This window comes from Episyrphus balteatus, chromosome 2 (genome assembly GCF_945859705.1).
Source record: "Episyrphus balteatus chromosome 2, idEpiBalt1.1, whole genome shotgun sequence".
In the NCBI taxonomy this organism is placed as follows: domain Eukaryota; kingdom Metazoa; phylum Arthropoda; class Insecta; order Diptera; family Syrphidae; genus Episyrphus; species Episyrphus balteatus.
In genome coordinates this window covers 86326769-86434672 of record NC_079135.1, presented here as the reverse complement: position 1 = coordinate 86434672, position 107904 = coordinate 86326769, and the positions used below count along the sequence as shown (strand labels likewise).

The 107904-nt window shown below is 29.1% G+C and overlaps 1 protein-coding gene across 2 annotated transcripts; it reads left to right on the top strand.

The window, feature by feature from the left end:
* The first annotated feature begins 28521 nt into the window (after window positions 1-28521).
* LOC129912190 (uncharacterized) lies at window positions 28522-97105 on the top strand. Of its 2 annotated transcripts, XM_055990335.1 has the most exons (4): window positions 28522-28684; window positions 54808-54843; window positions 74983-75433; window positions 95915-97105. In XM_055990335.1, exons 2-4 carry the CDS (start codon window positions 54840-54842, stop codon window positions 96948-96950), a joined length of 1491 nt encoding a protein of 496 aa, XP_055846310.1. In that variant the 5' UTR covers window positions 28522-28684; window positions 54808-54839; the 3' UTR covers window positions 96951-97105. The 2 variants fall into 2 exon arrangements, 1 of the variants encoding a protein (XP_055846310.1); XR_008771779.1 differs by lacking the exons at window positions 28522-28684; window positions 54808-54843; window positions 74983-75433 and adding an exon at window positions 93589-93821 and having other exon boundaries at window positions 95915-96028.
* Window positions 97106-107904: the final 10799 nt, after the last annotated feature.

The following is a 107904-nucleotide window of genomic DNA, read 5'->3' as shown; positions in this document are numbered from 1 at the left end:
AATCAAGGTTGCCAAAAAAAAAATCCATTTCTGAAAATTTTCTCTAAGTCCATCAAAGAGACATCAAAAGAAAAGTCTCTTTTAGTTCTATTCATAACTGAAAACTAAAAGTTTCTTGGAGGTCTGGTTATTGAGATATTTGCAAACAATCATTTTTTTATCTTTCTATTCCTTACATTTCGAAGTCGATATCTTTTGACCAAAGTCTCGAAACAAATTTTGGTTTACAGATATGAGCTCACAGTGATCAGGCCTGTGCATTGTGGTAAAAAAATTACAATTTTTTATTTTTTTCAAATTTTTGAGAAAAAATCAAGGTTAACCCCTTGCCAAAAAACTCAATTTTTTTTTAGTTTCCTCCAAATCCATCAAATGAGACATCAAAAGAAAGGTGTCTTTTAGTTCTATTCATAACTGAAAACTAAAAGTTTCTTGGAGGTCTGGTTATTGAGATATTTGCAAACAATCATTTTTTTATCTTTCTATTCCTTACATTTCGAAGTCGATATCTTTTGACCAAAGTCTCGAAACAAATTTTGGTTTACAGATATGAGCTCACAGTGATCAGGCCAGTGCATTGAGGTAAAAAAATTGCAAATTTATTTTTTTTCAAATTTTTGAGAAAAAATCAAGGTTAACCCCTTGCCAAAAAACTCAATTTTTTTTTAGTTTCCTCCAAATCCATCAAAGAGACATCAAAAGAAAAGTCTCTTTTAGTTCTATTCATAACTGAAAACTAAAAGTTTCTTGGAGGTCTGGTTATTGAGATATTTGCAAACAATCATTTTTTTTATCTTTCTATTCCTTACATTTCGAAGTCGATATCTTTTGACCAAGGTCTCGAAACAAATTTTGGTTTACAGATATGAGCTCACAGTGATCAGGCTTGTGCATTGTGGTAAAAAAATTACAATTTTTTTTTTTTAATTTTTGAGAAAAAATCAAGGTTAACCCCTTGCCAAAAAACTCAATTGTTTTTTAGTTTCCTCCAAATCCATCAAATGAGACATCAAAAGAAAGGTCTCTTTTAGTTCTATTCATAACTGAAAACTAAAAGTTTCTTGGAGGTCTGGTTATTGAGATATTTGCAAACAATCATTTTTTTATCTTTCTATTCCTTACATTTCGAAGTCGATATCTTTTGACCAAGGTCTCGAAACAAATTTTGGTTTACAGATATGAGCTCACAGTGATCAGGCCTGTGCATTGTGGTAAAAAATTACAATTTTTTTTTTTTCAAATTTTTGAGAAAAAATCAAGGTTAACCCCTTGCCAAAAAACTCAATTGTTTTTTAGTTTCCTCCAAATCCATCAAATGAGACATCAAAAGAAAGGTCTCTTTTAGTTCTATTCATAACTGAAAACTAAAAGTTTCTTGGAGGTCTGGTTATTGAGATATTTGCAAACAATCATTTTTTTATCTTTCTATTCCTTTCATTTCGAAGTCGATATCTTTTGACCAAGGTCTCGAAACAAATTTTGGTTTACAGATATGAGCTCACAGTGATCAGGCCTGTGCATTGTGGTAAAAAAATTACAATTTTTTTTTTTTTAATTTTTGAGAAAAAATCAAGGTTAACCCCTTGCCAAAAAACTCAATTGTTTTTTAGTTTCCTCCAAATCCATCAAATGAGACATCAAAAGAAAGGTCTCTTTTAGTTCTATTCATAACTGAAAACTAAAAGTTTCTTGGAGGTCTGGTTATTGAGATATTTGCAAACAAACATTTTTTTATCTTTCTATTCCTTACATAAAAATATCATGATTTATTTTTTTTTTCCATCATACTTGTGCCGCTTTTTGTTCAAAAAGAATGTGAAGACACGAGTATATAATACGTATTTTTTGTTCTAATATTCTTTTAATTACCAAAACTCACACACAAAAACCCTGTGATTGTCAGATGTGCGTTAACACAGACAAGACACATGAGATACAAGTGTATCAAGAACAGGTTAGAAAGTAGAACAATTGAATGTTTACTTATATGTACGTTATCTTTATAAACGAATTGTTTATGTTCCTATTTCAACACAAAATCCGTATACAAGTATCTAGGTATACTATATTTATAATCAAAAAAACATACAAACATTAGTCACTGGTTGAGTGCGAAATAATATAATACCGACATACACATGGAAATCACATTAAACTTCTGTAGTATATGTACTATACTTAAAACACAGGATAAATTCAATTTACCTTGTCCCAAATATATAATCATTTTACCTACAACATGAAAGGGACATCCTTAGGCAATACTAAGTTAATTTATGTGAGCGAGAAGCAGAGCAGGTTAAAAGGTTTGTCTTTTAACGCATTTTTCGTTTACTTATATATTTTTATCTCTTTTGGAAACACAAAATAAAGATTTTTTTGCTTTATTCAATTTTAGAGTTAGAAAAATTTTAGGTTTAAGAACCTATGATGAAACAGGAAATAAGGTTTTACATGTTTAAAAAATTTGTAAAGTATTTTAACGGAAAAAAAAACTGTATTAAAACTGAATTTCAACATTCGCAGTTTTTTTTTTTAGGTGACTGACCACTGGCAAAGTATTCAAAATTCTCTAAATTTAAATAAAAAATGACTGTAAAAATTTTTTTTTTGACGTGATAACGTCTTATAAATCGATGAACCATGGCAGCCACCACAAAAAAGTGACGCAGTGCGACACAAAATTTCAACTCAAAATTAAAAATAATCTATAAGAGATACAAAAATCTTCTATAGCTAATTTGAAAGATAATAACCTAAAGCTTAATATAAATGAAGGATTTTTAAAAAATTCCGTCATTTAATAGGGTAAATAGGGGTTAAAGTGAAAGATGAAAATTGGGCTAAAATCTAAACGCAAAATCGTAAAGAATATAGAAAAAAATTTTTTTTTTGCTATAGATAGATGAGATTAATTTAAGAATAACTGCATTTAAAAAAAAATTCAAAAAAATTTTGAAACTGTTGGGGCTATGACAAAATGATGATTTTGGGTAAAGGACAAATTGACAATTCTAAAGATGCGAGGTGAAAGATGAGGGAAAAAAAAATTAGGCGTCTGATACGGATTTTTTTCCAACACTCTGTGCTTCGAAATATGATTTTTTGAAAAACACCTTGTTTTTTAGGGGTTCAAACTCATAGGACATGTAGGTTTTGGCCTTATGCATACATGTGCAAAAACTTGGAATCGTTTAGTGAGTTTTGACTGAATAACGGAAGAAACGAGTTTTTAAAAAACAAGTTTTCTGACCGTTTTTAAACGGTTTTCATCGTTTTTTATTTTTATCTTTTTTTTTCTTTAATAGATACAGGAATAAAGTATATGGAGTAATGATAGACCATGACTACGACTATATGTGTGCGAATCATCTTCGTAAACACAATTTTGAGATAATGGTAAAATAAAATTTTAGAATTCAACAGGTTTTAACTTTTGACCAAGAGCAGATAGAAATTTTATTAAGCTTTTATGAGCATCCTGATACAATTACCTTTCATTTGGTGTATCACACATAACGGTAGACTAACTACAAGCTACACAATATTAAATAAAGAAACTTGCGAAAAACCTCAAAGCACCAGTGGAGATCTGTAGTTGCCCCCCGAACAGCCACCAGTGTGGGAAGTACCGTAATCTCAGTCTGGAATTTCGACATGGTTGACTTTAAAAAATTCTAACTTCATTTGTAGGCATCTTTGAAATGAGATTGATACTTCATATGAAAGGTGAAATAATAAGCTTTCATATGGTATATATTTTTTTATAGGTTGTCAAACAAAAAAAATTGATTCCATAGCCTGAGAACATAAAAATAAATGTTTTTTTTTTGCTTTTTTTTAATGAAATTTGATCGAGTTCAAAAAATTCTAGCTCCTTTTGTAGATGTCTCATAGACCTGATCAATATACTATATATTTTGAGCTAGGACAATAAGCTTCCAGATGGTATAACATTTTTTATAGGTTTTTAGGGAAAAAAAAATGGAATTAATGACGTGAGAAGATAAAAATTCTTAGCTTTTTTTTGATGAAAATGATTGTTTTCAATAAATTATTTTTATACTTTTTGTGCATTATAAAAATTTAAAAATAAAAGAAGAAATACTTGGCTTTTAAATTGCATAATTTTTTTTGTAAGCTTTTTAAATAAAAAAATTAATATAATAAGAAAATAAATAGGTATTTTTTTTTTTAGCTCTTTCTTGAAAATTATGATTGTTTGAAAAAAGTAAACTCTTTAATTGACTCATTTTAAACAAAACCACACGACTTTATCACGTAAAATCATCGTCCGTAAACCGGCTTTACAGACAACCTCTTTTTCATTTAAAAAACGAGTTGTGTGTTTTATTTTTTAAATTTAAATCTACCAATTCTTTTTATTAATAATTGAAAATTGTGAGCATCATCAACTCTAAGAGCAAGTTCTAACAATTCAGTCTTGTCAAGCTATGAAACGTATATCAAGACCACTGCCAATTCGTTGATACTTCTTAAGTACCAATGGCTGAAAGCAATATTTTACAAGAAAGAAAAAAAAAAATTTCCAAAATAAGTTTCAAACAACTAATTTTATTGAACACTACAAGCCAAACTCTTACAACTACCTCACATTTGGCAAAGAAAAACTCCTTTGTTAACTAACCTGACAGATGCCTTTAGAATTTCAATTAAAAATTTCTTCCACATGTCGAACACATGCTTCATATAAATTAGGCTAGTCTCTTGTATGTACAGTGTACACAGTAAAGTATAAGAAGGCATATTTTTTTTTAATTTTATGTAGGTACATGGTTTTTTCTTCCAAACACCCCATCATAACAGTGCATTTATAGATTTATATATTATATAGACCCCTCAATTCAATATCAATTACATGCTTCACAAATAATTGTTTCTTGAGATGTCAATCTTTGACCTTAAAATCCTTTTTTTTTGTTAAGGATTTTGTATTTGCTATTTTTATCCAGTGTTGTATTGATTTTGTTTTGTCATCTATATAAATTACTTCACCATTTTCAAAATTCAAACCCTCCTTGATCCAACTCACATCTTCATTCATCCATTGTACATTAAATTGTAAAGCTTCCCATCAACTTCTCTGTCTGTGTTTTGACCTTTCATTGATAAGGATGAGCACCTACAAATGTACAGTACATATACACTGCCATTGAAATCAGATTGTGCACACGTTTTCCGCACTTTACTAATTGAATATAAGAAAGGAACTTACTTTAACACCCCCTCCAAAATTACCCACTCGAAAAGGGTGAAACATCGTTGCACAAAGCAGTTAAATGTTAATCAAGTTATGACTTTATACATGTTTGTGTACTCTACAACATTCATGTGTACGTACACATCTACATATTTTACTCAAATTACACCTTCTCATCTCCAATACCAATATAAATCCAATGTCCATGTTTCCAAAACGTGCATGATGTTTGTTAAATTTGATTCCCAGATATCTGATTTAATATAATTTTCTCTCTCTCTCTGTGATGATGACCAAATTATTGGAATTTCTACGCGATAAATCGAAATTGAGTTACAAGCTTAACGCAGCAGCTAGCCCATCATCCATTCAGCCAACCAACCTACCAACAGGTCCAAAGGATTCTCATGAATTATAAATAACTACCAACCTGAAAGTTAAATTACCATAATTCCGTATTAAACAGGATTTGCCTTGATGTCCTCTGTAGCCATTATGACCATCATCGCCGTTGCCGTTGCCATTGCGATTGCCGCTTATCTGTCGCTAAGTATTATGTACGTTTGTTCTCAGATATACAAACAACTGATCCGATTTAACTAATTTTTTGTTTTTGGTGCTTTAAGTGCTTCTTCTCGTAGTTTGCTTAATCCAGGATTGTTCGTCATAAATCCTAATAAGAAAAAAAAAAAAAGAAAATTCTTCCCCTTTTTCTACCTGTTGGAAGAGCGCTTCAACAAGTCCTTGCATCTATTTCTACTATGATGATGTCGAAATAGAATAAAAATCTTTTCACAGAAGAGATTACAACAACAATCTAGTACAACGATATAATAAAAACAGTGATGAATCAACTATAAGCAAAGTAACAAAAAAAAAAAAAAAAAAAAAAATATAAATCTCAAAGCTTCAAGGACTGATGACACAGTTGATGCAAACGCAAACGCACAAATGACAGGTTTTAATGAAAACGAAGTTAGACACAGGAAGATGGAAACTCAATTGCCATTGCTATATAGCTGCTTGCTAAGGCGTCAAAGAATGATGAGGGGAAGTTGTATATATATGTATTCAACAATTCTCAAGGCTGGCCTGCCACAGAGTTATTGTATTGAAATAAAACCACACGACGAACTACAATGCACGTAAAAGTTTGTTGAATCACGTGGAAAGGATGTTGCCACAAAATGTAAGCGAACATGGATACTGTGCTACTACTTGTTGCTTTTTACCTTTTCAAACCATTTTGAGGAATACCTCGTGTATTACCGCGCCACTGCCTTTCCACAAAACATCGAAATAAATGAATGTTGGCAGTGGAAAACGACAAAAGCCTCTCTCTGAAGGACGGTAAATCATGTTCTCCAGGCAAAAAGGAGGCCTTTTATATTCCTCTTCTTGAATGTCCTGATAACAAATATTCCGTCCCCCCTCCTCACCTCACACAGCTCACAGAGGTTTACTGTTTCGCCTTCACACCACTCAAATCGGGTTCGTTTTACGGCAAATAAAACCAACATAGGTACTCCCATGATGATGGGGACAGGGAAGCGGACGGTTCGTGGAGTTGGTATATGGTGCGGATGTGGATTGCTATATACACCCTGAGGTAAAAACTGGATGAGGCGGTTGGCATGGGAACGGGGTTAAATGTGGTTGTGCTCTATGATGCTGCTTGGTAAAAGAACATTGATTCGCAACGGCAGAGAGATAAATGCCAGCAGGCCTTAACCATACCTAATAAGTGAGCCAAGCCAAACCAAGCTAGCTATAGCTACAGTCAGTATAACAGCAATCGTTCGATGTTGAATTCTGTAATGAAATTTTATTCAGCATTTCTATATGAATGTTGCTGCTGCTTGCTGGTGCTGCACCAAACCATCAACAATACTGATAGAGTAATATTGTATTTGTACATGGTTTCTTCCGCGCGCCGTTTCCTCCCTTCACACAGGCATTATCTACTTTTGTGTGCTCGTCCTTGTTCGGGGCCGCCTCATGCTCATATTGACTCAAAGAATTTATTGGTATGCGTAATTTGATATAAAACCCACTTTTTGCTCTTCTTTGCGGAGGAGTGGGAGTGAGTGATGTGATCAATAAATTGATGAATGTATTAAATGATTTTTTTTTCTACCTTTTGGATAAGAACGTCTTCAGCAGGTTGACATGGAGGATAGAATCTTCGAGAGAATTAGAATTCTCAAAATCATCCACAATCATAATATACTCGTGTATATAAATAACTACTTTCAATTTTTATGTTATAAAGCTTATACCGCCCCCCTTTATCTTTTTTGGTTATATTTTTTTTTTTAAGCGTGAGCCTAGAGGTTATTAAATTACGTACATATAACAAATGTGTACTTAGACAGGCGAGAGATTATTACGTTCAAGTTTATATAAAATTTTAATTAGTTAATTAATAACATAGAATTTTATGTCATGTCTCTTTTTATACAAAGTGAATTAAGGTGTCACTTTTGGGGGCGGGAACATTTTGTTTAACTTAATTGTTATAATTAGTGATTTTCTGGGGCTGTAAGTTCTTCTGTATAATATAACGTTGAGCTATATCATTAAAAAGTTATGTTTCAGAGGTTTTGTGTGTTTCATTTTTAGTTTTATCCTCTGTCCAATTAGTGAGTGAGCAGGCATAAACTAGAGAGATGAGATATGGATACAAAAAAAAATATTACTTTTGAGCTTTTGAAAGTGTGTAAGTAAGTTTGCTTGATATTTTAATTCATTTTTGAATAGACAAAAAAAATGAATCTAAAAGTTAATAGTTGGTTTTTAAAAATCAATATTATCTAGTAAATTTTAATAGAACCGTTTTGTAGGTAATAAAATTAAAAGTTTCCTAAGGTATTCCTAAGAGATTTCGAGCTTTGGCACACAAAAAGCAATCCTCACGGTTCTACGTTCTTGGGCCTATATCACGAAATTGGGTGAATCAGGACTTTTATCGCTTTTTTTTCGCTAGCCCACCCTTAGTTCAAAAATGATGATAAAAAACCTCTTAAAAATCAAAATTTTTTTTTTCTTTTAGTGGAAAATTTTTTTTGAATTACCATGGTTAAAGAAAAAGTGAAAAAGGACAATTTTTACACTGAAAAAAAAACAAACTTTGTTTTCAAGAGGTTAGTTATTTAAAAAAGGTTTTTGTATTAATTTCACGGTGTTACAAAAATGAGGTTTTAAAATATACGCGGGCGGAAACCTATTAGGTTTTGTAGAGCTAGTCGCACTGAATACGAAACGGTATTTGAAAATCCCCTAACACCCCCAAAATCTGGAGTTACGGGCAAAAAACGGTTTTTTGGACCTTCACCCATTGAAAAAATTCTAGCTTCGACAATTTTGTACCCATTTTCGATTTTTTTACAGTTTTCGATAGAAGATAAACATACCTTTTTAACAATGTATAAAACATGTAACTCGGTTAAACCACTTAGAATTTATAAGATGTCAAAGTTCAAAAATTCAATTTTTTTTTGTCATTTGCCTAAATTCGGCATCAATTTAAAGTATATGTTTTCAAAACAATATGCTATTTAAAAAATATATTCTAAAACTATATCTATTTCCCAATTGATCGAGGTATTTTTTATGAAAATCACTTCAAAATTGGCTTAGAAAAAAAAATTTTTCGATTTCAACCCAGATACAGAAATTCGCACTTTTAGGTATAAAACAAAAATGTTGTTTCGGCACGTAGTAGGATAAGTTGGGCGCCAGGATTTGATGAAGGGTTTTTGTAGAGGAGCTCAATACAAACATTTTTTTCTTTGGGAGGGGAGTCTATCTCCCCCCGTTTAGGTGGGAAGGGCATTTTTCATAAAAAAAATTATCAAAATAAAAAAAAATTATTAAAAAACAACGGCAACACTTACAGTAATAAATGATACCATTTCCAAAAGGCAAAATTGTGCATTTGATTCTAATTTTTAAAAAAATATAATATTACTAATAGTTTTTGAAATAATCGATTTCAAAGTTAAAAATAGGGGAACAAAAATTTTTTAAAAACTCATTTTATACTATTTTTGTCCAGACTGTGAATTTTAGTAAATAAATTACTTAGACAGAAAACTGCCTCAATTAATTCCTTATCGAACAGTGAAAACTATATGTTTCTATGTCTTCTAGTTTTTGAGAAAATTGAAAAATAAAAACAAATAAAAACAAAAAATATTTTGAAAAAAGAAAAATCTGATAAAATTATTTTTCAATTTTCTCAAAAACTATACGCCCGCGTATATTTTAAATTCTAACACGTGGCGAGTGATATGTGACAAAGTAACAAGTGACGGAAGTCAAGTGAACCCTTGTGAATGACTGATAAATTTGAAATATGACAAATTCAAGAAAAACGGTTCAATTACGAACCGTTGATAACGGTCCAAAAAATATTCACTTTATATCAAAAGACCTTGTTTGCCACAGGTAATGTATTTTTTAAAAATCAAAATCGTTAGGTACAGCCGTTTAAAAAAAAACAACATTTTCAGTGAAGTTAATTTCGGTCCAAACATTCCTTTAGGGAATCACAAAAATCACCAAAATCTTTTATTATTAACTTTGAAGTCAATAGGTTCAGTGGTTGAGGCTGCAGCTCATCAACAAAGAGGCAAATATACAAACAGATAGACAGACAAAGTTGAGAAACCCATAACGATATACAGGGTGTTTGTTGTTTTGCTCTGAAAACCACTATTTTTTTGCATTCAAATTGTAACATCTTTCGTTCTAATTTAACTTTGGATATTTTTATACATTTTTGAAAACTGCAATAACAAGGCAAGTTTATAAAATAATAAACCAGTGTCACACCATACACATTTTTTTCAGAGTGTTGCTCTGAAATAAAAGTAAGAAATTGAGTTTTTATAAAACGTGCAACTGTTAATTAATTTTCAGCAAAATTCTTATTATTAGGCAATGTTTTAGTGAATGAATTGTAAAAAACAAAAATCAATTATGAGTGGAGGAAGCAAAATACTGTTGCAAAGTCGGGACTTTTTGAAATTTCACAAAAACTGCATTAAATCGAAAACCGTAAGGATTTGGGATGAACAAGTTACCAAATTCTGAGAACTCTAAAGTTGGCCTATCAGCATATTTCATTTGATCCATTACTTTTGGTACACCCTGTATAACTCTTGTGGAGTCGTTTATAAAAAAAATAAGTCCAAAATCAAGAAAATAGTTTTAAAACAAGTGCGGTTAATAAAATTTATAGATAAGACTCTGTTCGCCACCAAAGCACATTTGTGTCACCAATTGAAATCAGTAAAAAGATTATCGTTTTCGGGTTGGGTACGATTGACCGCATTTTAAAATCTTGTTCTTAAAACCTCGCATCTTAAAATCTCGCATTGTGAAATCTTTTTTATCGAAATCTCGCAATTTCAAAATCTCGTTTACCAATTGCTAGCTTAGGAAAGCCCAGAACATCCTTCTTCTGTTTTTTTGTTTTGTTTTGAAGAGATAAACACTGAAAATAATAAATTTCGTAAAATTACGAAAATCGTTTCATACACTACATTTTCGTTGGCCCAACGAAACTTTCGTTGGCTCAACGAAAATATGTAATTTTTCGTAATATGAAAACCTTCATCAATTAATGAAAACGTTTCATACACTTTTTCTCCCTTTTTAGTGCCAAAAAATCCAATTCAATGAAAAGATTCATCAATTAACGAAAAATTTCATACTCATTTTAAAGAATAAAAATAAGAATTTTTTCCTTACTTTATTAAAGTTTTAATTAAGTAACGAAAAAATTCATTAACTTATGAAATTCAACATTAACTAACGAAAATCTTCATAAGCTTATGAAAATTCTTCATATACTAATGAAACATTACATTGGCTTATGAAAAAATACATCAGTTAACGAAAAAAATCGTTGCCTTACAAAAAAAAAAACTAGACTTGGGTGCATTTCTGTTGTAATGATGAAAAACTGAATCTTGCTGGATATAGTTCACATTCACATTTTGTTTAAAAATCTATGTAAGTTGAGCTGAATATAAACAATATTTGCGTATTCACAAGGTGTCTCACGATAAGTCAGTCAACTGATGAGTCCAAGTGAGTTCCACCGGAATAAACGCCAATTTTTTGTTTGGACTATTAAATCAATGATTTAACAGGTCCAATTAAATATTTATAAAAAGAAAAATTAATGAAAAAATTCGTAGGTTAACGAAAAAATTCGTTATTCTACGAAAAGAATGTGAGAATAATCTACTAAAAAAATTATTATTACAACGAAAAGTTTCGTTAGCTAACGAATATTTTTTCGTAATTTAATTAAAATATTCATAAAATTTACGAAAAACTTCGTTAGCTTACGAAAGTTTTAATTAAATTTTACGTTAATTGATGAAAAAATTTCGTAAAGTGATGTAAAAATTCATTAGCTCTCGATCAAAAATTTTTATGAAAAATTTCATTAAAATACGAAAGTTTTCGTTAATTGATGAAGTTCTTCATTAACGTATGAAAGCCATTTCGTTGAGCCAATTAAATTTTTCATCGGCTGAAAATTAATTAAATTTTCGTTGGCTCAACGAATTTTTTCGTTGTATTTACGTAAGGATTTGGTTCAGTGAATAGAAAAGGTTTGTTAACTGTCAGGCGCCTATGCCAGTTTTTTAAAGTGTTCAGGGTCAACATGTTGAATGTTGGAGTCAAAAGGACTTAATGCATAAGAAACTTGTCGTATTCGACCTTCTCTTTTCATTTAATCTGTTGCTTATACATTTTGCTGCCAAAAAAGCAATTTAAATTTAAGATACTTTACGCTCTAAACTAATTCTTCTTATGCGAGATTTCGATATAGCAAGAATTAAATGAACTTGCGAGATTTTTTCTAATATGCAGGATTTTGAAAATGCGAGATTTTGTTAGGTGAGAAGTTAAAAATGCGAAATTTTGCTTTGCGTGATTTTTGCAAAACTGCGAGATTTTGTTATAAGAGATTTGAGTTTGCGATCAATCGTACCGCTCCCATCGTTTTCGGTTTCTTCTAGTTGAGAAGTTGTGAGCAACAAATCACGTTTTGTTCATTATAAATGATTTAATTCCCAAATTCCTTATCCCATGCAATGAGTATTAAAATAAAGAAAAACAAATTCTTTCGATAAATCTTTCTTTTTTTAGAAAATTTCCCTGTATTATATTCAAGAATTGACCATTGTGTAAATTGTGCATTATGAAAAAAATATATCCTTATAAATTTTATTCATCATGTTTTTATGGAAATACGGAATAATCTCACAAACATGTTTTTAATTGAAATAAATAAATTCATCAAATAAAAATTCCAATGAATTCAAGTGCATTCTCAAGAGAAATTTGAGTCCTTTTTAAAGTTTCATGAATATATACCAAAGATTATCTTTGAAAAATCATTTCTATCAGAGAGAAATTTATAGACGAAAATACATTTATATCTGCATATATTTCTGATGGTCTATTGAATAAAAAGAGGAAATGTATTTTCAATAGGTAGTAAGATTATACCGTCGATCTCACGTAGTTCATGAATAGAACAAAAGGTTGATTGATAGACTTTTAAAATATTTTTATATTTTTAAGTACATTAATCAAAAGAGCAAATTTTTGGAAGTTTGGTATAGGATAGCAAACAGTTTCGTAGGTTTATGTGTCTTCAAATCCAATTTGGAAATCTGGTAGCTTAGTTCAAGTCATTACATTTATATTGATACCTTTGCAAAAGACAGTTGTCTTGTTCCGTTAAAAAAAGCTAATAACTTGGAAAAAATAAAAAAATAACGGGAATTAAGGCTTTAACCTATAATCTGAAAATTAACTCTTGGTCTATCAGAAATTGGCCAAAAATCGAATTACAAATTTTAACCAACATTCTGACCAAATGGCTTACATACATAGATTTTGAATTTTTTTTTTTTTAGAATGCTTGAATTTTGACTACCGAATATAACGGTAACTTATGTAGTAGCAGGGAGTAAAATATTAAGCACACAACTGTAAATAAAAATAACCTACGAGTTTTAACAGTTATTTTCCAGCCTTAGCCTATGAAAAAACTCCTCACAATTTTGGATCTCAATTTAGTTTTCAATGAGATCAAAACAATACTATACTCATACGTAAGTACTTTAAAGTTGATTTTATTCAAAATCACGACAGCAATTTATTTTTCCATTACACCAATTTTGTATAAAAAAATTCTGTTTCTAAAATGAAAATGGCAGTTTAAAGCTTCAGGTGTTTTACCATTCAACGTTTTATTTTTTTTTTATTTTTTTAAGTATTCTCCATTCTGTTAATTTTACCTCTGTTCGGATAGGATGTGTATAACATCCGCTTCTCTCATCATTATAAAGTGCTTTAAAATAAAAGTTTTTCCTGTAATATTTTTCATATACACAAAACATGCGGAGGCAACCAAACGATGAAAGCCATTACAAAGTACTTTGTGTATATGCCTCCATATACGAGTTTTCTGATGTGTATTTCAACTTTCAAGCAAAACCTGATGGAAAATGTTACCTATTCTTCTATTTTGATGAAGCGCACACGAACAACAAAACCGTCAGATTCATGTTCACAATAACATTTATTTTCCGAAATCACTTTTCGTTTTATAAATAGAAAAAGTGAATACCTTCCTATAGGACTTGTATAGAGCTGCTTTTTAAGTTTGTATTTTATAATTATAAAATTTTCAGAAACATACACACAAGACAAACGAGATAACTTAGTTTCAGTGACTTTGCCTACTGCGTTTGTTAGTCGTTGTCGTTCATTGAAAATTGTTTGTAAAGTTATTTAAGAGTGTACATGTACAATGGTTGCCTAAAGGCTTTGAATCTATTTACAAAAATCTTTCTATAAAATTTAACCTTAAATAGGTTTACAAGCTAAAAGTTATTTTTTTCTTGTTTTCATTTTGATAAAAAATATGGAAAGTTTTTAAAATCTAACGCATTAGAAATTTTTTTAGCTGACCGTTGAATTTTTTTAACGAGTGGAAAAGCAAAAATCTTTCAAGGACACTTCCATTGTCAAACTAAACACAGTCGATTAGAAATTGAGGGCAAACAGATAATCACACCCACAGGGTTGTAAATATGTATAAAAAGATATTTATTGCAACCAAAATAAAAATTGCATTAAAACAAAAATATTTATTGAAACTGAAAAAAATTGCATTAAAAAAAAAATTGTATTGCAACTGAAAAATATTTGCATTTAAAAGAAAATATTAATTGCAAAAAAAAATTTCCATTAAAAAAATGTTTTTGCAATGAAAATAAAATTTTTATTGCAAATAAAATTATTTTGCATTAAAAAAAATTTAAAAATTTTTTGCATTGAAAGAAAAAATCAAAATTTTCGATATTCTCCGAATTTCTTACAATTTTGACCATTTGATCATAATATGCATAACAGTGAACCTAATGTATGGCAAAATTGTAAATTCGATGAATATTTAAAAAAAAAAATTTAATGAACACATTGAATTTAGGTTAAGCATGCAAGTAAAATGTTTTTAAAATTAGGATTAGTATTTTTCTTTTAATTTTGTAGTTAAGCGTTTGTCAATACAAAAGCGCAAAAGTATTACTCAAAATTATTTCAAAATTGTTTCACAATTGTTTTCTCCAAAACAAAACTCATCTTTAAACTATAAGCTGGAAAAAGAAACTATTTTTACTGGTATTTGAATACCACATAGGAATTAGGAAACATATTGTTAAAATCAAGATCAACATTTTCAAGCCATTTTTTCTAGATGACACATTTTCAGGCCATTTTTCTAAATATATTGATTAAAATTTATGTACTAGAGAATAACTTCTGAAGTCCGTAAAAAAAGTACAGTAAACGAAATAAGAAAATATTAGACAAAGTTGTTAAACAATGTTTCAATACTGAAAAAAAAAACTTTCAAACAATGCTTTGAAATTTCTTTGAATGCAAAGGCAAAAAAAAAAGATCGTATTAAAAAGAAAACAACTTTAAGTATAATATTGAAAATTGGAGTGCTAACCTATGTGAAAAAAAAATTCTTTGAAATCAAATAAAAGCCTGTAAAAAGGATTTCCACTTCCCACATATACAACCAATCGGTATGTGACTCTTTATTTTTATTTTTAGAATTTGAATGAATTTTCATTTGAATTTTGAAACCAATTTTGAACTTTAACCTTTTAGGATTTAACATATTCTGATGATGAGGTCTCGGAATTTATTTTTAAAAAGAATTTATTTGCCATAGTTCTCTTTTTTTTTTGAAGTGCCGTGTTTTTCTGATAAACTTTTCAAAAAAAAAAAATATTCTTAAAGCTTAAATGAAAATAAAATGCTATAAGACAATATTCTGAGCAGTAATTTTAATTTAGAAAAAAAAAAAACAATTATTTCTTTATAGAGCAGAACCAACAAATTTTTACTAGAACTAAGTGGAAATACACTAGCCCAAAAATCTAAGAGAACAAAACAAATCGTGATTTCTTTTTAGTGATTCTCGATAGGCAACAAAAACCATGTGTAAGCTACATTCTTCTAGATTTAGGTTTTTATGAATAAATATTTTATTTCTTATGGTAAAATAGCTTGATCGTTGGAACTGTTCAAAAACCAGAATTTTCCAATTTTTACTTGCGATATAGGTACTATATATCAAGTTATGCATTCGTACAAAAAAAAAAGTTGAGATAACATTTTTCCATGACATTACGATGATAGACAATGCGAAAAAAGTGGGTCCCGGAAGTCCGTCTGTCCGTCTGTCTGTCAGTCTGTCAGTCTGTCAGTCTGTCAGTCTGTCAGTCTGTCAGTCTGTCAGTCTGTCAGTCTGTCAGTCTGTCTGTCTGTCTGTATAAGGAACTAGAGCCTAAACGGATTGACCGATTGACTTCAAACTTGCTATGTAGCAGTTTTTGGAGACTCTCCAGAGGGGTTTTTGGAATTAATTTTTTTGGACCAAAAATAACGGTACCTGTCATACAAAAATTTCGGAAAAGTTTAATTTCACGAAAACGGCTCCAACGATTTTGTTAAAAAAATTCAAATGTTAGTTTTTAAACAAGATCTATCTTTTGAAGAAAATTTTTTTTTTTTAAATCATTATTAACTGTACCTGCCATAGGACCGCTTTTTTCAAATCGGATTTTCTGCAAAACAACTTATTGTATTTCAACGAAATTTTTTATACAAAAGCATTTATACAATTTAAATATAAGCCAAAAATAAAATTTTGAAAAAAATAATTTTTGGATTTTTAAAAAAATTTTCAAAATTTTTTTTTGAAAAATCAAATTTTCGAAAACGGGACATTGAATTTTTTTGAAATTTTGTTTTTAGATGTTGATTAGTTATTTCTACAAAATGGCATACCAGTTTTATTTTTAAACTTTTTTTTCAAAAAATTAGTTTTTTAAAAAACGGCTCTAACGATTTTGAAATTTTTTTTTCTAAAAATGCAACTTAATATATCAAATACAACTGCATACTTGTTTTGTGGGGCGATTTGATTTCAGATATTGTTTTATTTTTTTGAAAAATTAATTTTTTTTGTTTTTTTTTTTTGTTTTTATATACCTACATTTCCCAAGTTTCTATATAGTACAGGAAAGTTAGTAAAAAAACAGGCATATTGTGGAACGAAATATAGGACGGCTGAATTTTTTAAATCTGAAAGAGGGGTATTAGAAAAGCTTAAGTCCTGGTTTTCGGGACGCCACCCCCCTGGCGAAATCCGCCATTTTGGAAAACGCGAATCGCTCTATATCTCCAAAACTATTTGTCCTAGAGAAATGGTTAGCTGACCAAAGTTCTTGGAAATTTAATAATCTTTTTCTTTGTCCTACATTATTTTTCTGAGCGGCCAATAGTTTTGAGGTTATGTTGTTTTAATTTATTTTTATTTTCGGTTTTTTTAAGTTTTTATCATTCCCGCTAATAGTAACATAATTTTTTAAACAGTTAAAGTTATAGACCATCAAATTACCAATAATTTGGTGTATTTTTGAAAGTCATGCGATGTAGGAGTCGAAAGTTATTGATCTGAAAACTATAAACTAAGTACAGGAAAGTTAGTAAATAAAACAGGCATTTTGGGAAACGAAATATAGAAAGGCTGATATTTTCAAATCTGAAATAAATGTATTGGAAAAGCTGAAGTCCTTGTTCTCGGGACGACAACCCCATGACGAAATCCGCCATTTTGAAAAAGTTGTAGGTAATATAAATATCTTTTCTTGTGCATTCAATGTTTTTCAGCGAGGACAACACTTTTGAGGTTATGTTGTTTTATTTTTTGTTTTTCGTTTTTTTTTAAATTTTTCTCAGTCTCTATGATAGAAACATAATTTTTTAGCATGATTAAAGTTGTAGAACATCAAATTTACATTATTTTGGTTTACTTTTGAAGATTATATTATATTATATATATTTTTTGCAGACGGTTTTGTTTTTTTTTATTATTAAAAAGGAGTATCATGGCAGAAAAAAGGCAAAAAAAATGTTAAACAATCATTTTTTTTTTGAAATTTTTTTGTTCACCTCAACAGTATCAAAAATTTTACACGGTTTTTACTATTTAACGCAATTCACACACGGCCTAAAACATTATGTTTCTAACACAGACTGAGAAAAATTAAAAAAAAAACGAAAAATAAAAAATAAAACAACATAACCTCAAAAGTGTTGTCCTCGCTAAAAAACAGTGAATGTACAAGAAAAGATATTTTTATATTACCTTCAACTTTGGTAACTTATTCGGTCAAGTCAATAGTGTAGCAGATACCTATAGACCAATTCACGTTTTTCAAAATGGCGGATTTCGCTAGGAGGTTGGCGTCCCTAGAACCAGGACTTAAGCTTTTCTAATACCCTTATTTCAGATTTGAAAAAATCAGCCTCCCTATATTTAATTTCACAAAATGCCTGTTTTATTTACTAACTTTCCTGTACTTAGACTATAGTTTTCAGATCAATAACTTTCGACTCATACATCGCATGACTTTCAAAAATACATCAAATTATTGGTAATTTGATGGTCTATAACTTTAACTGTTTAAAAAATTATGTTACTATTAGCGGGAATGATAAAAACTTAAAAAAAACCGAAAAAAAATAAATTAAAACAATATAACCTCAAAACTATTGTCCGCTTAGAAAAATAATGTAGGACAAAGAAAAAGATTATTTAATTTCCAAGAACTTTGGTCAGCTAACCATTTCTCTAGGACAAATAGTTTTGGAGATATAGAGCGATTCGCGTTTTCCAAAATGGCGGATTTCGCCAGGGGGGTGGCGTCCCGAAAACCAGGACTTAGGCTTTTCTAATACCCCTCTTTCAGATTTGAAAAATTCAGCCGTCCTATATTTCGTTCCACGAAAAAGTCTATCTTTCCTGTACTAATATAAAAAGTGGTGCCGTGAAATAACGCCGAGCGAAATAACGCCGAATTCCAAAATTCGGCGTTATTTCACTTTACAAAAGCGAAATAACGCCGAATTTCAACATTCGGCCTTATTGCACTTTGTCAAAGTGAAATAACGCCGAGTCCCAACTGAGAAATAAGACCGAATGTTAGAAAAGTCAGCATAAGAGCAGACGCAAGTTAACCGGTATGTTACCCTTTTTCTTATTTTCAAAGGCATATAAGGCCCAAATTTATTTGGGCACAATGGCTCCCATACCAATTTGGGACTTATGTCCATCCCATCGAGGTATAGGTTCCAAAAAAGTCTTGGCTCTTATATGCCTCTTAATTATTCAATAACCTAGATAAGTTTCAAGATGTGATAAAAATGTGGCGCAGGGACATAAGACCCAAGGACATAACGCCCACTCTTTATTTTTGGGAGTTATGTTCCACTTGAGTGGGACGACATTTAATTTAAGAATAATATCCCACTTGAGTGAGACATTAGCCCAACATATTTTTTATTTAACTGGGACATAAGCCCCACACTTCGAAATATAAAATAATTATGTAGAATAACTTTTGTTCTATTTTATTCGCGTTTTGTTTCAGATTCTTTAAATGAAAAAGAAACTTTGAATACAACCAACCTCGCATGATAAGCGCGAGTCATTTGGAAAATTATCTCGCAAATAGGGCGGTCATCACAATACAAAGATAAGAAACGAATAAATCCCACCTGTTTTAATTGCTGGAAGGCAAAGCGAAAAAAAATTTGCTTACATGAGAATCTATTTAATTTTCGGAACCCAAACGCGAAGCGGAAAAAAATTTTGCCCACGGGAGAATCAATTTTGAGGTGTGAAAATAAAAATTCGCGCGAATTTTTATTTTCACACCTCAAAATTGATTCTCCCGTGGGCAAAATTTTTTTCCGCTTCGCGTTTGGGTTCCGAAAATTAAATAGATTCTCATGTAAGCAAATTTTTTTTCGCTTCGCGTTTGCTAAGTTATAACACAAACATTATCTTTGTTGTTTGGTATACACATAAAAACAATAATAATACCCAGGACTTAGGCGTATAAACAGTGAAGTAAGCTTGGAGGTTGGGGACATGCTGTCCTGCTTTGGATACACTATTGGATATAGGCGTATATGCCAATAGGGTGGGACATAAGTGCAAAATCGAATTTTGTAACTATCCCAAATCCAGTTGGGAAATAATTTTATAATTTGTGAATTCTTCGTTAGTGAGACATAACGTCCATCTTTTATTTGTGGGTCTTATGTCCAACTTGAGTTTGACAATTAATTTGGAACTTATGTCTCACTCAATTGGGACTTAAGTCCACAAATATAAAGTGGCTGTTATGTCCATGGGCCTTATGTCCCTTTGCCAAGAATATGGCATTTCAATACCAAACTGACTACAGGTAGTTACATTGCAATTTTTCCTAAGCTCCACTTAGCAGGATTTTCCTCACTGAAAAAGTGAAATAATGCCGAATCGGCGTTATTTCACTTTGTCATTGTGAAATAAGGCCGAATGTTGAAATTCGGCCTTATTTCGCTTTTGAAAGTGAAATAACGCCGAATTTTGGAATTCGGCGTTATTTCGCTCGGCGTTATTTCACGGCACCTAAAAAGTCTTAAATATTTAAGCAACTTGAACTCTAAGAGCAAGTTCGTGCGACCCAGTCGTGCATTTTATTTGATTTACATTTACATTTTGAGATAATCCCGTTAAAAAATCGAAAATGCCGCTTTTCACCAGTTTTCGAGATTATTTCGTAGCTTCTGGTTATTTGTTTTAAATACATTTGTAACAGTTTCTAATAGAACTAAATCTTGTCTTTCTAAATCCGTTTAAATCTTTTAAAAATCTCTTATCTTCTTTGAGAAATCTGAAATTGAAATCAAACCGTTACAAATTTATTTAAAACAAATAACCAAAAGCTAAGAAATAATCTCGAAAACTGGTAAAAAGCGGCATTTTCGATTTTATAACGGGATTATCTCAAAAACGTGATGTGGTAGAATTGTTCTGACTACGGATTCGAGCTCAGCACCAAAAAAAACCTATAGAAAAGTATATCTTGGTGTCTGTAACAAAAACCTTGTTGACCAGTGTAATCATTTTATTACAAAAAATTTTCCCAATTTAAAAAAAAAATGTAAAAACAAAATGAAAATAGGATAATTTTGGTTTTTAGACATTTCCAACGATTTAGCTATTTTAATAATTAGAAATAAAATATTTAATCATAAGATCCTAAAACTAGAATGTAGCTTTTACATGCTTTTTGTTTTGTTACGATACGATAATTTTTTAGATACAGCCCATCGAAAATCACGATTTTGAAAAATAGACTTTTCTGGGTTACGAGGTATTAGAACTACAGCGACGATAGGTAAAAAAAAAAAAAAACAAAATTGCTCACGAGTTAGCATAGACATGCCTTTTTTGATAGTAAAAAAAGTTAAATAAAATAGTTTGTGTGGAATGAAAAATGGAGACTTAGCAATAAGGCATGAAATCTGCATGAAATATTCAAAAAACCTCAAAAACAGACCAGAATTTAATTGAATTTGATACCTACTTTGTAATTTTTAACCGAGAATAAGGTTTTTGGGAAGACCCATAATTTTCCATTTAGAATATCCCAGTAGTCAAAGCAAATAGTTATTATTTATTGTTTCAAAGAAAATTAACCTTTTATTAGTTGTCGTCTACATTATAAATTGTAGGAGCTGTAACAAAAACATCATCTAAACACACAACCCATCTAAAAAATTTAATTATCTCATAAATCACTATGCAATTTATATTCATTTAATCTATTTGGCACATTTCTTATTATTATTTTCTTCTTCATAATAAATTCTCAAGCTCATTTTGGAATTCAATTGAATATCTAGTATAGCTTTATAATGCCACTATACAACATTATCTGTTGTACACATAACAATGACAAACACAAGGAATACATTTTATACAAAACATATTAAATGTTTTTTTGAATTTTTTGAATTACTCTTATTATGAAAATAATAAACTAAACTTGTGGGTTTTATATAGTCGCATATATCAAATAAAATTCAAGACATTTATAAATATACATTCATCAATTACCATTTTTGGATTTCGGCTTCTTCAAAAAACTTAATGAGCTTATTCAAGTTGATATCTATGTTACATATATTCAATAGAATGAATTCCTCAGCTCATCACTTAGTCAACATAGAGTTTATGCCTTTGAAATTTATGTTTAATCGTTCTAAATTTGGAATTTCGAATTTAATCAATTTTCTTTTGATGAGGGTTGAAGATATATGTAAATATTTTAATACTCAAAGGAGTTGTGTATTGAAGTTTTTATTCAAGACGTCTTTTCTGGTTCTGATAAATTGAGTTTAAAAGATATTTATACTAAGCAAACATTAAATAAGTAGTATTTTATTTCTTCATAATATTTTAATTTTAAAAATTCTTTCAATATTAGATTTAGGAAATTTATATTTCATCTGAGTTAAGGATTAGTGAAATGTTCAATTTCACCGAAATAGCAACATTTTTCCAAGAAAAACGAATTATAACACATAAGGTGGTGGTTGTAAGGTTTTTTAATAACCGTCCATCAGCTAAAATTGGTTATAAATTTACCAGAAGTTTGAAAAAAATTACTAAATAGTTAAAATAAACCTTTTCTTAGACCCAGATTGGAAAAAAAAACCAAATTTTATTTCAAAAGAATCAAGATAAATACAAACAAAAACAACAAAAAATGAACCCAGATCTAATCTTGGGTTTGTTTTTACCAAAAAATTACCCGCAGTTACAAAATAACTTATTTCTTGCTATTTTATGATCACGGTTATATTTGTACTTCTTTAATTTCTTCAAGTTGCATTTCGTTAAGGTATTTGAAAATTTTTAGGGCAGGTGGAAATGCTGACAGAAGGTATCAGAAGATATTTCGAAAATAAAGTAGTTGCCGAAATAGGTGGTGTTAAATCGAAAGAGTTATTAGAAAAACAACCAGATGACTGGTTTGATTGAATATTTGCCTCGGGGTCATTATTATCTGGGGGTCATAATGGCCTTGATGTAAATAAACAATGCGAAGAATTTCTTAAGAAAGAGTCGGTGCTTTATGACTCACAATTTCTTTGAATTGTTAAAAAAAACTACACTGAGGGAAAACCATAAAACAAGGTAAAATCAATGAAAACCACATTGATTTAACTATTATTCGGAATGATTTTGCGTTGAAGATGAACATTTTAAAATGAACGTGGAAATAAGGTTAATTTTTGATGGTTTTGTATCTTAAAGTCTCATAAATCAAAGTGGTTCATCTTTGAAACAAAGACGTTTCAACTTCAATTTATTTTTTCCCTCAGTGTACCAATAACAATCAAACTACAAGCGAAAAATAGTTTCATGTACAACATTGAAATATAAAATTTATTCTATAATAAAATCTCCAACTTTAAGGCTATATTCATCGAAAACCCATACCATAACATTCGTCCTTTCTACATTTTATTTTATTTGTTTTAAGAACTTATTTTCTGCTGCCAACAACATCAACCTCTTGTCTCTTGTTTGTAATATTGTCAGAGCATCACAGACATTCCACAAGCATTAATTAAAAAATGATTTCATCTCTCTATCTAAAGGATAAATTTTCCTGTTCGTGAAGATTGTTGTATATTTACGAGTAAAATTGGCAGAAAGGGTATGATATTTAATTTCGAAAAATTAGATTAACACAAAAACTTTGCAATTTTGATGCTGAATATTTTACAAAATTTAATCTTAATTGGTTGATTATTATAATCAAAGTTTTACTCTTTTGAATAATAGATGTGCTTGGTTTTAAGTTCAAAATAAATTTAATAATGCCAAAGGGGAAATAATATAAGTTGTAGTTATGGAAAGAAGGACGAAGGCTTTAAGTTGAAAACATAATTTTGTATTTAAAGGAGGCTGCGCAAAAGGTGCACCAAATAAAATAACTCTTTAAATGAAATTGAGCTCCAAGAAAAGCATGCATTTTAATTTCTTATATAAAGATGCTTTTTTGAATTTTTTTTTTCAAAATCGTAATAGCCATTTGAAAAAAAAATTTTTAAATAAAGTTGGTACTCTATTTTTTAGCAGTTATTAATCAACATATTCAACTAAAATTTCAAAAAAAATCGATTTTTCAAAACAAAATTTTCAAATTGGTTTAAAAAATCCAAAAATTATTCTTTTATATCATCATATAATAAAACGGCGAATATGGTTTTTGTGGTACAAAATACCGGGCACACAAAAACCGAAGTGGCATAAATTATACACTGAACGATAGAGAATGGCCTCTATAAGTGCAGAATCTATTTATTTTTTTACTTTTTTAAACCGAAATAATGAAATTAAACAAATTAAAATTCGATATAAAAAAAAAAAAAAACAAACCAAAACAAAACAAAAACAACTGGAATATCTGTTGGAAAATTTCCAATCGACTGGAATGAAATGTCATTCATGACTGAATGAATGAATGAAAGCATTCAGTGAAAATAAAAAAATAAAAAAACATTAAGGTGGTTTCACATTGGTGCGTTGTTTAAAGATCGCATGTTAACTAATGGTTAACTTTCATTGTTTTAGTTATCTAAGTTTAGAAGTAAGATGTTTGTTTTATTACCATGAATTTTTTTGTTAAAATCGAATTCTATTAAAATCGAGTCTATTACCCGACAAACAATTTTGGTTCTATAAAGCTTTACAGATGCAATTGTTGCAAAATTGTTAGTAGGATACTAAGGTCCAATCTTTTGTAAACACTTTTGATACAAATGAAATCTATCTTCGTCCTTTTCTCTCTTGAAAGAACACAAGAATTTGAGAGTTTCTTTACCATTTTACCAAGTTTTTACTTTTAAGGCTTAACTACATACACCACTTTTTGAAAAAGTACAAAAGTGAAAATAATTTTTATCTGGCTAGCGCAATTGTTTTGTGAAAAAGAATATACAAATTATTTTTTAGACCAAAAAATAAGCTTTCTGCATCATTTGTTTTAATTTTCCAGCCCGACAAAAATGCGTTTGAAAATTTTCACTTTTGTAATTTTTCACATTTTGAGCCAATGTAGTTAAAGCCTTAGACGTTTACATTTTTGCATAAAAGGCACTAATATTTTATCGCACACCAAATGCCGCATGACAAAGCGTTTTTCTCATGAGGTTCAGGGAAAACTAACAAAAACGTCTTTTTTGTTTCTTATCTACAATAACAATAAAAAAAGGGAAATTTATAATATTAATTTCTTTTTATTTCTTTCTAGCGCTATTTGTTTTTGTTTATTAAAGCAAAAATTAAGCTTTCTGCATCATTATTTTTGATTTTAAGGTAAGAAAAACTGTCAAAAATAATAAATGTGAATCTATCTTTAATCTTTTATTAATATCTGAACGCATTCATTAAAATTTTCACAAATATCATTCCAACTTGAAGTGCGATAAATAACGCCCTCTCCTTTCCGGAAATTTAAACTTCTACAAGCTAAGACGAGAACCTACAAAGACATACAATGGTGTGAATGACAAATTTGAGTGAAGTTGGTGGAGGTTGAATGATTGAATGATGGAATTTGAACGAATGGAACATGAGACAGGTTGATTTGAATCGCAAAATGCAAGGTGCAAACACAATGCATTAAGGCAATTACACTTTGCATTTTCTTTTTCGATACTTTTTTTACGTAGTTGAGCGTAGTTAAAACGTAGTTCAACAATATCTAAATCAGGTTTAAAAAATATCAAAAAGTATGTATATTATATATGTATACCTGTGTATTTTGTCTTCAAAAAGTGTAGTTAATCGCAAGAAAACAACAACAAATACTATACAAAATAATGAAACTATTTTGGTATAATTGTGTTTAAAACTGTGCAAATAAAAAAAATAAAGAAATTGGCACTCGAATTTCGAGGGCGGGGTCGGCTAGTTTGTATTAAAACAATAAGTGCTTTACTTTAAAAAATTAAGTTGAAACTAAGCAAATCGTTTAAGAGAAAATCAGATTAAAAAAAAAAAAGTTTTTTGAAGTCAAAACCTACTTCGAAAATGTAGGTTTAGGTACTACAATTGTGTTTCTAGAAACTACCATGTCTTGTAGCTTACGCCCCTTTATTTCCATCTTTGGAATACACTACTGATATAGTACTTTTTATAATAATACAAAAATTGAGGTAAAAGATAGGATCAAACATCAAAGTACGTAAAAATATCACATATAAAATATAAGAAAGATATAAGAAGCTTATCGATGCCCACACATCAAAGTTCTATGTTTCTAACCACAACCATTCATTTCACATATATTTACATATTGTATATGTTTTTATTGTATATATTAGTATATATATTACATTTTATAGATTTTTATGAATTTTATATCTGCAATTCAATAAAAATATCTAAGTTCATGGAATTATGAAATTGTACTTGTCGTCCTTTCAAAACCTTATTATTTTTTTTTTGCTGAATAATTTGATAACTGATGGAAATTTGATCCTTTTGATAAATTTATTTAAAAAAAAAGAGAAAAATCCTTAAAGCTAAAGGGTGCAAAAATAATATTATAAAAGGAAAAAAATTAAGTAACATGTGTATAAATTTCATCTTTTTTTTTTTTTGCTTTAATGTAATTTCTGACACATAAAAAGGCTTAAGAGAAAAAAAAAGAAACACACATAAAGCTGACTTTCAACGGGATCAACGAAAATCGTAAGAAACATATATCTAATTTTTTTTGTTCCACATACATGAATTTAAATATGCTTACATATATTTTTGTATAGGAGAATATTGTGTCACCAAAAATGTATAATATTCTAAATTTTGAATTCTCTTGAAAATAGCGGATATCCATTTGTAAACTTTTTTTTATGCCACCAATTCTCTCCTCTCAATGCTTTTGATTACGTGTATGGTTTTTCGTTTCTATAAGTGATGAGAAGAAATCCTTCTTTAAAATAGGGTCATTAGAAGAATAATATTCGGGTATTTGGAAACAAATACATGAATAACACATTTCCTTACACTATGCATCCGATTTATAAACTCACTTCCAAAATAATACACTGAGGGAAAAGCCACCATAAAACCACGTAAAATTAATGAAAACCACATTGATTTAACTATTATTCGGAATGATTTTGCGTTGAAGATGAACATTTTAAAATCAATGTGGAAAAAAGGTTAATTTTTGATGGTTTCGTATCTTAAAGTCACATAAATCAGAGTAGTTCATCTTTGAAACAACGATGTTTCAACTTCATTTTTTTTCCCTCAGTGCACCAATAGCATCATTTTTATAGTTTAAAAATTGTTAGTCTTAATATTTGAAATTGTAAAAATGTTGGTTTTATTTATTTTAAGCTTAAATTTAATTTTAAACAAAAATAAATAGAATTATCTCAATCAGTTAACATGGAGTGTAAAATTTTAAATCCTACTTCGCACCTCTGTTGAAGAAAATAAATCCATGCTGGGTCTAAAGGACATAAAAATGTATTCCACATCCGTTCACGATTCTATATGTTATTTTTTTTTTATTTTTTTTCCTGAAAACGCATAAATTTGATTAGGGATAGGAAGAAAAAAAATAAAAAATCCTTTCCCATTCTAGCACAAAAATGATTTATGACATTTTTCGTCCTTCCTTCTTCTCTAACTGAAAGAAAAAAAAAAACCTTTTTTTTTCAGTTCAAATAAGATAGAAAATGTGGCCATTTTTCGGTCATGCATGCAAACTGATTAGGATGGGATAAACCTATTATCACATTCAAGTGGTGGCTAATGTTATTGGATATAAAGGTTATATATATAGGACCAATAAATCCAATATTAAGAAACACTGAACGTGGTATGATAACATATGGTATATAGAAGACTGTAGACTAGAAAAAAGAAAAATAAAAACATAAATAAAATCAAACCCAAGGACAAAATCCTCTCTCATAAAAGCAGACAACGAAAAAATAAACACGTTTCAAAAATTGAAATCAAAAAGCTATTAGGAGTTTTTCATTCTCATAATAAATCTTGTTGTAATTATTTAGTGAGTTGTTGAATTTTGATTTAAGGTGTGACACCATTATATTTTGTATAGAAACCTTTTAATGTCTATTAAAATACAATTATAGCTATATTGTTTTTTTTTCTTGTTTTTTAATTGATTTCGGACATTTTTTTAGGTGGACTGTAGATAAAAAAATGTTCATAAATTATTATTTATTATAATTGAAAAAAGAAAAAAACTAAAAAAAACTGGGTTTAATGTTGCTGTTCCAAGAGCTATATGAGCTCACACTTTGTTGGACGAACAATTTTATTAATTGAACGCCAGATAATACTCACTAACGGTTAACGTATTTTCTTATTAATTAACAGAAACATATTTGTTTACCAATTTCTAATTAAAAGTAAATTATAAGGTCACTGTGGCGTATGAGTAACATTTTTTTTATGTGGGACAATAAGTTTAATAGATTTATCTGTAGCATTTCTTCTGTTTATGCTAACTTTTCACAAATCAAGCTAACTTCGAGGTCAGGTAAACCTTTGTAAGAAGCAATAGAAAGAGAGTAAAGAGTTTTTGTAGAAACAGTGAATTGAGAAATAAAATGATTACTGTCTCATCTAAGTAGTTCCAGCCCATTCATTAATTGAAGAATTCTAACTAGGGTGGGGCTCCAACTCACACCTTTTGGTTTGCAGTCAAGCATGCAAGCAGTGCACCATTTTTATTCGATAATCATATGAAAATAAATTCTTTTTTTTTTTGTTCCAGGTTGTTTTAACCTCCAAATCGAAAGTTGGCAATCACCAACAAGCACAGATATCCAAACTAGAATCATTCCTCTTCAACATCTTCATGATCTCCTCTATTCTAGATACTAAATGTTAGACGAGTTTTAGCACACATACGACAGCCGTTCGAGTTCTACCAGCGCACACAGGTAAATTTTTCCAAAAACATGGACATATCTATGAAAAAATGAAAGGAAAAGGAGTTGTTTTGGTTTACTTTTTACTTTCTTTTCTTTGGACGCTTTGTAAATTATTATAAAACATTGATTTTGTTGCTATTTTAAGATGAGAGTATTTTTGAAGGAATATCGTCTTATTAATCGATGAACCCTAGATACATACACGAAAAAGCAAGACTCTTCCTCACGTTCCATTTCCCGTTAGCAGTATGGAATGATTGCAATTTCATCTTAATTGTTTCATTCATAATCAACGTAGTATAATAGCTTAAACTTGTATAGATACAAAAATCTACTATAGCTTATTTTAAAGGTTATATCCTAAACGGAAACACTAAAACAGGATTTTTAAAAATTCAATCATTAAATAGGCTGGATATGGGTTTAATGAGATGGCAAGAGACGGTTGGTCGTAGTGAGTTGATTTTTGTAATCTATAAATTAATTTGTTAGAAAAATAACAAAAGTGTTAAAAAAATTAAATACAGAGTTAAAACAGTTTTTTAAAAACTATGCAAAACTAAATAATAGAACTTCCAAAAACGGGGTATTGTAGGTAGGGGTGGAAAGATAATGAAAACAAATTAGGAATCTCATACGAATATTTTTCTTGGGCCCTGATTTTTTAAATACGAATTTCTGAAACACATTTATTTTTTGGGGTATTTTTGATGTTTTTTTTTAGGAATTTTGGAAAGCTAGCTATTTCTAGAAGATTGTGCTTTTTATTATTGTTATTTGTTACTTGCTTTTTTCATCAAAAGGCTTTAAGGTCCAATTTTTTTACACTCCATTAACTTTTAAGTCGCTATTAAAATATGGAAATTTCAAAATTTTTATGCAATTCGACAGATTTGCAATTTTTAATGGGGACTCTTAAAAATATTATGTTGAGTGAATAAATTACGCATTTGATGGTCGATTTTTTTTTCAATTAAAAAAATGATGGGTTTTTGCTTTTTTCGTGAAATATGATTGGCTTCAAAAAATTATTCCTTTTTTATATTAAATAAAGTCTTAATCTTCCCCTTAAATCTTTTACTATGTCTGTTGTCTGTCAATAATTCGATAAAATTTTTACGTGAGGAAGGAATGCAGAAAATAAAAACATTTTGTCAACTAAGCTTAAACAAAGGAAGCATCGCGAAAAAAATTGAGAGAAGTTTAGTAGATACTCAGTACCTACATAAATGTAGTTTCCGCAAGACATAAAAGTAAAGAAAAATTACGAGAAATGAGAGTTAATCCGTTCTTTAAGAACCAATGGATACGCCATGATCAAAACAGCTTTTAGTTCGCATGACTCCGCTTTTAAAAGGAACTGAAAAACGGATTTCTAAACATTTGAAAAAAAAAAACAAAACTTCAAAATAAAACACGAATTAACAACAAAAAATAATTTATTGGGCCCTAATAGTCTAAGAGCCAGGAGCAGATTTCTTGCGTGAGAGGTAACCGATTCATATGAATGTCAGAGGTAGCGTGGGTCATGGTGATGACGAATACCTTAGTCTGCCTGCATTTATTTGGGCCGTTGTCGAGAAAAAGCGCATCAAAAGTACCATTTTTCTGAAAATCGATTTAGTGAGGGTAACCACTTAAAATTTATTGATAACCAACGCCACATACTCACTGATAACAAATATACCAATGGCAGACATTTTAAGTGCGGCCAAAGCCCCGGCAGACTGTCCCGAAAATGCGTTTTTTTTGGCGTTTTTAGACTTTGGGGTAACCACCTAAAATTAATCGCATCCTGTAGCGGTGGACTCCCTGATAACAAAAACACCCATGGCAGACATTTTGAGTGTGGCCAAACCCTCGGCAGACGGTTTTGAAAATGCAGTTTTTCTGAAAATTGATTTATTTAGGGTAACCACTTTATATTGGAAAAAGGTTCTACATAGTACAGGGTAATTTGCAATAGATGTAACAAAAAACCTAGGCGTGTACGTTGCACTCAGGCAAGAAAAAAATTGTATAGTTTTAGGCGGGGAGGGGCAAAAAGATTGAAATTTTTTATATAGGAAATATCTATATAAAAAATTGCAAACTTTTTGAAGTTTTTTTCCTACAGATCGAAAACGGTCTGTCAAATCGAAAAACCGTTAATGTAATAAATGAAGGTAATAAAAAGATCTACAACTTTTACTTCAAATTAATTTTTAAAAAAGCTCAAATAAAAGAGATATGACGAAAATAAGAAAATCACCCTTTGACTTGCTTCAAAAAAACCACGCTAACTCTTAAACCGAAGGTTTAATCGAAAAAACTTATTTAACATATTCTGTAGGAAATTCAATTATCTTTAAGATTGCAATACAATTTTTTCTGCTAGGTCCAATAATACGCGAGTTATGTGAAAAAGTAAAATAAATCAATTTTCAGAAAAACTGCATTTTCAAAACCGTCTGCCGAGGGTTTGGCCACACTCAAAATGTCTGCCATGGGTATTTTTGTTATCAGGGAGTCCACCGCTACAGGATGCGACTAATTTCAAGTGGTTACCCTAAATAAATCAATTTTCAGAAAAACTGCATTTTCAAAACCGTCTGCCGAGGGTTTGGCCACACTCAAAATGTCTGCCATGGGTGTTTTTGTTATCAGGGAGTCCACCGCTACAGGATGCGACTAATTTCAAGTGGTTACCCTAAATAAATCAATTTTCAGAAAAACTGCATTTTCAAAACCGTCTGCCGAGGGTTTGGCCACACTCAAAATGTCTGCCATGGGTATTTTTGTTATCAGGGAGTCCACCGCTACAGGATGCGATTAATTTTAGGTGGTTACCCCAAAGTCTAAAAACGCCAAAAAAAACGCATTTTCGGGACAGTCTGCCGGGGCTTTGGCCGCACTTAAAATGTCTGCCATTGGTATATTTGTTATCAGTGAGTATGTGGCGTTGGTTATCAATAAATTTTAAGTGGTTACCCTCACTAAATCGATTTTCAGAAAAATGGTACTTTTGATGCGCTTTTTCTCGACAACGGCCCAAATAAATGCAGGCAGACTAAGGTATTCGTCATCACCATGACCCTCGCTACCTCTGACATTCATATGAATCGGTTACCTCTCACGCAAGAAATCTGCTCCCGGCTCTCGGTCTATAAGGGCTATAATCAATATTTTCAAAAAAATTACTTAAGCTATCTAAATAGCTATTAAGGCTGTGTGGCAGCTAGTTACATCTACAAAACCTTCGATCTGTAAGTTCTCACATAGTTTTCTTTTACTTTATTGAAAACACTTTTCTTTTCGAGGTTTGTTAAGTGATAGTTTTATGGGTTGGAGTCGAAATGCAGCATGTTGCAAAATTCTGTATTCGCAATACTGTATACCAAAGTAATGTATGTCAAAATTCTGTTTGTGAAAATGCTGTACGAACAAAATTCTGTATAATTTCAAAAAGTGAGAGCGCACTTTTTTACATTTTCAAAAATATATTTTGTACATCATTTGTACAGAACTTTGAAATACAGATTTATTTAAAAGAGGTTTTATTATGAATTTCTAAAAGATCAACTTAATAAAGAGGCAAGCTTCTAATGCTGATTAATCTAGGAGCTACTGAAAAAGGAGAGAGAAAACAAAATTCTACACTTAATTAAAAAACAATCTGAATTAAACCACGTTTTACCTATAAAACGGATTGCAAAAAAATTCAATTTATATTGATTTTGACATTTTTTTGTAAAATGTATTTTGTATGTTTAATAAAAGTTTGATTTATGGATGTATGTTCCTAGAATTGATTTACTTTTTTACTTTAATAATTATGTTTGTATAAAATTATAACTTTATTGTCAATAATTATATTTAAAGCTAGATTTATGGGTTTTTTTTATTAATGGAAATTTCTTAAAAAATACTGTATTGAAAATACAGTATTTTGCCGTACAGAATTTTACAAAACAGAATTTTTCAAGTCACTATTTTGTTCATACAGTAGTTTGACATACAGAATTTTGTATTTACAGTATAATGACATTATACATTATGGTCTTACAGTATGTTGGCGCCACAGAATTTTGTCGTACAGAATTTTGACAAGCAGAATTATGACCCGCTCCCTAGTTTTATGTTTTCTAAAGTTTCAAATATTTAACCTCTTAAATTATTTTATAAAGAAAATTTTTAAATTGATTTATTAAATAAGAACTTTTGGCATTTTATTTGTCTGTAGCATGAAGTCGATATATTAGCCCCCTAGGCACGGTTTTTTTTTAAATTTCAATCATATCTTTATGAACAGACACACACATACATATGTCAATCTAAAAAGTACTCTACAAATCAGAACCAATTACAGTAAAAAGTAAACGACCACAACTACGGTGGTAGGTAAAAGGTATATCCAGTTAGATGACTGATGAACATCGTAACTAACTAGGTGTGTGAAATTCGATACAGTTGGTTAGCTAACACCATTGGGATTGACGAAGAGAAAAATATTGATTGATGTCCATCAGTTCCCCTATAGAACTATAGCGTCACCTTAATTATTATAAAATCTATTTTATTCTAAAAAAAAAAACTGCATTCCTATAAGAAACTCATGAATTTTTTTTAAAGCTTTAAATATAATTCAATTTATTTGAACAATTTAGATACAAAATACCAGAACAAACCATTCTCCTACACCCACTGCATTTAGAAGGACACCCACATACCGCATGATGTGACATTTCCAACTGTAGCATACATAATGAACCTCCTCAGGTATACAACACATCACTCTCTCACATTATATGTATACATACAACATTCCTAATTTTTAACCTATTAACTCTCAGTAGAAATTCGAAAATCACCCAATATCCTTGCCACAGGATAAAATATCACTCCCTACCAACACTGTGCACCCATTCCCATTCACTATTACTTGCCATTCCAGGTGCCTTTAATAAGATAATGGTGTTAAACTGTCAAGGTACGGTACTCTGCACCTGTCCTCCAGTCAGTCAGTGTGTGTGGTGTATGGAAAAACTGATTTAAATCCAATGCCATGCGGATGGCACGATGCGATGTGTGTTCCTCACTCAAAATATGTAATATTTATCCATCCAGTAGAAACAATTTTATAATTCATTTACTGGAACTCTCCAGAACCCAGAATTCAGTAGATTCGCATCGCACATATATGTAAGCTTGATGCTGCTATACGATATTACATTATTATGGTGTGTGTCTCTACTGTCTGCATATGTATCTTCACACGTGTTTTGTTCATGTGAAAGTGTCAGTGTCAGAGATTCTGATGAAAATGTGTAAATGTTACTGTACCCCGAGTAAGGTACAAAACATAGAGTACACTCTGATGGGATGGAATGCTAAAGCTAAAAGAAACAAAATTTATTCTTTAAATCGGTTCATAAATTAATTTTGTTGAAATGTAGTTGAAAAATCACTCAAGCATAATCATGATCATCATCATCATCACCATCAGAAGAATGAGATTCTGCCACACGGAAAGGTCACCGTGTTGTTTTAGATACGGAATTTCTTTTAATTTTTTTTTTTTTTAGAAAAAAAAAACATGGAATGAAGAAAACTTTGGTAATTAAAGAAACTGTAAGAATTTATTCCACACAAAATACAAAACTGGCAGAAGGAAAAAAAATGTCTCCTGCGCCTCTTTCACTCCCACAAAAAGTTTACTTTCTTAATTTGTTTCAAGGAAGAAAGTTATTTTCTATAATTTTTTTTGTGTTTTTACTTTTTTTCTCATTTTTTAATCTGGAATGGAAACAGGATCGGTCTTCTGTATTAAAAAAAAAACATTTCAAATGAATAATTTGTTTCATTTTATTTATTCATTCATTTTTTTTAGATTTTATTATTTTTGATGGAATAAGTTTATTATAAATTATGAAAAATCAAAACAACCTGAAACAGGACACAGGAGTCCTACCTAAAAGTTTGGAAGCATACTTCCATTAATCAAAAGGTTTTAAAAAAAGGGAGATGTTCTTTAGCAATCTCAAGGGAGGAGTTTTTGAAAAAAAACTTACTCAAAAAATTTTGGGATCTTTATTTTTGCGAACGTGTCTTGACCCTGATAAGAATGTGTCTTGAACGTGCCCCGTCCTTGCTTTTATTTAAATTATTTTAAACTAATCCAGCCCTGGTAAAATGAGTGAAAATAGTGGTTAAAGGAAATAGTCAAATGATTGCTTCATTTTCTTCTTTGAAATATAGTTTGTATCTCGATAATTAAGGAAATTGACTAAGTGAGAAAAGTCGTAATTTTGCTTCAGAAAGTTTGTCTTCTGTTCAAAATGAAAAAAAAAAAAAAAAAAAAACACACAAACAAAACCCACAATTGGAATGTGGGAGAAAGTTTATAGAAAATGTACAATCAAATTATTCATGGGTAGCTTGTTGACGGTTATCTGTTGTTTATCCTTAGACACACTTTCTAGAATATTTATTTTCTATCAACAGATTTTTACTGATTTTTTTTTTTTTGAAAGTGTTTTTTCATTTTGTGTCATTTCCTATAAAATTTCAACTAGTTTTTAATTGGTTTTTCCTTTCGAAACATCACAGGCTGTTAGTTAGAGATGTGATTTTTTTTTTTAATAAAAAAAAAAAACAACTACATGCAAAATGACACGTTGCCTTAAGGCTCATCTATAGTTTTTTTTTGCAAACTGCACCTGCGAAAGAGTTATTATAAAATGATTTTATAATTAAAAAAAAAAAAAAAAAAATAATATTGGCATATACGATTTACTTGTCAACTACATCAAAAGCAAATAAATTGATTATTTTGTTTCACGTGCAGTTGATTTAACTTTTTTTAAATCATTTAACTGGCATACGCGGACGTTAAAAAAAAAAAGATGAGAAGATCTTAATTACCCTCGTTCACGACTGAGTTTATTAACATAACTTAAAATTTAATTATTAAGCGCATCAAGTAAATAAATACATAATCTGTTTATATTTTAATTAGATATTTAATAATTTATTTCAATTAAATTGTTTATTTTTTCACACATTTTATTTATTTTGTTAAATTAAATATTTATTTATTTATATAATACAGTCAAATAAGGAGAAAAAAGGGGTAAATCTCGGAATGAATGTTAGTAGAAATTTTTTTTGCTCAATATCTTCCTTTTGCCATTCTATAACATATCTCAAAAGTCTAGAAAAATCTCATATCCGCTTGTCGCGATTTCAAGGTCAAATCGCGAAATGGAGATTTTCAAAATTAGCAAAAATAGGCTATGGTATTATATAAACATATGATACATGATTTCAAGGTATTTTTTAATGCTGATTGATGGCAAAAGGAAGATATTGAGCAAAAAAAAAATGTCTACTAACATTCATTCCGAGGTTAAACCCTTATTTGACTGGATTAATATTTATTTTATTTGATGGTGTTTCTATATAATTTGGATTACTTAAACACAAGCAAAAATATTATTTTTAAAGCTTCAAATAACAATAAAAACACTGTGCAAGTTTTTTCAAAAAAAAAAAAAAAAAATTTGAGACAAGTGCGCTGTTGATTGTTCCCCCTATTTCGGACCTGAGAAATCGATGGGCATCTTTAGTTTTTCGATTTATCAGGTACGACTTCGAACAAAATTTTTTTCGGAAGTTTTTTCAACAATTTTAAGCAACGGTTTAAAGTCATTTTTCTTGTTATTGTTATTACCAGCATAAAGACAAATCAACAATTTTATACAATTTATTCAACAATTTAGCAAGTTTTTGTTGAAAAAATTTGAGAAATTTGGATTTTTTTTGCATTGTTATCGTTTTATTATGTTTTAGTGGAGTAGGTAACTAAAGCAAATTACAGATCCAATTTTGATAATTTCTGTTTTTAAACGTCGGAAATAAAAAAAACTTAAAAATCTATGTGTTAAAATTTGCCGGTGTTGCTGTTTTGTTTTTTAAACTAATAATAAATTTATTTTCTTTTTTGAATTACATAAAAAAAATGACATATAAAGATTTAGATTATTTACAGAAACAAATGGTATGGGAGTGAAGGATAAGATTAAATCGTTTAGGCGGTAGAAGCAATTTTCTCACAAATCGGCTTCAAATGTAAAAAAAATGTATTACAATACAACGACAACACATTCATTACTAAGATATACATACATTATAAAGCCAGTAGTTTATGCAGGTACTAAATAACGTTTGAGCAGAATAAATAGCAATATAATTAAGAAAAAATGACTTTAAACCGGGCAACATGCTTAAAATTGTTGAAAAAACTTCCGAAAAAAATTTTGTTCGAAGTCGTACTGACAAATTTGAAAAACTAATGATGCCAATCGATTTCTAAGGTCCAAAATAGGGGGAAACAGTCAACAGCGAACATGTCAAAGATTTCGACTTGCACAGTGAAATTAATTGATTTAGTTTCAGAACAATTTTTTTTTAATTTATAAAATTCGCAGTTTAAGTTACTTGATAATATTCATTTTGTATTTAAAAAAGTTTTTGCTTACAATTTTATGAAAAAATGTGTTAAATTCTATAATTATAAATAGTTAGCATAATACATAATGTATTAAAAGATTACATTAAATAAAACAAAACATTGAACGCTTTTTTTTAGTTTTATTCGATATTAAATGGCTGTAAATCAAATTTTGTATTTAAATGTAATGAAATTATTATTTGTATTTAGTATAAAAAACGTCATGAATGGAGTTCATTATTCAAATTTAGTTCTATTGAATAATGACAAAAAATCACAAACTTGTTATGAGTAACAGTATCAAACCTGTAACACAATAGAAACGTTTTTAAGTATAATAGCTTTAGTTTTATTTTTTTATTTTTACTTGCTCATTATAAAGTTATTAAACATGTTCACCATGGGCGGTGATTGTTTTTTTTTTAACCTGTTGTTCCAAAAGTGTACATTTGTTAGTTGTTGCCACTACTGTGGTTTTTATTTTGTGTTTTCTCATTTTTTTTGGTGTTTTTTTTTTTTTTACTGTGACTGTGTGGGTTGGGGTTCTATGCCATTTGTGTTACGCGAAGGGCTAACCGACCTCCAGGCAGTCATAGTTTTTATGTGTTTTTCCCTTATAATGTTCGTATAGTTCAAAAGAATTTAGATAACACTGGTTTACAACCAAAATGGACACTTAACACCACTTTTTATTTCTCAGGGACTCGGAAATGACATTAAAATAAAATGCACGACTGGGTCGCACGAACTTGCTCTTAGAGTTAAAGTTGCATAAATTTTTAAGACTTTTTATATAGAAATTTGGAAAAAAAAAAACAAAATTCGTTTTTGAAAAAAAAATAAAACAAAATCTTACATTAAATTGCCCTCCAAAACAAGTATGCAGTTTTGATTGATATATTAACATGCATTTTTAGAAAAAAAATTTTCAAAATCGTTAGAGCCGTTTTTTTAAAAACTAATTTTTTATAAATATTTTTTTGGAAAAAAAGTTTTAAAATAAAATTAGTATGCCATTTGGTAGAAATCACTAATCAACATCTAAAAACAAAATTTCAAAAAAGTTCAATGTCCCGTTTTCGAAAATTTGATTTTTCAAAAAAAAATTTTCAAATTTTTTTTAAAAATCCAAAAATTATTTTTTTCAAAATTTTATTTTTGGCTTATATTTAAATTATATAAATGCTTCTGCACAAAAAGTTTCGTTGCAATCGAATAAGCAGTTTCGGAGATAATCGGATTTGAAAAAACGGTTCTATGGCAGGTACCGTTAATAATGATTTTCAAAAAAATTTTTTTCTATTGAAAGATAGACTTTAGCTTAAAACTATTATTTGAATTTTTTAAATAAAATCGTTAGACCCGTTTTCGAGATATTTCAATTTAACTAAAATCGGTATATGACAAGTACCGTTATTTTTGGTCCAAAAAAATTAATTCCAAAAACCCCTCTGGAGAGTCGCCAAATAACGCTACATACCAAGTTTGACATTAATCGGTCCATCCGTTTAGGCTGTAGCTCCTTATACAGACAGACAGACAGACAGACTGACAGACTGACAGACTGACAGACTGACAGACTGACAGACTGACAGACTGACAGACTGACAGACTGACAGACTGACAGACTGACAGACTGACAGACTGACAGACTGACAGACTGACAGACTGACAGACTGACAGACTGACAGACTGACAGACTGACAGACAGACAGACTGACAGACTGACAGACAGACTGACAGACTGACAGACTGACAGACTGACAGACTGACAGACTGACAGACTGACAGACAGACTGACAGACTGACAGACAGACTGACAGACAGACTGACAGACAGACAGACTGACAGACAGACTGACAGACTGACAGACAGACTGACAGACTGACAGACTGACAGACAGACTGACAGACTGACAGACAGACTGACAGACAGACTGACAGACAGACTGACAGACAGACAGACAGACAGACGGACTTCCGGGACCCGCTTTTTTGGCATTGTCTACCATCGTAATGTCATGGAAAAATGTTATCTCAACTTTTTTTTTTGTACGAATGCATAACTTGATATATAGTACCTATATCGCAAGTAAAAATTACAATGGACACGTTTTTGAGATATGATTTTTCAATGTTTCTTGTCGATGTTTTTCCAAGCATACTTAGTATTCGGGCTATATCTTGAGCAATAACTGACCAATCTGAGCTCAAGAACCGACACCTGAAAGCAAAATAAATAAACAAGAAACCCTAGAATATTCTGTGTCATTTAGATTTAGATATTTAAGTTCATTTTAAAACAATCGATTTTTTTAAGGTAATTTTTGACAAAAATTTCTTACTCAAAGACATATTAAAAATCTTTCGAATCCTCGTAGTTTAAATTTTGTTTGTGTAGTCTGATTCTTGACGAAGATACAGGATACTTTTCTTAAAAAAATATGGGTAAATTTTAAGATACATATTAACATTTTTGAACAAATAAAAAAAAAATCTACTCTTTTTGTTAGAGATACTTTTTGTATTAAATTAAATTATCCTTTAAAAATTTTGATGGCCTTGGGTTAAAATGTTGGTTAAATTTTCAACCACGGTTAAATTTTGACGTTGGGTTAAAAAAGGATCAAATTTATTTTTTTTTCTGTGCGAATTGAGTTAAAATGGGTTAAAGGGATTTATTTTTTGTCACTACTTTGATTAAAATCCCCTTGAGATAATTTATAGTTCGTAGCTGCTGTCAACAAAATAGAAATAGAAAAAATAACAAACAAACAACCAATTCGTACATTTTCACTAGCTTGCTTATGCAGTCTGTGAGCACTAGCTTACAGCTGTCAACAAACTAAATAAAGAAAACAAAACAAAATAAAAGAAAACAATTTGCATTAATTTTCATTGAATTTTATTAATTTTGCAATAAATAAATAAATTAAAAATAATTTCAAATGCATTTATTTTCTTTCTTGAGAAACGTCAACTTTTAACCACTAGTGTCAAATTTTAACCCGTTTCGAAGCTGGATAGATTCCTCCAAGAGGGTTAAAGTTTTTTCTCAAGTCAACATATACCTATTTTAAATGAAAAAACTTTAACCCTCTTGGGGCGCCATCTAGCGTCAAAATAAAAATCTGAAAAAATTAGGGGATTTTTTACTTGCGATATAGGTACTATAGGGCAAGTTTAGGATTCGTAAAAAAATCGATAATATTAAAATTTTAGAAAATTTTCAAAAAACGCATTTTTGGTTTTTTTAAAAATATTTCAAAATTTTTTTTGAAAAATCAATTTTTTGAAAACGAATCAATGAAAAATTTTGAAATTTAGTTTTTATGTGTAAATTAATTATTTCTTCAAAATGGCATACCAACTTTTTTTTTGAAAAATGTTAAAAAATTTTTATATATAAAAAATTATTTTTTTAAAAAACGGCTCCTACAATTTTCGAAAATTTTTTTCTAAAAATATCTTTTTATACAAGAAATAAAATGGCATATTTTTTATTTTTTTTGAGATAATTTAAAACGGAGTTTAATTAATTATAAAAACAGATTTAATTTTTTTATACTACTTATGAAATTTCTTCAAAATATCAAATTTTTAATTTCTTGAATGAAAAGCTTTAACATTATAGTTACTTTAAGCATAAGAGCAAGTACGTGCGACCCCAGTCGTGCAATTTATTTTTTATTATTTAGAAACAGTTTTTCCACTTAGGAACTTGATTCTCGAAAAAAACCTAAATAACGAACGCCCTTATGTACATATTTTTTCAATAGCACTTTTTTCAATAGCAATTCTTTACAATTTGTTTATGTTATGAGATTCCTTGAAAAATTTAACTCTTATTTATTCTTTAATTATTTTTCATAAGAATCTTTAACATCAAAAAATTTTTTCCATAAAAGTAAGTAGGTATGTACCTACTTCTGACAAAATCGTGTATTTTATTTCTGTTAAGACAACGAGAAATGAAAATGGATGGATATAAAATAAAGCAAAATGCATTATGCACATATTGAAAGATCTCAAATTATCTTTTTAAATGAATATTTGTATTTAATATTATTTTAACATGTATAAAGCTATGTAATGTACATGTACCTACTCGTAAATGTAGGGTAAGTCGGTCGAACTAAGTTCATTTTTGCAATGCTGATAATGCAATTCATTCAGTAATACTAAGTTCTCTTGCCACACAAATGCTCAAGTTATTAGGTTATTTGTTTTTGAAAATATTTGAAAAGTGACACTACCCAAACTGGCATATTCGACCGACTACTTACCCTATACATATTTAATCTCCAGAGTGTTTTCATTTAATTTACCCTACTCTGATGTTGGTTATTTTTATAAAGCATAATATAATAGAATAAAAAAAAGTTGGTATAACTCGAAACATCTCTAAAATTCTTAGTAATTTTTTTTACTGTCAGTATATACCTTTACCAATTGGTCAATTTTCAATACAACTTTCTGTCAAAGAGGACAAAAAAAGATAAAATAAAACACACGTTTGTGACATTATAATAAAAACCTATCGGATAGTTTTATCAACGTATGTCCGATATATCCTTTATACCTACGTGCCTTTTCAACTAGTTAGTTATATGTACGTACCTACTCGTATATCCTACTGCCTCTGTCAGTAAATTTCATTGGATTATTTTTGATGAATCTGTTTGAGATAAAAATAATACTCAAAGGAACGATGTAATTTTATGAACCTACTCTTTAGTTTTTCTGTTACATGTTACAATGTAAATGTATATAATATTAATATATGTATTTACACATATTATTATAGATGTATATACAAGTATTTTTGAACTTTACTTGCTAAAGCTAAAAATAGTAGGTATGTTTATATTATTTTTGTTCATAATGTTATTAAAAAAAAAGTTTGTTTACCATTTCAAGAACTTTATGAAATAAAGTAGGCGAAAAACGAATTAGTTTACTTTAAAAAATTTACAGTATATGTAAATAGGTTAGATAAATATGTTACATTTGGACCAAAATATTCAAAATTACCCTTTTGTAGAAATTGGTAAGTAATAAAGCAAGACACTCTAAATGAACAGAGTTTTACGTTTAATGTATGATTGTCACTTTTACTGTCACAACTTTCACAACCACTTGCAAAATTATCCATATTTTTACGGTCATTAGGTAAACATTTCTGATCCAAGATATAAAAGAGTAAGCAAACATTACCACAATTTATCTAATGCTTAACGTGTATAAGAGGTGTAAACGTAGGGTTGGGTAAAATGGAATATGATGGAGAAGGATTTATCTCATGCCACACTGATTACAACACATATCCTATGTCTTTTATGAACGAGTTGATGAAGAGCAATTTTATTTTTTCCACCTTATCGTGTGTATCATAGAGGATTCATAAGGAATGATAATAGAGATGCATTAATCAACATAAATATTTTTGTCCGCTTTACAATAATTATTTTTATTATTATTAACGATCCATCAGGGAATTTATACGATTTTTAATAAAAGAAAAACATACTTGGCATAGCTAGATTGCAGTATTATTATTTTTTTGTATAGCATCCAGCATATAGGTACTCTTAATGATGGCAATGACAATGAGATATTATAGTCTTTTGTCTGAAAAAAAAAAAAATATATATATATATTATTTGCAGACAACAACTGCAAACTCCTGAAAATAATATCCCTTCATGATTCTTTTTATTCAGCTGACCTATCAAATCGTATACAACGCATATTTGCTGTGTTGTTTTTATTAAATGAAATTCTCTGGAGAATTACTTCAATTTAAGCCAATAAAGGGAGAACAAAGAGATAATGGGGTTGGTAAACAAATGAAAGGTTAAAAATATATAAGATTGTTGAGATATTTTTGGAAACGATCAATTAAAAAAAGATTATGTACTTATGAAATGTAAAAAAATAAATTTATCATTTTTGTTAACTTACCATTATTTTTTTTTTTCAAAACTGAAATTCGATGGTCCTTTATGAGATGCTGCTGAGATTTGTTTTCGTATATTTTTTGTGTTGTTTTTCTAAAACTTCAAATTCTTCGGAGAAACGAGTTCACATTCATTAAATCTCACATATATTTCAAATTTTGGCCTGTAACGATTTGTAAAACTTTTCCATTTTTAAAGCACATTGTTGTACTATAATACATATATAAATCTTCATTAAATTTTTTTTTTCAAAAACACGTGAAATAAATAAAATATTTTGTTTGGCACACTAATAGGTATTTAGAAAATTAAATATTTTATAGAAATACGTGTTTTTTTTTTAAATTAAATTAATTTTTTATTTTTTTGTCTACGACACAAGTAGATAAGCATAGAATTACCTAAAGAAGCAGTTAAAACTTTCAAAGCTTTTCTGGAAGTTTTCTGTATGCCTAAACTTGATGCATAAAGTTTTCCTTAATCGAAATTGTATCGTTCTTAAATAACACGGTGTAACACTCAGAATATACGCGGGCGGAGACCTATCATGTTTTGTAGAGCTAGTTGCACTGAATACGAAACGGTATTTGAAAATCCCCTAACACCCCCAAAATCTGAAGTTACGGGCAAAAAACGGTTCTAGCTTCGACAATTTTTTACCCATTTTCCACCCACTTAGAATTTATAAGCTGTCAAAGTTCAAAAATTCAATTTTTTTCGTCATATGCCCAACTTCGGCATCAATTTAAAGTACCTATATGTTTTCAAAACAAAATGCTATTTAAAAAATTTATTCATAAACTTTATCTATTTCCCAATCAATCGAAGTATTTTTTATGAAAATCACTCCAAAATTGGCTTAGAAAAAAAATTTTCGATTTCAACCCAGATACAGAAATTCGAACTTTTAGGTATAGAACAAAAATGTTGTTTCGGCACGTGGTAGGATAACCTTGGCGCCAGGATTTGATATTGGGTTTTTGTAGAGGAGCTCAATACAAACATTTTTTTCTTTGGAAGGGGGGTCTATCTCCTCCCGTTTAGGTGGGAGGGGCAGTTTCCTAAAAAAAATTATCAAAATAAAAAAAAATTATTAAAAAACAACGGCAACACTCACAGTAAAAAATGATACTATTTCCGAAAAAAAAATTGTACATTTGATTCTTATTTTTAACTCAATATAACATAACCAATAGTTTTTAAAATAATCTATTTCAAAGTTAAAAATAGGCGAAAAAAAAAATTTTTAAAACTCATTTAATACTATTTTTGTCGAGACTGTGAATTTAAATAAAAAAATTTTCACACACAAAACTGCCTCAATTGATTCCTTATCGAACAGTGAAAACTATATGTTTCTATGTCTTCTAGTTTTCGAGAAAATTATACGCGGGCGGAGACCTATCAGGTTTTGTAGAGCTAGTTGCACTGAATACGAAACGGTATTTGAAAATCCCCTAACACCCCCAAAATCTGGAGTTACGGGCAAAAAACGGTTTTTTGGACCTTCACCCATTGAAAAAATTCTAGCTTCGACAATTTTTTACCCATTTTCGATTTTTTTACAGTTTCTGATAGAAGATAAATATACCTTTTCAACAATGTATAAAACATGTAACTCGGTTAAACCACTTAGAATTTATAAGCTGTCAAAGTTCAAAAATTCAATTTTTTTCGTCATATGCCCAACTTCGGCATCAATTTAAAGTATATGTTTTCAAAACAAAATGCTATTTAAAAAATTTATTCATAAACTATATCTATTTCCCAATCAATCGAAGTATTTTTTATGAAAATCACTCCAAAATTGGCTTAGAAAAAAAATTTTCGATTTCAACCCAGATACAGAAATTCGAACTTTTAGGTATAGAACAAAAATGTTGTTTCGGCACGTGGTAGGATAACCTTGGCGCCAGGATTTGATATTGGGTTTTTGTAGAGGAGCTCAATACAAACATTTTTTTCTTTGGAAGGGGGGTCTATCTCCTCCCGTTTAGGTGGGAGGGGCAGTTTCCTAAAAAAAATTATCAAAATAAAAAAAAATTATTAAAAAACAACGGCAACACTTACAGTAAAAAATGATACTATTTCCGAAAAAAAAATTGTACATTTGATTCTTATTTTTAACTCAATATAACATAACCAATAGTTTTTAAAATAATCTATTTCAAAGTTAAAAATAGGCGAAAAAAAAATTTTTAAAAACTCATTTAATACTATTTTTGTCGAGACTGTGAATTTAAATAAAAAAATTTTCACACACAAAACTGCCTCAATTGATTCCTTATCGAACAGTGAAAACTATATGTTTCTATGTCTTCTAGTTTTCGAGAAAATTGAAAAATAAAAACAAATAAAAACAAAAAATATTTTGAAAAAAGAAAAATCTGATAAAATAATTTTTCAATTTTCTCAAAAGCTAAAAGACATAGAAACATATAGTTTTCACTGTTCGATAAGGAATCAATTGGGGCAGTTTTCTGTGTGAGTAATTTTTTTTACTAAAATTCACAGTCTCGACAAAAATAGTATAAAATGAGTTTTAAAAAATTTTTTTTCGCCTATTTTTATTTTTGGAATCGATTATTTCAAAAACTATTGGTTATGTTAAATTGATTTAAAAATTAGAATCAAATGTACAATTTTTCCTTTCGGAAATGGTATCATTTATTACTGTAAGTGTTGCCGTTGTTTTTTAATATTTTTTTTTATTTTGATAATTTTTTTTTAGTAAACTGCCCCTCCTACCTAAAGGGGGGGAGGTAGACCTTCCTTCCAAAGAAAAATATGTTTGTATTGAGCTCCTCTACAAAAACCCGTTATCAAATCCTGGCGCCAAGGTTATCCTACTACGTGCCGAAACAACATTTTTGTTCTATACCTAAAAGTTCGAATTTCTGTATCTGGGTTGAAATCAAAAAAATTTTTTTCTAAGCCAATTTTGGAGTGATTATCATAAAAAATACCTCGATTGATTGAAAAATAGATATAGTTTATGAATATATTTATTAAATAGCATGTTGTTTTAAAAACATATACTTTAAATTGATGCCGAAGTTGGGCAAATGACGAAAAAAATGGAATTTTTAAACTTTGACAGATTATAAAATCTAAGTGGTTTAACCGAGTTACATGTTTTATACATTGTTGAAAAGGTATATTTATCTTCTATCAGAAACTGTAAAAAAATCGAAAATGGGTAAAAAATTGTCGAAGCTAGAATTTTTTCAATGGGTGAAGGTCCAAAAAACCGTTTTTTGCCGTAACTTCAGATTTTGGGGGTGTTAGGGGTTTTTCAAATACCGTTTCGTATTCAGTGCGTTTAGCTCTACAAAACCTGATAGGTCTCCGTCCGCGTATATTTTGAAACCTCATTTTTGTAACACCGTGTAATTTTTGCTTTTTAATATGTAATACCTTTTGTTTGATATTTAGAGCCCTCTTAAATGCTTCTTAACTCCTTTTTAAATTGGTATGGCATTTTTTCAAGAAAACACTCTTATTTGAGTCTTATTTATTTTTATTTTAATGAAAACATTTTGCTCTGTTTTGTGTTTTGTCTTAAAAATTCAATTAATTGTGTTCAATTATATTTTTCACATTTACTAAATATAAGAAACAAATAGAATGCTGACTGGATTTTGAACACACTTGTGCTGAAGAGTGGAATAGATTTGTAAATGCTTTTTGTTTAACCATTTTTAAATGTTAATTTTAAAAGCATTTTGAAAAAAATTTCAACTCTATGTAAATTGTTTTTAATTTTTTGAGATTTTTTTAACAAAATCTTTAGGACCGTTTGACAAAAAATCATTATTTTCTTAATAAATTAAAATAAAAACTGTAACAACACATTATTGTTGTTAGCATGCAGTACCGCCTTTGCCTATTATTTTGTTATTTTATTTTTATATAAGTTATATATTATAATTATTATTTATATTTTTTATAAATTTCAAAGCCTCCTATTTTCTAAATAATTCATCAATGTTTTCTTGCTATAAAAGGAGAGCCAAAATTAGAATTGAATCACTTTCGATTTGACTATTAAAAAGTCAAGATACTAAAGAGGTAACCTTACCCTTACCGCTTCTTATCCTTGGCTACTTTTCTGTATTAAGAAAGTATTATTATAGTGTTTCATTACGCCTTCTGTAATAACTGCGGAACATCAACCGCATAAAGCAAAGGGAAGGAACACCATAGTAATACCATTCAATAGAAGTACTCGTAGTTCCTGAAAGACCCAACGACTTCTCAACCGACAAAGCATCCTGCTACAAAACTATATTATTTAAGTAGAACAGAACCAATTATTATAATAAGAAGGAAAAAGATTCATTAAAGAAGTTATAAATTACAAGCCCATTTAAGACGAAGCAATAAAAAATCTATGACATCATATTTTTGAGAAATCTAAGACATCAAAATTTTTGAAAAACAGAATTTTGAAAACCATAATATTACTGTCAGAGTTTTGACCCAATTCCAAATTTTTTATGAATTTGGACTTGAACTAGGAACATTAAAATGTATGAGAAGTTTATTTGGGTTCAACGAAAAATTAAATATTCAATTTTGTTGAATATTGTATTTTTTATCATATTTTGTTTTTTTAATCTATGTATATGGTGAAATAGCCCAAACAGTAAATTAATAAAAAAAAATAAATAGGAAAGTTTGTCCAAGTTAAAAAAAAGTAGATATTCAAAAAATTAAATTGTAAAAGCTCTAAAAAACCGAATCACTTGTTCTTTTTTCCATGTTCAAAGGAGAGATCCTGAGAATCCCGTCGGGATATCTTGTTGAACCATAGGCCGACTATCTTGATTTTGGCCTGATTAAATTCTCCATTAAAAAACCACGCCACAATATTCATTAATGATATAATCCTGACTGACCAAGTTTGACCTTTAAACTCTCGAATTGTGGGCGTTTAATTTCTTAAGATTTCTTACAAAATAACTTAATTTTTCTTTCTTAAATATTTCGACTTATCTTTGTTGTAATTGAAATTCTCCAAAAGTCTTATAATAGGTTCGTTTATTTTTATGCAAGCCCGCAGCTGTTTTATCAAGAATACCAATACATGAAATTAGGTCACTTCCTTGTGGCCGCACGTCTACGTAGTAAAATTAAAAATATGTATACAACATCCATGAAAGGAATTTCGAAAAGTCTCTATTTATTTTCAATTCAACAGCAGAGGGATGTTGGTTATCTCTCTTAGGCTTACGGATTCAATTATCGCATGAAGAAATTAATCACACTTCCGCTTATTTTGCTTCCATTAAAATATTTAATTTAAATTCCAACAAGTTTTTTTTTTATTTTTTGTTTCTCTTTGTTTATAACATTAAGCTGGTAAAATATTCGAGCAGGGTATATTTCCCACAACCAGTGCTTAGAGTGGAACATTTAAAAACATAAAGAAAAAAAAAAATGGTAAAAGCTCAGCACAAAATATATAAATGGATGTGATAAAATATTCAAACGAATAAATTTTCCATATTTTTTTTTTTAACACCAAGACCAAAGATGTATGTAGCGTAGTAAGTTTTTCTTATGTAAACACAAATACACAAAAGAAAAACAAAAAAAAAAAAAAACAAACACAAGAAGTTATTTCTTGATGGGAAATAGCCGCTTAAGCTTATTCTAATATCGCCAGTTTCCACTCACTGAGACTTTATTGGGTGTTTTAAAATGTTGTCAATCGTTCCCACTGAACAGCAGATGGGAACAGAAAAAAAGTTGAAGTTAATATTTAATTTATTCATTATTCGTTGGAACTATAGGAGATTTCTAAGACAGCACGATGCTCCAGCTGAATAAAAAAAAAGTTAGAAAACAAAAATCATCCTGTCCAAACAGTCTAAAGTTATTTTCTGGGTCTGGTGCTTTTAAAAGTATACACTGGGACTTAGTACACTGAACAAAAAATTTAGGGGAAACCGACGAAGTTATGAATACCAGAGTTATGCGTGACAGAGTTATGCGCTACAGAGTTACGCGCGTCAAAGTAACGAAAAACCGAAGTTATGAAAGACCGAAGTTACGAAAAACCGAAGTTATGAAAAACCGAAGTTATGAAAAACCGAAGTTATGAAAAACCAGAGTTATGAACAACAAAGCTATGAAACGTGGTTTTTGGATTGGCAACCATCGAGGGGAACGATATACGGGAGGAACCTACCAAAAAGCTAGAGCGTATAGTTTGAGTCGAAGCAATAATTGTATGCGATGGGTGTCTATTCCCCTCCGTTTAGCCGGGAGGAAGGATTTTCTAAAAAAATGACTTAATTTGGAAAACAAATTATCTAAAATCAACGGTTACACCAAAAATAACGTACTGTACGTTTTTGTTAATCCAAAAACTTTCAAAAAAGCCTTATATTTTTTTTGAAAATTAATTTTTCAAAAACTATTCCATTAAACAGGTTTATTTAAAAATAAGATACAAGAACAAGTCTTTGGCTTTACAAAAAAGTACAGTACGATATTATTGGTGTATCCGTTGATTTTTAATAAATTTTTTTCCAAATTAAGTCATTTTTTTAGAAAATCTCCCTCCCGGCTAAACGTAGGGAAATAGACACCCATGTCCCATATAATTTTTTCTTGCCTTGACTCAACCTTTAAGCTCTACCTTTTTGGTACGTTCCTCCGTTATATCGTTCTCCTTGATGGTTGTCAACCCAAAAACCACGTTTCATAGCTTTGTTGTTCATAACTCAGATTTTTCATAACTTCGGTCTCTCATAACTTTGGTTTTTCGTAACTCCGTTACCATTTCTTCGTTACCTGCTTAATGGTAGTTATACTGTAGTGACGGTAGAGCCCTGAAGATAAATTCAATGATTTGTCTTCACAGTAGTAGTTGTACTATCTACCTCCAATAAATGCTAAAACGCACTTCACAAAACATCCCTGAATTTGGGGCACATCCAAAATATCTTAATGGAAGTATGATGTGCCCCCTCCTTGAAATGAAACTTCTAGAAACAGTGACGAGAACCTTCGAAGACATTTTCGAATGAATACAACTCGTCATAAAGTCATCGGCATAAAATCGGCATATTTGTAGATGAAGAACACAATCTTCGTGCGTTTAGCCCTGATAAGGTTCCACAGACCAATCAGAGTTCTGCTAAATGTGGAAAACTCAGCAACAACCTCTCTTCTTGGTGGTTATCTTTTTATTTCTTTAAGTCTCTTTATTACATGAGTGAAACTATTTAGAAATCGTTCATAGGATAAGATAACTTGAAGTTACTGATCAGGAATAACGAAACGCTTTGGAGTTGAGGTCACTTGAACTTTAAAATCGAGTTACTGACCAAGTTTATTTCCAGAAATACAATTATTTTCTTTGAAGGTCTTTTTTAGTCTAACTGATGATTCAAAAATCAGGACTTCTTTGAATTTTCTTAATGACTAGTATTCGAATTCGTACTACATAAATTGTCGGTAATTTTTTCTCTTCCTATAATCCACAAACACAAACCTTTTTTGTAAGCAATTAACACTTATCAAGTTGTACATCAATAAAAAAAAAAAAACAATTTTTCGGTAATCATCAATGTTTTCCCTGGCAAATTCTATCGGACGACTCAAGATTCGTGTTCTGCATCTCAAAAAAAAAATAAATAAATAAATAAACTAGCCACCAAAAACAATTACACTAGAACTTGCCAATTTAAATACAATTTGACTGGCAAATAGTATCTTTTTTCTACATTTGTATTGGGAAGCAATCTTAAATCTTTATTGATAGTTTACTCATGAGTAGATCTAGTACTAGAATTAACACATGATCTTCTATTCGAGGAGCTAGTAATATGTAGTTGTTGTACTAGATTTCTACTCACGAGTAAACTACCAGCTCCAATGGAACAGGGCTAATAGCTCAACCTCAAAAACTATAAAAAAAAGGTTTTTTTTTTGCATTTTATAACGGTAATATTTCAAAAACTAAGGTCAATAAATTTTTTCTGACTTCGGATTCAAAATCAGCACCCTTAAAACATCCAGAAAAGTATATTTTGGTTCTTCTGCAAAAGAAAAGTTTAATTTTTTTTCACCAGAATTATAATTGTAGCCAACCAAAATATTGATTTCGTCAGGTTATAACTGAAAAAGTTTTGGACGTACAAGAAAACTTAATATACCAAAATGTAGGAAATTTAGAGTTGTATCAATGTTATTATGAGAACTATTTCGCTTAGATGAACCTAAACTGAAGAAACTTTACAAAAAAAAATGATTTAACAAAAAAATTTAAGAATACGTTCCTCTACAAAACAAGACAAAAAATCCATTCTACGATAAACAGGAGCCGAGAAAATCACAAAAACGCATTTTTCAAAATGGCGGCCAAACCACACGTTTTTGAAACAAAAAAAATATATTTTTATGTTTGTCTTAATGCGCCTCTTTATATGAAATATCCAATTCAAATCCTTTCCAAAAATTCTGAGATGATTCCCTAATGCCTGTAGTATAACAACTTCAAACATCTCGACATACCCATAAATATTTCAGTTAAAGTTACTTTTTTTTCTTTGGATACAAAATTCTTTAGTGTACAGTCTTGTCAATAAATGGGGCAATTCTCTTTGAGAATATAAATCAATCTACAGAAAAAGTAATCCTTCGTTAGAAGTTCCATTTTTACTTTGACCATATTTTGTAGATTAGAAGGCATAAACTCTTTTCAGATCAAGTTCAGTTTATTTGAAAAGCTATAGCTACTTCCTTCGAATTTTGCCGACTATAGCTTCTTTCATCACGTACAAACCGATTTGCTGAATCTTTTAATAATGAACCAAGTTCTGGTTCAAGAAAATAACACGAAAAAGAATTATTGATAATTTTCATCCTTTTCATTTTGTCAACTAAACATCTTAACGAATTTTATATTTTTCTCCAGGGTATAATCAACAGGTATCGTTATTATTTATTAAATGAACATTTTCTTTGAGTGTATGAATAAATAAAGATTTTATCTTGCACTAGGAGGTGAGCATTTGTGTAATTTACGGATTTAGACAAGAGTCTCTCAATCCTGTTAAGTTGACTATACGAAGCAAAAATGAAGACGTTCGTTGTTGTGACTGTGTGTGCATTTTAAAATAATGAAGTGTCATTTATAGTTCATTTGATGATTTAAAGTTAAATTAAATAAAAAAACGAGGTTGTCTGAAAAACCGGTTTACGGACGATGATTTTACGTGATAATGTCGAGTCGTAAGAAAACAGGTCGTGTGCTTTTAAAATGAGTCAATTGAAGCGTTTATTTATTTCAAACAATCATAATTTCCAAGAAAAAGCTTAAACAAAAAATTACCTTTTTCTTTTCTCATTATATTAATTTTTATTTTAAAATTTTACCAAATTAATTATACCATTCAAAAGCCAAATATTTCTTCTAAATAATAAAACCATTTTTAAATTTTTACAATGCTCAAAAAGTATTAAAATAATTTATTAAAAACAATCATTTCCTATAAAAAAGAGTGAAAAAATCATTTCCATCGCCAAAAAATCATTTTTTTGATATAACAACCTATAATAAATTTTATACCACCTTAAAGCTTATTGCTTCAACTCAAAATATGTATATAGATCATGTCTATTAGGCATCTACAAAAAGAGCTAGAATTTTCTGAATTCGATCAATTTTCATCAAAAAAGCAAAAAATAACATATATGTAATTTTATGTTCTCACGCTATTTAATAAATTTTTTTTAGACAACCTATATCACGTAAAAGCTTATAATTTCACCTTTCATATGACGTTTCAATCTTATTTCTGCGATGCCTAGAAAAAAAGTTAGAATTTTTTAAAGCCAACTATGTCGAAATTCCAAACTGAGATTAGGGTACCTACTTCCCACACTGGTGGCTGTTCATGATCAACAGATCTCCACAGGTGTTTTGAGGTATTTCGCAAGTTTTTTTTAATTTAACATTGTGTAGCTTGTAGTGAATGAACAGTTATGTGTGATATACCAAATAACATCATCAGGATGCTCAATAAAGTTAAATTAAATTTGTTTTTGCTTTAGATCAAAAGATAGAACCTGTTGAATAATAAAACTTTATTTTACCGTTATCTCAAAATTGTGACTACAAAATTGATTGCAATTTTGCACAGATATAGTTCTGTCTATTTATCTACAATATAAATCTCATTTATTTATCTGTTGAAGAAAAAAAGATAAAAATAAAAAACGGTTAAAAAAGGTAAAAAAAAACTTGGGACAAAAAAATTTGTTTTTCCCGTTATTCGGTCAAAAACCATTTTAAAGTACCAATTTTTTGCACATGTATGCGCACTGTGCACAGTCATAGACTACATGTTCTATAAGCTTGAGATTTTTTGAATGCTATACAAAAAATTTAAAAAAATAAAAACTCACCCAAAAATACACCAAAATAAGTAGGTGTTTTTCAAAAATTCATATTTCGAAACGCAGAGACTTAAAAAAAAAATCCGTATCAGTTCTCTAACTTTTTTTTTTATTATCTTTCGAATGACGTTTTCCAAATTGTCAAAAAAAAAATTTCCCTACCTATAATCACTACTTTGTCAAAGGTCTACCTCATGTTTTAGTTTTAGAATTTTTTAGAATATCGTAAATACCATTGTCAGTCTGGCAATAAATTTATCTATTGATTAAAAAAATTCAAGTCTTTACATTGTCGCGTTTAGAAAATAGCCAATTTTTTTAAATTTTGTTTTACCCCTATTTACCCTATTAAAAGATGGAATTTTTTAAAATCCTTCAAATTTATTCAAATTTGTCAAATTTATTCTTTCAATTTTTAATTGAAATTTTTGCCGCACTGCGAAAGTGCGAGAGTGGAACGGGAGAAAATGGCGTCACTTTTTGTGGTGGTTCATCTATATAAAAGACGTTATCACGTCAAAAAAGTTTAGTCTTTTGTTCGTTTATTTTTGCTCATTCGCTGTATGCACTTAGATTGAGGAACAATTAATTTATCCGTTCAATGTTGAGAAACAAACATTCAAAAATTGGATATTGTTCGTCTCGTCTAATTTTTAATATTTTTAAATAATTTAATGATTGATTTTAAATTAAACACTTTAAATTACATAATTTTCTCTAACATCCTTTATTAATAATTTTCAAATGGTGAATTGAATCTAAAATATAGGAACCTGCTGCCATTTTTCCTGAAACTCGAGTTATTTAAGTGAAGTGATGGTACATTACGAAATTAAATTATTATCTTCTGAATAGTTGAAAATTACGCACATAAATTAAATTACTTTGAATATAACATATTTAAGGACTCCATCAGGGTAGATTCTATGCCTTGCATTACTAAAATGTGAATGTATTTTCGAAAATAAATCAATCATTTATAGATTATTCGGAATTTAGTTTGAGACGTAAGAATTTTATGTATGTAGGACGCATAGAGTTAAATTATTCATTTAGTTTATAGAGACAACGATTCAATAATTTCTGGTTAGAAATTACTGATATGGAATTTCCATAACATTATGCTGCTTTAGATCAAGCAAATTTTCCATTCATTTATAACGCTTTTCATTCGTTCCTTATTCCTTTAGGTACATATAATTTTACTCATACATTATTGTGTAAATATAATAAAAAAAAAAAATAATTTCAAATATTTCTTTTCAGATTCATCTCTGGATTGAAAATAGGCAAACATCATGGGTAAGAATAAACAAACTTTGTTGAAAAAAATTCTTCGAAATTCTGAAAATACTGTAACTTAAACAAATTTAATATAAAATAAAAAAAAAACAGACAAAGTATGCACAACTTCATGTTCATACTGGATTTCTAGGAAAAAAATTGGAAAGGTACACTCACGAGTATAAACTTGAAAATTATATATTTTTTTATATTCTAAAAACAACAATTCGATGGATACAATATAAATACTTTAATGTTTAAGCTCTTGTATCATTTTTGAATTTTAAAGTTTAAAAAGAGATAAGTAGCATGAAAATGTATTGGATAGTTTAAAAGGGATATATTATTATCTATTATTATATATTAAAGTTTGGTTTTGTGTACGTTCGCTAACCGATTTTTTTTTTTAATCAAAGAGGCATAAGAGGAGAAGGTTTAAGGCAAAACAAATTTAAGATTTTATAGGGTAAATAGGTATAACACGACATTGAAAAAAGAGGCTATTTTCTAAACGGTAAGTCGTGAAGAGTTGAATTTTTTTTAAATGATAGACAAATTTATTCAATAGTTAAAAAAGGTATTGAAAAAATTAAAAAAAAATTTAAAAACCATGCTGTAAAGGTTTTTTTGCAGTTATAGACCTTCGACAATAAAACTAATTACAGGTACACAAAATATTGCACAGAAATTTGAGTTACACTATTAGAAATATATTAAAAAAAAAAATTAGGGACCTAATACGGATTTTTTTTCATAGGCCCCGTCAAAAAAAAAAAAAAATAGGCCCTGTATTTTGAAATACAAATTTTTGAAAAACAACTAATTTTTAGGGACATTTTTGAGTAGTCTTTTATTTTTTTTGGAATTTTTAAAAGTCTGCAAAAAATCTAAAACTTATAGGAAATATAGGTTTTAATCATGCGCATGAATGAGTATTTGGCATAGGCCACTTTTGCCAAAAGTTTAAAAGTGAATATTTTTAAACTCATTTTATGAACTTTTCGTGTTTTGATCCTCTGTATCATTTGAAAATTAACTAATCACAGAGTCGAAAATTAGAAATAAATACAAGAAATTGCAGAACGAAGTCCGCCGGGTTAGCTATTATTATTATAACTACAATGAAAAAAACGTAGAAATTATAATTAAAATAACAATTATAACGAATTAAAGTAGGCTCGTTTATGGTAAATTAAAAAGCTATTCACGCCATTATTATTGGTTTTTGTTTGGTTTATTTTCGTGATGTTTAAAATTAATCGGTAAGGTCCTCGATTTATATGGCACTACCTTCATGACTTGAAAGGTTTTTGAAATTGCAATAAATAATGAGCCTAAATGTTATGTCCTGGAAGACACATCTAAGACTAATACAGATCAAGCGACGCTTTTGGTGCTCTTTTAAAAGGTATACTGTTAGCTGGGATAGCTCAGATAAATACGACAAAGTCAAAAATTTAAAAGTGGATATCAAAATGAACTTTAAAAGCTATAAAAAGCCGACTCTTGACCGAAACTAATTTTCAAATAAGCTCAAAATGTGTCCAAATGAACACTAACGCAAAGTTTGAACGAAAGTGTTGACGTAGGTTGAGCACTATGTATGATTTGAACATTTTACTTTAAGCAAAACACGGAGTTTTATTCATACCTAATGCAGTTTATGAAAAGGTTTAAATGAGAGACAATATTTTATTGCATTGCATCATTCTGTAAGCCGAATTAATTGATATTCATTTTATAATACAGCACACATTATCTTCAGTGCTGTTGAACTGTGAAATTTTTCAGGGAAGGCAGCATACCCACAAGAGTTTTATCGTATGAAACATTTAAGGTACAAAATCAGAGGCCTTAAGTCAGAACTCCAGGTTTAATTGCGTTAAAAAGGTTAGATTCAATTTATAGTAAAAGCTTAAAGAGGTCTACTACTGAGTTTGCACTGCCAAAATAAATGCAATAAGGAACTTAGAATTGAAAAAGACGAAGGAAAAGCCGTAGGCTTAGAAAATTATACTTAGACAGTCTATGTATGTCCATTTTGTGTGCGCCTATAAATACCATTTATGCGTCCATAATTTTCAATAAAAAAAAATACGCATACACTGTAGTGACCATTTAATTTTGATATAATTGTTATTTGTTTATGGTTGGTCTGAAAATTTATGAAAGATGTATGGTTTTGTAAAAAAAAATACAGAACTGGGTTGCATATACTTGCTCTAAGAGTTCAGGTCATGTTTTAAAATCATTAGTTTTAAAAATTTTCAAACATACTCGTAAGACAAGTTGGTATATTCTTCTCAAAAAGAGTTAATCCTTTAATTAAAAATTCAAGAATTTCATCAACATAATTGAAAATAATGTTTCATAAAAATAGTTAACTCGTCCACGAATTAAAAAACAAATTTCTTTGGTTTTTTCTCAAAACTTTGTATGAAAAATTTAATGCTTGCATAAGCCCTAAGGTCAATAGAAAACAGCCGCTTATGAGATTATAGGGGAAAGCCAAAAAATACAAATGACAATGTTTTCAAATAAAAACAAAATCATATTTCCGTTATCCTCATTTTTTTTTTTGAGAAATCGCAAAACGTGAGAAGTAACCGATTCATATTAATAATGCAACAAATCATTGTTATGACGAAAACGAATGTCTTCCTGCATTTACTGTCCTACATTTTATTGTCGAATTACATCATTGTGTAACATGTTTTTGTAAAAATAAATATGTAATATCAAAAATCCGAGCTGTGAAATTGTCTATTATACCTATTGCAAAATAAATAACGTATACGCCACAGTGAACATTTTCTTCCATTAACGTGTTTGTGCTATTCTATTGTTTGTATGATGTCCAAAGGGCATGTTTTAGACTAGCTAAGTTGTTTTTGGTCACAAAAATAATAAATGCTGGCCTAACAAGAGCATCCACCAAAAGTACATTCCAGTAACTTTACAAAAATCAAAGAAGACGTTCTTAAGAAAATGGAGTTTTCTTCAACGATTTTATTTTTCTTACTGAGTAAAGCATTCTTAATGCATCTTCTTTATCTTAGTTATACCTTCATTTTACGTTAATAATATAAATACCTTAAATTGATAATGACCTATTGTTATACGACAAATTCCACCTTTTTCCATAGTACTATCTAACTAAAACACAATTTTCATCTAACAACCTGTAATAATCAACGCATAATAATCATGTGATATTATATTGAAACAATCGGAGTAATTATCACTTCTCTCTTCTCTCTTAATTCACTTAATACGCCCAAAAATGCTTGATGTTATATACCATCACAATTTACTTCTTTATCCATAGTTTATCTTTATTATCCCAAAAGAATACACTAAATTGTTTCTCCTTTGAGAAATTAAAACAATGTTTGTTTTCTATTTATGTATGTATTTGTGTGTGTTTGTGTATAAAAGTAATTCGTAATGTCCATACAAGAGGCAACATCAGTTCTTAATTGTCGGAGGCCAGACAATCTACCAAATCTTAATTATACTTGTAAATTCATTTGGGGAAGATCGTCAAGCAGTCATAAAAGGTTTATTGTTTCACTTAATAAAAAGCCCCCCCAACAATATAATAACGAGATTATTAATTTAAGGATTTAACTAACATGAAAAATATATAAGTTCATTTGGATATACAATTATTTTGTGCATTATGTGATAATGGTCTTCTATTCACGTACAAATAATATTAACAAATCAACTAAAGGTATATAACTAGAATAAGAGAGAATGGATTTTGCACACGATATGGTGATATTGTTAGAATCAAGGACTACAGCCACATACATGCTGAACAGCAGAACATCCCAATCCCAAGCACGTATCCTGAACCACACTTGAAACAAAAGAAGGACAAATTATAGCAATTAGTAAAATTTAAGCTTAAGGCTGGAAAACGAGCACAATCAGAAGGCGCGTATGTGTGTTCTTAATGTTTGTCTACTCAATTTTAATGTTTATGTTATATTGAAGCATTAACGCAGTTTGTGTTAAGCACAATGAGGTTTTTACACATATTGTAGATAGGTTTCATCTAACACATTGCCTATATGAGAAAATCAATTAAATTGAAACAATACGAGTGGTATGTTCTATAATAATATCGTGTTGAATGTCCTTGATGTGAAAATCCATCCAGGTGGTGTTTCGCCTTTGTTATCGAACGAGACTTCCATGGCAACTATTAAGAAATTTGAAAATATTTTAACAATATTCTCAAGTAACGTTGGCACTGTAACCATATTTTCAAGAACTAACTTAACACATTTTCACTTCCACTTCCTTTTATTTTCTGTACCAAGAAATTCACAAGCTTACATTTCACAATGGCTTTAAGAACTATAGTCTATAGAAAGCACAAGAGCATAATAAGTTTCTCATGCTTCGAAAATTAACCATCAACAAAAGCTTTCACAAACAATAAGGATTGTAATTTATCATAAATTTCCTTGAAATAATATCAAATAATATAAATCCTATCAATCTCAATCAGTGTACAATTTTTGAACTCAAGCTGGGTGATAGGATTTAGAGTGCATTCGATAAAATTGACAAAAGTTTCTAATAAAATTACAATTTTCGGAATAACTACTATGTAAATAAAATGCACGACTGGGGCCGCACGTACTTGCTCTTGTAGTTCAAAGTATCTATATCTTAGATAACTATTGGAAATTAAAGATTTTCGTTAAATTTTGAAAAAAAAAAAAATAAAAGTAAAAAAATTCCATTTAAACTTTTTTTTTCAAAACATTTTAGATTTTTTTTTACATTTTACACTTCTAAATGACAAGAAATATCTGTCTGCAAATTTTGAATAAAATTGGCTTAGCCTTTGATGAAATATACGACATTAACTAAAAAATGCATCAATTTGGCAGAAAACGGCAACGCCATACCGTTCTAGGAAATTTTTGTGAAAAACTAAAAACGCAGTTTTGTTAGACTCATTAAGACTACAACGAATACCAAATTTAATCGAAATCGTTAGAGTCGTTTTCGAGAAAATTGCAATAACTCATTAACGATACACGGGAAGAGCCGACATTAGCGAAAAAGAAATTGTCATATTTCCACTATCCGTATTTTTTGAGAAAAACTAAAAACGCAGTTATATTAGATATACGTACAGCATTACTTGTGTCAAATTTAATCAAAATCGTTAGAGCCGTTTTCGAGAAAATTGTAATACCTCGAAAAGTTTGTATGGGAGGTATACGTTCTAGGCGAGATATTAAAAAACAAAAAAAAACCAACCTTGGAAATTACGAAATAATCATCTGTGCCAAATTTCAAGAAAATTCGTCCACCTGTTTAGGCTGCAGCTTCTTGTACACCTTTTTTTGACGACGCACAGACGCACAGACGCACAGACGCACAGACGCACCGACGCACAGACCGACGGACGTCATGACGAAAACCACTTTTTCGGACTTCTCCATCATCGTAATGTTAGTTTTGATTAAAACCTCGAATTATTTTTTTGACACGAAACCAATACTTGCCCTATAGAGCAAGTAAAAATGATATCTTAAATTGACAGTGTTTGTGACCCCTATTTTAAACAGCACGACCGGATAGGTAATATTTGATACAGGTTTTCTTTTATTTTTGGAAAGAAGGCTAGTCTACTTTAATGCATTCAAAGTCCAAAGAAACAGCCACTATTTTTTTAATTTGATTTTTGCACTGATGTTATTTTGCGAAGTCATAGGGTCAATGTGGGTAAATGTAAACAATTTCATGTCTTTTTTTTCTTTCGACTTTAGATTTTTTTATGTTTTCACGGAACAACTTGAATGGTATCTTCAAATGCAAATATGAAATGATGGCAATTCTTCTTTATTAATATAAACAAATATTTCCCAAATTGTTTACATTACTGTCAAATATGGCATGTTTACAAATACCCCACCATGTTTGTGTTTTTTTACAAATTCGGGGTAAATGTGAACACTGATTTAAAATTTAGAATTTCCTCTTTATCATATGGATAACGACTTGAAAAACGTTCAAGAAGGTACTTGACAAAAACTTTTTCAAATTCCAATAAAAGTTTTTGTTTTCTTCCTTTGATTCTTTATATAGGCGCCCAATATGCATCCTGAGCAGCTCTGAACGTCATATTTTTTGTTTTTTTACGTCAACGACCGATTTTGCAACATCATCTACTGAAAATGATGGTGTTGGCTACTTTAAAATGTGACTCCGCGGCACTTTAGCAATAGTAATTGACTAAAAATACTTTATTTTTATTAAAACCAATAATTTCACCAAATATGTTTGTTTATATTTACCCCCAGAATACGTTGTTTACATTTACCCATTATGAAAAATATTCTGGGGTAAATGTAAACATATGCAAATCGACATAAATGTCCTGTTTTTTAAAATTTGCTTGTATCACATAGAATCTACATCAAAATTAAAAACAAAAAAGTATTTGCAAATTATACTGACTTAATTGAATCTGCAAAAATATTTAATTTTTCTGAAAGACTAACGACTTGTTTGGCACTTTAAAAAATTATCTTTCACGGAAAATACGCTCGTCGAATGAATTCTCTCTTGACAGCAATGAGCTTGACGTATAAGTTAAAAGATACATGCGTCCGCGGTTTGTACTTATGTATGCATCAAATAGATTTAACTGAAGCTTGTTATGAGCCATGTTTTCATTTACCCCTGTTTACATTTACCCACATTGACCCTAGTAGATTCCAAATTCTATCTCTGTATTCACTAAGTGTCCCGTGGAGCAATTGTTAGTGCGAAGAATTTGAAGCCAGAGGAAAATGTTATTTAATTAGGTTGAGGGATGATCGATGAACTTTGAAAAAGTGACGCCATTTTCTCCCGTTGCACCTGAAATTTTTAGCAATGCGGCAAAAATTTCAATTAAAAATTAAAAACAAACTATTTGAAATACCTACAAAAATTTTCTAAAGCTAATTTGAAAGATAATAACCTAAAGTTGAATACAAATAAAGGATTTTTAAAAATTTCATCACTAAATTGCAAAAAAGTGGCTATTTTTTAAATGCAACGTTGTAAAATATTGAATTTTTTTTTAATGGATAGAAACATTTTTTGTAAGGCTGACAATGGTATTCAAAAAATTTCAAAATCAAGTTATAAATGTTTTTTTTTTTTTTAACGAAAACATAAGGTAGACCTTTGACAAAGCAGTGATTATAGGGAGAAGAAATTTTGTTTGTCAATTTAAAAAATGCCATTCAAAAGATAATAAAAAAAAAGATTAGGAAATATGAATTTTTTCAAAACACCTACTTTTTTAGGGGTATTTTTCGGTGGGTTTTTATATATGATAAAATAGGCCGGACTATATTTGTCCAAAATTTCAATCAATTTCGTATTCACAATTTTGAGATAATGGTAAAATAAAGCTCTATTTTTCAACACGTCTTTTCTTTTGATCTAGAGCACATACAAATTTGAATAAACTTTATTGGGCATGCTGATAATATTACCTTTCATTGGATATATCACACATAACAGTACATGTACTACAAGCTACGCAATGTTTTATTTAAAAACTTCAGAAATACCTCAAAACATCTTTGAAGATCTGATGCCACGAGTGTGGGAAGCACCGTAATCTCAGTTCGACATGGTTGGCTTTCGAAAATTCTAACTTTTTTTTGTCGACATCGTAGAATAATGATTGAAGCGTCATATAAAAGGAAATAATAAGCTTTCACATGATATAAAATTTTTAATAGATTGTCATAGAAAAAATGGATTTAATGGTGTGAGAAGATATAAAATATTTTTTTGCTTTTTTTGATGAAAATTTATTGAGTTAAAATTCTAGCTCTTTTTGTAGATGTCGTATAGACATGATCAATATAAATATTTTGAGCTGAAACAATAAGCTTTCAGATGATATTAAATTTATTATAGGTTGTCAAATAAAAAATGGATTTAATATTGTAAGAAGAAAAAAATATAAGATTTTTTTTGCTTTTTTCATGAAAAATTAGTGTTTTTAATAAATTATTTATATACTTTTTGCGCATTGTATAAATTTAAATATGGCTATGTTCTTTAGAAAAAATATTAAACTTCTTATTGGTGTAATTTTTTTGTAAGCTTTTCTATAAAAAAATTGATATAATGAGAAAAAAAAGTATTTTTTTTTTGGTAAATTATGATTGGATTCAAAACGTTATTCCGGTTTTTTTTTTTTACAAAACATACCTACCCATATAAATATGTCTGGTCTTAATCTTAAACTTTAGCTTAAGTTCTTTATTATAAGAACTACACTGGCCAACAATTTTCAACTTTTTAAAATTTTCCAGAAAGATTTTTATCTAATTTCATAGATTTGGGTTCAGTAAGCTCAAAAATCATATTGGTTTCCTTTAAGCAGCTCTAGTTTTTGAAATATTTAATTTTTCCACAATTTGGAGGTAGTATCGTAATAATTTTAAAGTTATGCTTATTTTAACTGTTTGTTAACATTTTCCAGAATTTTGTTTGTCAAACCTAATGCATTTGGGTTCACTAAGCCTAAAAATCACTAAGCCATGTGCTGCAATGGTACCATTTCAAAAGTGTTCTTTCTCGCTAAAAAAAACACCCTTTGACCTGAAATTTTTTGATGGACATATTTTATTATTTTTTTCTATGGTATTAGAAAAGTCCACACTAAATTTTATCAACCTACCACTTTTTTTCAAGGAGTACTTGGTAATATTCTGAATCTTGCTGTTTGAGTAAAAGACAATTTATAAAAAGTGCAATAACTTTTTACATGACGGTCCAGGCATATTGCTATTGTTTTTATTCGATCGGGCGTTAAAAATTACCTCGAAATCATGTATTATATTAATAAAAAGGTTTCATCAGCTATACTATGATATGCAACAATGCGGGTGCAACACAGAAAATCTCTTGTATCTACGCTCCTGGATGGAATACAAAGTGGCCCAATATCTCAAAATAACTCTAATATTGAGTAATACCCATGATATAAATTTCATGCTTTTATCACAAAGTGCACGATTTAGATGCTTAGCCGCCTCACTATTTACTCTATGCGGTAGTTAAGCAAAAAACAAATTGTGAACTTTTTAATCAAAATATAAAACTTACAATTTGGAAGTAGGTACTCCATCATTAATTTGTGTATTAAAACGATGAATCACTTTGGATTCCATCGGGAATGAATAAAAAGATTTTGTTTTTCTGTATTTCCTATTTTTTTGTTATATTTCGAAACATCCTTACTTCCTTAATCCAATTTTTTTATAACTCTTTATCTAATAAAAAAAATGGTTTACTGTAAAGTCGATTTACAGAAGATAATAATTTTAAAGAAAAAAGGTTGTGTGATTTTGTTAAAAAAAAATTATCTAAAACTTATTTATTTGTCAACTTTCTTGTAAAAAAATTTTTAAAACACTGCCCAACACACAAAAATTTTCCAAACCGTTGTTCATACATGACTAATTTAAATTTTTTTTATTTAAAAAAATTTTTTTTTTTGTATTTTTATTTTACTTACTGAACCAAAATACATTACATTACAAATAAATTTTTCCAGCAAAACTTTAAAAACGCTTGTAATAATAAAATCTTATTATTACCACTTTTTTTCAAGGAGTACTTGACAATATTTTGACTCTTGCTCTTTGAGTAAAAGACAATTCATAAAGAGTCCAATAACTTTTTACATGATGGTCGAGACATTTTGGTATTGATTTTATTCGATCGGGCGTTAGAAAATACCTCGAAATCATGTATCATATTAATACAATATTTCATTGCCTATACTACGATATGCAACAAATCGAGTGCAACACAGAAAAAGTCTTGTATCTACCCTTCCGAATGGAATACAAGGTGGCCCAATATCTCAAAATAACTCTTAAATTGAGTACTACCAACGATGTTAATTTCATGCTTTTATCACAAAGTGCACGATTGAACTCTTTTTTAATGCTAAGCCGCCTCACTAAAATTATGTTTTATTAAAAGTTAGGTTAAATATCAACTTATCAAAGAAACCGCAGTTTTTTTTTATTAAGATTTAAGAGTTTAGTGAAGAGGTCTAACTACCACAACCACAACCACAAATGATTCTCAATTTTCTTTCATTTTTGATCTAAATATTTGTGTGAATAAAATTCTTTGAACTTCAAGCTTTAATATGAAATTATTGTCTGAAATTCATTGATGGTGCGCAAAAATATCAATGGAACTCTCACAACCCACATCATCCATAACGATGATGATGGATGACACTGCTGATGCCTGAAACTCGCTTCTCTATAATATCGATGAAATTTTCCTGTCAATACCAACATAGAGATAAAGATTTCAAGTTTTAATAACTTTGACTTATACAAACGCATATTCATATCTATAGATATTCACATCTATACAAACAGGATGTGCCGACTGCCAACTGTGAACAACCAATTTATAAACTGCATCCAATTTTGTCAATACGAACGAGTAGGTATATATCTTCTTTGTTGATGAATGAATTTTCAAGAAATCGATTTGATTTATATTCATGACTCGCGGTAAATTCATTCGTGCATATTGAAGAGAGATGTTGTGATAAATTTATTGGTTGACTATTCTTGCCATCCAATGAAGTAAACATAGTTGAAAATCTATTCAAAAAGCCAAACAAAAACTCAATGAGTTTGAGTAACTTTATACTTTATCTATCGGGTTTCTCGCGCAGAGAACTCTAATTGTTTTCAGAATAATTTTACATGTTCACTCGCTCGTTCATTATTCTATTCAAATTTCCACCTGGCATTGGACACCTCTAAAGTAGTTTTTGCTTTTAAAATTAGTTTTTTTTTGTTTTTTTAGGTACTTTGGTAAAAGTTTATTTTTTCTCACATCCTCTGAGAGGATGGTATATTTTACTTTTTTTTTTGCGAAATGTTTCCTGAACATTATTTTGTTTAAGGTTTTATTTTCTCATTCATTTCTATGTACCTACATATTAAGTAACGAAAAAGTTTCTTCGTTTTGAAATTGGAAAGGATTTTTACATCAATGCATACAGAAATTTGTGTAAAGGACTTATTGGCATTTAATTTAATTCAAATGCAATTTTTTAATTAAATAAGATAAATGGGAAATGACAAGGCGAAAGGGCAACAAGGCGAATAGATGACAGCGTGACAAGACAAAATTTTGAAAATTCATTTTTTTTTTTGGCAAGGGATTTTGTGTTTTTTGGAATTGTATTTTTTTACTTAATGCATAGGCTTGTTGATTATAACCTCATATCTTCCATTCAAAATCTGTTTCGAGACTTCGGTCAAAAGATATCGGCTTCGGAATTTAAGAAAAGAATGCTTTTTTGGAAATATCTGTTTTTTTTTTAAATACCTGATCACTGTGAGCTATTATCTATAAACCAAAACTTGTTTCGAGTCTTTGGTCAAAAGATATATTCTTCGAAATGTAAGGAATAGAAAGGAAAACAAAAGGTTTGTTTGGAAATATCTCAACAACCAGACCTCCAAGAAACGAATTTTCAGTTATGAATAGAACTAAAAGAGAAATTTCTTTTGATGTCTCATTTGATGGATTTAGAGAAAATTTTTAGAAATGGATTTTATTTTTGGCAAGGGGTAAACCTTGATTTTTTCTCAAAAAATTTTAATTTTTTTACCACAATGCACAGGCCTGTAAACAAAAATTTGTTTCGAGACTTTGGTCAAAAGATATCGACTTCGAAAGTAAGGAATAGAAAGATAAAAAAATGTTTGTTTGCAAATATCTCAGGAACCAGACCTCCAAGAAATTTTTAGGTTTTAGTTATGAATATAGCTTAAGGAGACCTTTCTTTTGATGTCTCACTCGGTGGATTTGGAGGAAACTTTAAAAAATTGAATTTTTGTTTGGCAAGGGGTTAACCTTGATTTTTTCTCAAAAACCTGATAAAAATAAATTTGTGATTTTTTAACCGGAATGCATAGGCTTGGTCGCTGTGAGCTTATATCTGTAAATCAAAACTTGTTTCGAAACTTTGGTCAAAAGTTGTCGGCTTCGGAGTACAAGGAAAAGAAAGAAAAAATGTTTGGTTAGAAATATCTCAGGGACGAGACCTCCAAGAAACTTTTAGTTTTCAGTTATGAATAGAGCTCAAGGAGACCTTTATTTTTACATATCACTCGATTAATTTGGAGGGAATTTTTGAAAATGCATTTTAATTTGTTGAAAATCAAAAAAAAAAAAATGAATTTGTATTTTTTTACCTAAATGCATAGGCCTGTTGTGAACTCATATTTTTATTCAAAATCTATTTCGAGACTTTGGTCAAAAGACATCGCCTTCGGAATTTAAGAACAAGAAATGCTTTTTTGGAAATATCTCAGGAACCAGACCTCTAAGAAAAAATAATTTTTTCAGTTATGAATAGAGTTTATAAGGACCTTTCTTTTCATATCTCACTCGATGAATGTGGACGAAGTTTTTGAAAATGGATTTTTTTTGGCAAGGGGTACCCCTTGGAGTTTTGGCGAACATAAAAAAAAAATGGAATTATATTTTTTTACCTAAATGCATTGGCCTGTTTATTATGAATTCACATCTTTTTTTTTTTAAACCTGTTTCGAGACTTTGGTCAAAAGATATTAGCTTCCGTTCTGATATTGTCCGTGGATAGGTAGGTGTTGGCTGTGAAACAAGGACAACATAGAGAAACTATCACAGAGGTAACCTGATTTCTGGTATATTAACCTTTTTTTCTGGTAGATTTAACTATTTTCTGGAATATTTAATAATATTATGATTAAATATACAAGAAGTAAAGCTATTATGAATTAAAAAAAAAAGAGTGTGTGTACACATGTACACGCGACTGAAGTTATACTTCTCATTCAGTATATGTAAATGAATTTCATTTGATATTTTTAACTTCTATTATTAAATTAATTAATCCACAATTCGTTTTTTTACATTTTTATCAAGTGAACAATAAATTAATTCTTTCATCCTCCTTGCGTCTATGTAGTTTTCAATTTATTCTGTGAAATTTATTTCACAGAATATTTTTATAAATAAGACAGATAATTTTTCGTTATCTTTTCTCTTGGTTTTTTTAATAGTAAATATATTTCTATTTTTTTTTAGTAAAATATTTCTTTTTTTATCATAAAAAAAATTTAGGTACAATCCGGTTTTTCGATTTTTTCAAAATTCCGAGAAAATCGCGTTTGAAAGTTGGGGTAAATTTTTTTTTCGAAAAATCCCCGAATCTTTGAACGCTCCTGGAAGCTAAATCGCTTGAGAGCAATTTTTGGGAGTTATGCCAAATGATAGCTTGTGTCATGGGCCTACGCTTTGCACATTGTCAGATTTTTAAAAAATCGCCTTCCATGTTAAACCGCCACATCATGCCTATTTTTTCAGAATCGTGCCTATTTTTTTTTTACTTTTAAGTTCTTTGGGTTTGAGAACGCGTGGACCTACAGGGATGGGAGTTGTACCCACATGTAGGTTTGAGTCCCCGCTACCTTTTGGCATCAAAAATTTTATTTTCATTTTCTTCAAAATTCCGCGATATAGCTAGGCGTTGGAACGCTTTGATCTAGAGACAGGGGAGTGGTGCCATATGAAGGGTTATATTCTCAGCTACCCGATAGTGGTATAATCCGGTTTTTCGATTTTTTTCAAAATTCCGAGAAAATCGCGTTTGAAAGTTAGGGTAAAATTTTTTTTTCGAAAAATCCCCGAATCTTTGAACGCTCCTGGAAGCTAAACCGCTTGAGAGCAATTTTTGGGAGTGATGCTAAATGATAGCTTGTGTCATGGGCCTACGCTTTGCACATTGTCAGATTTTTAAAAAATCGCCTTCCATGCCTAAACCGCCACATCATGCCTATTTATTCAGAATCGTGCCTATTTTTTTTTTACTTTTAAGTTCTCGCGGTTTGAGAACGCGTGGACCTACATGGATGAGAGTTGTACCCAAATGTAGGTTAGAGTCCCCGCTACCTTTTGGCATCAAAAAAATTTTTTTTCATTTTCTTCAAAATTCCGAGATATAGGCGTTGGAAGTTGGGGCGCTCATATGAATGAGCTAAGCTATGGTACCTAGCTCAAATTTGAGCTGAACTGTGAGCTGAGCTGAAATGTGAGCTTTTTGCAACATTGGCAACTTGCCACATGGAAATTACCACATGCAACTTGCCACATGCAACTTGCCACATGTAACTTGCCACATGCAACTTGCCACACGCAACTTGCCACATGCAACTTGCCACATACAACTTGCCACATGCAACTTGCCACATGTAACTTGCAACGAGTTGTGTGTTTTATGTTTGCCGTACTGCGGCGTACTGCATTTTTAAATACTAAAGTACTGCCTACTCTAAAGGTGAAACGACAGCCCTGCTACCCAGGGTGATCGCGTCATAATCCCTTTGACATTCTTGTCAAAAAGTAAATTTTCATACCCACCCTCCCATAAGAAGTATAACTTCAAAAAATTGTCAGCTTTTTCGTACTTTCCAATTTTATCACTTTGTTCAAAAAATCCTGAATTTAATTTCCAGTAACTAGATAGTAAGTCAAATCAAACCACGAAAATTTTCTCAATTAATGAAATAATGTTGCACAATTATTTACTTCATTTGCTTTAAACTTGGTCTCCCTTAATATTAAAATGAAAAACCTTGTCAAAGCTGACTCAGTGTCCTTAATGACTGCCACGTGTTGATTTATTTTATCTTCTCTGTGAGCAAAAGTGGTAGGGTAAAAGCGGGTGATATGGCGCGGCGGGTGAGATGGCGCACTTTAAATATCTTTTACATTTATTGCTCTAAAAATGTACTAAAAATATTTTTAGGTTTCTTTAAATATTTTGAATCGAAGTAGCCAGTAATCGTCTCTTTACCTGTGATACAAAAAATAAAAAAAAATTTCAAAGCAAATCATGTGATGATTTTTTTCGAATTTTTTTTTCTCCCTTTTTTTTTTGTTCCGATATTTTGTGAGTTGTTGGGATCTTAGATGCCCTTGATACACCAATACATACAAGAAAGTATAAGTTATGCATTGCGTGTGAAATCTGAGCTCTAGTTCTATCTGCTTTTTATGGGTGCTTACGAATATAAGTTATGCACAAAAAGGTGAGATGGCGCAGTTTTTTGAGGGTGAAATGGCGCATTCCCTACTAGAATTTTTGAATTGAGTATAGTTTTAGCATGTGCCATATCACCCTCAAAATATTTTTTTAAGTAATTAAGCCAAGTTCAAATTTTATAAAAAAGACGACTAGTTGCTATCTATTATACAGCATGCATTGGTGCTTGACTCCTTCACATCGTTCAACCATTTTTGCAATGAATTTGGCAATAGAAACCTAAAACAAACTCATGCGCCATCTCACCCACCCTATAGGGGGAGATGGTTTTTTTTAAACTTTTTTTCTATATTAATTTAAAAATATAAATTTAAAATATAAAATTCTGTAAAACAAACGATACGTTGGATATTGAATATAGAACATTTTTGCATTGTTAGAAATATGAAATGTGGTTTACTTTGAAAAATATGACAAAAACAAAAAAGGTATGCCATCTCACCCGCTTTTACCCTATTTAAATACAAAAACGAATGGAAATTAATCTCATTATAAAGCCAAATACAATTTTCACATTCAATTCCATTGAGTCATTTATTCTGTTATATATTCTGCAATATCCTTGAATGTATTATAAATTAACGGTATTGTCATCTTATGTTGTCATCATGAGGTCAGCTTAAAATTTTTCGTTGCAACAGAATTCATTCTATGAATCTGTGTATTTTCAAAGAGTGTAAATAAATTATATATCGAAAGATTAAAATGTATTCTACCCAGTTCTTTTTTGAGGACATTAACATTTTACTCATCTAATTTCCGTAAAGAATAGTCATTCAACTGGACAAAAAATTATGTATTTTTGAGTTTCTTGATTTTAATGTTTGCGAATGTGTATATTTTCTCAGGTAAACTAGTTGCTTAAATTCCAATTGTTTGAACTCAAGCACCTGGTTAAAATATTTACTTAATGAAAGAATGTCAAAAACTGCTTACAAAAAGGAATTCAATTGCAAAACCTAAGAGTGAATGAAGTAGATCATCAGCCACAAAATAATGCATACCTACTCGTTATCCTTATGTGTAGAAGTATAGAATATCGATTTCCAAACTTAATCGCCTTTAAGGACTTCCTTTGAAATTGTGATGTTTGAAAATTTGATATGTGATTTGATTTTCGGTTATCGTTCTAGAAGGTATTCTTTCTTCACATCAATTCACTTGTGGCTGATGCACTTGAGAAGGGAATCCTTTTTTGGTTTGGTAAATCTGTTTGAATATTTATTCAATGTTATCCGATTAGTTTCGTTAAATGTTCATACTGGAAAAGTATAGTAAGGGAGTTTTATATAGAAGCAATGCTCGTTTAGGAAGTTCTACTTTTTCAGAATATCTACAATACGTGTATATGTGGACGTATGTAGATATGTTAACATTGTGTATGCAGTTGAACAAAATCTAACGTCAACGATATGTGTGTAAGATTAAGGATTACGACATTTTGTTATTTTTTGAGCTGCAATTTCATGCATAGAAATTGCGTTCTTGTCTTAAAATTCCACTTGTATCTTAAGAATTTATTTGTTTGTTTCTTTATTTTGTTCAAACTATAGATCTGTTAATTATTTTGTTAATAAATCCTTGATTAAGGAAATTAATTCATGATTAAAGAATCCTTTCATCTAATAAGAATTTCCCCTAGAATTTCCCCTAGGTGGTAAAAAAACAACAACTTTGAAGTAAACTTATTTCACTTAATTAAAATTCTAATAATTTTAAGATGATTGACAGTTTCGACACCAATTATTTTTTAATTGAATTAGAACTTGAAAAAAAAAATCACGATTTTTTTTATGACAAAATTAGGTTTGACATTGTATTTGATTTGAGTCCTTCTCAAACAGTGTTCAAACATAATTAAATTAAGAAAACTTTTCATTCTTGATTTTTTTTTATCAACCGAAGAGATGAAACAAAAATCTTGACAAAATAAGAAAAAAAAAAAAAAAAAACGAATAAAAAATTATGACAAGAAGGTTATACCCTTAAACCAATTGAGATGTTGATTTTAGATCTCTACATTATCATCTTTTTATTTTCGGAAATTTAATTGAAGAAAACAAACCCTTTTTTTTATGCAAGAATGATATAATGAAAATGTATATTTTTTTCAGATTGGAATGATATCTTTTCAAAGAATATTTCGTACTTTAACCACAAAATAATTACATAAAAATTTTAGAGTGTGGTTTTGGTTGCGGTTTCCGTTTTTTTTTTATTTTCTTTTTGAGGACCCAAATTTATTTTTTCTATTCAATTGTTGATATTTATATTGACCCATGTCGTTGCAAAAGGATTTATTATTACCTCAACCAATTGACCAAAGTTTATTTATTAGGTACATTGTATTTAAAATTGAAAATCTATTCCTGGATTTTGTAATTCATTGCTTTAACTTTCATGACATTAATAACCCTTTGGCTAAGACAGGAATACAAATTTAATATTTTCAAATTTTACAGAAGTCAAAAACACAAGAGTTGTCCATAATTCGAACCCATGCAGGGTGATTTAAAATGATACAATAAAATGAAAAACTATGTGAGTTAGAAAAAATGTTTAAAAAAAATCATGTGTGCAATTCACCTCAAAAATTATTTTTCTTGCATAAAATAAAAATCGAAAAAATTTACCTTATTTTGATTCCATCACCTTTAAATCCATATCTTTTATATGACAACCTAATAAATTAAAAAAATAATGAATTTTAAATCATCTGAAAGCTTTATTATTTGACTTTTCAATCATGTTTCTACCATGCCTACAAAAAAAGTAAGAATTTTTTAAAGTTAAATTTAAAACTGAGATTACGGTACTTCCTACACTGGTCATCGGCAACAGATCTCCATACGTGTTTTGAGGAATTTTCACGTTTTTGATATATCAAATGAAAGTTAATATCATCCGCATGCGTATTAAACTTAAATAAAATTGTCATGTGCCCTAGATCAAAAGATATAACGTGTTTAGAAAAAGAACATCTTTTTATCGTTATCTCAGGATTTCGAATATTAAATTAAATGAAATTTTGCACAATTATAGTTTATTTAATTACCTATCTACAGTAAAAAAATTAATTCATTTATCTATTAAAACAAAAAAGTTATAATCAATTGATTTTTCCTGTCGCTTTTTCGTTTCATCTTGTTTCAAATCACTACGATACTAAAGAAGTTTTCACTTTAATAAATACATAGTTTTGTTTGATTAAAATAAAGAGGAACACCCAAATCGAAATTCTCTCAACATATGTTAAATTTATGAAACTTGATGTATAAATTTTCATTTATGTTGTTTATCGTTGTAGTGCAATGAAATATTTTAGGTTTAGGATAAAAATGTCGAACTCTTGTCCTTATTATTAGGCAATGTTTTGGACACCCTATATAGTAACAAAATTGTAGAACACGAAACAAATTACAAAAAAGCATTCCAATCAAATTTTTTTGTATCTGGAGTTATTGTAAAAAAAAAAAACAATTTTATTACATTTTTCAAGATGGCGGAAAACTCACATAAAAAAACTTTGATCTTAAACTTCAAGTTAAGATTTTCTCCTTAAACCCATAGAAATGGAGTATTCTCAAGATATGCTAAGATTAGAGTCAAAAAGGCATCCTAAAACATTATGAGTAAGCTCATTACTCATAAAAGCATGAAATTGGGAGAACAACAAGAAGTCCTAAATTGTTCAAAATTTGATAGAGCCTTGAGGTGAAATTGAAATCAAACCATTTAATGAAAACCAGCATTTTCAAAAATGAAAAAAGTTATGGAAATTAAATTTTTCTTAAAATTATGTGAAATCGATCAAACTATATTAGTCCTAATTAAAAAAAAATAATGAAAATTTCACTTTTCATCAGCGTTCCATTAATTTTTACCCTCAGTATATTAAAACTAACTAGTTTATTTTTAATGCACACATATAACATTGTTTTTACAATTACATAAAAATGATTAAAATAAATTTTATTTAATTAAATTTCAATTAATGCCTATATTTAAATAAATACATTTCAACAATTTATTTTTTATCATCAGCAAAACGAATGAAAAAAATAAAAAAAAAATACAAATATGTCATACACTTTCATTAATTTACCTCTGTATTTTTATTAATTTTTTTTTTTTGTTCTTTTTATTTTGTTGATGATGACAAGTTATTTGTTAAAATGCATTTAAATTTTAATTGAAATTTAATTAAATAAAATTTCTTTCAATTTTGAACTCAATCAATTAAAGGTGTTTTAATAATTTTGTGTTATTGTAAATCTTTACTTTAACTTTAAACATTTTTTAAATGATATTTTATTTAGAATTGGTATTTCAAAATTAAGAAGTATAGAGAATTTTTTGAAATAGTTTTACCGCTGAAAATTTAGTTGATTTACACTATGTTAAGTATTTTTCACTAAAGCTCTATTTATTTGTTTGCATTGAAATTTATTTCAAGTTGAAGTTTATTTAAGTATAAAATGTTAGATTTGTGTTTGGCATCTTTTAGTTCTTTAACGGAACTTTTAACTGAATTGAAGTAAAAAAAGTGGTAATAAAAAAAAATATATCTTTTTAAGTAAAATTGTTATTAAATCTTATTTTAATCACCCTGTTTACGTGTGGTTTAAGAAATCTCTTTTTAAAAATGCCAACATATAAAATATAAATAATATTCGACCCTTGTCTAATCCTTCATGACCCCTAGTCCTCAAAATTTCTTCAAAAATGATTGATTGCTTGTCATATTTTCCTGCTATCTTTCTATTTTATTTTCTATTCAAAGCAATGTATTTTTGGGATGATTTCTTCAAACATCTCTACAATTCAATGTAGATTTATGGTTTTATGAACCTTTTGGGAATAAATTTACGTCATCTGCCTTATGACTTTCAAAATTTTACCCTAAAATATTGTATATATTTCAAATATTATGCTAATAAATTGTTTTTTCTTTCTTTTATTTTATTTTCAAATAGATAAATTCCGTCAGAGACGTTCATCGTTCTCACCATTTGGTTCATCCAAGAACCAAGAACCATTAATTGTGGTCGAAGAATCAGGTGCAACAGAAGAGGATGATCAAAGTAGTTCTGGTACACCAACATATCGAGCAAGTTTGGACATTGATTCACCAGTAAATCCATACCTTCTGTCACCATGGAGAGATCCCCGAGAGAGCCGCAAACATTCATTACCCTCACAACAAGTTACCGAGGGTATTACAGCCAGTCAAGTGCGTCGACTTTCCGAAAGAGGCGGCGAAGGTTCTGGACCTTCGCCAAATGAAGCCGCATTTTTGGCTACTTTGTCACAGTCGAAGGCACCATCAGGTCGACGGCATTCAGTTGTAACAATATCGAAAATTCCTGCAGCTATTTTTAGTCGAAGTAGACGGGAATCGGTTGCGGCATTTCCATTACCAACAAGGTGAGTTTTTTTTATTTAATTTTTTTTATCTACTGATTTTGTTAATTTCAAACACAAATTTTGGTGAAATTTACAAAAGAAGAATTACCACGAAAATGGTCTTATCTCTAATGAGTAAATATTGCGAACAAATCAGTTTTCTTTTAAAACTTTTTTCATTTGTAATAATGATGAATTCAGAAAATTCGTGTTATGTTATGAGGTAACGGAATTGAAGAATTCTATAAAATTTTATATTGAAACAGAAATAAATGCTCTAACAGGTTTAATTGTCTGTTGCAGAGAAATTCAAAGAAATTTCAGATCTGTTTTTATTAATTAACATTTTAAGAAAAAGTAACTCGAGTTAATAATCAGACATGACATTACGATGATGGAGAAAGCCAAAAAAGTGGGTCCGACAATTCTGTCCATCTGTCTGTATCTGTATATACCTCGAGCTACAACCTAAACTAAAAAAGCGATTTTCTTCAAACCTTGTAATTATTATTAACAGTTTTGGGCGATTCCCTAGAGGAGAAATTGAAATTTGCTTAGGACTAAAACTAACTGTACCTGGCACACGAAAAAAAAGACCACCTTAAAACAAGCGGATTCCACATTAAATTAAGCGTTTTTTTTTTGCGCCAAGATGACTACCGTCATAAATTAAGCAGACAAATCTTCTTAAATTTTTGAATGCACAAATTTAAAAAGAATCCACTTAATTTAAGCGGAAAATCATCTTATTTTTATGTGGAATCATTTTAATTAAAAAAAAAACTTGCAGCCACTGGGGATCGAACCTACAACTGTTGAGTCAAAAAGTGAGTGCTTTGACATCAGCCTGTTGGAAATAAGCATCACAAACTGCAACTAAAGCTAAATTCTGACTATAATTTTTAAATTTTAATTTTTTTTCGGTTTTTAAGATGGAAATTCATGTTAAAATAAAATGAAGTTCATCTGAATTTTAACAGAATTCAAGTTAATTCCACTTATTTTAAGCGGAAATCCTATTTATAAGTATGGTGGAATTAAAGTATGCTTCAACTTATTTTAAGGTGCCCTTTCTTTTCGTATACTGATTTTCGAAAAAAAGAAATGTTCATAAGAAGATTGGTTTGTACATGAATTGAATCGTCAGTTTTAAGAACGGAATAAGTCCTTTTTTTTTTCGAAATTGACTTTTTGATACAAATGTTATCTTAAGGCGTAGACGAATCATCTGAAATGAAGAAAAAAACAAAGAAACAAAATATTTTAAGGGTCAAAGTTACAGGACTTGAAAAATTTTATAAGTTTGAAGAACAGAATAAATCCAGGATTTCAGGCTACTGATTCTGCCTTAACTAAGGCGTTTACGGGTTTTAATTAATACGTTGATGGATTATAAGAGAAGATAAAACCACGGAGTGCTATTAAATGAGAGGGTCGAAATTAAATATATAGAGGTGCAAAATCCCCCTTTTTGGTTTTTTCAATATATCTCGTAAACAAATCATAATTTTGATAAATTGATTTTAAATCTTGTTGTAGAAAATCGAATTTAATATCGGAAAATTTTTGTTTTAATAAAAAAAAAATTGAATACCAAAACAGTAAAAAAAAACATGAAATAAGTAAAAAAAGCGATTTTTTGAGTTTTTTTTTTTTTTGAAAATTAGCCGAAGAATGACCATTGGAACCTATCTTTATTTTCTCATTTTTTGTTTTACTCAAGTAAAAAACAGACCACAACAAATATTTTTGTTTTTCTATGTATAACACTTTTTTGTTTTGATTACTCAAACTCTATCATATATATTTATTTCATTCAAAATTTGGCTTTTGGGTGAATTTTCAAACCGTAAGTATTAAGAACGGAATAAGTCTAGCGTTTTTAAACCGTTATAGCTGTCTACTAGAAACCGATAGAAATAAAATTTGTACCTCATTCGACTCAAATCCACATAATCTTTATTTTATCTGAAGGTCAAATATCTGAAAACAGTCAATTATAGAAGCTATTCAGTTTTTTTTAGTTTTCCCAACAATTTTGCAAAATGGACTTATTCCGATCTTAAAACTGACGATGCATATTATAAATAGTGCCTACTTATTAATATCGTAATTAAAAACTTCAAACGCAATTAAATTGACTACCTAAGTAAACATCTTTATTTTACCACTACTGTACAACAAATATTGTACTAATTGGACCAATTTTTTTAATTTGAAATGTAAATTTCTCCAATAAAAATTAACGTAGCGAACACATACAACACTCCAATTAATATCTATGTAAATTTCAAATCTTCAACTTTCAGCTGGTGAAGCTTCAATGTGCTAGTAAAATTCAACTTCCCAACTCTTCCAGTATCGATTAGTTCATAAAATGTTCTTCTTCTCCAAAAATCCATTAATCCAGCTGAATGAATTTCAAAAATATGAAAATTCAAAATATTTTTAAAAATTGAATTTTCATTCAAAGTAAAAGACGCTTGTATATTTTTCGAAAAACACAATTCTTTAGATCAACGAAATAATTGTTTGCCAAAGAAATTTTGTTGCTTTTGATAAATCTTCCATTTTTCACTATTCAACGAGTAGGCATAGTTAGTATTTAAATTATCTCGAAATTTGATAAATGTTTTAAAGTTTGATTCACTTTCAAATGAATTTGCATACTTTTTGATATAGGGTTCTTTATTCAACAAAGTACTGAAGTCATTAGTTGAAATGTATATTTTTAAACCAGATAATTCCAAATCCTTTAAATTTCTTATTATATTTTCTGTTGGAGGTTCAGTCATAAAAGACTGAAGGAATGCATCATATAAAGTAACTATTATGATTCCCAAAAAGAAGGTTAGCAAATAGATGATTTTAGTTGTAAAAGAAGTTCCTGGTGCTTGGGATAATGACTGTCCGAGTATTCCACGAAAACATTCAATGTTGATGAAAAAATCACGAGTCCTCAGGGGCTGATATGGTCTAGAGAGCCTTAAAGATATAGCAAGCAATAAAGAGAGCATAATTAACACCAAAATTGTTAGAACAAATACATCCCCATGAAAAATAAACGCATAAATTTTAAAGATTGGGATTTGTAACTCTATGGGCACCATAACACACCAATCATAACTGATATATGGGAACGAGTAAAATTGAATCGGATCCTGTAGACTTAAAGAAAAAGCACCGCACATTTCAACTTTATCATTTGCCACAAGAGAAAGCAGTTCTCCAAGTAAGAATGAGGTATTAACATTTGAAGTGTTTAATTTGGCATTGTGCTTCTTAGCTAGGGAATGGAAAATATGCCCCACATAGCCACCAATGATCTTATCACCTTTGACGTTTTCCGACATGATAAGTCCAGGTTCTAGTCCTCCGAATAGAACAGGCAATACAACACCATGAAGGTCTTTCATTCGATCTTTAAAAACAACCGACTCATTTTTGCTCCAGATGAATTCTTCAATTTCTAATCTTCCGAAATGAGTATAGCTGTAGTAAGTCGAAGATGTCCAGAAGTCTTGAAAAATAGCTATAACATTTATCATGCTATTTTTCCAGCAGAAATTGAATACGCTTTTCAATACCAATAAACTTTTTGAAGAATTGTTCAGAAAAATTATTATTTTATTGGTTCGGACGTGTTGAAGATGCTCGTATGCTACTATGGTTAGAATATTTTCATTGAATTCAGCTTTCAAGTAAAATGAGGATTTTTCAGTTGACAAAATCATTGGAATTGAAAGTGAAATCGATTTAGTTTTTATGAATTCGTCATTTAAATCAGCAAGGAAATGATTTTGATAAGTTTTGAAAAGAAAGACGCTCGACTTTCGTAAACTCTTCAATAAAACTCACAAACTTGGAGATTAATTTCGTCTCAGTTATCAAAATTGTGGAAGCTAGTATTGTAACAATAGCCAAAACGTTGCAGATTGGTTTGTTATTCATTTCTACCCCTTTGTTTTCATTGAATCAATGATTTTACTTCATTTCTGAAGAACTCTAGGAAATAAACTACAACAAAACATTGTAATGCTAACTTTTTTTAATAGCTAATGTCTTTTAATTGTTGTGTTTTGTTTTGTTTTAATGTGAAACTTATCGTTTCTTGGGTGCACGTAATGGTGTTATGTAATGGTTTAATTGAATTCACTTATAATCAGGGATAGGATCCTGTGGACCTAAAAACTTAAAAAAAGGCAAAATAAAACTCCCAAAAAGGCATAAAAAGGCATTTATGCATACATGAATATTGTAAATTGAGTAAATCCTAGTACGCAGTTGAAGCGAAACGAAATTTTCCATACGAAATTTTCACGAAATTTTAAACGAAATTAAATTTGTTTTGTTTTTGCTTTAAGACTTATAGAGCGGGCGGCGGCTGCAGAAACGCTCAACTCATCGAGCTAAAGAAAAATTCACTTTTGTAGTAAAAGATGACTCTGAGTAACTTCGAAAACCAGAGGTCTTCCCGTCCGCATCCTGGCAGGATTGGCGTAGCAGGGTGAAATCGGGTGCATTTTTTAGGCACCCTTCAACTCATCGAGCTAAAGAAAAAAATTGCCATGGTGGTCTTAGACTCAATTAGTGTATCAAAAAACCACAGGTCTTCCCTTCGGTAACCTGGCAGGAGTGGCGGTAGGGCGCATCAAAGTGGTCGATTTTTAGGGCCCTCCTAACTCATCGAGCTAAAAGATGAAATTGGTGTCAAATGAAAGGTAGCAATTTCTTCTTTAATAATTCAGAGGTCTTCCTGGCCAAATCTTGGCAGTTTTTGCACGCGAACAGCTTTAAGGTTGGAAACGATGAAAATGAGTTTTTTGTTAAAGTCTTGTTTTTTGGTGTGTAGACCGGTGATTTAAGAAATTGTTTTGTTACCAAATCAAAGATAACAACATGAATTTACTAAATCCATAAAAAAAATTAGGAATAGATTAAAAATTTCTAAAAATAAACCATTAGAATGTCAAAAAATACCTATATTTCTAAGCAATTAATCAAAAAGTATGCTCTGCATTTTTATAGTTATCGAACTTAAGTATAAAAAAGATGCCAAATCGAAGGTTAGAATGTCTACTTTTATATTTCAGAGGTCTTCCAAGTCAAAGTTTGGAAATTTGGTCACTTAGACCATTTTAAGAGCCGATACTACTAACCTGATTTGATTTTTTTTTTCTGTGTTGACCAACTGTGGACCCTGGACTTGTCGAGCTAAGGGATGAAATTGGTAAAAAACGAAAGGATGGAGCTTCTTCTTATATAGTTCAGGTTGGTAGTTTGGCCACGCAGTCTATATTAAGGTATACTCGATTATCTTTTTTTTTTTGTGTTGCCCTTTTGTGCACGCGTCGAACCATCGAGATAGTTAAAAGACGAAATTGATACCAAACGAAAGGTAAGAATGTCCTCTTTTCTAATTCAGAGGTCTTCCAAGCCAAAACTTGGCAGTTTGGTCATACTTGCAATTATAAGGTTGCAACATTTTTTTTCTCTTTTTTTTTCTATGTTGACGCGGTTGGGCGCGTCAAACCATTCAGTTAGTTAAAAGACGAAATTGGTGCCAAACAAAAGCTAAGAACGTCCTCTTTCGTGATTCAGAGGTCTTCCAAGCCAAAACTTGGCAGTTTGGTCATAAGGGCAATTATAGGGTTGCAATATTTTTTTTTCTATGTTGACGCGGTTGGGCGCGGATATTGGATGTGCAAGTTGTAGAAAATTTTGTGTTCTACAATTTTGCACATTAATTTTTCACATTTAAATGACCAGAAGGAAGCTATGGGCATAAAACTGAAAAAATGCAGAATTGGTTTTTGGGGTATGGTTAAGGGGGCGGAGGGGGCGTGGCTATGAATTTTTTTTTCAATCTACCATTAGAACCTGATTAAATATAGAATAAGAACCACCCGACTTTTTGTGGGATACAAATCCTTCATTTAATGGATAATTAAAAAATTTTCTAAAACTATCAATTTTATTATTTTACTATTTTAGCCCTAACTCGGTTATTTGATTCACAAAATCAAAGTGGGTTACATTTTATTTTAGGTAATTAAATTGTCTATAAGATTGATTATGAAGACTTTTGCGTAAAAGTCAATTGTTAAAGAGTTATAGCACTGTTAAGTGACAAGAAACTGAAAATTTTGCAAAATCCGAAATTTTACATGTTTTCGGAAGCTTCATAACTTCGTTGTTTTTGGATGTATAAAAATACTACCAAGGTCATTTTCGTAGGAAATTATGTTTTCTACAAGTCTACCAACAACTTTTTTTCAATTAAATGCACCAGAAGAAAGTTATGGGCATAAAAGTGAAAAAAGTGCTAGATTTCTATGGTTTTTCGGTGATGCTGAAGGGGGCGGAGGGGGCGTGGTTGTGGAAATTTGGTTTTTCTATCTACTAACCATACCTAACAACATATCAAAAATTTAGAACTACCGGACCTTTTGTAGGGTAAAACTCCTTTATTTACTGGACTATAATGATAAAAAAAAAATTCAAAAGAGGAATTTTTTCGAAATTTCTGTCTCACTCGATGGATTATATTATCTTCATAATGGAATGAATGTGAAAGGCATAAATTATGAAGTCAGAATCATTTGTGCTGTGAATTCAATTAAATCATTTCATAACACTTTAGAGCGCACCTTACAAACGACAATTTCAACATTAAAACAAAATGCATCAATCTAAATACATTAGCTACGAAAACAAAATTTGCATTAAGAAACTATTACACCAATATCTTTGCTGTTAGAAGTGAATTATAAACCTACCAAACTTGTTGTTATAGGAGGACATTTTATAAATTAATCAATACTGCACATAGATAATAATTATTTTTTTCGAAAAATATATAGGGAAAGTAGATTCACGAGAGAAAGAGATTCCCGTACATTTTGCACGTGAACTACTTCACTTCGTGAAGCAAAACTCCTCAATTTTTTTTCCACCACGACAGTTCTCAGGAACGTTCACGGGTGACCAAATAAAAATGTATGTATGGATTCACTTCACGACTTGCTTCACCAAGTATGTACTAGGCCTTAAAACAAACGTTTTTACCTTATTGTTTTAAAATCTGCACTTGTAGGGTTAGCACGAAAATAAAAAAAAAAAAAACTACGATCATGCTGGGGATCAAACTGAAAACTTCAACTTTCTAGTCGCACACCTTATCACCTGAACCAACTCAGTATAGAAATATTGGTCCCAGTTTTCCAGCTGAAAGTTGAAGATTTGAAATTGACATGGATGTTGATGGGAGTAAAGTATTTGGATTTGGTAATTAGCTACGTAGAACTTAGTTACATATGTATTGGAGAAGTTTACATTTCAAATTGAAAAATGGGTCAAATTATGTTTATGTTATCAATATTTGTTGTACAGTTTTTGTGAAATAAAGAGCTTAACTTAACATATAATTAAATTGTTTTTGAATTTTTGTTTGCGATATATGCACATATGAAGGATAAGGGTGATAGGAAAAATTGTTTTTTTTTTTTTATTAAAAGCTTAAACTTTCGAGCAAAATTACATGCGACTCAGTTGTGGATTTTATTTACTTGCAATTTAGGTACGTTTTATACTATAGGAGAAATTTAGAAACAAAATTAACGGTAATTCTTATATTGTCAAAATTTAAAAGATTGTTTTTTGCTCAAACGAATTTCACTAAAAAATACGTGTACTGTGAAAAACAAGATCCAACTTTAGAAATAAAATATATTTTTTCTAACCGTTAGTAATTAGATTCCAAAATAAATTTCAATTTTTTGAAAACAATGAATTCTTTCGAAACTTTTTCTTTATATATCTTTCGATTAAGGTAAATTTTTTTAAACATTTGTATATAAATGAAAAACAATTAAAAAAAACGAAACAAATATTTTTAAATCATTTTGTTTTTATCAAAAGCACACAACCTGTTTTTTTTTTTTTATGGCGTAATAACTATAATGTTTTTTTTTCTTCTTAAATTCCTTTACTTTACAAGAAATTAAATTGCATACATCATTAATAAGTAAAAGCTATTTAAAAATGTAATTTTATTATTAAATTCTATATTCTTTTTTAATTTTTTATTAATGTTCATAAAAATTAAATTAAAAATATTCTTTTGTGAATTTTTACATACAAAATCTTTAATCTAAGCTAATTTTGCCATAAGAAGAAGAACTTCCGAGCCAGTTGTGCATTTTAATTACACTAGTTATGCATTTTTGCAATTTGCTTTTCATACTTAATTAATTAAAACTTTTGAAAGGTTGAGTTAAAAAACATGAAATCATGTGGAAAATTACACTTTTGTTTAATTTTCTGAGAAGTAATACAAAGTTTTTTTTGCTAGACTTTGGTAATTCCAACACAGGATAATTTCACTCCTTTTTTTAACATTTATATGTTCTTATGGAGATTAATTCTACTCTAAATTCAATAGTTATTCCATGAAACGAATATTAATTTAATTTAAAAATTTTCAAGTATTGTTAAGTGTTTTTTTGTTTATTTTAAATTTTCATAATTATCAGTTAATAAATTGATAGAATCTTAAGTCATAATCTGTACATTCATTCTGCAATTAACTAAATTCTAGAAATTAGATTTATTCCCTTCAATTAGTAATGATAAAAATCAATTTCAATTCCAGGAACTTTTCCTGATTCCCATTGACAAATTAAAACTATGTATAAAATCACAAACACCTGGATTTCTAGAAATACATAGATAACCTACAAACGACATTTTATAGTAGTGATTTGTATATGTTTAAAAAGAAGCCATAGAAGATAAGAGATTTTCATAGAGAATAATCCTTTCCAACTTAATTAACTGAGTGTCTTTTATCTCACGAATAATTTTATATTCATTTATACTTGATGTTAAAAAATAACAACTTATTTACCCTACAACTCCTTTTTTATTTATTTATTTATTTTTTTTTGAATTTTTAATCCGATTTAAAAAGAAAGCATCACCACTGATGATATTACGTTAAAGGTTATAAAATATACAGCCTCCCGTCCACGTCCATCCTTTATAACATCCTATCTAATCCTGATTCCAAAGAAAAATAAAAACAAGTCAAAAGAGTGTTGTCGCTCATTACATAAAAACATACACACACTTATATATACAAGTAGCTCTCGTAAAATGCTATCTTGAAGGGATTAAATAAGGAAATTAAGCGGATTTAGTTATTTAATTTGGTTTTTATATACTAAAAGGTTATTATTAAAAAAAAAAAAAACACATAAAAATATGTACATAATGTATACATGAGAGAGAAATCATATACATAGTAGCTTGTACATGAATTTCTATTTGTTACTATGTATACGGGCAAGTGTTTAATGTTTCCTATCCTTCTTATGTGTGATTGAAATATTAATTTAATTAAGTGTGTACGGAATGTGTTATCTTGAACGTTTCGAAGTTTCTCAAAAATGCGGTTTTGCTAAAGTTAAATTCAAGCTCTTGAGAAAATACCAATAATCTTCTTGAATACCAACTTTTTATCATCAAGCTATTTCAACATACAAATACACAATATAGTAACGTATTGTATATACTTAAAAATCTATGGTTTTGAAGTTGATGAAATAGATAGAAACAGTTTACACCTAAAAAGAACACATTTCTGTGGTAAGAAGATTTAAGAGTTAATGTCGACACAAGCGAAAATCGATTTTTTTCCTATTCGTATTCTGAAAAAAATTTTCATCATCCTGGAAAAAATTCTTGTTATTTTTAATAAATGAAATACATTCAACTACCTCTAAGTCGAACATTCACGGCACACAAATATTGGTTCGAGTTAGAGGGAAATTCGAGTAAAAGGGATTACTTTATTCTTTTTTAACTTCAAAATTTTTCCTTGAAAATGGTGAAAAAGTTCGAGTTAACCATAAACCTACGTTAAAAAAAAACGACTAATTTTACGTTGGCGGGTCGTTTTCGACCCTCAGATATTTTGTATGAAATATTTGCAGCAATCTAGAATCTAGATGACATTTTATTTGCTTTGGATTTTGCGAAATTTTTGCTTTTCGAGAGCCAGGTTTTCACCTTCACCTCATTTAGACGGGGTTGGGAATTGCTTTTCCGATTTGATTCTGCCCTTCATAGTTCATTTTAAAGAAAAAAAAAAAATATATAGAAAATAAATATTGTGGCACGACATTCTTGAGTGCGTTAAGCACCTTTTCAAGACAATGATACCTACTCTTGAAGCTTTTGTCAATTCCTCGCAAGGTTGCAAATGACAGTATCTACCCCGGATTTTTTGTTTTTGTTTTAAAGTGGTGGAAACTGGGAATTAAACCTAGACCTCTGGCGTCATAGCCAATCACATTAACCATAGCGCCTTGGGGTACTACATAAAGGTTACAAAATAGGTTTATTTTATGTAATTTTTTGCTGAAACCTGTTAAGTCGTTCGTGAGAGATTAGAAAATATATATTTTTTTTCAAATGTTGGATTTTCTATTTAACTTTACAAGTTTCTTTTGAATAAAAATTGTATCAACCGTTTTTGGGAAAAACTATCTTTCAAATAATTTAAATTTAATTTAAAAAACACATTACTATAATAAATTAAAAAAAATAAATTGCACGACTGGGGTCGCACGTACTTGCTCTTATGGTAAAAGTTACTCTAATGTTAAAGTTTTCAATTGAACAAAATAAGAAAAAAATTAAAATTTGATATTTTCACGGAATTTCGTTAGTGCTGCAAGAAAATAAAATCTGTTTTTATAAATAATTAAATACCGTTTTAAATGCTCTTTTACAAAAAACTAAGTATGCCATTTTATTTCTAGTATAAAAAGGAATTTTTAGAAAAAATTTTTAGAAAATCGTTAGAGCCGTTTTTTAAAAAAATAATTTTTTATATATAAAAATTTTCTAACATTTGCCAAAAAAAAAGTTGATATGCAATTTTGAATAAATAATTAACTTACACATAAAAACGAAATTTAAAAATTTTTCACCAGCCAGTTTCCAAAAAATTGATTTTTCAAAAAAAAAATTTGAAATATTTTTTAAAAATCCAAAAATGTGTTTTTTGAAAAATTTAAAATTTTTTTAAATAATAATTGTTTAAACGTTTCTGTATTAAAAATTTGGTCGAAATCTGTTTTGTCGTTTATGAGAAATTCATAAATCCAAAAAACCGTTCTATGGCAGGTACCGTTAATAACGGTACAAAAAATATTTTTTGCATTATCAAAGGAGGCTCTTATCTGTAACAGTAAGCATACAAATTTTAATCAAAATCGTTAGAGCCGCTTTTGAAATAAATCAACTTTTCTGTTTCCGTTATATGACAGGTACCGTTAGTTTTGGTCCTAAAAAAAAAACTTCAATTTCTCCTCTAGGGAATCATCCAAAACTGTTAACAACCAAGTTTGAAGAAAATCGCTTCAGTAGTTTAGGCTGTAGCTCGAGGTTCAAGACAGACAGACAGACAGACAGACACAGAATTGCAGGACCCACTTTTTTGGCATTCTCCATCATCGTAATGTCATGTAAAATTGTTATCTCGAGTTCGATTTTTTTTACGAATCCTAAACTTGCCCTATAGTACCTATATCGCAAGTAAAAATGTAAAATAATAAAGTTTTGAAAAAAGTCAATGATCCGTTTTCAAAATATTGATTTTTCAAAAAAAAAAAAAATAATTCGCTTAAGAAATCCAAAAATTATTTTTTTGAAAAATTTCCTTCATTCAATGATTTAAGTTACTAAAACTTTTTTTACAAAAAAATTCGTTAAAATTTGTTACGTCACTTACGACACTTATGACAGGAACTGAACTCCTTGAATCTAGAACTACGACCTCAAAATTTTTTAACAAAACTGGTCTACTTCGTTTGTCCACCCGAAATTTTCGTTGTTTTTTTTTTTCTTTTTTTATAGGAAGAATGAAAAATATTAAGAGATAGACCTATTGAAACACTTTGCTCAGGAGAAAAACTATTATGTTTAAAGCAACATTCATACAAATTATAATTTTTTTCAAAAATCTTAAAAAAAATCAGTTCACCTCGAGATATTGATACAAAACTTGAAGTCATCGTTTGTTCACCCAACAAAATTTAGTACTTTTTTTTTCTTATTTAAAAAAAAAATCAATAACAATGAAAATTACTTTATCCTCAGAAGAACCTTTTTTTTTTTTTGTTTGTACTATGTGATTGAGCCTTTATTACAAATAATTAATGAGAAGATTAGATATTATTCCTTATATTTTTTTTTTTATATAGGCACCAACATATAAGTTCCTATATATTTTCAATTCCTTTGGGTTGTCGTTTTAGGACGCAAAAACACACCCTTGTTATAAGGAATAAAAAGGATTGTTAGGTATAAGAAAACTTAGTATCACCTATGTACATTAGGGTGGGTCAAAAAAAAATCGAAATTATCTTTTTTTTGAGTTTGTACACCGAAGTCCTTGGCATCAAATTAATTGCTTTAACCATTTAGAAGATATTTGCATCCAAACTATTACCCACTGATTTCAATACTTTTCATATGACTCGTATGCATTGCTAATTGGATACGAATATCTTCTAAACGGTTAAAGTAGTTAATTTGATGCCAAGGACTTCTTTGTAGAACGTTTAAGCCCCTACAATAATATATCTTGCTTTTCAGTGAATTAGAAAATTTTTAAAAGTAAAAAATGTTCTTATAATTTTTTTTTACTTTGACCTCGAATATCTTCAGAATGGTTAGATTAATGAAAAAACTTAATAAGACCTTTTTTGTGGAAGAATCTATTTCTTACAAGAATATGTGTTGCGCGTTTGATTATTATAATTTTTCAATTTGTTACAAAATTAAAAACAAAAAACGAATTTTTAAAGATTTTTGCGATTTTTGGACCTCAAATATCTATTTAACGGTTAGATAAACGAAAAAAGTGTTTAAAACCTTTTTTGTAGAGCGTTCAATTTCCTACAAGAATATGTAAAGAAATTTGCAAAAAAGTCGATTTAAAAAAATGATTTTTTTTAGTAGAAGCTTGATTTAAAAATAGAAATTTTCGAAGCGAAGGGCCTTCCCATTAATATAAAGAGCTCATATTTGGTATGTGTATTCTAGAGGTGTCTAGCAATCTATTTTTCGGAGTACAAACTCAAAAAAAAATTTCGATTTTTTTGACCCACCCTAATGTACATGCTTGGCTACGTCTTAAGTAATGTCTATTTTAAGAAAGATCCTTGAATGTACCTATTACACGGTGTTACAAAAATGAGGTTTTAAAATATACGCGAGCGGAGACCTATCAGGTTTTGTAGAGCTTGTCGCACTGAATACGAAACGGTATTTGAAAATCCCCTAACACCCCCAAAATCTGGAGTTACGGGCAAAAAACGGTTTTTTGGACCTTCACCAATTGAAAAAATTCTAGCTTCGACATTTTTTTACCCATTTTCGATTTTTTTACAGTTTCTGATAGAAGATAAATATACCTTTTTAACAATGTATAAAACATGTAACTCGGTTAAACCACTTAGAATTTATAAGATGTCAAAGTTCAAAAATTCAATTTTTTTTGTCATTTGCCCAACTTCGGCATCAATTTAAAGTATATGTTTTCAAAACAACATGCTATTTAAAAAATATATTCTAAAACTATATCTATTTCCCAATTGATCGAGGTATTTTTTATGAAAATCACTTCAAAATTGGCTTAGAAAAAAAAATTTTTCGATTTCAACCCAGATACAGAAATTCGAACTTTTAGGTATAGAACAAAAATGTTGTTTCGGCACTTAGTAGGATAAGTTGGACTCCAGGATATGATGAAGGGTTTTTGTAGAGGAGCTAAATACAAACAATTTTTTTCTTTAGGAGGGGGGTCTATCTCCCCCCGTTTAGGTGGGAGGGGCATTTTTCTAAAAAAAAATTATCAAAATAAAAAAAAATTATTAAAAAACAACGGCAACACTTACAGTAATAAATGATACCATTTCCAAAAGGCAAAATTGTGCATTTGATTCTAATTATTAAATCAATATAATATTACCAATAGTTTTTGAAATAATCGATTTCAAAGTTGAAAATAGGGGAAAAAAATTTTTTTAAAACTCATTTTATACTATTTTTGTCCAGACTGTGAATTTTAGTAAAAAAATTACTCACACAGAAAACTGCCTCAATTGATTCCTTATCGAACCGTGAAAACTATATGTTTCTATGTCTTCTAGTTTTTGGGAAAATTGAAAAATTATTTTATCAGATTTTTCTTTTTTCAAAATATTTTTTGTTTTTATTTGTTTTTATTTTTCAATTTTCTCAAAAACTAGAAGACATAGAAACATATAGTTTTCACGGTTCGATAAGGAATCAATTGGGCAGTTTTCTGTGTGAGTAATTTTTTTACTAAAATTCACAGTCTGGACAAAAATAGTATAAAATGAGTTTTAAAAAAATTTGTTTCCCCTATTTTTAACTTTGAAATCGATTATTTCAAAAACTATTGGTAATATTATATTGATTTAAAAATTAGAATCAAATGCACAATTTTGCCTTTTGGAAATGGTATCATTTATTACTGTAAGTGTTGCCGTTGTTTTTTAATAATTTTTTTTATTTTGATAATTTTTTTTTAGAAAAATGCCCCTCCCACCTAAACGGGGGGAGATAGACCCCCCTCCTAAAGAAAAAAATTGTTTGTATTTAGCTCCTCTACAAAAACCCTTCATCAAATCCTGGAGCCCAACTTATCCTACTAAGTGCCGAAACAACATTTTTGTTCTATACCTAAAAGTTCGAATTTCTGTATCTGGGTTGAAATCGAAAATTTTTTTTTTCTAAGCCAATTTTGAAGTGATTTTCATAAAAAATACCTCGATCAATTGGGAAATAGATATAGTTTTAGAATATATTTTTTAAATAGCATGTTGTTTTGAAAACATATACTTTAAATTGATGCCGAAGTTGGGCAAATGACAAAAAAAATTGAATTTTTGAACTTTGACATCTTATAAATTCTAAGTGGTTTAACCGAGTTACATGTTTTATACATTGTTAAAAAGGTATATTTATCTTCTATCAGAAACTGTAAAAAAATCGAAAATGGGTAAAAAAATGTCGAAGCTAGAATTTTTTCAATGGGTGAAGGTCCAAAAAACCGTTTTTTGCCCGTAACTCCAAATTTTGGGGGTGTTAGGGGATTTTCAAATACCGTTTCGTATTCAGTGCGACTAGCTCTACAAAACCTGATAGGTCTCCACCCGCGTATATTTTGAGTGTTACACCGTGTTATTATTATTTTTTTTTTTTTTTTCAGAAAATAATATTAGGTACATGTCAAAGTCACGTGACATCATAATAGAACTTCTCAATTTCATTTTACCTTCATTAGCTATGTCTTTAGCCAAACTGATAATATGACAGCCAAAGACAAAAAATAAAAGATTTTTTTCTTCTATAACCATGTAACATAGGCAGTTCATTAGTGTTTTATTTCATAACTCAGAAGGACCATAGAAACAAAAAAAAAAGAGATTAGAAATAAGATTTCATTTATGTAACTTTTTTGATATTTTTTTTTTTTTTTTTATTTTGAAAAACTGTCAAATTTGTACAAATGTACATTTCGAAATCGAATATCATTCAGATGATTTTTAACTTTTTCGTATTGCTCCTAAAGAATTTGTCTCTTCAAACTTTTGATTTTGAAATATTTAACCTCTTTTGCCGAATTTATCATTCATGAACTTTGACCTTTGTTTTATGAAAACGCAGACCATTGTAAAAAGCTTTATTTGTTTTAAGTTGAGGTTTTATTTCGAACTGAAATCTGTCTCTCCTTTAAAACTTCAGTAATGGCAATATACGATCTTCCTTAAATCTTCACCAGAAAAACTGTCAAATGTTATTGCTGTGATGAAGCCCAAATGTAACTTTAATATACGCTGTGACAAAACCATTTTTTTTTTTTTGTTTTATTCAAGCATTTCAAACATCCATCAAGTTACACACATACACACATATTCACAGTGAATAAGTGCCATCCAAAATGCCTTACTGAACAAAATTCTAACACATTTCGTGTCCGTTTTTGCATAATTTACTTGAACACATTTCTAAATGCAAATGCGAAACTAACAATATCTACCTACGACCAGTAGCAGCAGTTGGTATTGGTATTACCCAAAAGCATAGAATTTTTCAGCATGTCAGCATACCACCATCTCACCAAACACCAACCAAGACCAACCCGAATGGCATCAGTAGCAGAAAGTGAAACAGAATTGAAGTGAATTTGACATCGACATCGCTAACGTTGGAAATTTGATGGTTATGGGTCGTTGCAAAACATAACCGCAAACAGTTTCCGGACATTTTGCGGTGGGTTGAATTTAAATCGTGTTAAAATTGTCATCGTATAAATATGTATAATGTCTCTTTCTCTATAATGTGCAACAACTTGCGTTGGCTGATAGAAAATATAAATGTACGTTTATGTTTAAAAACACACAAAACAACCATTTTTTGACATTATTATTTCAAATCTATATTTTAGATTAAGTTCAACAGAAATGGGATTGTTTATTCAATGTCAATATGGTTGTAATTATGGTGGTTTGGAGCTTATTATGTTTTGAGGTTAATAAGAGGTTACTCCTGACAAAAAGAGATAAATATTTATTAAAAATAATTTTGAATTTTGATTTGATATCTCGCAAATAAAATACACTAATACTTGTTTTAAATTATCGATTAAATATAATACTTTATAGTGTTGGTCTAGTTTATTGTATACAGCATATAAAAATATAAATATTTTAAGGATAAAACTGACAGAAATAGATTTTAATCTGTCCATGAAAAAGTTTTGGATTTTATTGTTATCCTAATTTCATAATCCCTGTAAAGTATATGTACATTATACAGTACATGGATATAGTCCCAAACAATTTCAACAGGTGGCACTAAATTTAGCATAGACATAGGCAATACACCTCTGGAATATTAGCAGCTTTTTCTCTTACTAATATTGCAATTATAAATTTTACTACCACCAAATGTTTTTTTCCATCAAAATTTAAAATTATAATTATAATAAAACACATTCCGAGGCGAAAAAGATGACGCACAGTGGTGCTTTTCATACTTTTTGTTGTAAAAAATTAAAAAAAAAAATATTTCTTGACAAACTTTAATGAAATTTGGCAGACTGAAGGATATAAGTATGCAAAATAGAAAAAACAAAAAAGCTGCCAATTGGTTTTAATTTAATTAAATGCACAACTCTTATATTGAAGCTGTATTAAAAAAATTTCGATAGTGTCAAAAAATGTTTTTATAATTAATGAAACACCGTTTTTAAAGATTTTTATAACAAAACAAATTATACCATCTGATTTATTGTATAAAAAGGAATTTTTAGAATACAAAACTTGTAAAATCGTTTTTACAGCCGTTTTTTGAATTAATTTACACATAAAATCGAAATTGAAACATTTTTCACCAACCCGTTTTCAAAAAATTAAATTTTTCAGAAAAAATTTTGAAGTATTTTTTAAAATCCAAAAATGTGTTTTTTGAAATATTTTTTAAAATTTTAATACTACGGTTTCTTAAACATCACTTTGGCAATCGGATTAGTCTTGTACGAGATATACAGAAACCAAAAAAATCCGTTCTTTGAAAGATTGCTCTGATCGTTAAAGTTGCTTGGAATATTAAAAAGCTTATTAAATATTTATACATGTAAAAGAATTTTTTTAAGAAATTAAAAAAAAAAAAAAATCAATATAAAATTTGGTTTAAAGTTACAAAAACATCTGCTTAAAAAGGGTTTTGACCTTCAAACAAAGTATGCCGTTTAATTTTTTGAACAAAGTTTTTGAAAATCGTTGAAGTCGTTTTCTTTTTAAATAGTTTTTTTCTTGATAATAATTTTCAAAATTAAAAAAAAAAATCACACGGCATTAAAAGAACAATATTAATTGCCACATAAGAACAAATTTTAAATAAAATTCATTGGACCATTTTCTAAAAATTGATTCTTCAAAAAAATTCAAAAATATGTTCTTTAATTTTAATATAAGAGTTACTAAAACGTTTTTATGCAAATTTTTTTAATGAAATCGGTCGGGTTGTTTAAGAAAAAGTAAGACTTCAAGAAAATGGTTCTATGGCAAGTATCAACGATCCAAAAATATTTTTATTTCAAAAATACGATATTAGTTGCCACATTAAGCCTAGTACGCAGCTGAAGCGAAACGAACAACTTTCAAGTCTCTAACGTCGACAACGAAAATGCTAAGAAAAAAATATCATCGAGTTTAAAGTCAAAATAAAAAAAATCCAAATTAATTTAAAGTCTAGAAAAACAACACTGCTCATGGAGTCAAAAAACTTCACAGGACAATAAAAAGTAAGTGAAAAATGAGTGAAAACTCTTCAATTTTTCCCTAGAAAAATGAAAAGAAAAACAAAATTTGAATCGATTATTTCAAAATTTCATTATGTTATTTTTGTATGGAAAATTTCTTTACGCTTCAGCGGCGTACTAGGCTTAACAATGTAATGTATATTTTTTAAATTAATATCGTTAAAGCCGTCTTTGAGAAAACCTATTTTTTTTTTTTGCATTCTCTATCATCGTAATGTCATGTCTGATTGTTATCTCGATTTTTTTACGAATTCTAAACTTGCCCTATTCTATAGTACCTATACGTAGTAATTACATATGTATGTATATCGCAAGTTATAAGAAAAACATAAAATTCGCTCTTGAAAAAAAAAACAACTCTTTAAATTAAATTAAAGAGAATGCAGTTTATTTTCTTTTAAAAAGATGCATTTTTAGAAAACAAAAATTGAAATCGTTGGAACGGTTTTTTTTTTAATAATTTTTTTATAAATATGTACCTTAGGGTGGGTCAAAAAAATCGAAATTTTTTTTTTTTGATTTGGTACTCCGAAAAATCGATTGCTAGACCCCTCTAGAATATACACACCAAATATGAGCTCTTTATATTAATGGGAAGGTCCTCCGCTTTGCAATTTTCCATTTTTACATCAAGCTTCTACTAAAAATAAATAATTTTTTTATTAATTGACTTTTTAGCAAATTTCTTTTCATATTCTTGTAGGAAATTGAACGCTCTACAAAAAAGGCCTTATAAACTTTTTTCGTTTATCTAACCGTTGAATAGATATTTGAGGTCCAAAAATCGAGAAAATCTTTAGAAATTCGTTTTTTGTTCTTAATTTTGTAACAAATTGAAAAATTATAATGATCAAACGCGCAAGACATATTCTTGTTGGAAATTGATTGTTCCACAAAAAAGGTCTTAATAACTTTTTTCATTAATCTAACCATTCTAAAGATATTCGAGGTCAAAGTTAAAAAAAAATATAAAAACATTTTATATTTTTAAAAAATTTCTAATTCACTGAAACTTCATTATTTTCAAATTAGCAAGATATATTCTTGTAGGGGCTTAAACGTTCTACAAAAAATTCCTTGGAATGAAATTGATTGCTTTAACCGTTTAGAAGATATTCGTATCCAAATCGCAATGCATACGGGTCATAAGAAAACTATTGAAATCAGTGAGCATTGGTTTGGATACGAATATCTTCTAAACGGTTAAAGCAATCAATTTCATTCCAAGGAATTTTTTGTAGAACGTTTAAGCCCCTACAAGAATATATCTTGCTAATTTGAAAATAATGAAGTTTCAGTGAATTAGAAATTTTTTAAAAATATAAAATGTTTTTATATTTTTTTTTAACTTTGACCTCGAATATCTTTAGAATGGTTAGATTAATGAAAAAAGTTATTAAGACCTTTTTTGTGGAACAATCAATTTCCAACAAGAATATGTCTTGCGCGTTTGATCATTATAATTTTTCAATTTGTTACAAAATTAAGAACAAAAAACGAATTTCTAAAGATTTTCTCGATTTTTGGACCTCAAATATCTATTCAACGGTTAGATAAACGAAAAAAGTTTATAAGGCCTTTTTTGTAGAGCGTTCAATTTCCTACAAGAATATGAAAAGAAATTTGCTAAAAAGTCAATTAATAAAAAAATTATTTTTTTTTTAGTAGAAGCTTGATGTAAAAATGGAAAATTGCAAAGCGGAGGACCTTCCCATTAATATAAAGAGCTCATATTTGGTGTGTATATTCTAGAGGGGTCTAGCAATCGATTTTTCGGAGTACCAAATCAAAAAAAAAAATTTCGATTTTTTTGACCCACCCTAATGTACCTACAATTTAAAAAAAAAACTCAGGTTTTTCCATAGTTTGTCACTCTGACTCTGATGTATTTATGTAGAAGCAAGTTATATATCAAACAAAATTGAGAGAGTTCTAAGACACTGCCGATTATTTTTGTTTTGAAATAAATTGGTATCCTTCGAACCATTTATAATGTTTCTATACCTAATTACCAAATCTACATACAATATAAATCTTACACAGTTTTTCTTTTTTAATTCTCATATTTTTTGTAGCGGTCGTGTCTTGAGCTCCCGCCGAGAAAGTAGCGCATCCACAGGACCACCATCTACAGATCCAATTGGAAGCATTCACAACTTACAACTAGACATAATGGATGACATTGTTCAGTCGAGAAAAGCCCGCTTGAAACTATGGACAACTAGCAATGAGAAAGTCTGTGAAGTTGAAACTGTTAACGAAACTGGAGCTAGCACCCAACAAAGATACACAAATCGAAGATTTTCAGAAGTTATACCCGCCGGAGTCTCACCAACTCCATCCTACAGACGTGCATCTGAACATCCAGCAATTATTTCTCCATGCCTTCCTTCAAGCTCTAGAGCCGCTTCACAAAGAAAGAAAAAATCACCTGGTGTTGGCTTCCTCGGAAGTCGCACTGACCTAAGTTCGATTTTTAGTAATTTAACATCATCCGCCATTGAAATACACAAATGTGACGAATCGCCAAGTTTCTCAAAGACTAAAGCTAGCCCTGGTGGCACATCAAATCACAGTACAACCAGCAACACTTTAGATCCCAATGTTGGCCGATCGACAAGATCTAATAGTTTTGATGTTTCGATTTTACAAAATGCCAAACAATTTGTATCTGATGCCGAGGACAAAGGAGCTGCTTTATCGGGTTGGTTTACCCAACGACATCAGCCAATGGCACGCAAAAAGAGTATTCGAAAGAAAAGCACAGCCATGGCAATGTCCAAAGATGTCCTTGAACGATTGCAAAACAAAGATATGCTCAAAGAAAAGCCTAAACCAAAACCCAAATCCAAATGGGATTCAAAAGGTGGCATGATGGACCCCACTGTTATTGGATCTGCCATCGAAGGTTTCCTGCGACGAAGCACAGGAACAACTTCATCTTCATCATCTAGCAAAGGAGCAGTACCCAAGGACCGGGGAGCACGTAGTAGAATTCCAGCGACTGCACGAGCGACCATGAATTGGTTTAGTAGAACAGAAGAAGATGACAGCAAGGATACGTGCGACGCATCCCTCTGTTCAACACTCAAGGACCTTTTTGTCAAATAATTGTCAATGAATCTAAGTTTTTAAAGTGTAATGCGATGATAAAACGTGTAATCAATCTTCTTTGCAAACAAATCTCTGCCTCTGCTTCTCTGTGCATCCGGCAGTATTATAATGAAGATGGAATTCTTGGATTAAAATTATTATACTTTTTCTTTTTTATTTTTTCTTTGTTCAAAACGCACGAGTGTGTTTGCACATAAAAATAGAATTATAAGGAGTTTTAAATCAGTCAATACAAAGAAATATAAATTTTTATTGCGGTAACAAAAATAATGTGATTAGGTAAATGCATACGAGAGTATCGATCGGTCTTTTATCGGATGAAAAAAAAAATGATAGACGCCATAACATAATAATTGTTTAGTTGATATATTTTTTTACACATTGTTATGAGTATCCTTTTGTCAACAAAAAAAAAAAATGATAATACAGATAACTTAACTAATCGCGTAATAGGTCTAAAAAATAAAAACAATTAAAAAAAACAATTAAAGTAAGTAACATGAATAAAATATATAGTAAAATGCTATCTTTGTTGTATAGAGAGTAGTGAAAGATACATTATATACTCGTAAATATATATATATTAAAATGTTAATGTTGTGCGTCAAATTATCAATCTATTTCGACGGCTAAATGCGACTAACCGATAAATCCACTTTGGAACAAAGTTATGATATTCATTGTTTTTTGTTTTTTCCAAAAAATCAAATTCGACATTTTAGTTAACTTAAAGTAATTAATCATTACAAAATCGTTTATTAATACAAAATTCAGAAATTATCAAAGAATTGAAATTTGTTTTAAGGGAGAATTTGTAATGTTCCTTTGCTTTCAAATCAAATTTGTTAAAGTGGACTTCAAGGTGGGTTGGGGTCAAAATTCTGTCAGGGTCAAAATTCTTTTGTTAAAATTCTGCTTTCAAAATTCTACTTTTCATAATTCTGTTTTACAAAGTTCTGAAAAAAAATTAAAAAAGGGTTTGAAAAATGTTAAAAAGCTCGCGCTTTTTGTACAATCATCATCTCAAAAAATTTGCTCCTTATTTGAGATTCCTTACTTTCGAGTAGGTACTATGTCAATTTTTGAAATATTAATTCTTTGATAAATCAATAATTTTGAAAATATGTATTGATAAAAATTTTAATGATAAATATTTTCGAAAAATGATGATTGAAAACTTTTTAATTAATGAAAAAAAAATTAATATTCAAAAACTTGAATAAAAATGGCATATTCTTCATCGTTTCTGATTAGTTTTTGTTTTCATTAATGAGGTGTATTTATGTTAAGTAAACGCATATGCTATGAAAAAAAAAAAACAGAATTAGCAGAATTTTTCAAAAAAAAAAAAAATGCTGGCAGAACTTAGAAAGACAGAATATAAAAAAAGCAGAATTTTGAAAAACAGAATTTTCTTGAAAAAAGTAGAATTTTGAAAACCAGAATTTTGAAGCCAGAATTTTGACCCGCTCCCCTTCAAGGCTTACGCATTTAGCTGACGAATTATCAATTCTATTTACATAAATCGAAAAAAAACATACAAAAATCAAATCAAATTAATTAATTTAAAGGTAAGGAGATAAATGTTTTAATTCATACAAAACTTTAGTTTTCTTACCAAACATTGCAAAACATTAAAAAATAGATTAAACCCAGCCAACAACAAAATTTCATACTAACATTGTCTAATTTGCAAAATATCTTTTACATTTTATTTCTTACATGGGAACAATATTTTTCACTACCACCCCGAATAAGTTTAATTTTCAAGAGCTATGTTAATCGGATGTCTTACCCTTTTGAATTCATTATTCGTTGAAAATTTGCAGCACTGGAAAACTTTTTTGAACTGTTAGTTCACCATTTTTTAAATAATTCAGATGAACCATCGAGAAGACGAAGTTTGGTCTTAGTGTCAAAATTACAAGCAGGCAACTTTGGAGTCGTGAATACCATAAAAAATGCAAACAAATTTTGTAAACAATGAGATTTTTTACAATTATTAAGCCTAGTACGCAGCTGAAGCGAAACGAAAAATATTTGAAGACTTCAAAGTCAACAGCGAACATGTTAGCAAAAAAATACCATCGGATATTATAGCAAAGTAAAAAAAAATAAAAATACAAATACAAAAAATCATGGTAGAAGTGAAACCTTAAAAAATCATTTTTCTTGAAAAAAAAAAATTACACCATTAAAAAGCTTACACATTTTCCCAAAACATAAAGCCATGTTTAAATTTTTACAATGAACAAAAAATAATTCAATAATAATTTTAATAATTTTTATTATTTTTGTTATTTTTTCTTCGTTATGAACAAAAAATATACAAATAATTTATTCAAAACAATAATTTTTCATGAAAAAAGCAAAAAAATCAATCTATTTTCTCTTCTAACACCATTAAATCAATTTTTTTAAATGACAACCTTTAAAAAATTTAAATTATCTAAAAGTTTATTATTATCACCTTTAATATGACGCTTTAATCATATTTCTACCATGCCTACAAAATAAGTAAGAATTTTAGCCAACCATATCGAAATTTCAAACTGAGATTGTGGTATGTACTTCCTACACTGGTGGTTGGTCATCTTACTTTTTAGAGCCTGATGTGTATTATATCAAATGAAAGGTTATATTTATCAGCATGCTTATTAAAGTTAAATTAAATTTGTATGTACTCTAGATCAAAAGATATAACGTCTTAAGGAAAAGATTTTTATAACCTCAGGATTTTAAATATGAAATTAATTGAAATTTTGTACAATCATAATTTATTCTATTACATATCTACGGTATAAATTTCATCCATCTATCTATTAAAACAAAAAAGTTATAATCAATTGATTTTTCCTGTTGCTTTTTCGTTTCATCGTGTTTCAAATCACTACGATACTAAAAAAGTTTTCACTTTTCACAATTCAAAAAAAAAAAAAAACATCAGAAAATAAGTTTAAAAGCAAAAACAAAACAAATAATTTCGTTCAAGATTTCGTTAACGAAATTTTGTATGGAAAATTTCGTTTCACTTCATCTGCGTACTAGGAATTTTGTGATAAATAAAAGTGCAAAAATGTCGGAAAAGTGTGCTATGGGTTTTGACTTTTAAGTCTTATAGTTACAGTGCAATGATACCTGTGGCAATAGCCCCTGCAGGGCAAGTATTCGATTTTTTGAGTTTTTTTTTTGGCTTTTTTGACTGTATCTTTTTCTAAACTGAGAGTTTTCTGCTTGTTTCGACTATTTTGGTATGGAAATTTTTATTTGACAAACTTTCTCAGAGTGTCCTTGCTACATCCTGGCTAGATCCATTTGGACTTATAGCCCAGTAAAAATGAATAAATCCAAGTGGAAATTTTAAAATGGAATTACATTATGTATCTTTATTTACCTATTCCTCATAAGTTAATCAAGGTCGATTTTAAAAAATGGCGAAAATATTGATTTTTTGTGATTTACAAAAAAGCTTTCGAAAAGTATGCCGAAAAATCGTAATGTGTTGAAAGCTCTTTTTGATACAAAATTTTTACATCATTTTATTCTAAAAATTGTTTTTTTCTTATATTAATATTTTTTCAAGCCATAACTAAAAAAGAGGTTGTCTGTAAAGCCGGTTTACGGACGATGATTTTACGTGATAACGTCGTCAGAAAATAGGTTGTGTTCTTTTGTTTAAAATGAGTCAATTGAAGCGTTTACTTATTTCAAACCATCATAATTTACAAGAAAAAGCTAAAAAAAATACGTTTTTTTATTTTCTCATTATATAAATTTTGTTATTTTCAAAGCTTACAAAAAAAATATGCAATTTAAAAGCCAAGTATTTCTTTTTAACAATAAAACCATTTTTAAATTTTTACAATGCGCAAAAAGTATAAAAATAATTTATTGAAAACAATCATTTTCAACTAACAACCTATACAAAAATTTATACCATCTGAAAGCTTATTGTCTTAGCTCAAAACATATATATCGATCAGGTCTATGAGACATCTGCAAAAAGAGCTAGAATTTTTTGAACTCGATCAAATTTCATTAAAAAAAGCAAAAAAAAAAACATTAATTTTTATGTTCTCAGGCTATGGAATCAATTTTTTTGTTTGACAACCTATAAACAATTTTATACCATGTGAAAGCTTATTATTTCACCTTTCATATGACGTATCAATCTCATTTCATAGATGTCTACAAGAAAAGTTAGAATTTTTTAAAGTCAACCATGTCGAATTTCCAGACTGAGATTACGGTACTTCCCACACTGGTGGCTGTTCGGGGGGCAACAGATCTCCGATGGTGTTTTGAGCTTTTTCGCAAGTTTCTTGATTTAACATTGTGTAGCTTGTAGTTAGTCTACCGTTTTGTGTGTGATATACCAAATGAAAGGTAATTGTATCAGGATGCTCATAAAATTATATCTGCAATTTATATCTGCTCTTGCTCAAAAGTTATAACCTGTTGAATTCTAAAATGTTGTTTTACTGTTATCTCAAAATTGTGTTTAGCAAAATAATTGAAACTTCGCATACATTTAGTCGTGGCCAGGGTCTATCATTACTCCATATACTTTATTCCTGTATCTAGAAAAAAGATAAAAATAAAAAACGATGAAAATCGGTTAAAAACGGTAAAAAAACGTGTTTTTTTTAAACTTGTTTCTTCCGTTATTCAGTCAAAACTCACTAAACGATTCCAATTCCACATGTATGCATAAGACCAAAAACTACATGTCCTATAATTTTGAAACTTTTTGAAAGCTCCAAAAAAAAAACTAAAAATAAAAAACTACCCAAAAATACCCCTAAAAACAAGGTGTTTTTCAAAAGTTCATATTTCGAAACGCAGAGTGTTGGAAAAAATTCGTATGAGACTCCTAATTTTTTTTCCCTCATCTTTCACCTGGCACCTTTAGAATTGTCAAAAAAAAAATTTTTCCTACCAAAAATCATCATTTTGTCATAGCCCCAACACGTGTTTAACGTTCAAACAAAACGTTATAGCTTAGTTTCAAATTTTGTTAGAATTTTTTCTTAAATGCAGTTATTCTTAAATTAGTCTCTTCTATCTATAGCAAAAAAAATCAACTCTCTACAACTTCGCGTCTAGATTTTAGCCCAAATTTCATCTTTCCGTTTAATCCCTGTTTACCATATTAAATGACGGAATTTTTAAAAATCCTTCATTTGGATTAAGCTTTAGGTTATTATCTTTCAAATAAGCTATAGAAGACTTTTGTATCTCTAATAATTTATTTTTAATTTTGAATTGAAATGTTTGCCTCGAGAGTGGAACGTTAGAAAATGGCGTCACTTTTTTGTGGTGGCTGCCATGGTTCATCGATTTATAAGACGTTATCACGTCAAAAAAAAAAAAAAACAAATGTCAAAAATAACAGTTTTTTTTTCTTTCAACTCTTAAATACCGTCGATATAATTTTATGCCAAATTTTCGAAACGATCGATCCTTAGTTATGTCGACTTCGAAAATGCTACGCGGGGTAACGGTTATATGAAAACTCTTAAAATTGCAATAACTTTTAAATGAATATACTTGTTTTTAAAAAATTGTCTTGGAAATATTTAGAAAATAATTTTGTTTGTTAAATGAGTGTATTTTTTTCTCGGCATCATGACTTATTTTTACCAAACTATGCGAGAATTTGATATCTCAAAGCATCTATTTTTATGTACCAACCACGTAACCCGAAATATTGCAGTGGTATCTTGTATTTAAGAGAAAACTCTTGTTTGTTTGTTATTTTTTGTTGTTCAGTTCCACGACTTTCCTAGAATATTTTCTATGAATATTATAGTTTATAAACCATGCTGCAAGTGGATCCCTAAAGCGTCTGTGTCCGTAATCCAATATTAAAATAACCCCAAAGCTAATTAAGTAAAATATCAAGCAAAACAAAAATACACATATTCAAGGAACAAATCCCTCAAAACTTTATCTTAAATTATAATAGCATCAAAAGTTTAAGATTATTTCATTCGCTCAAAGCGATTTTGATTTTAAGATACAACTTGTGCGTTGAACAACAATTCACGCCTTCTTAGACACGAACCAAGGATATTCAATTTATTTAAAGCGGACAGTGATGAATCATAGAATTTAGTCTCTAACTACTAACTAAAGGTGTAGATTTAAGTTACACAAAATTCTAAGAAGCCTCCTTCATAAAAGAGAGTACGAGCAACCAGCTTAAATTAAATTCCCCCGTATTACATAAATTCTAGAAAATAAAATCTATCAATTTGTTGTTGGCCGGCTTGAGTCTTATTTTCTATTATTTTTGTATACGTCATGTTCCATCTACCAGAATCTATTATAATGCCGAACATAATCTATCAATAAAAAAAAACCGATTTTTGCCCAAACTTTCAGTTTCTAGAAATCAATCAAAACGCTCCACTTCAGTGTGGTTTAACTGTATCTTATAAACAAGGTACTGGTATCAAGACCAACCTCATCTCATGAAAATTTATTGGCAAAATAATAAATCCATTCAATCGAACAAACAAACCAAACGCACTGTTATAAATAAGCTAAGAAAAGGACTTTTCTAGGCTCTCTTATGTACAATGTACTTGTACATACATAATACTATACACAGTTTGAGGGATTTGAGTTTGGATGACTTAATCTAAACGACAAGAGGGTGCTTGATGTCAGAACTCAGGATATAAATGCTCTCTCACGAAGTAATTGGACGCAGTAGATACGAAACGATATACGAAACAGTTCAGTTCAGTTTTTTTCCTAAGGATGTTTTCAAGCTGAAATTTTGTTTGTAGATAATACAAAGGCAAACAAAGAGTTCCTCCTTTTGTCAATGTTTGTTTGTGTGTAGGTGTCCTTCTTCTTCTTCTTGTTGTTGTTTTCTTCTTTGGTTTTCTAAATCGAAACCGAACGTCAACTTACATTTCGAAATGGTAGTCTGATTCTAGGAGACCATAGACATTGTGTGTTGGATGTCGATAATAGAAATTGGTGAGGGATACTTGGGTGGCTTTTGGAGAGTTTAATGCCCATTTTAGTACCTAATGGTTTTGAGTTCTTAATTTTTTCTTTTTTTTTTTTGAAATTCTAAGATGCCTACTTGAAATTGATTGCGATTAGTTCAACCATGCGTTCATTATAAATTTATTTTATATATATACAATATTAACCATTCTATTTCATGATATTATTTGGTTGAATGAATTGGCTTAGAAAATAAAAAAAAGAAACCTTACCTAATCTACTTATTCGTTCTATAGATCAATGAAAATAAATCAAAAATTTATTTAAAAAAAAAAAAAATGTAAAAATTCCATTAATTGTTAAAAATTTATAAAAATAAATAATAATAATAATGTACCTAAGGACAATCCTAGTTCAAAACAAAATTTTTGTGAATGTTGAAAATTAAAAATATATAATGTAACGTTTACTTATAGTTTGGATCTTAATTAATTTTTTTTTGTGCTCTACAGTCTACATAATGACTTACAAAATATTAAAATTTTCTTTGTACATATATTTTTTTCAGAAATATTTCACATAAAGTAACATGAACAATCATATCAAAAATAAAAGATCTAGAATACATTTATATAAAAAAAAAAGTTTAAAAAGAAACAACCCACCAATTAAATTTGCTACAATTTGTATTGAGTTACTTTTTTTTTGAAAATGTTATTAGTGAACATAATATTTATTGTGCCAGCTTATAACTTCAGTTTATCTAAAGCAAAAAGAAGAATATTTAATTTTATCTTTAAAATACGATTTATATTAATTAAATGTTGAAAAAACTGAAAGAAGAAATCATTTCAAAATGTCTAAAAATTAGTAAACTAAACTTTTTATTAGTTTTTAAAATTCGTTTTATATACAACAAACTTCAGTGATAAATAATCATATCTGGCATTTTTTTAATTTTAATTTCATTTAATAAAGTATATAATAGATTTTTAATATTTTTTATAGATAAAATCTGTATTTACGGCCTACCCCTTGACTTTATTTTGAAAACACAATTTTCGTAACTTATGCTAATTAATCTGACGGTTTAAACAAATAATTTCCTTCTATGTATTTGTTTTCCAGTACAAATTAAAAATAAAATAAAAAATGGAAATAAAAAAAATTGCATAAAAAAAATATTTATGCAACTTAAAATATTATGCATTAAAAAAAAAGTTTTTGCATTAAAAAGTGTTGTTGTAAATAAAAAAATTTCTGCATTAATAAAAAAAAATTTATCGCAAATAAAAAAAAAAATTCTACATTAATAAAAAAAAATGCAATGCAAAATGTTGTTCTTAAATTTTATTTTTAATATTGATCGAACATCTTAAAATTTTGGCTATAAGACCATACATAAGCTATTTCAATTATAAAATTGAACCTTATGTAGTCAAATAAAAAAAAATTGTAAGAAATTCGACGAATATTAAAAATATATATTTAAAGAATTTTGAATACGGAAATTGATTTTTTTTTCTATGCAAATTTTTTTTTTTATTTGCAATAACTTTTTTTTAATGAAAAATATTTTTATTTGCAATAAAAAAATTATTTTTAATGCATACATTTTTCAGTTGCGTTAATATTTTTTTCAAATGAATTTTATTTTTTAGTTTATATTTTTACAACCTTTCATACAATGCATATTTGTCACATATTTGTGAACCAAAACTTGTTTCGAGACTTTGGTTCCAAATTATCTATCTCCAAAAAAAAAAAAACATTTGGATGTAAATTACACAGCAACCAAACCTTAATTAATAAAGGTATTTTTAAACTTTAGTATTACAAATATTCTTTCTTTATTTACGAATTATTATAATTCCCTAAAAAAATTGGTACCTCTTTAACCTAGATCCTTTTTATCCTTTTTTTGTTTGAAAATAAGGCGTTCTGGCAAATGCTTAGTTTTACCTTGATTCGTTGCGGCTTCTAAGAAAAACGAAATAGTAGCATTGAATTTTCTAAACCAAATTACCTACTATTTAATTAAAATTTTGAAAAAATTGGTTGCATTTTTTTTTTTTAATTTAATTTTGACTTTCTTTTAAAACAGCTTTACTTAAAAATAATACTAAAGAAAAAAATATCATCTTTACAAAAAGAACCGTTGATTTTGAATACCTATATTTTTTTCCAAATTGAGTCAAATATTTTAGAAATTCGCCCCTCCAGGCTAAAAGGGAATAAACCCTATTACATTTTCTTTCTTAACTCAACCCATTTTCCACCTTAAAGCTTTTTGGCATATTCCTTCTGAATCACTCTGTATAAAAATACTTTTTTTAAAAGTTTATATTAGCTATTGAATTTTTTTGTTTTTATTTATATGTCGAAATCGATTACTTTAATTTTTTTTAAGAAAACATTCTTTTTTTAGTGTATGATTTGTTTAAAAACAGTAATGTCAAATATTACATAATACTTATAAAGTTAACATCCCACTGACTTAACAGTTTACTATAATTAATTATTTATGAGACTGGTACAAGAATAAAAATTTTAACAAAATGAAAATCTGTCGCGTCATATGCTTTTAATGTGTAATATTCGATATATATATAAATATATTTTTTGTATAAACTATTCTATAACTAATTTTCGCCAATCAGTGAAATCTAAAACTAAAGTTAACTGCAGTTTGTTAAAAAAAAGTCTATTAACAAGACAAAAGCAACAAAAAAAAACAGATCTAAGAGAAAAAGTAAAACTCTTTTACTTATAACAAAATCTTACAAATTATATAGCCAAGTGTTTGCAAAAAAAATTTATCTACACATTATATACATACATATTTGTATTACAACCTGACAATATGCAAATGGTTATTTACCTTCCTGTTATTTACGTATAAAAAATAAAATATTTATTTATAAGTAAATTGTTAATATATCTGAACAAAAATATTATATTATATTTTTCTCAAAAAAAAAAAAAAATTAATCTTAAAAAAAAAAAAAAGAATTAAATACATAAATTTTTGTAAATACATACTTTCTACGGATTTTTATCAATGTTATAGAATTAAAAAAAAAATTAAATAAAATAAAAATGTCTATTATACATATTTGTTGTAGGCAGCTTGTTAAAAAAAAACAAAAAAAAAAAAAGTATTATTAAAATGTAGTCATGTCATATCACAAGATTATTAAACGATATATATAATTGTTGCAATAAATAAATGTGTATAAGTGTCTAAAATAATAATTCAACTTTAGAACAAAATAAAATTAAACACAAAAAAAAAAAACAAAAAAATTTTGGTCGTACATATATGCAATACAATAAGATTTTGTTGTTTAACAAGAAAAAAAAAATACATAAAATGCCTATTTGCAAATTTTTGTAACTTTAAGTTTTTGTGAATATCAATCAAAACTACAAATAAAATTCACTAATCTATTACATTCAAAAATGTACTGTTGAAATCTTTGTATTTTGTTTTTATAAAACGATTTTTTTTTTTTAAGTTTATGACTGTAATAAAAAGAAAACATTTACTTGTTGAATTTAAATTGAATTTGATTTAAACGACAGAAGTTGTTGTTATGGGGAAAACATTTTTCAGGAAACAAAGGCCTCGCCTCCCCTTTTGCCTACATCAAATTCATTTCTCCACACAGTATAAAATTTGAGATACATTCAAGAGACTATAGAAAATTGAAAATAAATACCTGTGGATTTTTCCCATTCTATCTTTGATTAAGCAAATAAAATGAGGTTGTTGAAAAGTTCATTTTATTTTACCTGAAACGAATGAAAAAAAAAAAAAAATATCTAACAAAAGCTATAAGAGTTTTTAACCAAAAACAATTTTAGGAAAAGGATTGGTAAATGAATGTTTTTTGTGATTTTGTAATTCAAACAATTTATTTATAGTGCAGAAAAACGCAATTAAATAAGATATATTTATTTGGCAACATTTTTTTTCCATTCG

Excerpts from the sequence above, each read along its gene's own strand:
- LOC129912190 (XM_055990335.1), top strand. Across the intron at positions 75,434-95,914 it reads GCATTTCCATTACCAACAAG|CGGTCGTGTCTTGAGCTCCC; the intron begins GTGAGTTTTTTT and ends TATTTTTTGTAG.